At 42.1% G+C, this 144,179-nt stretch overlaps 7 protein-coding genes across 9 annotated transcripts; 4 read left to right on the top strand and 3 right to left on the bottom strand.

Annotated features, from left to right (window-relative positions):
• Nucleotides 1-6,993: 6,993 nt before the first annotated feature.
• On the top strand, nt 6,994-9,592 carry evx1 (even-skipped homeobox 1). Of its 2 annotated transcripts, none has more exons than XM_022747642.1 (3): nt 6,994-7,357; nt 8,411-8,556; nt 9,065-9,592. In XM_022747642.1, exons 1-3 carry the CDS (start codon nt 6,994-6,996, stop codon nt 9,590-9,592), a joined length of 1,038 nt encoding a protein of 345 aa, XP_022603363.1. The 2 variants fall into 2 exon arrangements, with proteins under 2 accessions (XP_022603363.1, XP_022603362.1); XM_022747641.1 differs by having other exon boundaries at nt 8,321-8,556.
• Nucleotides 9,593-29,605: 20,013 nt separating this feature from the next.
• Nucleotides 29,606-52,765, bottom strand: LOC111223228 (3-hydroxyisobutyrate dehydrogenase, mitochondrial-like). The gene is made up of 8 exons (XM_022747293.1): nt 52,692-52,765; nt 48,242-48,402; nt 47,850-47,959; nt 47,561-47,682; nt 37,071-37,204; nt 36,244-36,320; nt 31,105-31,261; nt 29,606-30,291 (listed from the first exon to the last, which is right to left on the bottom strand). Exons 1-8 carry the CDS (start codon nt 52,759-52,761, stop codon nt 30,133-30,135), a joined length of 990 nt encoding a protein of 329 aa, XP_022603014.1. The 5' UTR covers nt 52,762-52,765; the 3' UTR covers nt 29,606-30,132.
• A 489-nt stretch (nt 52,766-53,254) lies between these two features.
• Nucleotides 53,255-74,121, top strand: LOC111223177 (tax1-binding protein 1 homolog B-like). Of its 2 annotated transcripts, XM_022747219.1 has the most exons (17): nt 53,255-53,389; nt 54,887-55,101; nt 58,388-58,490; nt 59,179-59,369; nt 59,683-59,838; nt 62,542-62,690; nt 63,313-63,403; nt 63,540-63,725; nt 63,917-64,168; nt 64,581-64,772; nt 64,896-64,968; nt 65,441-65,955; nt 68,912-68,998; nt 70,100-70,286; nt 70,379-70,587; nt 71,385-71,467; nt 72,472-74,121. In XM_022747219.1, exons 2-17 carry the CDS (start codon nt 54,913-54,915, stop codon nt 72,680-72,682), a joined length of 2,874 nt encoding a protein of 957 aa, XP_022602940.1. In that variant the 5' UTR covers nt 53,255-53,389; nt 54,887-54,912; the 3' UTR covers nt 72,683-74,121. The 2 variants fall into 2 exon arrangements, with proteins under 2 accessions (XP_022602940.1, XP_022602941.1); XM_022747220.1 differs by lacking the exon at nt 53,255-53,389 and having other exon boundaries at nt 54,964-55,101; nt 65,396-65,955.
• Nucleotides 74,122-75,909: 1,788 nt separating this feature from the next.
• LOC111223393 (juxtaposed with another zinc finger protein 1-like) lies at nt 75,910-89,184 on the bottom strand. Its single transcript, XM_022747515.1, has 5 exons — nt 88,919-89,184; nt 82,184-82,256; nt 80,391-80,587; nt 78,702-78,871; nt 75,910-77,252 (listed from the first exon to the last, which is right to left on the bottom strand). The coding sequence occupies exons 1-5, from the start codon at nt 89,031-89,033 to the stop codon at nt 77,076-77,078; spliced, it is 732 nt and encodes a 243-aa protein (XP_022603236.1). The 5' UTR covers nt 89,034-89,184; the 3' UTR covers nt 75,910-77,075.
• Nucleotides 89,185-93,689: 4,505 nt separating this feature from the next.
• LOC111223427 (cyclic AMP-responsive element-binding protein 5-like) lies at nt 93,690-111,157 on the top strand. The gene is made up of 11 exons (XM_022747572.1): nt 93,690-93,729; nt 96,215-96,281; nt 96,863-96,956; nt 99,013-99,122; nt 99,553-99,809; nt 102,985-103,111; nt 104,574-104,645; nt 108,286-108,642; nt 109,598-109,870; nt 109,960-110,068; nt 110,928-111,157. The coding sequence occupies exons 2-11, from the start codon at nt 96,228-96,230 to the stop codon at nt 111,062-111,064; spliced, it is 1,590 nt and encodes a 529-aa protein (XP_022603293.1). The 5' UTR covers nt 93,690-93,729; nt 96,215-96,227; the 3' UTR covers nt 111,065-111,157.
• Nucleotides 111,158-113,506: 2,349 nt separating this feature from the next.
• Nucleotides 113,507-115,984, bottom strand: tril (TLR4 interactor with leucine rich repeats). The gene has a single exon (XM_022747122.1). The coding sequence runs from the start codon at nt 115,982-115,984 to the stop codon at nt 113,507-113,509; it is 2,478 nt and encodes an 825-aa protein (XP_022602843.1).
• An 8,993-nt stretch (nt 115,985-124,977) lies between these two features.
• Nucleotides 124,978-143,562, top strand: LOC111223049 (oxysterol-binding protein-related protein 3-like). The gene is made up of 22 exons (XM_022747020.1): nt 124,978-125,063; nt 130,762-130,945; nt 131,442-131,558; nt 132,337-132,390; nt 132,468-132,581; nt 132,777-132,929; nt 133,047-133,137; nt 133,345-133,448; nt 133,597-133,686; nt 133,782-133,941; nt 134,093-134,217; nt 134,321-134,452; nt 134,891-134,984; nt 136,594-136,829; nt 137,991-138,128; nt 138,588-138,651; nt 139,167-139,245; nt 139,440-139,584; nt 140,900-141,044; nt 141,172-141,298; nt 142,087-142,209; nt 142,743-143,562. The coding sequence occupies exons 2-22, from the start codon at nt 130,883-130,885 to the stop codon at nt 142,837-142,839; spliced, it is 2,451 nt and encodes an 816-aa protein (XP_022602741.1). The 5' UTR covers nt 124,978-125,063; nt 130,762-130,882; the 3' UTR covers nt 142,840-143,562.
• The last annotated feature ends 617 nt before the right edge of the window (nt 143,563-144,179 follow it).

Below are 144,179 nucleotides of genomic sequence, written 5' to 3'. Positions count from 1 at the left end.
TGTGGTAGTGGCGTGATACACTGCTAGCTCACATCATCCATCCATTGGACTGTACTCCAGAAATGTGATGGTCAGTCCATCATTTGAGAATTATCAGTGAATATAATAACTCAGCAGACAATCTAGCATACTGCACTTACATACCTTTAATAAATGTACAGTCTGATTTGTCGATCATAATGCTGCTATTTGTTAATTCTGTATACTTTAAACGAAGGGCAGTTCAGTTTAATCATCTTTAAAATAAGCTATAGAAATAATGTCACACACAACAACATCTAAAAGAGGTTGAGCACTCATAAAAGTTCTTTAACAAAGAACCTATGGACTCCATCTCCTAATCGGTAATCAACATAAGATGCACTAAGTAGCTGTCATATAACTATGATTATCCCTCAGTGTTGCTGCTTAATATATATCTTTTGAAGTTGTGATCGGCGAAATGGTCGAATTTTTTCTTGCTTTTTTTTTGCGTGTAAAATTTTGGATTTTAAGTTTTGTCTGTGAATGAGGGTTTGGAATTTGATAACCGCGGTAAAATCCTAATTGTTAATGCTTATCAGTGTTTGTTACATGAGATAAGGAATAATCGTCATCAGTACATTCATTACCCATGCATTCATATGACAATAGTTCTTCTAAAGTTAATATGGCCCAGACAATCCCTCACACCACCCTGCCTGTCTAATTATAGTTCATAGCAGTGTTCATTTCCATAGGTTGTAACGTTAAGTATCAACATCATAGGCAATCATACAAGAATACGAGATCAGAGATTAACAGAGATTCGACCCATATATATAATGATCTTTGATTTTAAACTGGATGTAGTTTAATAATAATGTAATCGTGTAAAAGCATATTTCTTACAAAAATTTTTTTTTTATACTGTCAATAGTTAAGGCTGTTTATCAAGTGGGCCCAAATACTCCATCAACCATAAATCCTTATTTCTTAATATAACTCACAGTCTTAATCCACATACCCCCTGACAAGCTTGTACGGAAGCCCCCCCCCCAGGATACAAGTACCCTGGTTGGGACTTGTAGCTACATGACTTTGTAATCACCAATTTTTAATCACAATAATATCTTTTTCTCTGTAACATATCTAAATAACAATCTAATCCTAATTTACTCAATCCTCAAGAGAAAATTATCATTTGTAGATAATGATGCTTAGGTGTAATGAATAACAGGTTTCCCCTGCACTATCCCTTACAGCATATTTTATGTATGCACTAACGGTCTAAACCAAAACACAACGTAGACACAGTTCCTACATGCAAAAACATCCAAATACCAACTTGCTAGAAACCTGCTTTTATAGAAGCCCAGGAAACAGAAAGATTATTTCACCAACCCAACAAAACATCTTTAATTTTTTTCATTTAAACCTTTCCAGTTTTGCTACTAAACGCAGAAAATCTTCAAGGTGATTTGCAGCTATAAAGCATTGTTGGTGTTTTATCCTCTCACTGCCTTTAAGTGGATGCATTTCTGGGCAAGAGGAAATGTGCAGCTGTGGTAGAGGATTGCCACAGTTTGAATGCCAATGCCACAGTTCCAGAAACGGCAAAAATTCAAGAGTTGAGGAAAATGATGTTGGCGTCAGTGCTTGTTTAGAAAACAATCAAATATTCTCATCCGGAACTGGTGAATTCAAATTTCCTATTGTGTTGATTAATTTTCTGTCTGATCAAACTAAATCAATTAACTATTTCAACCTCTAATTAGTAGTTGAATGTGATAGTACACATGGTGACTAAAACAAGACCAAAATATAATTTGGCTACAGGGTTCATGTTGAATGTTATTACTATCTAACTCATAAACACAGTTGAAAATTGTACTTAAAAGTTACAATGTCAGCTAAATCTCATACTGACATTATAAGTGTAAGAGGTGTCCCTCCTCTCTGGACTGGTCCTGTGTGGTTCACATTGACAAGCCTCTGTTTTAATTAAGACTCAAGTTACAGGGATATGCTACTTATATCTCTCTGGCAGTTTCAAAATAAAATACATTTTCACAACGACACCATATTTTTCTTGTGAGGATCAACAGTTTTCATTTCTTGTTCGTGGTCAAAACTTATGCAGTTACTTCGCCTTATTTTCGTCCAATGTATTATACAAAGTGCTGCATACTGTATGACTACATAAATGCTTTGAAACAACAGTAAACCCTTCAATCTGCAAAAGAATACAGAAGAATTAAAATTTTTACAATGCTTTCCAAGTCACTTTCTCTCTCTCACACACACCCCACACCACACACACACACACCACACAACACACACACACCACACAACACACCACACATATAATTATACACACACAAAAATCATTGTAGGCAGTGCTGATCGAGAACAAAAAAGACATTTGAAGTTTATTATGAAAAGGACAATGGACATTTTCCCCCCGGTTTTTGACATTATAAACTAGAATAAAAGAATTCATCAAAGAAAATAAATCAGAAATCCAATTTACGATGACAAACATGTAAGACGCATCCCTAAACATGTATCTATAGCAGACAAAGTCTTCTGTGGTTTAAAATTACCTAAACTCAAATTGTCATGTGGAGCCGAATTAAAACTTTTATTTGAAGGACGGCACGTGCATTCGGTCTCGCTTACGGCTTTCTGTTTTGGTTAACTCAGCTTTCCACTTTTGACCGTCAGTTTACGCATTTGACCTGCGTTTAATTCAAAAAAGAAACTGAGACATGCAAAGTTTGGTCACACTGTTTGTTGTTTACGATCTACCACGGCGGTCGGAACTGTCGCTTTAGCCGACTAACTAGCGAGGTTATCCCGCCAGCAATGTCAACGTGGCGGAGGCTATGCACGTGAGTGCGGACGGCTCACGGACTACTTGCTCCTCCAGAGCGCGTGACAGACCGGCACACACGGCTTGCTCGGAAATGTAACGGTTTGTGATCAGAGCCTGAGTACGGGCAGACCTCTCCGCCAACGGACTTCTTCAAAGGTGGGGAACATCAAGGGGAAAGTGCTTGTTTTACTCCTGACTATTTACGAGAACGACGGTCAATATGACTTAAACGTTTACCTTCAAGAAACCCCCCAAATTATATAATGTGTGTTACCCACAAATATAGTCAACTTGTATGTCACAACTGAAACTCTAATGAAATATTAGAAAAACCTATCTACAATTCGGCTTGTATGTAATCTTCCAAAAGAATTATTTTTAATGTCAATTTTCACAGCTGATCCCCGCTGCCCACCTTACACGCCAGTACGTCATTGGCGACGATTTAAATTTAACATTAGAGTTTTAAATCAAAATGTTTTTCTAATATGTGAATTGCTATATATGCCGAAATTAGGAGGAGTGGTAAGCTAAAGCATGCCAGAAAATATGTTGCGTTGTAAAGGGTGAGTTAAATATCACAACATTAAAGGCATGAAGGGAGAATAAAAATTTCTGCTTTTCTTGACCTTCAGATCTGGAGGCCGAGCTGGCAGCATGGAGAAGAGGCGGCGCGACGCGCTGCCCGGGAGCAGCTGGACCCCCTTCGAGGCTAACAACCCGGCACCTTCCTCCGGAGAGGGCCGGACATTGTGATCGTTGGCGGCGGCCCGCTGTGGCTGTCCATCGCCTACTGCTGAAGCAGAAGGAGAGGGTGCGAGGACGCTGAAAGTTGTCGTGGTGGGAAGGAACCCAACGGTGAGGGGACCCAGTATTGTAAATTCTAGCTGTGTTCATTTTTATTTACCATCCATAATTTACAAGCCGCATTTTCCAGAATTGACATCAGCTTGAAGGAGGGCAAACAGGAATAATGAAATTAAAACCTACCCTATCATTAATCCTGTTGTCAACAAAGAACGTACATCCGAAACTTTGTGCAAAGAGAGAGTAAATGAAGAGGGAAAAAACAGTAATAATACAGTTGCTGAAGTAATGATGCAGCAGGATGACAGAACAGAAGTATTCCATAAATATGTTGCAGGCATATGAGATTGCTGAGCTACAGTTTTATGCATTTTAAATGACATTTCATATAATTCTTAATTTGTTCATTTGTCATTTGAGTCGAAATGTTTTGAATCATAAGTCTTAAAGGGCAGTCTGCTGTCATACAAAGAAAAAAGTTCTATCTATTAAAGGTGGAATAGCAGATTTTGTGTTTTATTTATAAAAATAACACTGTATCAACATGTTTGAAAATAACACTATCAAAAAATACCATATTACATTTTGCTGAACTTCCTAACTCTAAGAAACAATACAATTTTATGTCTATCGACATTAGCTCAGCGATAAGTTGTAAAATAAATGTTATATGAGTTGCTTAGATGATTAGAGCCTGGCTTTTCCTCATATACAATTGTGATAATTGTTGATCTTTAAATGTTGCAATGTAATTTAAACTGGTTTTTCGTTTGTTTTTTACGTTTCCTAAGATAAAAAAGAAACTGACCTCATTACAAGTTTCTATAGAAATGAACGTGATCATTCACTGTATTCGGATCATTTTTTCTTACAGAAAACGATAAAGTTCCTGACAGTTCGCTCTTTAGCCTAGACACTGGCTTAATTTTGATGCATAGTATCATATGACTATTTAAATTTATACAGCTTCAAGGCTTACGTGTCTCCTACACATTTCCTAAAATATTTATGGACTTCGCGTAAGGCACTGGTATAGGACATTAATTCTGCTTATCAGTGTGACAAAGACGACGCCATTCAGGGAAATCATAACCTCTGCCGTACAGCATTATCAGACTATATGAATGACATCTCTTATGACTCATCCAAACACCCTTGCACTCTCACACCGTGCACAAGTCCATATGGAATATATTTATTTTATTTACCTCTCATTTTTAATGCATTCTTTGGAATCCTGTGTAATGTTTTTGTCGGTGTCTTTGTATTTTCAGAGAGAGAGAGAGAGAGAGAGAGAGAGATTTACTTTTTTCCTTGGCAGGCCAGATGAAAGAGTCGGGGGAGAAAGCCAAAGGAATTTCCCTCACTCCTCAGCTGCCGGGCTGGGGGAGGGGGAGGCCGCTGCTCGGGGCCTTTTCCCTCTTTCGGACAGGCGAGGGCGCACAAGGACAGCGGAGGCTGCTGGAGCTCCGCACTCTGCAGCCTGCCTCCCTTTCCTCTCCGTTAGACCACATGACTCCACCTCTCCACACAATATCAACGCAATCCAAGTCAACACCGCCATGCCACCATGCCCTGTAGCTGCAGACCTCACAAATCACATGAAAAACGCTGAAGTCTTTATGTCGATGCATCAGGGGATGTCAGGCTCTGGTCATTCTCAGCAAAAGCTGCAACCTCGCTTTAACTGAATACATGTGAGGACAGAGTGGTGCAATATGCCTATAATAAGTCAGTTTTAACAAGTGTAGACATTCAAAATATTTCCAATAAAGGGAAAATAGAGTGTGATGTTATTTTTTTTTAGTTATAGTTCCCAAGCTAAACTCTTTTCTAATATCTACTCCTGATTATGGCTACGGTGCATAAAATATAGAGTCACTTAGAAATATGTGAACACCTGTCACAGTCAGTTGCTCTACACATTTTTGTTATAGGTTGCCAAGTTAGAATACAGATGGAGTGAACTTAATCACAAATTGAAGAGGCATAAGCTTCATAAAAACATCCAGTGCACACTGTGTAAACTGCATCCTTCAGTTAATCAAACATTAATTAAATTAAATTTGCTACAACTCTGTTAAATCCACATTGTTCCCTGGAAGCACATTAACTTCAAATAAGTTAATCATCCCTGCTCTGGCCTCGGGACAAAATACAAGCTCTTTATAGCCTATAGCAGGTCTTCCTTTATCAGTCTTAATTGACTTTTTACTTAAAGGCTGCATAAAACTGCATCAAAGAGCTAAAAGAAAAAACAGCCACCACCCTCAACCACTGCAAAGCAGCACCCATCACTGCTCCCTGCTGAAGCATTGTCACAGCACCAAACCACATTTTATTTTTTACTGTTCAAATGTAAATAAGTAACATTTATTTCTTGCAAATGAAAGATTAAGTCAAAATATACCACATATGGCTTTATACATTTATATATTATATTTACATACATAATAACAGGCTTTATAACTTGTTTCAGAGGCAGAAATAATGAATTGAGATTTCTGCCTGGCTGTCGCTCTGGCCCATGCTCTGTTAACTTTTAAGACTTCATGTCAAATGGCTTTTTATCTAAACTCTGACCACTAGGCTTGACCTTTGAGAACTTAACTTGACTCCACTTAAGGCGAGAATGAGAGGGGCAGGACAGATAAGGGAGGCATGGGATGGGGGTCGGGGTTATTCAATAAATGCACTTTTATTATCATCATTATTATTATTATTTTATTATAATGTTATTGTCAAAACTTACCATATCTCTACATCACAGTTGTTACAATCAATTAAAGTGTATTTAAAAGCATGACCTGGAAAATTGAAATTGGTTTATTAGTCTATTGTTATTATTAGCAATTTTTCCCTCCGTTTTTGGTGGAATTTGTTTTCTTAAAAAAAATATTGGAATCTATTGATACTGAACTGCAGATGGATAGACAGATAGATAGATAGCTGCTGCTTGTTGTACCCGCAGATACACCCCCTCCCCGACGCATTGCTCCCTCTGTTTACCCATATATCCAATCAATGCGTGTCGTCATCAGGGGGGGACCATCATGACGACTGGCCTATTAAGAATGACAGCTCTGGAGAAAGAAAGAGAGAGAGAGGGTAAATGGTGATCCCTCCCAGAGCTCCCTCTCCGCACTCTGGAGCGCTCTTCTCTCAGGGTCAGACCGGATTGCATCCCCTCTTTTCGAGAAGCCTCTCCTTCTCCTTGGGACTCATCCCCCCCGCCCCCCACACCCACCACAACACACACATACACACACCCCTCCAACCTGAAAATCATCGCCTTGGTTTTGACGGCTCGCACTCTCCTGCGGAGTCGAGATTTCTAAGTCGTGCTTGTGATGGAAAGCAGAGAGGAAATGGTGATGCTGACGGAGGGAGGTCAGCTTGGCAAGAGCGGCTCTAATTTGTCGGAAGCTATCGGGAACCCCGTGCGAGAACCGCAGGGGAAGCCGAGCCACAGGAGCTGTCTGAGCCCCGGCGCTGCGCCCTATTCCCGGGACAGGACCGAGCTGGTGGTGGAGGAGAGCGCACGGAGGAATATGTGTGCCGACATGAGGCCAGTTGGCACGTCCTCCTCCGCAGAGAGGCACCGGACTGATCATCCCCACAAAGACGGCAGCAGCTCAGACACCGAGTCGGACTTCTACGAGGAAATTGATGTCAGCTGCACGCCTGAAAGCATGGACTACCCAACAGCAAAAGGTAGGTATAGGCTATGACTGGGAGCTGCATGCCACTGCAGGTTTTCTGTGATTGCATGGTGGCGCGTAATGAAGTTGATTGAATGCCAACGACTGAATTATGCCAGTCAAAAATGTCACATGCAGCATGGATCATTCAAAAATTACATTCATCATATCTGAAAATTTACAGGGGAATCGAAAATAAGACTCTGTGCTCGATGAAATACGGTGTAGCCTCAGTGAAATACAGTATAACTGCAGTCAGTGCTGCGCAGCTGTTCTGTCAAGTGACCAATGTGGCTGGAAACACGCTGAGGTGACACCCACAGTCTAACCAGGCATTTTCCCCTCTGAGTTTGGCGAAGTCACTCGTACAGCAAATGTGCCTATACGTGTATTTACTGCGCGAAGAAAAATGCAGGATTTTATGTAAACCACAGGCTAAAACGTGAAGAGAAAAAGGCCACTCACATGGGAATTTTCTGGGATGTCTTTCTGGCGTTTTCCAAGATGCAAAGTCCGAAGACTGCTTGCAGCAGACGTGTTAAATCCTGTAACGAAATCATATGAAAAAAACATTCAAATATTTGAGTAATTCGTAGGTGATGTTTGCCCCAAAATAAAAAGGATGACAAAAACATTAACGAATGAAACCAGCATCTGAGTGAACTAATATTATGGTTATACACATCAACACACTCTGAATTTTTTTATTATAATAAATAAATATTATATACATAAAGGTAGGCTACTAAAACTCCACAAAATGAAGACATGAGCTTCCTGAGCTAAATGTCAGGAAGGCCCTTAATTTTTTTAAGAGCATTTGAAATAATGAAATGATCCTACTTCACATGCCAACTCTCAGGAAAATAGCTTATTAAATATGAAACGTCTCGGTGTGTGTTTGCTCTGTCTAAATTATTCTGCTGAACACTGTATATGTTAATTCTATAACGAATTATTCTGCACACTGATTCAGGCAGAAATGGAGATTCTCCGGGTCACCCGAGTGATACTGGTGCTGACCCGGGTAAGACTGTCCCAGGTCAGAGCTCTCTATCCTACGCAGCGGACCAGATTCGCCGGTACCGGACAGCGTTCACGCGGGAGCAGATTGCACGGCTGGAGAAGGAGTTTTACCGGGAGAACTATGTGTCCAGGCCGCGGAGATGCGAACTGGCGGCCGCCTTAAATCTACCTGAAACCACCATCAAGGTAAGATAAGTGGATGATGTCCAAGCAGCAGAGCTGACTCAGGCCTCTGAGGCATGAATACAAGCTCATATTGTGTGAGCTTGTATTCGTAAAAAAAAAAGGGTCATGTGTTTAAATAACTGATTCTGAGAGGTAATTTTATACATCATATGAAGGGGGGAAAACAAAACATAACCCAGAGACTAAGAATAACCTAAAATCAAATGTTGAAAAGAGACATGCAGCAAACAAGCAGACTGACATTTACTGGGAGCAGTAATTTTTTTCATTTTTTTTTTTTTTTAACTGGACCAATAAAAAGTACAAATTGTAACTGCTTTAATTTAATTTTGTCATGGGATTTAGGGAAATTTTACTTTAATATGCAAAACACCACTGTAACTCAAATGCAATTTTGTGCGTAAAAGCGAAACTGTATGAGCTACAGATGTGTTTTTTTTTACTGTGGTTTGTCTGTCTATAAATAGGGGTTGTGGTTAATATTTGACCCGGTGTGTCTCTGTACCAGGTGTGGTTTCAGAACCGCAGGATGAAAGACAAGCGCCAGCGTCTGGCCATGACGTGGCCTCACCCAGCCGACCCGGCCTTCTACACCTACATGATGAGCCACGCGGCGGCCACGGGGAACCTGCCTTACCCCTTCCCATCCCACCTGCCGCTACCTTACTACTCCCACCTGGGTGTCGGAGCTGGCTCGGCTCCGGCCGCCACACCTTTCTCCAATCCCCTGCGCTCTCTCGACAGTTTCCGGATGCTGTCTCATCCCTACCAGAGACCGGAGCTCCTGTGCGCCTTCAGACACCCCTCCCTCTACCCTGGTCCGACCCACGGCCTCGGTCCCGGAGGAAGCCCCTGCTCCTGCCTGGCTTGTCACTCCAGTCAATCCAACGGTATCTCAACCAGGCCCTCTGGCTCGGACTTCGCTTGCTCCCCAACTAGCAGGACTGACGCTTTTGTCACTTTCACACCTTCAGTGCTCAGCAAATCCTCATCTGTGACATTAGACCAGAGGGAAGAAGTGCCTCTGACCAGATAAAACCAAAACAAACAACTCTTGTTCTATATAAGCCTTTCCCATAAGCTTTTTAACCTAACATATTATATGATCAGGACTGAAACAGCATGAAGAGGTAGCCTGTAAGCAGTGAAAGCCAGCTTAAACTTGGGACAAGACAATTAGCCAGAACTTCAGCTATGTGACGCACAACAGATCTTCCATTACTGAAAAATAATAATCCCATTGCAGAGCCAGGACAGTGGGCTGAAATATGATGCCACGGACACAAAACCACATTTGATTTTTAGAAGATTAATTTGATGTGAGAGAGAAAGAGGAGGGATTCCAGAGAAACGTTTAAATCTCCGTGATGGATGGCGTTAAGGTTTTTATCATTACATGTCGTCTCTTTACGTGTCCAAATCGACCTACATGTATTGTTAGTTACGCGAGAATGATGCTTTCCATCTCTCTTTTTAACAAGGGGATTTGTTAACAGGCTGCGGCCGTCTCATTATAACCAGCTCTCCACACCGGGGCCCTCCACGGCGGCCCGTGCCGAAATGTGCAGATGCTAGTAAAATTAGTAAGTGATGTATATGTACGACCCGGTGAATTTTGAGTGTTGAATTAATGACAATAGCAGGAAGGAAGGGATCGTTGCTGCCAAAAGGTAACAAGGCGCCAAGGGAACGGATTACTACTACAACCCGCACTGTTTGACGAGGGAGGGAGGGAGGGAGGGAGGGAGGGGGAGGAAGGACCCAGAAGAGGATGGAGAGAGACAGAGAGGGGACAATCAAAATGAAAAAAATAAATTCTTAAGGCCATCGAACACACTCTCTTCCAGTTTCCTCCCAAATGATACAAGAGCCAGTTCTTAAAGCGGATGAAATGTGATTAAATTCTGCCTATAGGCCTCTTTAAATATTTGTCTCGCTTTGCACTGCTACAGTGGCACCGGTTTAGTGGCATTTCGTGGAGAAAGCGGAGTAACAAGTAACTGATTATGTTCCATTTTATTTTATTTTATTTCATTGGTCGTTTTGATTTTTTTGTCTGGGTTGTCCTCAACGTCTAATTTGCAATAAACACTGTCAAAGAATCAATAGAGCATTGGAGTGTCTGTCTTCTAAACACCATTATGATTTGTCTAAACCGCCAATAAGGATTTATTAAACAAAAAATAATATAATAAAATAAAGAAATGTGACTTTAATCCGAGAGAACAAAATAAAAGATCAGATTCAAACAAGCTTTGTTCCACGTCATCTTATTTCGTTTGATTTCGTTCAGCAAAAGTAGCCTGTTATGGATTGTCTATAATCTGGAGTGGAGAAACACCCCACCACCACCACCACCACCACCACCACCACCGCCTCCAATAATAACACTAATTTTGTTCTCAAGTGGCCGGTGTCAAAACACCCGAGTGTGCCCCCATCCCTCCTCATGGGATCACTAGATTGACCGTGACAGTTAAGTGGTCCCCGGGCTCCGTTAACGCCACTCATATTTTTCTCTCCGACCACTTAATAGACACGGCAGAATTAGTTGTCTGGAGATATTAGAAATGCAAAGAGATCGATGATTCAGAGGGCTCCGCCAACCAATAAGCGGTGATCGTAATTGGCCGCATTTGACCGAGGCTGCGCAAATTAGAAGAGTTTTTCCGAATGTAATAGGATTGGCGAGGCGCCGTGGCCCGCAGAGAGACACACAAATCAAGATAAGGTCGTAGATGGGGACAATAATGTGCGGAGAAGTGGTTGGCATTTAGCGTTGGCCCTCAAGTCCAGTAGCGTAATTGTAGCTATAATCTAACGAGCAAGAATGCAAAAATAAGACATTTTAGATGAAATAGTGTCTTCAGCCTGTGCACTAACGAATAATTCCCAAACGCACATTTATCCTCACAAGTTAGTCCCTTCCATGAACAAAATCGAAAACCAGACAAAAAATGTCTTAGAAAGTCAGTAGATTTTCATTCTCCTCTGATGCTTCCTGAGGTAAAAGATTCATCCTAATCAGACTGTGCTGCACCCACACACACCGCCACAAACACGCCAGCACCCCCACCCCCTCCCGCACAGGCGTTTGATTGATGGCCTTATTAACTGGAGTTCTTGTAAGTGTGACCGAGCTGATTAAAATGCATATGTTTGGAATAATACACCGTTTAAGCCACCCGGGTCGGGGCGAAAGCACAAGGCAGATTTATGTAAACTATCAGGCGGTGTCTTTAAGCCTGATAGGGACACGGGTCATGCAGGAAAATGGCTTTGGTTTGTGCATAATAAAATGGTGCCATAAAATAAAGATGAACGGATCAACGGGTATAGCTGAATAGGCCATTCAAATGGCGCAGCCTCTCCAAAATTCTGTTTTCATAGCGGGTTATTTTTAACAGGCTGGAAAAAGCTTGGAGCTGATTCTCATCTGGTTACACAGGAGCAGCAGCACTATACGATCATCTTCTAAACCAGCGTCACACTGTGCCAGAATGACACATTTAAGTGAGGCAAATTACAACCACATTTACCCAGCCACGCATATGGATCTCCATCTCCCCTCAATCCTCACAGGCCTAATCCAGTACCAACATGCCATTTAATCGCAAAAAGACTGCGTATGACTGAGCTTTAAGATATGATGGGCTCATAGACAGCGCGCATAACAGCAATTACATCAGCCTTGTAAGATCCTATTAGTGCGAATTGGCTCAGGGCTCTCCAGCTCCCACAACTAGCACAAAGCATTTTGATAGGGGCGGTGCAGTGCAGCTGTCCACCGACAGCAAATTCAAAAAAAAAACACACCAAATGGATCTGTGGCTGCTGCAACTGCTGTTTAAATTGGATTACATCCTAATTTACAGGCCCTTGTCGTAACGCAAGGGGCTGGCGGAGGCGTGGACGGACCAATCACACAGTAATGATGATGAATGGGAGATTAATGCGCATACAAGAAAGACAATTTAAGCCTTCATCTGTTTAAATAGGCTTCCAATATCATTTGGAAACGGAGGTCACGTTAAATCAATTGGGGGACGCGTGAAAGTCGTTTTCGGCTGCGTCTTTATCAACATTATTTACGGTGCACCGGAGACAGCTATATGCAGCAGGAAAATGGACCGGCTGCTACGTGCGTATGTGACATACAAGAGCAGCAAAAACAGAGCAGCATGGATTCAGGATATAAAGAGACCCCCTTAAAACCTCTCATTTAGGCCTAGTTGTTCAAAATTCAGTAGAGCCGAAGGTGTTTCTAGAGGTTTCTGTGCACAACCATGCTAAAAATTCTCCACGAGGACTGAAAATTAATATCTTTAAATTCAAATACACTCACAATGTTGGGTTTTTGTAACATAGGTTCTGTGGAACATGGCAGCTCGTTGAAGGAAAGGTAGAATTTGAAAATGAAATGGTGACAAAAAATACTGGCACATTCAGAATTGAATGTATAGGCTGTTTGTGTTTGAGGAGTGGTTCATTTAGGCTACAAACCAAACTTCATTCAGAGCAGATAGCCTACACTAGGCCTATAGCTAGCTACACACCAGGTCAGGTATATGGCAACACCAACACGCCAGTTCATTTGGCAGGCCTACTCCCAAAATCTCACTGGCGCCAAAACTGTTTTTTGGCGGCTACATGAAACAAACTCTTTCCCAAGTTTTTCCCTCGTTTCACTATCGCCCATCGATGCAAATTCAAAGGGAAAAGAACATAATAAAAAGTAATATATGCTTACACATGCAGAGGTTGTCGGGTTGACCTTTGGCAGCTGCAACTTTACATGATAGAAACTAAAACGGATCGACTTCGACATTTTTATCGTCTTTTGTGACATGGAAACTGACTTAGACACCGAAACAGAAGTCACCTGAGTGATACTTTTTATAGCCTACTTCCTGTTTGCAGGTAATGATTCGGGAAACACTATCGCGCAGGTGGAACAAAAGAAACAAAAAGAGTAAAGATTTGCTTAAAAGCAACTCAAATATATATATATATATTTCAGATTAAAATAAATAAATGAATAGCCTACATAAACAGAAATTCATATGTGATAAGTGATGCAGTGACATAAATTAACCAATTTAGGCGCACAAATCGATACTATTTCTGCCACATACTCCCCTCTTTAATTAATATGGTCTGCCCCAGGAGCTTTTTAAGCAGGTGTTTGCACCTGCGCAAAGATTTTGCCACCAAGCCATGCTACTTGAAGATACGACCGAGGTATGTATTTGGCCCACACCCATAGGTGTTCACTGTTTTTCACAATACAGATGGCAGGCTTTACATTCAGTTCTCACAATGACAAATAGTCACAATCTGCATGAATATGTAAAACTGGTGATATTTCTAAAAAGTAAAATTTAAAAAAGTGAAAATCGGTATCTTTGTGTTAATCCGTTTATAGCTCAATATAGGTCCACAACACATATTGCATTGAATCATATTTTATTCTCTGTTGAAGTATTAACAACTGAAATTTTGAGGCTGCTGTTGTGACAAATAATCAACACCTTTACATTTATTTTTGAATGTGGAAATATTTGAGATAATGTCATCAGATTTATGTTGTATATTGGGCATTAGTTATCCTCTTAAAGGTGGGGGGAAATAGTCCTTTGGCAAGTTCAGAAACACCTAATGTTGTTGACATACAATCACTTGTCTGCACTGACAGGATGTAATTGTGTTTCTTTTTGTATCACTTGCATGGTGGCACTGGAATGAACCCTGTCCAGACACCCACACTGAACCCAAGTTATTTTCCATGCTTTTGGCTAAAATTTGTACGATGAGCTGTAGTCCTTTCAGGCTATTATTATGCATGGTTTAGATTTTTCTGAAATGCTCTACCTTGGTCCCACACCCTGGTTTTTAAACATTTAAGACACTTTAACATTTAAAAAGTGCTGAGAACATTATTATCTCATTTTATTTTCCCTTTGTATTTGAGCAGAAATGGAGCTCTGAGTGACATATTCCAGATCGCCATCTTCTATCAGTGTCCAGTGGGCCGCTGATGTACCGAGAAAACCCAAAGACAGAACACCAAGTACAATGAGATTCCTAATGTAAGTACAGGAAAATATCCCTTTCTGAGGCAGAGAAGTACCAGGTATGGTGGCAAGGCTTTGTGCAGACATGTAAAGCAGATGATGAATATATCAGAGAAAACAGTTTAATTATCTGTTGATTATACTGAAATTAAATGTTTAAGGTGTAAAGAGAGCTGGTTAGAGTGTCACCTCTTATTAAGCAGCTGTTGGGGTGATGGGTAGTGAACCAGAACAGTCTCCTGGGGAACCTAATTTGGGCTGCAGTGTTGATATCTCCTCATTTTTATCCTCTTTGCCATCCTCATCCTTGGAGCCATTTCGGGCTAGGGGATGGCTTTTGTTGTTTTAAAAAACTAGGCAAGGTTGGACGTCCTTTGTTGTAGCACAAGGGTGTGACTTCAAAGGATTGAAATCATGCTCATCCATCATGTCAGGGACAGCACTTCGCCTTTGTATGTGGCCACACTCTTGAATGCAAATGGGTGTTAATATGTTTTTGTGTTGAGAAGATGCTGCATCCTGTGATGCTGCAGGTGTTTTCAGAGTTTAGTACTTGTGGGGGTGGAATTTAGACTTTTCACAATTTATTTCTACAAATTGATCATCTTCATATTTGTTTACATGTCCAGTCTCACTAAACTAAACAAAGGAGTTTATTATTATGACACCATGTTGCATATTCTTATGATCGTTAATACTAAAATCCACAGATGAGAAAACTGAACATGCTAATTTTTCTAGTTTTCAGTTTTGGTTGTGGAATAGAAAAGTCCCAACGAGCAATGAGCGAGGTTCTATTTTTAAATTCCTACGGTGAGAAGTCAACAGACCGGAAACAAAAGTTTCACAGCAAGATTTAATCTGTGATACCAGAAGTAAATGACATGTGCCTCAGTCAGCTGAGCCACATGCATAACTAACACCATCTTACTTTTGAAATTATTATGCAGTAGTGCACACTTTTTGGAATAATAAGCCCAGTACATCTGCCTCTACCAAATAAAATCAAACCATGCTATCTTCACTGGTCTTTCTCTGCCTCACACTTCTGATAATGTTTCCCTTTGCAATAATCAAGTGAAACTCAAAAGTACACTGTTGTTGAGTGGCTAATAGAAATATTCACTTTATAGCTTCTTTTTTCAAAGTGATGGTTTAATTGATTATTAAACAAGTAGACTTTTTAAATGGAAGTACACAGTGGTTAATATGCAATATAAAAACAAGAAAACTATGGGTCCAGTGACCAAAGTAAAAGAGCATGAGAAAGCAGCTAAATTTTTTTTTTTTTTTTTTTAATTTAGTTTCCATCATGAGCTAATTGCATGCGGCGCCCTGTCGTTGACAGTGCTGCTTTCCTAACCATTATGCTGCTCATATTGTCTCTTCCTGAACAGCACCACTCTATAGCCTCTCACTGCTGGTACTGATGCTCACATCCATGTTGTAACAACTCCTGTCAGAGTGACAGTACTCAAGAGGTCCCACTCCTTTATCAGCCCTCCACCGGACTGATAGTGGCAGAAATCAGTTCACTGCAGGTCAATGTAGGAGGAGTTTTAATTCACGAGGCAGCAAGTGTGAAAGAAAGATTGTAGATATTATATAGATTAGGACGTGTGTTTTTTGTGTGTCCATGCCCTATAGGCCACCAACCAGGAGAAAAGTCTATTGAACTTCAGTATCACATAGCCTATAATATATTGTACACAGTAATTGTACATGTACATTCTTTGTGTATGGAGTTCCCACCATCACACAGGGAAAAAAAAACATCACAGACTCGGTTTAGAAAAACGCAGAAAAGGCTATATGCCTCTCGCCTGATGTACTGTTGTCACTTAAAGTCCAAGTAATGGCCACATAATGGCCAAGTGTCACTTTGATAGTGCTGGTAGGAACTAAGCCTCCAAGGTCTCCCAAAAGTCTTACTCAGCGTTGTGATGATGATCAACTTATTAAATGTCACTTGATTGTTCAGCTGCTTTCCCCATGAGATCTTCTCTGTTTTGAGGAACCGCTCACAGAGCACGCCACATTGTGCGATATTGTTTAAAATGATTTAATAAGCACTTTGTTTTACGACGCAGCGTTATTATTTTACGACCCTCTCGGCAGCCAATGGCTTTGCAGATCAGTCCAATTCTCTCCACACCTCATTTTATTTTACTGCACGCTGGCCGCTTTACTGCTCGGCAATGGTGGTGGCTGAGGGCGACGGGGAAAAGTTGTGCCCTCTCTTTCCCAGAGAATCAAACAGACTCCAGAGCAGAGTGTAAGAAAAAGCCCGTTCCCACAGTGTTAGTGGACTTGCATCACTCAAAATGCAGCATGTTGTCTTTTACAGTGGGAACGGGCTGCAACTGAAACTCATTTGACGTGTTCTGCCACGATTAGAGCTGAAGTTTGATGGCAGTGTGACGTCTGTGTGGGCGACTGGTGATGTGGCTGCACCGTAGGTGTGTGTCTGCTTGTGTATGCCTGCCTGTTGGTGTGTGTGTGTGCGTGTGTATGTGTGCGTGCGCCTGAGATGGAGCATCTCATTGCTGCAGTGATGTATCCTCATTATGTCCCCGTCCCATGACCGTCACACTCAGCCTACTGGTCCTCTCCTGGGGGACTGGGCTGTCTGCATGGGCTTCCCCTTCTATCCACACCTCCATCTCCCAACCCCCCTGTCCTGCTGACTCCGAACCCCTTCCATCCCCCAACCTGCACTCAGTGTGAAGTGCTGAGTCGTCCTGCTGAACTCGTACTGTTACTGCTGACCAATAGCTGTGGTATGGTGATGTTAACTGTACATAAAAAGCCTAAATATCCAAACGTACTGTGGGCTGAACTGAGGGTCATGTGTAGTGACTTCACAATAAAGATTTGAGCAGAAGAAGAATAAAGTCTAATGCGGCAATGGGTTCAACTGACTATTCATTAAACCCCTCCCTGCAGTGTCAGTAACATACAAGCTGCTGGAAAAATGCTGTTCATTTCCATGTACATAGATCAATCATTTTTCCTAGGATCTGTTAAGCCTCAGTCTTTTTGCACAGTATAAAGTATGTTTATACCCATCCAGATATTCAAAAGACCTTTTGTTCTAAAACCAAAACAACTCAACTGGAGACATTTAAAAGTCGCCCAACTCACAGAGCTAATGGCCCGCGATAGTTTCATTTTAGTTGGCAAAAATCGATGGGCACCAACTAGAGATGAGAGGCCCACCAAAAAATTTAGACAGTTCCTTCTATTATCTTAAACTGCATTGTGCAAGAACGGAAAGCTCGACAGGTGTAGGAGCAACAGCAACTCAGGGATCAGGGCTTGGCAAATGGTCAATTCCCAAAGGAGCAGCTCATACTAAAGATGTGCATTGTGACGCAAGTGCCAGTGTGTACGAGTGTGTGTCCTGAGGCAAGATAAGTTTGGGAGGTAAGGTTACACCATGGGAAAGGGAGCAGAGGAGATAGTGGTACCAGATAGTGAGGGCATCAGAAGAGGAGCTAAGAGCCTGTGCTTAGTGCTTTAATGGATGATTTGAAAGAACATTCGCACTGTTTGGCCGGGAGCAGACCTCCACAAGACTATAAAAACTCTGGTGATTGAAAAGGTAGAGGTCAGAGTGTGTGTGTGTGTGCGTGCGTGCGCGCATGTCTCCACAAACAGGCTTTCCAGGATCTTTTTTTTTTTCCCATAGGACAATTCCATGAAAAAAGAAACATTATCTGCAGGGTTAAAGTTAGGTCGATAGATTGTGTGGTTGTAGGATTAAGGGTGAAATGATCATGATTTGTCGCTTGATGCCTAATTACTAAGCTTGATGATATGATGTACTATGATCAAATTTTACTGTGTCTGTTTTATATCAGAATCTTGTATACAGTAAACATCTTCCAGAGAAAGCAGCCAGAGACATTCATCCCCTCTGAGGGGCTTTGAAGGATATTTTTTTAAAAGTCTTTCTTAATATAATACCCACATAAACACTGAAAGAGTTATAGACTGCTGCAGGATGACGTATTTTTGTAGGCCAACCCAGAAGTTAGCATTACCCTGGTTCTCTCAACAAAAAGCCAATGGGATTTTTCTATTGGCTTTTGGATTATTGCAGAAAATAAGATCAGTGACAAAGCAGTTTGATACTTACACATTCAGCACAATGATCTTCAGAAATGAACAGCATTAAGATTTTTGAAGCCTAAATACAATCTTCAGAAATAAAAAAGGCAATTAGCTATTGTTTTTTTGCATTTCTGCTTTATTTCATAGTGACAGTAGAGATAGACAGGAAAGTCAGGAGAGAGAAAGAGGGAATGACATGCAGCAAAGGGCCCAGGCTGGACTCAAACCCGGGCCGCTGCGGTAAGGACCCAGCCTTAGCACATGGTACGCGCTCTACCGGGACACCAAGTGCTTACCTCTTCTTACAAAAGCATTTCCTCTTACAAAGTTAGTAATAGTTTGCAAAAGTGAGTACAAACACAACGAGACTGTAAAGTCAGACTGGTTGGTAGATCAGTTTTTGTGTGCAGCCTGATGACATTTAACCTCCTCAAAAACCTCTTTTCGTTTCATTTAGCCACTTGTTAGCAACAGGCCCTTTTTTAAAGGCATGTAAAAGCTTTAAAAAATATCACGGCTGGGGTATTTACTGACTTATTTTATGTCATAGAATGAGATGTGAAGATGTCTTGAGCTTGTGTTAACTACACACCTTATTTTAGTCATCTAAGCAAAGAGCCATTCCATAAACCCGTCGACTTCAGGACGAGGGAACCAGAAGTGCTAAAATGCTAACTAATTTCTATGGTTTTAGGATTCATTCTTGCATTTTTCTGTTGGTCGCTATGATGGCTCCTCCTGTTCATTCTGGCTATGGAGAGATCCCTTCCTAACGCAATGAGATGACTGAATTTGATGTCAAACTCTGGAGATTTCTATTGTAACAATATGACCAGTTTATACTTATTACTCTTGCCGGTAACTGACTGTTATAGCCCCGTTATGTTCCAGCTCTTACCCTGTTCACGAAAACATCTGCATTTCCTATGTCATTTAGTGAAAAGCCAGTGTTCCCCTGGCGAACAGGAAGTGAGGTCTTTTGTTTCTGGCAGAAGCCACAGTGGTTTGCTGCTCAATCAAAGACGAGCTGCTTAGTCAGCATATTGGAACAATAGAAAGCGGGACTGTGAGTTTACAGTGAAGTGAAGCGATGAGCTCATTACCAGAGATAAAAAAAAAACAATGCAATCTCAGATTACCGCCGTTAAATCTAAGAAATCTCCTCAGTGTGTGTGCACATCTACAATGATTTTGTCACTAATTAATTAAATTGTATGTGTGCAAACTGAGCACAAACGCTTGTACTGTGTAAACAGTCTAGTTTAGATTTTTCTCTCTTTAGATCAGCCTGAAAGCCGTTAGTGAATAGACGTGGATGAATGGCGAGTCAGTTTAATAAGACAGACAGACTGACGCTGACAGATAGACCTGTGGCGTCTTCAAGTTGTGACTCACAGACCAGGAACCCGGATTAAGGGGGTAGAAGGCGTAACGAGGGAGTCCTGTTTTGGTCAGTCAATGGGGGGAGGATGGGGGGTGGGGGTGGGGGGTAGAGAGAAAGAGAGTGTAAACGCTGAAGGAGAAGAGGCAATGGGGAATCCTTGTTTTATAGATTCCAGTTTGTAATGTCTGTGCTGCGGGAGGAACACGAATGCAATACTGAAGACCAGGAAAGAGAAGAAGAAAGGAGGACATGTAAATGATGAGCAAGAACAAGGCAAAAGAGACTGTGGGAGTGAGGGCTGTGGAGATCAAGAGGAAGATGGAGGAAAGGAAGGAGGATAGGGTTTATGGTGATGCTCTGTTTGTGACGGCTGTCTGCTGGATCAAAACAGGGCCTCTTTAACTCCTCGCGGGTTAATGGAACTTTTATGAGTTTGTCCTGCAATCATGTAACCCCTGGCGTCTCCTTTCCTCTGTTTCTCTCTCCCTCTCTCTCTCTCTCTCTGTCCTTCTCTCTCACCCCCCCGCCCCCCCGCCCTATCGCAGGGCAGATCAGAGGTGAGCCGCTCCTGTGTTTTTGTAAACACTGCTCTCTCCCTCTCTGCACTGGGTTTTATGAGGAGAGGAGGTCTAAGACAACGGGTGAGTCACTGCTCTGACTTAGTTTACATTAGGTAAAGACTTGTTTAGGCAGTGGTTAGTATAGTCAGGTGGATGACATGGACAGCAGCAGTATAATGGCTTGATGGCTGTGGTATTAAGCAGGCGTGGGGCTGTCCAGAGGTCTCTTTTGTCCAACCGTTGCCCCTGCTAGTGTGGGGAATAATTGGTCCCACTTTCCAAAGGGTGCTTCATTAAAAATAAAAAAGTAGTAGCTCATTTGTTTTATTGCAATAACCACATTTGCAACCCCAGACACCAAGACTTCTTTGACACCACTTGCCCAAACCCCACAACTAAAAACTTTCCCACCACTTGGATAAAAGTGGTCAGTTGTCTGACAGCACAAGGTGCATTATAGGGAGAGGGTGGGGGTGGATTGATGGAGATTGGCGCAGAAAAGCGATGAGAACCCGACTAGGTCTCCCATCATAAAGCACGGCTGAGCGATGAACGACTGCGGGCCAGACGCAACTTTTAAAGCCCGACCATGACTCACGCTGACTGTCAGTAATGAGTTTTATTCACTTCCATCATTTGAGTGTCGATTGCGATCATGGGGCTATCTGAGAGGCATGATTGACGGGATAGAGTCGGAGGTGTGGGGCGGGAGAGTGGGATGAAGGAGGACAGGAGGGAGCTGGACACTGATGCTGATGCTGATATGTACCTGCCGTTGGTGGCGAGTGTCTGCAGCAGAGAGAGAAAATACACATGATTCAGGGCTCATTTTACAAACCGGAAAACTAATCTACAAGACTGCATATCCGTATCAGGCCCATTCCCGTGTGTTTTCTATTTAATTTCCATTGACACGTCCACGTCTCCTTTGAATCACAAAACCCTCAAATGATAAGCCCAGAACAAAACCCACTGCAGCCTATTTGTTGTTTCTTCATATCCTCAAACCTCCACTCTTCCACAACACTATCAGGGTAGAGGAGCTCCTGGAGCACATGGTCAAAGACAGGCAGTTTAAAGATGATAATCAATATTGATCCCAGTTATAGAGTGAGTGTGGGGCGATGGGAAAGGAGAGGTTGGGGCAGGAGGTGGGGGTGGGGGGGTGGGGGGGTCTTTACTCCATCTGGATGTTGATGGGGATCAATGAGCTTTAGAGGATCCAGAATGGATGGTTCCTTGTGTGTAGGCTCTGTTAGCGGTGACAAGGCCAGAGAGATTACACAACCTGGGCTCCACATCTCGCTCATCATCTCTCTATTTCTACGTTTTTTTGGGTTTTTTTTTTTTTGCTGGTGACTTGAGATGAAACATCAGCCTTATTTTTCACACACTCGGGGGTATTGATTTGGAGGCAATAAGGTGGTAATCTGCTGGGCAGTTGCATTAGGAAGACATGACAGACACACACCATCTTGTTTTTTATGGATCAAGGACATTAGTAGTAAATTAAAAGGGGTGCACACAAACACCTCAGACACATTCTTTTGTAAATGAAATTACTATGATAAAACAAATTGGGAAGAACCACATCCTAATAGTTTGTTAATAGTACAGAAAAGAGGTGTGAAGGTTTCTTGGATTAGCCGAGGATGACTGTTGGACTTGGCATGGAGGGGAAGATCCATCCCGATCTGTCATGCTTACCCCTGACAGTAACAGAGCTTTTTCTATTCTAATAAAGCCTGTCCTCGCTATATTTACCTGCTTAGCACAGTCCAGTGCTCTGGGGCCACAGTGACCTGCCTGCCCGAGTGTGTGTGTGTGTGTGCGCATGCGTGTGTGTCGGAGGCAGAAATAATGGTGACTTAGCACCTGGACACGTCAACGATATGTAGATTTAGCGATGTTGATACAGCATCTGAATTGGCAGTGAATGCAAATTTATTTGTGGCCCAGAGTGTGGGGAGACAGAGAAAGTTCACTTTGTGTGTGTGTGTGTGTGTGTGTGTGTGTGTGTGTGTGTGTGTGTGAGAGCATGAGAGGAAGGGATGAAGATTCAGCTGTGTGGGTGAGAGTGTTGGATTAGAGATGACAGCCAAGACCGAGGAATCCCATCATTCCATGTCCAGGGAGCGCTCCATTCAGTCAGTGACACGGGCCTCTGGGGTGGGGCGAGAGAGAGAAGGGGGGGGTGCCAGTTACGCCCTGTCAGGGGGTCTTATGACCTGATGGATGTGGTGCTACGGGATACAGGGAACACCCTGAATATTGCCTCTCACACACACTGTCATCCAAGAACAGAGATGGGCTCGCCGACATCAGTGCTGCAGGATGCACAGGTCTTACAGCTGTCTCATTTTCACTGTGTCTTCTAGCCTTGCTCCAATTGTGCTTTATGTTCCAGCACAAATGCATAAATGAGTACACACACACACACACATACCCACACACAAACTGGATCCCATTTGACAATGTTGAACAGCCCTCCACAACTATCATTGAACTGAAAAGCCCCAAAGTTGCATCTTCTTTTTATTAGAACGGCATAATAACTATCCATCAACTCAGCCAGCCAACCGTGTCTCTCCCTCCTGACGCCCACAGCCAATCGGCTACCTTCATATTTGAGAGCTAATTTGTCACAGTCAGCAGCGTCCCTCCCATTTTTTCCTTTCCCTGAAGTGAGTGTTATTGTCATCCCAAGTCTCTGAGGATGGTTTTATCATTCCTGCTTAGTACAGCACTGGGACATATGAGACAAACGCATAACACACCAACACACACACACACACTGGCAGGCATCTTTCCACCCACACCAACCACTCTGCAAGCTTGTGATGCATTTTATGAGAATTTAATTTTGCTCCTCTCTTCTCTGTATTCCTCACACACACACACACACACACAGACAATGATGACAGCGTTTGTGTGTGTGCTGTTTCCCTCCACTCTGCTCTAAACGAACCAATTATGGGTGTTTATGTAGCTTTAATGCGTGTAAGCGTCAGGAGAGAAACATTGCACCGCTCACCACCTAATCAATGAGGCCTTGCATGCTACACCACCCCTCGCTTCTCTCCTCACACTCGTCCTCTATCCCATCACTCCTTCCTGCTCAGGCCCCCTTCATTTGCTCACCGTCTCTCCCTCTCCCTCTCTCTCTCTCTCGTTCCTTCTCTGTTCAATTAGCAAGAGACAAGCGTGAGGTATCAGGTCAATTGGCCATGAAGAGAGCTTTAAACAGAGCAAGATGAGGCCATCACAGTGTTGCTATGCTCAGGGAAACTACTGTAAGTCTTAGAGACTGGATTTCTTTCACATTTCAGACAGGACAGACCTAAACAGTGTTTCAAAAAAGGTTACGTCTTCTTAATCAGAAATATTGTGTTAGAGAAATAATGAAAAAGCTTCTGTAGAAAGTTTCTCCAATACCTTTATGCTCCCAATGTGATTACACCTACTGTTAATTTGCTGCTGTCTAAACCCTGACTTGATAAAAGGTCTTGTGAGACACTATAATTTTCTTACTGTCAACCAATCACATGAAAAGACCAAAGCCAACTTTGAGCTGAGGCTAATAAGCAAAGCCTAATAATAGCTTGCCCCCCCCCCCCCCGTATTTCATTTTGAGTCATAATTTCCTTGTGTTTGAGTAATCTACAGTGTCCTGCTGCTTCAGTATTTAGTATTTTGCCCTCTAAAAAACATTGAAAGTATAGGCCTCATTTGTGTTAAAAATTTAAAGTAAGAACAAATGGCCTCGGAGCTAAGAGCCACTCACAGGCCAGGGAAGTAGGAAAGTATTCAGAGACACAGTTGTGGTTCTGATGTTTTCATGGGATTTGTTGACAGTAACAAAAAATAAAAAAATTCACCAGCATTAACCATTAAAACAAAATACATGGACTAACAATGTTTTAATAATCTGCAACCACACAGCGTCGATGTCAAAGATTTCATCTCTTTAGCTAAAAACATTTGTATTCACTCTTTCCAGTAATTTAATTTCATTCACTTTCATTGTTTATACCAATTGCTGTATAAAAGGGGTGACAAAATAGCTGAGCATCAATCAAGACTTTGGTTTGACCGTTAATTCATTTTGTTTTTTTCCTCTTTAGACAATACAACAACTGCTGAGTAAGTACCAGCTATCACATGTCTGCTGACATCCATAAATACTTCGATTCTAGGGCCAGTGCTTGGAGTTGGTTCAACAACTCCAAAGTGAGCCACTGTTTAACTGATCCTCAGTTTATTCATCCATGCCTTAATAACACACTGTACTTCTGCTATATCACTTACATGTATTCATTCACGGCCAGGCCCTGACTCAGTTTTTAGTGCCAGTCCATTACCTTATATGAAAATGATTCCAGTGAGCAGAGGGCAGTATACAGATTTTAAACTTGGACTGGGACTGCTGTTGTGTTGGATCAGGATCCTCATACACCTTTCTGGGGGATTGTTGTAAAACAGAAGGTGTTATTCCCTTCTGACTGAGACCCCATCCACTCTGCTCTCACCCACAACAGGTGTGAACCAGCATCAGCAGCCTCTGGAAAAAGGCCCTACAGCTACTGCATCCCCCAGCTGTTGGCAGAGATGAATGTGGCTCAGTGGGAGCTGCACCCCTCTGGATATTTAGGGCCCACCCCGGTGGGTCCGATGGGAATGGCGGGGGCCGGTGCCCTGTTACAGACACCGGTGATTATTTACCGGGCCTGTGTCTCTGTGGGAACCGGGTGGTGATGGATTCTGATGGGGCTGATGATCACTCTTCCAATGAGAGTAATTAATATAATGAAGAGCTACTGAGCATGTGCAGCAGCGTTTGATGAATAGAGTGTGCATGTTGTTGTTACTCACAGGTGACAGAGGGTGTGTGGGGGGTAACAGGAAGACAGAGGTGTACTGTGGAAGAGGATGTAAGGGTATAAAGAGAGAGGCAGTGTAGGAAAGGAAACCATGAATGAATCAATATAATGTAGGAGGATAGAGGAGTGTGAACGTCTTAGAAAATCAGGGGAAAAATTGATTAAACTATTTACATCATCTTGAACACCACACATCCAGCTGGGAGCAAGTAACAAAAGAGAAAAGAAGAGGTGGCGAAGACAGGAAAAGTTGAGAGTAAAAGTGAGTGAAAACCAGACAAGCAGGTGCAGAGTTTACAGGGTCCTTTTCCCCTCAGATGCTCACTTGTATTGTTGAGATGCACCCTTTTAACCAGGTAGTTGGGTCCATGTTTCACAGCAACTCACCACACCCTCATAGATATTCTAATGAGGATTTCATAGTTATAATTAGCTGCTGTTATGTGCCTGGCTGTCATCGTGACATGTTATGTGCTGACCCGCTGTCTGCAACGGAATTATCTTCACTAATGAACCTAAGCAGAGTCAGTGACTCAGGATGGGAGAATGTTGTCTACAAAACAGGAAGAAGACTTGTGTGGGTGTTGTGCTGATGTGCAGACGCTGTGGGTGTGGATATGAGCTGTACAGGCTGAACAGCCCCGACTATTATTGGTGGGTTCATGCAAAAGATATCAAGGCCACATTACTACACAGTGAGACAGTGGCTCGTTACGCACTGCCGAGCGAGCTATTATACCTGCTAGATTCCAGCCACTAATTTAGCCACATGCCACTTAGCGTGCGTTTGATATGAATCACAGGGTGCTTGGAGGAGCCTCGCCCCCCCTCCCTGCGGCGTGACCCCACCGCTCTCACTTCCTTAAAGAGCGAGTCGTTAAACAGCCGAGAGGATCCACCAGCAGTTATAATGGAGAAATAATGAACGCTGTTGCCTCAGGTATTTATCACAGCAGCAACTCTCGGAGCCGAGGCTGTTTTATTCTCAAAATGGCGGGGGGAGGGGGGGGTTAACCAGGTGGGCAATTAACTTCAAAGCCTGAGAACACACCAGCAGAACAAGATACGAAGCTTGATCGTCTGTGTATGATGTACAAATTTAATTTCAAGAAAGTTTAACTGAGGTTAATGCTGGTGCCACGTATCTATTATCAGAAGTTGGGATGCACAATGTTTGAAAAAGTTATGATTCCATTTATCTTCCAGCTTAGTATTGACTGACTAAGACTGGACTTTTCGTCAAATCCCACAAGACAAACACAAGTCAAGCATCAAACAGTGAACTCCTGCTGACACATCAGACTGGTGTTGTGTCCTGGTGTGGACACAGTCAATGTGGTGTGTCTGGTGTCCCGCCACTGGCTGCCTGGCTGAAAGGGTGAGGCCCTCCGGCTCAGACCGGCTGGCTCGGGACTTGGTCGATCCCTCGGTCGCTCACGTCCCCTTCAGACGTCAGCGCAGGCCGGTCTCACCACGGCTCCTTTACAGCCTGCTTTCATGTGTCCTTTAATGAGGAAACCGCCGGCTCAGCAGCCTGCTATAAAACACAGGCAAATTAAAACACCCAAATATGAATCAGCTACGTAGCCTAATTCAGCAGACCAGGCCAAAGGCGTAGCTCTTCTTAAGGGAGACCTCAGGAAGACCAGAGACTGTCTGCAATGGCCAACATGGTGTTGGAGGCTAATGGATGTCAAATCCTGCTAAAAAAAGCTTATTACATGGGAAGATATAGTGTATGTGGTAACAATGGATTCTTAATAAGATTTCTGATCAGATACTGGACCTATAAGTACTTCCCCTCTTTTATAATCAGATGAAGATAATCTTTAAAAGCACACAACTGAGGCAAGTGCATAACTTCCCAAAGAACAATAACAGAGTGAGTCACAAGCCCACGACACAACCCCTGCCACCAACGGCTCGCCACAGTCTGCTACAACTGCGGCTGCCACTTAGACGACAGCAGCTCTATAAAATGTTACGAAGAAACACCAGGCCTCAGGAAAAAAGAGAGTAAAATAAAACAAAACCGCATTTGTTTTTTTCCTCTCATTTCATTGTAATGATGGAAATAAGGGCATCATTCTGAGATTAGTGCTGCTATTTCTCCCCGACTGACGTTAAATGTTACGAGTGCCTGCTGAAGAGCTTTGGAGAAACAATGGAACAACAACCCACTGAAGAGCAGGATGGTGGGATCATTGGCTGGTTTGCACACTTCAAGCTGTAACTGTCTCTGAAACACGGAACTAGAAAACCATGAAGACGTGAGATGTAGAGATATTTGAACGGTATGACACTGTTTAGCCCAATATGAATGTGGAAAAACTTAACAAATAAAACTTTATCTGAAAAAATGGGAGAAACTTAAGGAAGAGTAACCAAGGAGCCCCCCCCCTCCCCCTCAGAGGATGAAAGAACAAATAGAGTAGATAACAAATGTTAATTTTTCTGCAAACACAAGTCCAGTAACAGTAAATGACCAGTGTGATTGTATGAGCGAAATAGAAATTTGCTGCTAAATTATGATTGGCTGGTATATGTCGATCCGCCACTTGGTTTAAACTGAAATATCTCTATTGGACAGACTGCCATGGTTCATGTCCCCCTCAGGATGAATTGTAATCACTTTGGTGACACCCACAGCCTTTTATTCAGTAAATTTGTCCAATAATTAGGTTTATGATCAAATACCTGCAAAACTGTTGGCATTCCAATCACTTTGTAAACTAAGATGATGAACGTGGTAAACATCGCTAAATATCACCATGTTAGCATGTTGATGTTAGCGTTTAGCTCAAAGCATTGCTGTGCAGCTTCACTGAGCTGCTAGCTAGTCTTGTGTCAGTAGGGAGCATAAACATGTGTTTTGTCATCTGGGTTCATTTTAAAATAAAGATGGCCACATCAGCCATCTTGATTTGCTGATACCCTGTTTACTTTGCACAAAGACACACAGTAGGTTCAACATGGTTGCATGCCCACTCTCTCAAAAGCGCTGTATTTTACTGAACTAATCACAGCTGGACTATCTCTAACAAATGTCATTTGTAAGCTCTATTTTCACAATGTGCACCTTTGTCAATAAAGCAAACAACTGAGAGGAAATTACATAGTGTACTTATCATAAAAAAAGACAAACACCTAATACACAGAACATCTTTTATTTTAGGCTACAGTGTGACTGAGGATCTGTTTCACAGAGCAAAGACAAACTGTAGACACTATTAATGGATTTTACTAAAAAAAAAAAAAAAAAACATTATTTCTTTAAGATTCCTCTTCAATACTACACAACAATGTGAAATATACATTATGTACATTTGCTCATGGCAGGGAGGAACCTTTCCTCACTGACATTTTACACATGGATCATACACACTGAGAGAGGAGAAATATGCAAGGACAGACTTTAATTAAAGTAAAAATGGGCAAGAGAAAGTGCTAAACAAAGAGAACAATATTTTGTAGTGAACAGTATAAAATTTAAACAGTGTTGGTCACAAAATAATACTCCAGTGGCTCAATAAGCAGATGTAGACAGTAAAGAAGAGAGGTAATTTCAAAGAGATTCTGTAATTGTATCAAAATAGCCCGGCACATCGCACTGCGATGCACACAGTGCAAAAATAACCAGATATTTATCTCAAAGTATAGTAGAACAGAACTGGTCGATCCAGTGAGACTTAAATGTAGTACCAAAGACCTGAAACTACTGTAACTCTAATGTATTCACATGCTAAAAATAATAACTGGATGACTGAACAATGAAATGAACAAGTATGCACGCTGGCAGGAAGTCTCAAGAGGCACCAAAGTGACTGACACCACCTTCCTGCCAGAAACAAAGAGATGTAACAAAATGAGTAAACTTTGAGCCTATAGTCTTGCCAGTTTTGGTTACCTTAAATGTAGTACTGAGAATGTAGGACTTTTTTTTTTCCTCCAGCGAAAGTATCACCCAAACCTGTTATGCACTGCCTCTTCAAAAACATTTCCACCACTATGTGAATCTTTATTGTATCTTGCTTGTTTTTTTTTTCTTAATTTTTTGTCCTCTATGATTTAACAGGGACACATCCAGGTTATTTGGGTAGTAGGCAAAAAGCACAAACCTGACAACAACATACAACTTTTAACATTTATGAAATTATTACTCATCAATCATCTTGAAATACATACTTACATGCAGAGTTTCATGTAAACCTGCAGCGCTTCATCCTACCTCTCATTTTCCCCACTCTGGCCACTCAGACCAGACTGGGAAGAGAGTTGCTTTGTCTCTAGATACTGATCTAAGGTCAGTTTTAGCATTTCCCCGCATGCAGAGGGAGCGCCATGAATTGAAAATATGATTCAGCTAATGCGATGAGGGGACACGTGTCGACATACAGTATGTTAATTGGACCGCAGGTCTGTGCCTGAGAGCAAGGCCTTAGTCTCTCCTGAGCATAGTGGGATAAGGGGCACTGGGGTGTGTGGTTGTGGTGTGTGTGTGTGTGTGTGTGTGTGTGTGTGTATGTATGGTAAAATCACAGTCAGCTGTGCTCCCCCTACATTCACTGTCCTTCCTCCTCGCGAAGGAATTGGAAGACAGATGAGAAGTCCTTGTTAGCGTAGCCGCGGGAGCACATGACTCGGAAGATCTGGTGGGCGAGGGAACCCAGAGGGATGGGTGTCTTAGTGTTGGTGGCAGTGGTTTGGGCCAAACCAAGATCCTAGAAACAGAAGGGAAGAGAGGCAGAGTGTCAGATAGATGGATCAACATAATAATCTCTTTGTCTTTATCTAACGGCTGATATGCGATTGTAAGTAAGTATTTCTAATTATCAGATTTCTTAAGCTGTGATAGAACTACACAGGCTACGTTTTCAGAAACAGACATTGTAAGTGATTTAACAGACACCCAGATCCACTAAATAATACACAGACTAACCATTACAGAAGAGCTAATGCAGTGACAGTAAAATCAAGAGGAACACAATGAGTCACAGATGGACTAGTGAAGAGGAGAGCAGATAGTACCACGCTGAGACAAAAGAAGAGTTAGAAGTGAAACAAAGCAAATGACACAGTTGAGAGACGGAGAAAAAAGGACACTACATGAAGAAAAGAGAAAGAAACAGAGTTGGAGTAGAAGCTGAAATGATCAGTCAGTTGTTCAATTTAGTCAATCGCAGCAATTTTAATGAATTTCAGGATTGAATTTCAGTCATTTATCAAGTAAAAATGGCAAATATTTGCTGATTCTAACTTCTCAACAGAGGATCTGTTACTTTTCTCTACATCAGTGTAAAATTAATACATTTGTGTCTTGGACTGTTAGTTGGGCAAAAGAAGACATATGAAGATGTCACCTTGGGCTCTAAAGTAATTTTTTGTTATTTACTGAGTTTATAGACCCAAAAAATAATCAAAAAACAGATTCATTGATAATGAAACAAATCATAATGATGCAGACCTAACAAAGAGTCACAGCTGCAGATGAAACGACAGCGTGACACACAGACAGAGGGCAGCAGGTTTTGTACCTTTGCCATTAGTGTGGTTCCAAAGCCGCCCTGGTAGTTGTTGGCAGAGGGGACTCCCTCCATGACCCCGGGGACTGGGTTGTACGTGTCGCTGGACCAGCAACGACCTGAGGACATGTTGAGGATCTTCGCCAGCAGCTTCGGATCCAAACCCAGTCTGGAATAAGAAGGTGAAGAAAATGGAGGTCAGTTTCTCCTTTGGAATTGTTGCCACGGGTAATCATCAGAGTGAAGATCAGACTAGTGTCTGGAGGCTTGACCACTACAATGACCACATGAAGGAAACTTTTTACAATATTAGCCGGTGAAAGCCGAGAGAACATCCCCTTGTATGAAGTGCAGTAGAAATGTCTCCCAAAGAGAAGCATAAGTAATATTACTGACTCTTCTGTGAAAGGGGAAATTAGAAAAAGGGGAAGAGAAGATTAATAATCGATGAACAGATAATTATATTTCCATTTTACTTTATGAGCTAAGTGAATACATGGTAGAGGTAAAAGAAAAAAAAGGAGAGAGGAATTATGCAAGAAGTAGTGAGGATATAGGACACACAGGGATGGGAGGAACAAGAACGCCGATTATAGAATTCATTTTTACAACAGGGCGAAAGAGAAACACGGAGAAAGATGGGTGTGGGGGCGCCTGGTGATTGTAGTGACCCCCATTGAACCTTATGCCCGGCTGCGACCATTCCTCAGTGTTAATGGCTGAAGGCTTTGTAATGCTGGCTAATGCAGTATTGATGTTTACCAGCACATCTATCCTTCATCATCCCCTCTTTCATGAAAAAAGAAAGTGGAGGAGGAGGAGGAGAAGTGGTTAAGCAGCACTGGGGAGCCATAAACCTCGCTGTCACATATAGAAGCGCGCTCTAACTTCTGCTGCCCCATTTTGCAGCAACCTACTTTCATATGCAAGAGGACAAATCTCCAGGCCATGGCATGAAGAAGCAAAAAGCAAATGAGACAAAGAGAGTAGAGACAGAGAGAAAGCAGGGAGTGAAACAAAGTGCCGCGCATTACAGTAGGGAGGGAGCCACTATCTGCCTGTGTAGTGCAGCTTTTGTATATTAACAGCTTAAGGGCCAGTGTAAAGCTGACCACATCAAGCCCTGGCTGCCTCACTTCACTGTTACTTACAGGCCTGTAACTCTATTCTGCTCTCAATATGACTATTAAACCATCATAGGTCCTTAAGGCCAGCAGCCTCCCTCCCTCCACCTGGCTCTCATTCTGCCATTACTACCACAGTTTTTATTAGCTGTCTACTGACTAATTAAGAATGGGAATTGCATTTACACTCTCTCCACGTCTCCTTCCTCCCTTTTTCTTAGTCTCTTTTGTGTCAGACTCCCTCATTTTTTTAAATTCTTTATTGGAAATGTGGCATAAGTGACACTGCATGCATGCATGTGTGTGTAAACATGTGTTTTAGCTCGCAATTTTTTTTTAATGGCAGTCTCGCTCATGATGGCTTTTTTAGTTTATGTCTATAAGCATCCCTTCGCCATCCTGCTTCTCCTCTCCTCCGCCCCCCCCCCCGCCATCTTCCCCGCTGACACCTCCCTGTCTGAGGACTCTGGGGGACATATGTTTGACATCGCACACAAACCCCCCATCTCTCCTCTCTCTCACACACACACACACACACACACACACAGACAGACAGCCCCTCCCTGCGTTCTGGGTCAGCAGCTGAAAAGGTTACTGGCTGAGCTACAATAAAGCGCGTCCGAGCGCACAGATCGTTTGTTATAGCGACCAGAGACGCTGACGGGGAGCTGTTGTCCTCTGTTAACGATAAATCAATGAAGTTCCCCTCCTGCTCTCCATGCACGCACGCACGCACACACACACACACACACACACACACATACATACACATACACATACACTCACACATACACACAGCCGTGGTTATTAGCTGACGCAGTGGTGTTGTTCCTCGCCTGTGGTAATTTGCGTGGAGAAGAGGACATGTCACGCTTTAACAAGATTGACATGGATAAACACACAGACACGAACGGTAAAACAAACGTGTTGCTGCTCGATGCCGCTGTTGATTAAAGAAATGTGAGAGAGATGGAGGTGGGGATGAAAATACGAGGGGAGGGTAGTTAGGTGTTTATGTGCTGGGAGCTCGAGCAGGTGGAGTTCATTTGCAGCGCTGATATTAACTGTCTTTTCATTGCGATTAGCTCCTCGTCCTGGTCTGATGCCACGAGAGAAGCAGCCCAACCCGTTCCCCATTTATTATTACATTAAAGAGCTAACGAGCACGTATACACACACACAAGCATTTACTATCCCATTTATAGAGGCAACAAGCACATTTATCACCCAACTTTAATCTTCATCGGAACATATGCTCACAATTCATTTGAGCTACAGAGAGAGGAGGAGGTGTTAGTGTTCCTGTGTGTTGTGGCAAACCTATTTCTGTCTCTCAACACAAAGGATTGTGTCACCCTTTGATTTGCCTGCCGTTCTCCCCACAAAATGAATAAAGGAGCAAATGTGTGCGTTCCTACTTGTGCATCAATGACCGCATGTTTGCATGCATGAGTGAGTACAGGTACACAGGCGTGCAAGGTGAACCGTAAACCGTAAAAGTCTCATATCCCTTCCTGAGCCAGTCGTCTCTCTCCTTTCATCTTCACGTGCATCATTAAAATCACCACTGCCCCTCTCTTGCTACAGTCCCTCAACCCCCTCTTTCACTCACTGGATGGCTGCATACAGAAATTACGGCGGACAGAAAAGAGGCAGATGAAGGGATTAAAAGAACAGGGTAAATTGATGAGGTAAAGCAAATAAGGACGGAGAGGAAAAGCTGAAAGAGGAGGAAAGAAAAGAAGGCAGAAAGACAGGTTGTGTGTGTGTGGATTTGGGAGTGTGAGTGTGTGTGTGTGTGTGTGTGTGCGCGCGCGCGCGCGCGCGCTCTCTCATAATTGTCATGCGTGGCCATTCCTTGCACTAAGAGAACGTCACGCTCTGTTGGAGACGGCCCGAGCTTCCATCTGAGATCAACAAATTAGCTCCACGAACAGAACTGTGTGTGTGAGAGTGTGTGCTTGTGTGTCTGTCTGCATGTACAGGTAAGGAGACACACACACACACACACACACACACACACACACACATATTTGAAGAAAGGGCAGCTCTATCAGGCCCAAGTCCAGCATGATAAAATGTTATTGTCGGTTTCCTGTAAATTGGCTGTGAGTACTTAGTCTCCTTTGTGTCGGACTGTATCGTGTGTCTGTGCGTGTGTGTCAGCACACATAACGCCTAAGAGAACGTCCTCTCTGCATAAGAGGCCGCAATGCAGCATGGGAGATTTAAGGGTGTGGGCTCTCTTTAAACGATGACAGTCTTTGTCAAACCCTCTAATAAAGCCCCAGAGATTGGCTGGTAAGAAGACGGGGAAACACACACACACACACACGCACACGCACACGCACACGCACACGCACACGCACACGCACACGCACACGCACACACACACGCACACACACACAATGAAGACTGAATATGGGTCAGACTTGCAAAGATATAAAAAATAATTCACATTCAAAGTGAATGGGATGCTATAGTTATTATTCTCATTTTATTTCATAGGTATACATTATAATTATATGCACTGTGAGTAGAAGTTGTTGTAGTTTGGTAGAAAACTGCTGCCTTCAGTGTCTCTAGATTTAAATCTGTGTGTCTAAGTGTGTGTGTGTGCATCAGAGACACTGTGGCAATGTGTAAATCTGTGTCGCTCCCTTAATGCCTCCATATTTCAGAAGCCTAGTGGGGGGATTTATGTGCAACTGCTCATGCCAATTTTCCTCCTCTGTCTCGGCGCAGATAAATCAGCCGCACTAACACAGCTGCACTGTGAGAAGAGTGGCGCACGTACATGCATGCACCCACACCCACACACACACACACACAAAATGGGTGCACACACCATTTAAGTTGCAAAGCCCATAAAACACATATAGTAAGATGGTGAACAGAGGAAACAGTCTATTATTGACAAGGGATATGTATAAACAGAGCAGATAATAAATTCACACTCCTAAGGTGAAAAACTAATCTGACGACGCTGGTAATTTCATTCATGTGAGGAATAACTGATGTGTAGGACCACTGTAGAAAAACTAGTTCCCTTCCAAAAAAAATAGATATTCTGAAGGAAATCAGTACTTTAATGCAAGGTCAAGGGGAAAAAATATATATGCATAAACAGGTATAGTTTCCTAAAATGATTTCATTAAAAATTTAGCAGCAATCACGCTGATCAAGAGCTCTATTTTCTCAATCTTAAATTCTCCCATAGTCATTTTGAATCCTTAGATGATTTTGAGCCCTATCTCAGTGTACTGCTTTAATTCAGGGGACTTCATATCCCATCATCCTTAGCCGTCTGGCCAATGCGGCTTTGTGCAAGGATGAGGTATTCTGAATGATGGGATTTCTAGGCGGTGTTCAGTGACAGGGGTGTGACAGGATACTAGTGAGAGCTCAATCAGCAGATGTAAATCAGAGTCTGTGGCTCTGCCCCCTCATCCATCTCTTTCCAGCACAGGCGGCTCCGACTCTGGGCTGGACTGACCCCTTTGCACTTCCATAAACTGCACACACACACACACACACACACGCACACATTTCTAAACCTGTATTGAAGTAGTAAATTACTGCTACAGTTACAGCCTTATCACTGGTATAGTAATTGGTTTTATAGTGATGGCTATATCTGAGGGCGACTTCATAGTAGTATTCATGCAAGGCTAAAATGTGGGAGCTTCTCATGTGCCGCTCATGCTGTTCATGGTACATCTCTTAATAACCAAATGTAGCAAAACATTTTTGACTCAGTTCACATCTCCACATCCTTCAATAAGAAAAATGAACCCCAATGAACCCTAGTGAACCTAAGGCTACATTTCCATGTTAAAAATTCATTGTCAGGGTTTATATAGGCCACTTACAGGTAACCCTGTGTCAGATTTTCTATCTGTGCTCTCCTACAGAAAAAATAAAGATGCCCACGTAAATGTAGCCACTAACAACACTGTTCCATCTTGCTTTTTCCCTTTAGCAGTACAGGTGGGAAAAATGTTAGCACAGCAATGGCTGACAATACCTAATGCCAAGGTTCATGGTCTCTGCGGTCCCAATCATCCCGATGGCCAGCAGCATGTTGTTGCAGATCTTTGCTGCCTAGTGAGGATTGAACAGAAAGAGGAAAGAGCATTTTATGTGTAAATGAATGGGGTCTGCGAGGCAACATGTAAACAGATAATGTAATAAAATAAAGGTACATCAGACATAAATGCGAGATGGTCCGACTAGTGAATAAGCCTAAACAGATCTTTAACTGGGACATTTTGCACAGACTAATCCCAGGATTAGTGAGGTAAAATCTTTAGGGTTATACAAATTGTTGTTGGACAAATTGTTCTATAAGGCAAAAAGGTCCTTAATTGCAGCCTTACGTGAAGAATCTTTTAACCAGTAGTGTGTGTGCACAGTTATGTCCAGCTACATTATGATGATCTATAGGAACAGGCAGGTTTAATGGTCTCCTTGAAGAGAAAAACCTTTGTTTTTTATGTGATTTAAATGAGACTGAAGACAAAGTCCATTCATGTTCATGTTTTACACTTTCTATACGTTTCAAGTATATTGCTGATGAGTTCTTCTATTTGGATAATTATTAAATCCATACACTTGTATGTTACTATTACTACACTACTACTACACTATTGTATGTACATAATAAAAATATAACCCATAATGTCTGTGTGTATGTTTGAATGAAAAAAAAACCCAATTAACCTAATTATATATTTGCATATGAGTGAGTGTATTTATATGTGTGGGGTTATTTGTATGTAAGTGACAGAAATGAGTGAAATAAGGAAAAAGAGAGAAGGCATGTAGTCTGTATGTGCTTGTATATGTCTTTACCTGTCCAGTGCCAACCTGTCCACAGTAGACAACATTGGCACCCATGCAGGTGAGCAGCTCCTGTGCAGCGTTGTATTCCTCCTCTACTCCACCTACCATGAAGGTCAGTTTGGCCAAGCTGGCAGCCCCGACACCTAAACACACACAACATATGTTCAAACACAGGGTTGAGGTTAACTGAGGTGAACACATACTCCATAGCACACACAATTGACATATCAATCCCCAGTATCCGAAAAAGCCCGACCCAGGTCTGTAGGCCTACAACACACGGCAACTTTATATTAAGGTTGAACAGTGAGTTAAATTTCAAAGTGCAGATGGATCATACTGTAACTCAGCAGAAGTAGGTCTGTCCTAATAAAGTATATGGATTTGCCACACAAAAGAAGACAATATATCAACCTCTTGACTGTTTCAACTCTACCAACTGTGTCTAAAAGGTCAGCTGTGCACTTTTCTGTGTGTGTATGTGAGTGTGAGACTCATAGTGGGACAGGCGTGTTAAGTAGTGGTGCACCAGAGGGACAGAGGCATCTTTAAAAGCCGATTGTTGCCATCATCCACTACACAACTCTCGTGGGAGCCCTTGCCTTTTGTCCTGTCACCCCGACTCTCGCTGTCTCTCACACACACACACTCACACTCACTCTCACTCTCACACTCTCACACACACACAAACACACACACACGCACACGAACAGCTGTGCCTGAGGCCAGGCCGTCTCATGGGGGTATCAGTGACAGGCGTGAGGGGTAATTAACTTTACACTTTATCATGTTCAATTAGGTGTCCCTCCCCATGCCCGATGGCTTAAGGAGCGTGCCATGTTGTAGGATGCACCCCCCCACCCCCCACCCCCCCACAGGGTCCTTAATGCAGAAATAACCCCTTTTCAGAGTGGATTCCACCCAGCACGAAATGGCACTTAAATGCGAGTGATGAGCCCCAAACATTAACACAATCAATTGGTCGTATACACATATACACTTGATCACATACTGTTATTTGAAAAGTACTACAGAGGCCAAAAGTTGTGGAAATTCAGAGAGAAGCAGCTTTTTCAGGAACACGTACACAAAGTGATAGACCAAAGGAGAGAACGAGGAGGCAGAGAGGGAAGAGAGAGATCAAATCTCTCTTTAGGGTGTCGTCAAACTCTAATGAAAGGCCTCTTAATAGTGAAAGCCTAATAATGTCAGTGTTAATAATTAATAGGGAATTACCAGGCACAAAACAGCTGAAACCACATTATCAGACTTCACTGCAGAGGAGAGGAGAGGAGAGGAGAGGAGAGGAGAGGAGAGGAGAGGAGAGAGCTAATGAATATTTTCATGACCCATAAACATAAATGTACATCTCTTTTTTTCCCCTCCCCCTTCTTTAATTGGCTGTACTGTTGTCAAGAATATGATGATGCCACTACACTGTATGTGTATGTTGTGTGTGTGTGTCAGTGATGAGCTGTCAGGAGGTCATTAGGGCCACATAATGAAGCCCAAAGCCCACGCTGCGGCAGCTGCCGATGGACCACAGCGAACACACGCTTAACATAAGGCCGCCACACACACCAATCATACACACATATGGTCCACAGACCATAGACATCATAGATTTGTCTCTTTTCTTGTTACTTCATGTCGTCTTTTTAAAAAAAAACTTTTTTATGTCTGTCGTAATCTATTTGAGTCTAGTATAATTTTTAAAGTTTTTATTTATTAGCAGACAAGCTCAGAGATTGTTTAGACTATATTGTCTACATGACCAAATCATTTTAAACACCCATGTAGTGTATAAAGTACAGTGGTGAGGTAGTCCGAGAACTTCTCTTGACAATGTCAACTTTACACTTAGAAGGAATAGATAAAAAACTATTCGAGAGTTTTGTTTAATTACAGGTAGTTGTGAAAGTTCAGCCAATAATATCAGCTCTCTTCTGATTTTTCCCTTTTCATTTTCTTGTTTTCATGCTGCAGGCTGAGCCTTCTCTCTCTCTCTCTCTCTCTCTCATTCATTCACACACTCACACACACACGCACACGCACACAGAGAGAAAGAGCAGTGTGACAACTGCGCTGGCTCATTAGTGGAGATCACTGTTCGCGGACGACTAAAGAGGAGATTATTGATAACACAGTCAACGTGCTGATCAATATATCTCACTAAGAAGAGAAGGAAGAAGGAGGAAATAGGAACGAGGAGGGGGGGAAGACGAGGGAGAGGAAGAGGAGAGAGAGAGAGAGAGAGAGAGAGAGAGAGAGAAAGAAGTAGAGAGATGTAGATTTGACAGCAGAGAAGGAAAACAATCTTTCTCTCTCTACCTCCCAACTCTCCCTCCCTCAAATTAACTAATCACCCATAATAAGCTCTTATGATCTGTAGTGGATTTCTATAAGCAGTGACATCGGGATGATGGAAGATCCTCTGTGCTGGAAGAATAACACATCATTTGCATAACAATGTGTATGTATGAGTGCGTGTGAATACGTGCGTGCGTGCGTGTGTGTGTTTGTGTGTTTGTGTGTGTGTGTGTGTGAGTCGGGGGTATCAGTGAGTCTGTTTATTGTGCAAGGACTAAAGTGCACTAAAGTGTTTGCATATGTGACATGAGTCTATGATAGTGTCTATACTTCTTTTGTGTGTGTGTGGTGTGTGTGTGTATGTGTGTGTGTGTGTGTGTGTGTGAGGGGACGTCCCGTTCTCGAGCTGGTCCTGTCAGAGACGGATTAAAGAGGAATCCTAATGAGGCTTCCTGAACACCGGGTCCACCGGCTCATCCATCCCAGCGGGAGTGACAGTCCTGGATCGTTAGCACTGCACAACTACAGGACGCCCCCTAGGGGGGTAGACAAGGTGTGTGTATGTGTGCGTGTATACGGGGTGGGGGCACCTATGATAGAATATATAGGATAGAGAGATGGATAGGAAAGAGGAGAGGAGGGATGGAGGTACATCCAAGAGAGAAAAAGTTATATAGGCTATACTGTATAATGCCACACCAAAATCTACTTAATACATTCAGAATAATATAATTATGTGAGCGTGCTAAAACAAGGCATACAGGGAAAGGGGAGTAGACTGAGATTAAAGACGAAAGTGTCACTTTAATGTCGAGAAGGCAATCCGTCCTCTGGAAATAATTCCCCTGGGAAACAGTCACGCCTCTCCTCGGTCACTTTCTTTCATCCTGCTCCAAGGGGCAAGTTTTGGTTGGCTCAGGAGTGGGTGCCTACCTCCTCACCCCCAAATCACCCAGCACAAATATTCTCTGCCCATGCTAAAGCTGGCTGGACTATTGATGAGCTACTCTGCGGCTTTTCCTTTCTAGAGTGTAAGGGTGAGGAGGAGGAGAATGAAAATGGCTCCCACAGTGCGTCATATGACGTATGACGAGAGGCGCCGCGCGGAGTGTAAATATCTCTGTGTGTGCACATGTGATGTTGTGTGTGGTCCGTGCTTCTGTTTAGTTGCAGACACATATAGACAGCTCCTTCATCTGATCTTCTCTATTAACAAGATTCAAGTTAATAAGCAAGCAATCAAACGCTATTAGGACAGATGCTTAACAGCAGGCTTCTTACAACAGGCATTAACCATCAGCGTAAGAGGATGAAACTGGTTGTGTGAAGGCAAAGGAAGATCAGAGCAACAACTTTGGTTTGGCCTGTTTGTCGTGAACACTGAATTCATTAGCACTTCTTTCATTACACACGAAAGAATCAACCAAAGCAATTCATGACAACCTTATAACCATTTAAACTTGGGCTCTTTTTGAAGTGGCGTTTGTGCGTACAAAGTAAGTGGGAATGTCTGCGTACATGTGCATGCAGTATCTGTGTGTGTGTGTGTGTCTGTGTGTGTGTGTACCAGGGACAGGTGCAGATCCCAGAGCTAGCCGCCAATAAGACGTCAGTTGGAGCTTCTGAGGCTGTGTCTCAGAGTTACGAGCCGCATGTAAACCAGTAGGCACTTTTTATTGGCGGTGGGTTTAAATTAAACTACATTTGTGAATATGAGGCTACACAAACAACACAGAGTCACGGACACACATACACACAGAAGAAGGGATGTTCCCAGAGTTTGGTAATGAATGACGCATTTGACAGTGTGCCACAACCCTGCTTTTTTACCCCAGAGTATATGGAAAAACACTTAGAGCAAAACAACACCTATAATATCATTAGCGCTCCTTCAAACACCTAATTTCCTCAAATGATAATGTAACTGCTCTAACTGTGAGAATGCCAGGAAAGATTTAAGGATATGCCAGATTTCATGTCACACCTTCAAGTCCAAATGTAGTTGCTGTAAACAAACTCTGGCCTTGGCAATATATTACCTCGTTTGCTACGAAGTTTTTAACTATATGCACATGTAAGGTTAAAGTTTTGGCTCGGATGCAGTCATCTATAATTCAGACTGAAAGAGCCTTCACACATAATAGTATTACAGCCTTGAGTCAATGGGAGTTGACTTCTTGCAGTGTAAGCCAGTAGGGGTAGGATGTTTACAGGCCAACAACGCAGCCTCATGTGGTCCACCATTATAATTACACCCAAGGGCAGATCTTTTTCTCAAACAAATTAAAAACCCAAACAGGCCCTGTAAAAAGCGTAACGGATATCGAGTAAATAAGTGAAACAGTAAGAGGGTATGCGTTAACCAAAATCACTCACACACATAAAAACACACACACACAAAAAATCAGCACTTTCAATAGTTCATCTGCCAACTTTGCTAATGCTCCTCTGTTATGTTAAAAACAGACTCTTTATCGGCTCCCGTTAACAAGCGCAGAGCCATGAGAACTCCTGACTCCTGCACACAAACACTCCATGAGAACTCTGAAGGAGCAGACGACCGGAGAAAGTTTGGGTTTTGGAAAAAAATGAGGAAAGAGTCAACATAGTTTCTACAGCCTTAAGGGTTTAGTTTGCTATGTCTTTTCATTGACCACTAGACCAGCCCTCATCATCATCATTATCATCATTATCATCATCATCATCGTCATCAGTAACTGCTCTATTCCGTAGGGGAGAGGCTGGTCAATGATAGGTGACAGAGGATGGAGGGAGCAGGAGAGAGCCACAATCAATCTGTTCCCTGGCCCAACGAGACTCATCTAGGATAGAGCAAGTTAATAATGATCCCCAATTAGGCTGTTAGCAGGCAGGGACACAGACATACACAAACACACACACAAATACACACACTCACATGGTTGAGGTGCAGAAACTGTCCTTCATAAAGACAGAATGCTAATTCCCTTTTAGATAAGTGACATGCAGTGTGACGTTTGGGCTACATTTGACAGACAGCGACTTTTTGTATGACTCATACACCAGCTGACTATTTGTCCGCAAACACACTCACATGCGCGCACACACACAGACACACAAACACACACACAACAGATGACATAGGGGCAGAGATGTAAGAGCCAGTCCCCAGCTGCTGTGGGTCTACCTCCATCTGGAGCATAGGCTAGAGTCCCCCCATCACCACCATCCCTGGTCACTTACATCCTCCCACTGGCCCCCCGCACACACGCACACATTCTCCCTCTGTGTCACCAAAACCCGTCAGTGAAAGCCTTGTTATGCTAATCTAGTCTTTGGACCACTGACGCGCTCTGGTGCTGGTTAGCCATCAACATGACAGACTGCGACAGCACCACCCCCTGCCCATCCAAGCTGATTCCTTAACTCAGTGTCACAGAATTATCACTAACCTTCACTAAACTGCCCTCAGGCTCCCCCACTCATCTTGTCAATTAATCCCATTCTCAGACTGGATTAGGTTGGCCTGGGTGCTCTCCTGCTCCTTCCTCTGACCACACGTACCAGGGCAGGTTTCACAAAAACACGTTAGTCTTAAAATGTGTCCACAATGTGTCACTCCAAATCTGCTGCCTAGATCACCAAATGTATTTTCTGCCATATTATTTAGGTTTGAACTTTATGCACTGTAATAAATTCCCAAAATGCAATGAAAAACGTACTATCCAAAACATGTATACTGCTTTGTGCTAAAAATACAACAGTGTAATACTTTGCCTTTGACTGATGTAGAAATTAAAGATGGTATAAAATGATGCGTGTTCAAAATCTCAATTTACTGCTTGACTGTAAATGGTTCTAGGGCTGCAAATAATAAATATTTTCATTACCAATTAATCAGGAAATTATTTTGTCAATTAAATGATTCATCATTTGGTCTATAAAATGTAATTAAAAAAAAAAGCTCATCATGACTTCATAAAGCCCAAGGTGACATCTTCACATGTATTTTTTTGCCTAACACATAAATGCTAAGTTTATTATCATACAACACAACAAGAAAATCAGGAAAATGGTTGCTTGCTAATTTTCTGTCAATCCATTAATTTATTAGTGGACTAATCGTTTCAGCTCTAAACAGCTGAGTATTTATTATGCTGAGAACAGTAAGTGGGTAAGGGGCTAATTTAAGTTTGTGACAGAAGCAAAGTGACTCTTTAGGGAACACAATAAGCCCTCAGGAATACTGTGAATTCAGCTGCTGCCACAATAAATGAATTCTCCAAATCCAATGTCCATTTCAACAGTTCTTCCACTTCAGTTAGTTCTCCTTAACACTGTCAAGAATTACAAAGTTTGACAATCCCATAATGATGAGCTTTTTACGGAGCTTTCAACTGTATTGCAAAGTCTTAATCAGCAGATGGAGTTTGCTCAGTTGTCATTGCAATGGCCGTGGCTGATATGCAAGCTCAGTAACTGTTCGGATTTTATTGCACTTTTAGACTTTTTGTTTGTCGGCTTCAAAGTTAAACATGAAAGTTGATTCCTGTCCTTTAAATAGTGAGTATACAAAAAAAATCTGATGATGAAGACCATGTAATACGGTTGAAAGTTCTTTAAAAACTGAATAACAATTATTTGCATTTATCTCCGTTCTGCTGTTTGAACCAGAGTGAAAGCTAAAGTCAGAGATGATCTTTGTGGAAGGAGCTGCAGGTCCTGTAGGCCTGGAGGGAAAAACAGAGCCTAGATCAGTCAGGAGAGGAGCAGACTGGCAGTGTTGATTGACGAACAAACTGTGCCAGCGTTGGCTCGAACAAGCTCCTGCAGGCTGGAGGATGACGTTCAAACTGTCAGCAAATGACACACTGCAACACTCAGGCTTCAGTTGATGTGGTATGGATATGATTAGAGTGGTGTTGAGACTCAGCCTAAATAGGTAGTTAGCTGAGGATTATAAGGCCTCGCAAACAAGCAACATTAGCCCGAGTGCCCATGGTTCCACAACAGCGAGGCTCCTTCTCGCTTTCATTTGAACCAATAGCTACTTTCCCAGCGCTGGGAAAAACACAATGAAAGGTTTTTTAGGGCCTTTTTAAAGCCATCGTCCGTTAGCAATGTGGCAGCCCACCATGGGCACACAGACACAAACACAGGCATTCTGGGTAATTACTGCTAACGACCCCGTCGCTTGTTAGCCAGACCTCCTATTTTTGCCATCACTGTGCCAACACCCTGGGTCTGTGACATCAGAGCTTGTTTTGTTGTGGGTCAACTTTGCATGCGGACACGTTTAATGACACCAGACAGTGGTAGAAGTGTGTGTGTGCAAGCATATGTTAGCATGCCTGAAGAGCCAGTGTCTCAAGTTAATATAACTCTGTCTATTCAGGAAAGTGTTTGCATGAAGATTACAACCCTGTGTGGATGTGTGTGTGTGTGTGTGTGTGTGTGTGTGTGTGTGTGTGTGTGTGTGTGTATGTGTGTGTGTGCCACACAGCTGGGTCATGCAGGGCTAAAGCCAAGACAATGGTCAATGTGCAAAAAGACAGCCAGCAGGATGCCCATGAGAAGAAAGTGAAAGTTTTTTTTTTTTTTTTTGATTGCTGTTTTTAAGAAGGGTTATGACTCTGCAATTCAGATCCCACGGGTGGCTGCCAAACCTCTAGTGACGCACACAACATACAAATACACATTTCTGTGTAAAATGCACCACCTCACACACCACACACACACACACAGACAGACAGACACAGACACACACGAAAGGATTCATTTTATATAAAAAAAAAAATCTAAATTAAAAATAAAGACGAATACAGAAACCATAAGAATAGGCTGCGTCTGCGAAAGTTTGAGAGCACAGGAGATCACAGTATGTCTGTACTGAGTGTTGTTATTCTAAATGAACAAAATACATTTTGAATGGACTGTGTCTTTCCTTAAATCAACTAAATAAAATGTATCCAAAAGATATATTAAATTACATTATTAAAATATAACATGGATATAATCACATATAACTGTGTCTCTGGAATCCATCTGGGACAATATTGAAGTATTTCCATTTTACCTTTATGTTATATTGTATTAAGAGTACTAGTGGTCATAGAGCTGAGCTGACACTGATCCATACATTTCTCTCTTGCACACACACACACACACACACACACACACACACACACACACACACACACACACACACACACACACATACACAAACAACACACACACACACGCGCAAACTTGGGTAGGGTGCCATCTCCTGGTTGGAACACAGCATGTAACCTCATATCCTACCCAGACATGTGGAAAGTGGGGTGAGGGATTCGAGTCTCTGCTATTTCCCGTTGAGTTGCCACATTCATCCTGGCTTATCAGGTTCACACCATGGGGTGTGGGGAGTGGGGCTGAATGTTTCAGCGTGTGCAATTTAGGTCGGCAACCTACCTCATTAATCAATCAGTTGATTTTTTTTTAGATGAATTAATGAATTGTTTTGTCTATAAAATTTGAGAGCATGGTGAAGAATGCCCATCACAAGTTCCCAAAGCTATAGTTTATGTCTACAGAAACAAAAGTCCAAACCTCAACGATTTCCCATTTACAATAATATAAAATGCTTACATTTTAGAAACTGGTGCTTGTGAATGTTTTAGCATCATAAATGACTTAAACTGATTATCAGAATTACAACTGAAATTCAAAATTGATCTGAATTAATTTTCTACTATTTTGCACTAAACTAGCTGTATGCACTTATGGATATGACTTATGGATGCCCAGAGGTGACAATGAGTGGGTGGGTGCATGCAGCATGTGTGCGTGTGTGTGTGTGTGTGTGTGAGAGAGAGAGAGAGAAGAGTGTCTGCAGAGCTAGTTGCAGAGGCCAGAGGTAGCAGGTAAATCATTGGTCATCTCAGGCTAGTAAAAGAGGCTTAGTTAAGAGACAGGAGAGGAAGAACCGTCACAGAGGACTGCACACACAAACTGTGCACTGTCTTTAGTATGTAAACAGTGTGTGTGTTAAGGGAGAGTAACAGGCTTAAGGCTCTGATCTCACTGACTGCAGTCGGTCTGTTCTGTTGACGCCAGCTGGTAAACATGTCCGTGTGGGCCAAGTCTATGTTTGTATGGGAGAGGGAGGGAGCTACAGTGTGTGTTGTACATGGATGAAAAGACGGTGCAATAAAAAGTAAATAGACTATGATCAGAGTTAGCAGTCTGATACGCGGGAGTATCAGGATGTAGAATACCATAACTGCATGCCTGTATCAAAAGATACGTGTGTGTGTGTGTGTGTGTGTGTGTGTGTGTGTGTGTGTGTGTGTGTGTGTGTGTAAAAGAGAAAGAGAGTAAGACAGAGATAGAGAGATGGACAGTTTTACTGCAGTGTGTCTCCTTCATGTCTTATCTCCCTGCTCTCCTCTCCTGCACTCCCTGTGAGGGCAGTTTCTCTCCTCTTTATGACTCTTTATCTGACATGAAAGGCACTAACATGGGATACCCGCCATTACGGCTCCATCAACATGAAAAGCTCTGACACGGGATTCTCCTCTGCGGCTCAGCCCATTAAGGACGACTGGTGATCCTGTGCTCTGTCAAGGAGCCGTCACAAGCAGACAGCACCAACATAATGAGGACTTGAAACCTTAACCTTGCCTTTAAGACCCCTGGTCAAAAGCAGCAATAAAAATCTCCGAAGGGCACCTACTGGCTGGCCCTGCTCAGTAATTACAACCCATGTCCAAGCACTAACCCAAAAGGTCCCACAGTTTAGATATACAAAAGAGTGTAAGACAGTTCAGAAGCAAGTCTGAGGGGGTCATAGGCCTAACACCATGAATGGTATTCTCAAATGAACAAACTAGCAGTCTGATCCTGCTCTTGACACTGTCTCCTCATTCCCTTTGAATAACCTGATCAGTTGCAATGCTCTTAGAGAGAGAAAGAAATCCTGACAAACCATTTACAAAAATGTAGTATCCTCTCTTTAAACACGGCTTGCATTAGCAGCATCATCTTCCATTTTTGTTGAGTCAGGCACTATGACAAGTTGCCAATTAACAGTTGCCATTATCAAAAGCTGGGACAGGTTTAACACAGTGTTTAAGGCAGAATCAAATTTGCAGAGATGGGCTACATTGGTGTAAGACAGCAAATCACAAAGACGCACTTGTTCACTAATTCTTTAGGTGAGACATTACCTCCTGACACTGGAGCGTCCATGAACACAGCACCCATCTTCTCTGCAGCGACTGCCATCTCTTTTGAAACTGCAGGGTCAATGGTGGAGGAGTCAATCAACAGTGTTCCCTTCTTCACCTTTCTGAAGAAAGCAAAACAAAAGGGATTAGCACTTCATGTACAGTACAGACAAGGAAATTTGTCCATTCAAGCCTTTCTGTTTCTACATTAAACACATTTTTATAGAGTTAGGGTTGGGTTGCATGAATGTCACAACTGTCACAGAGTGTGATAGTAAAGTTTGCTCACTTGAGGATGCCATTTGGGCCTGTGTAGACCTCTATGACATTGGGACTTGACGGCAGCATTGTAATGATGCGGTCTGCTTTCTCTGCCACCTCTGACGGGGAGTCCACTACCTGAAAATTGGAGTCATCATTGCACGTGCATATTATCATCAACATAAAAGAAACACCTTAATTATAGCTCTCGCTTGTAACAACCTGTCAGCTCAGAAACATGTAGTTTGTTCACCAAGCAACTGTTCTTAGAAGTACAGTGAGTTTCAAAGAATAAGTGGGAGAAGGATGTATGTGTATTCATCAGTTTGTTAATACTCGTCAATATTGAGTGTATTCTTAGCTGATTTGGCCTGTTAAATAAGGGTTTAAATGTGTAGATGTAATGTGTTACTGCATTACCTGGGCACCCAGGTCCTGCAGCTCTTTGCAGGACTCAGGGAAGACATCAGTGGCAATAACAGGATAACCGTTTTTTAACAAGTTTCTGGCCATGGGACTGCCCATGTTTCCCAGGCCAATAAACCCCACTGGTGTTTTTGAGGCCATTGATCGCGTTGACACTAAGAAAGGAAAGCAAAAAGAAGTGTGAGAAAAGTGGTAAGATGTTTCGTTTATCTTAAAGACAAGAAAAAGACAAATGAATTTCACACTAAACATCTTGACCTTCAGAGAAGCTGTAGAGAAATTTAATGATTTGTGCAATAACATACATAAGTTATCTATAATGACATTGTGTTGTTGTAGCAGTTATAGTTTGATCCTACTTGCCTAATAAAGCCATTTACAACTGTAGTTCAACTATGAAAAGCTTGGGTCTCCTTGGCTAATGACTGTCAGGTAAAATGGCAGTGAAGCAACTGTAAATATGCTCTAATTATGCTGGAAATGCTGTATTTAGAATCATTAACGACAGAGCAAATCTTTCTGCTGTCACATACCACCAGCATTTGGGCAGTCTGGCCAAGCTATTAAACACTGCTGGCTCAGCCAAGGTCCAGCCAGGTTAACAGATACTAAACAGTGTGGAAACTCTGGCGGTGGGCCAACCAGACAACAACAATGGGATTAGGCCAAACAAAAAAGCCCTACCTTTAATTGAGCCAACCCTTCAACATCTACTGTAGAAAGATACCACAATCATGTTACATCTATGATGATAAACATTTAACACTGCCTTCAAGAGAATACAATATTCTCAAATGCTGGCCTAAAATTGCCAAAGCAAATACACACACACACACACACACAGTTAATGACACACCAGCATCTAGTAAGGTGAGTATCTGCAACTGTGCAATTATACTATCTATAAAACAAAAACAACAACTGAACAGATGCTTACACCAGGAAGACAAGTGGCCTCAGCATATATTTTGTCATTGCACCCATTTTTCCTAAATTGAGTATCATATCATCCTTAAAAAAAAATAAACATATCATATTTCATATCACATTGACAATTACACTACTACTACTACATGCTCCCATTATCAGAAATTATAGAAAACTTTAAGGTTTCTTATCACACATAAATAGATGACACACAAATATACATAGCTGTGTCAGCAAACAAGTACAGTTTAATAGACTCCCTGGGACAGTGCATGAAACAAATTAGTAGTTGGGTGTTCCAAGATTTTCTCCAAATAAATGAGGACAAAACTTAAGTCACAGTTTTTGAAGAAATGAAGAAAGACTCTGTTCTCACCATCAAACTGGTTTTGGACTACTGGTTGTTCCGAGTCAAAACTAAACATGGTGAAGCTGCCTTTAGCTTCTCTGCTGCACAAATGTGGAACAAATTGCCAGAAGAGCTCAGACTTGAGGCAGTGCTGACTACTTTTTTTTTTTTAATTATATCTTTATTTGGAACGGGCAGAATAGTACATCTACATGGCATCAACAATAAAGCAGAAATAAATACCATTCCAGTTTTTGTTTTAAATACAGAATACCTACACAGCTGATTTCACACAAACTTGCACTTGTTATTATTGTCTTTGAGTTTTCCTACTTCTACAAACTGCCCTATTTGTCTTTTTAAAATGTATTTCCTTGTATGTTTTTCTTGTTTTTATTCTCTGTGTTTTAGTTTGCTTGTTTTTGTGTTATTCTTTGTGCATTTGCCTGTGTGTTTTACCGATTTTATTCTTTGTGCTTTGTGCTTCTGCCTGTGTACTCTATGAAGTTCTTTGGGTTGGCTCTGGGTATGAAATGTGCTACATAAATACATTTATTCTGCTTTGCGATGCTTTAGTATATGATCATTGTTCCTGTAGTTAAAGATGATGACATATTTCAGTTGTCTAAAATATAATTTTTTTCTGACCGTATTTTCTAGCCTGTTCTTTGCATGGCCCAAATATATATTTATGTCAGTCTTGTATAGTCCTTAGTAAGGGTGCAACACTCACTCAGGGTCAACACTGACTTGCACATGGTGAACTGAACCAACAAATTAACTACTGTTTCATTTTACAGCATCAGATATTATAAACGTGAACAAACTACAACTATAACTGTAAAGCACTTTCTTAGGCAGTCCTTATTTTTGAATTGAGCTTTAGGTTTTTTTTGTTTTTTCTGTAAATGGTACAGTGTAAAACAGAAGAGAATACAATACAATACAATAAGCACATTATTATTTCCATTCCAAATTAATATGTTGATTATGTTTTCTGATTGTTTAGTCCATAATTTCTACTGTTTCTCTAAGCCCAAGGTGAACAAACAGTCTAAAACTATTCTAAATTGTACTCAGTTTACAAAGATATAAAATAGTCAAAAAGAAAAATCTCATATTTGAGACGCTGCAACCAAGAAATGTTTTGCACTGAATAAATAACTGATTTGTTTTTAGTTTTCTGCAGATTAATTACTCTACAATCTATCTGACTGACTTGTCCTTTCAGCACAATTTTTTCAATTTTAGCATGTAATATAAGCCTAACTAGTGAATGCCTAAGATCAATTTACTTAAAAAAAAAAAAAAAATTTAAATATAATTTACTTACTTACTAACATACTGGAGGTAGAGAGACATTATTTTTTTAACCATACTAGACCCACACCAACCAAGTCAAAGCATTGAATATAGGGTCATTCCATGCCAGCTCACCCAGAATTCAGAACTTTGCCTGTGTCAGAAGAAAATCATATAAAAACTTTTCACATAATAGTTGTTTCTGAATGTTTGACAGCAATCAAATAAATAAAAATGAATACATTTTTACCTGAACAACAATATTTAATTTTCAAAAATTAATATGTCCACTAGTTTTCACTTTCTTTTCCAAATTTTGCTTGTGTGTAGTATTAAGTATAGTTTGATCATATCTAGAAGCTATTTAGTCCTGCAAAAAAACATCATATATTACATACTTACAAATAATATATGTGTATTGAGCTAAGGAACTAAGATTAACACTTTGTCCAGACACACAGAACAAGTTGACATCATCTAGTATACAACAAACCAAGCCATTACAAGCTATAACTTGCAAATTTCCTGGTCCCAATGAAAATCATGCTCAATAGGTGTCACACAGAGATAGAAAACCTTGAAGTCAACATAGTACAAATATCATAACTATATTAGCACTACACAGAATCAAAATTTGGTTTCAAGAAAGTGAGAAGAAGTTGAGTCATTACTTTTTGAAAATTAAAGAAAAAGTTTTATTAGGCTAGTTTGATTACTGTAGAACATCCAGAAACAATTTTTTACATGAATACATGTTGCAAATTATCCCTTTGGGTTTCTGAGATGTTCAGTACAAATTTCAACCCCATCCAGTGAAAATCTAGCAAAGAGGGACAAAGTTCAAAAGTTCATAACTAAAAAAGTATTTGGAGTAGAGCTATAAGATTTTGTAAGGTCCCATGATTTTTTCATGAAAATCCATTACATGAACTGGGGAGGTCCACGTGAACTGATATGTACTGACCCAGGCAATGTTGTCAAGTGCTAGCTTAATATGTTCACATTAGTATATCAACCAATTTGAGGCAATTGTTGGCATTACTTATGCCAAGTGGACTTAGAAAGTGGCTGTACAGGAATGGGATAAGACCACGACTGTTTAGCAAACACACTACTGGGTGAGAGTGGGAAAGCATTGTAATGTGGCTTCAAGTTGTGGAGACTTTAGAGGAAGGACCTTCACTGAAATGATAAACTATAACATACAGGGTTCATAACAGAGTTACGGACACCACTATTTCAACACCAGAGGGTTACATGCAGATGGTTACATGTAGGGAAGCAGGGGCCATCCTGACAGTGGACCCTGAATTTCACTAAAATCAATATTCACTGTTCCTGATCCAGAAACATAGTTGTGTCTTGCACTGTGGGATGGGCAGGGAGGAGTGGATTGAGTAGGGTTTGTGACAGTGTTGCAGTCCAAGCTTAATCCGTGATTTTGTGCAGCGTAGAGCAAACTACATTATAGTGATTGGCATCGCTTAAAGCAAACTAATATAGTGTGAAACCCTAAACAGACCTAACGCATAGCTACATAGAGGTCTATACAGAGATCATGTCAGTTAAATTAGCTGTTGCTGGCCATAGCATCACATTTCACTATGCTCATGTCCGTTACGAACAATGTCCTAACGTACTGCATGACTGAGCACCACACAGCAGGTGACCAACTCAGGGACATTGTGTCCAGACTGAAACACTTAACTGACATGGGCAGCAAGTACTCATACTTTCCTCAGAGGGCTAACAAGCTAGCTAACAGGCTTTAGCAGAACATGTTCCGCTTGCATTCCCCCCTCAACACACATTCGTAAAACGGAAAAAAAGGCACGAGGAAACTGACAACATAAGCGAATACGTTACCAGAGGTAAGGTTGACATGCTTATTCCACCTTAACAATAAATTTCGTGACCCTCTAAACAACGCAGCCATGCTTCTTTCCCCTTGACCTCGGCGTACAGTGACAGCTGTCAAGCCAGGAAAGCCAAACCGAACTGCTATGATTGACTATGATTTTCACCAATCGCATCTCTCGGTCGGTTCCGACAGCCAATGGTAATGAAGCAAAGGCGGGACATCCTGTGCTTTTACTTGTTAATGCCCTTTAGCCGCTACTGTTTGTACAGTATTCACTCCATACCGCCGTATAAACGCAAAATTAATAGAATTATCAAATAATTAACTTTACAATGTATTGTTTGCTTTGCAGTGTTGGAAACTGCAGATGACTTCTACACTACAACTATTTATACACTTATGGAATTGTTTTAAGCCACAAGGAGGAAAATATCAGGAACAAATGGAAAGATTTGATTTGAATAATTTCTAGCAAATAATAAATGGAGCCTTTTTCGGCCTTAGAGACCACATCTGCCTTCTTCTCGTGAGCATCCTCAGCATCCTCGGCGCTGCTCAGCATCCCGGAAGTTCAGCATCATCTGCTCTTTCAGGAGGAGACGCATCATCGTCAGAGCTTTGACAACAACGGGGACAGTGGCAAAAACATCGGACTGTCCGGCAACAATTCTCTCTTTTTGCAAGTGGAATTCATATGAAAAGGGTACTCTTTCAATTTCAATTGAAATCAACGCCTGTAATTCCGTCTCTTGTTTCTCTAGGATAGTGTTTAGCTAGCTAGTGACTTGACACGACATGGCCTGTTCGCAAGCTAATGTTAGCTGCCTAGCCACCGTAAATAAGATTATCCTCTGGCTAACTGAGCCAGTTTTACATGACAGAGCTGTCCCGTAAGGCTTTTGTCGTACATTTATGTGAAGCGTTGGTCGGTGTGGCTCAGTGTACAGACAATGATGTGTGAGCTGGTAAGCTGAATCGAGCCCCAGTTATGACTTTCACATGCGTGTATCTTAGTCAGGAGTCCAGGGTTGGGTCACATGGAAATGTAGGGCAGGATCGTTTGTTGTTTTAGCCTCGTTCTCATTAAGGGAATGGTGAACAGAGGCCAGGGATGCAAAGCAGCTGCATCACTTGCAAGTAGCTACACATATTTAGTACTTGCCTTTTTTCCTCCGCTTCTCCCCACCACCAAAACAAAGGCGTAGTTTGAGCAGTTTACAGTCAGCTGTCCTGTTGGTCCTCAGTTACAGTGGTGTGTTGTTTTCTTGGTTAAAAGGTGCAACTGTCCTCAACTGATTCAGATAGCACTGTATTTAGTTAGTTTGGTGACTTGCAAGAGACAAATTTAAAAAAAAAGATTGTTATAATTGATGCCACAGAGATATCCTGACTTAAAGTCCCTTGTATATATCATGCTCCGGAAATACTTAATGCTATAGTTAATTTAATGCAACTTAAAAGCATCACTCCTTAGGCTGTCACTTCCTGGTTAAAACCCACGTCCTTTACTCTCTATGACATCACCATCACTGAGGACAAAGCACACAACTGTTTTCACAGGCTCACCATGACTAGTAAATTGATTTTGACTAGAAAACTCATGGAGTTCCCCCTTAAGTAAAAGTGCATTACCACACTATAAAAATACCCCTATTACTAAATGTCCAGCATTCAATACTAGTAATCCACTCATCCATTTTGTCCTCCTCCAGAAACCTTGTGGGTTATAGAAAGAAGGCAGAGAAGGGATTTTTGGTCCCAGAGAAGGACAGTGCTTGTCCCCACACTTGTTGCTGCTTTAAGGCACTGCCTTAAAGGAAGACTGAAGTCAGGCAACAAAAGTCTTCTGTGCTTAGTAAATGTCACAAATTACAAGAGAGATTATTCAGTATAAGTGGCTGCAGCTTTGCTCTGCAAAATGAACAGTGATATGTGTCCTTGGCAACTTTAGGTAGATCTAGAGTACTGTAAATCCCCATGCCATATATCTTTTTATACACATCACTACACCTCTGCTTTGTTATTGACTTCACTCATACATATTTTCTGAGCTGGTTTAGGAACTTGAATGAAAGAGCTTGCTTTCAGACAAATTAAATTTTGGCTTTGTGTGCATGACTCAGCGGAAGAGTTATATATTTCCTTCACTGATTTTTTATACTCAGTGTCTCTTTTCCTCTTTGCTGCTCTTCCCTTACAGACAAATGAAGTGACCAATAGGATACAATGTCGTCGTTCCAGGTGGTGGACTCGTCGCCGGGCAGCAGCGTCAGCGTCATGGAAACGTCCAACTTTGCCCACGTCATCTTCCAGAATGTGGGGAAGAGTTTCCTGCCTCAGGCGCCCCTGGAGTGTCGCTACACCCTGACCCCTTACATTACACCCCACCCCAAAGACTGGGTGGGCATCTTTAAGGTACATCACAGACACACACACACACAAACACACGCTCACGCACACTACAGCTGCTATGAATCAGATCATCCTTCAAAGACATAGCCAAGCATAATCAATTCAGGACCTTAATCTGAATCACTTAAATTACAAAGAGATACTCAGAGATTGGAGCTATTCCCAGCCCATTACACAAGTGTTTTTGAAATGGATTATGTGTTAGGGTTTTATTAATTGGCCATAGGTTTGAGCTTGGCACATTTAACACATACATCCGCCTTGACACTAATGCCTCAGCTCTTCACTACATGCCTAAAACCTCACCGCAAGCTTTGGTGTGGTTGCTCTGCTTGCAGAAAGAGGAAGAGTGTACATGGTGGGCTGGTTACAGTAGGTCTCGCTGGGGGGCAAACATTTGGTGCTCTTTATGAACCACTCTGATTCTTATTAGGACCTCTTTTCCCCCCACTTCACTTGTTCGTTTCCCTCTGACTTTCCATCAGTCTTTTCTCTACTTCCTGCTAACCAACCTCCCCCTCAGCTACGCTCTTTTATCAAGGCCATCAAATCTCACACGTAATTAACAGGAAATGTGAACTAGGAAACTTAATGTCTCGTAAAGTCAAAAGACAAACATTTTATCGTTGTTTAAGAACTGACTTCAAATCCACCAGCTCAATTAAAAAAGAATAAAGATGCTGGGTTTATTTGGAAAAAGTCAATTGGAAAATTTAATTGTTGTAATCCACGCTAATGAAACCTGTTTGATGGTTAGTGCTCCATGTCAGGGACCAAGCAGACTACACTTCCTTAATCCTTTTAACGTAAATGTCTGTCTTTCTAGAGAGATGTTAGATCTTATTTAATTCTGTGACAATATTGACAATGTGAGTGTATTTATTATATAGGATAAACTCATTTTACTTGTGATCATTTCTCCCTTTAAATCAGAAGGGCATGTATAAACAGATCAGTATTTATTTGTGCTTTTATAAATAATAATCACCCACTTTAATCATAACAGGAAATGAGCTGATACCACCATACAAATGCTGATCCATCTTCTGTTTTGCCTTGGGTGTTTGGGAGCGATAATGTAAAAATAAACAGGTTGCTGTATTATTATAAATGAGTGATTAGATTTGACTTTCTCACTCAGCACCAATGCTCAACATTGATGAAAATGCTTGTCTGTAATGTTTGTCTTTTTTGCCTCCGAGAGGCAAAACCTTTGTGGTAGATGACTCAGGGAGAGAGCATTTCCCCCCTCTTACCTTTCACATCTATAGGCGTTACCTGTGTCAGAGAGAGAGAGAGACAGAGAGAGACACTGAGCAATAGAGCTGACTTGTGAGGATGACTCAGACTGCTCAGATAGACACTGTTCATTTGAGTTGAGCACAGACACCACCTAGTGGCTGAAAATGTTCATAGTACAATAATAAGGATCCTAGTAAAACGAACTTGCTGTTAGATGGTGGTGCTCTCAAACAGTCCTCACATGCATTGTATACACAGTAAACATGAACAGTGTACACTCTAATCAAGCTTGTCAAGTTTTCTTTTGTTTTCCAGCATGGTGACTATTTTATTCACTCAAAAATTGAAAAACATATTGTTTTTACCTTCATTTGTCGTGTGAAAGTTTGGTTTATCTACACACACATGCACAACACACACACACACACACACACACACACTCACACACACACAGACATACAACTCCCTCAAAAGCCCTCTGGAGGTTTTTTTGGTTGTGGCATGTTTGTTGGGTCGGCAGGGAGAAACCCGTTGTGTGAGTGTATAATTAACGTGTCATCGTGCTGTTCCCTCACACCTTGGCTGAATGATTGATAGCTGCTTTGCCTGTGATTATTTTATAACATCACTCCCGTGTTGGAATGCCACACCATACCTAACTCACTGTCAGTCAACTTCACTCTGCAATTAGCAAAATTATTTATGTCTCTTCTGTCTTAAGCAAATACACGTGAGCACACAAGCAAACTTGGCAGCAGTCCACGGCAGCCAAGCCTCTCACTGAGATACTGTTGGAGGTGGAAAGAATGTTCTTGGCCTAGGTTTCCACACTGACTATTACCATTTGCTTGGATAGCATTATGTTCAATGTAATGGGTTGATAGGGCGAACACTGCAATTATGTATCATGCAACAGCATTATCCAACCTGAAATTTTGACAAATGTTTTGAATAGCTCAGTTGATTTACTGTCACTGGTTAAGGCTTCCAAATTCTTTGTCACATATTGGCTTATTCTTATTTTTCCTGGATTGTTTTTTGTTACTTAAATTCATTAAATTGTTAATTTATTCGTTGTTTATTTAAATATTTAACTGCAGTAATGGTTCATGGGAACCAGTTGAAAGTTTACTGCCACTTTATTATCAAATTTTTGATTGTGAATTGAGTAACCCCTTCCAGTTTTTCTTGCATCTGTTTAGCATAGTTTCTAAACTGTCTGAACAGCTGTCCAAACGACAAGGTTTCTCTCGGTTGCCACTTTTCCTTTCGTTTTTTGAAATGTAAAAAAGTCCCATAGTGCCACAGGTGGTCGATTTATCCACAGCTGAAGTGCAGTTATGTAATGTCACAAACATGTGATGTGTGAGTTGAAGCGGGGTGTGTGTATGTACATGAGCGACCCAGACAGGGAGAGTGTGTGGTTGTGCGCGACAGATTTACGACGCAGGACCGGAGTTATGATGTTCACAACTCCCTTTCATCATCTGTCACCTAACAACACATGAAATTCATGGAATTACATCTCCCTTGCCATTTTGTGTAAAATTTTCACCTTCTTCCACCGTACTCCCCCTCCCCAACCCTTTCCTCATTACCACGTAGGACGTTCTCTGCCGTCTCACCAGTCTGCGCATGTGTGTACTCACACACAAAGCTATGTACAGCCCTGCTTTCCCGCCCCAATCTCACACCTTCGCCCCCCCCCTTCTTTTTTTTTTTTTTTTTTTTGTGAGCCCAAAAGGGGCAGGAAGTGAGGGGAGGAGGAGGTGTGTGGAAGAATGAGGAGGCATGGTTTTAAATGTTTCCATTCTTGCCTCGAACATTGTATCTAATCCTCCAGATTCCTTTATCAAGTGTGTTGTTGAAAAATGTAATCGTGACGAAAGCTGAAATGTCATCAGCCTGCTTATCATATATGTTAATGCAAAAGAAATTTGAAATTCATGATTTTACAACATAATATCGATTGCTTCACACTGTGTAGACAGGCACTATTTTTTCTCGTCGATCAACATGTTGATTTTTGTTTACATTGCCCCCTCAGGTCGGTTGGAGCACAGCCAGGGATTACTACACCTTCCTTTGGTCTCCTATGCCTGAAAACTATGAACCAGGAAGTACTGTTCACAGGACTGTTGTGTTTCAAGGTACACACATACAGACTCACACTATGTAAACCACTATACAGACTCAGTGTATTCCAAAGTAACTCCTCCATTTTACGGCACATATAAAAACCAGCACTTTTATTTAATAAGGGAACACAGCCGCAAACGGCGGCCTGGGACCTGAGCACCTCTCAAACCGCACACATACACACACATACACACACATACACATTGAGGGTCTGCAAACTGGTTTTACTGGGTCTGGAACGGTCAGATATTACACAGTGAAAATATGAGAGCATGCTGTGGTGTGTCAGTAGTCAGTAAAACCAGTTGGCTTGCGGATGTTCTGTACTTACTCCTCCGTCCCAGAGAACCAGGCCTAACACGTTGGCAATGTGCTCCAGTGTGTAGCTATGGGCTGTTTGAAATGTTAGCATATATAAATGATGTGCTACCTATCGAAACGTTCAGTGTTGTCTGATAAATTTACTTCCTACTGTGCTGTGTGAAAGAGACCGTGCTCACTGCTTTTCACGCAGTGTAGTAGTTTCTCTCCATTTGAAGCAGAACAGATGTAGATATTGTTTAAATGTTTTTATCGGGTTTACTTTCAATTCTTCCTGATCAACTGAAATAGGTACTACTTGATGAAGTGAATATTAAATCAAATTAGAAACGAAAAGTGGATTTAACACACACATACTCTTATCTCTTTGCACCCTAGGGTATTATGTACCAAAGTCTGACGGAGAGTTTTACCAGTTCTGTTATGTCACACATGCCGGTGACATCAGAGGAGCCAGCACGCCCTTCCAGTTCAGGTCAGCCACGCCCACCGAGGAGCTGCTGACTGTTACCGAGGACGACAGCAACTCAGACATACTGGTCGTCACCACCAAGACCGGTCTGCTAGAGGTAGGCCACAGAAGACGAACATATTTCTTTATCAGTTTTCCATCTTCCTGGATCTTGATCCCCAATAAAGGGTCTTATAGCGAAGTACTACATCCCTACTAGATTCTCAAGTGCTGTTCTGGACCTGACCCTGACCTCTGACCTCACTGAGTAGGTGGTGGATGGGAGGACACATTCCCCTTTTGGCATTAATAAACTATTACATTATTGTCCCTCTAGGCTTCCATAAAAACAGCACACAATATATCATACAACATTAGTTGCCATTCTCGCCTTCTCTCTCTTTACCCTTAACTTCTCTCCTGCTTTATAGCGAGTGGAGGAGGCGCAGCAGGAGCGCAGGGAGCTGCTGAAAGCCATGCGGCTTCTGCAGGAGGAGAAACAACAGCTCCAGGAGGAGCAGAAACGACTGGCCAGGGAGAGGGAGCAAGAGAGGGAGACGTGCTGCCTGCTGCGGACACACAACCAGGTTAGAGAGAGGGGGTGAGGTGACGAGATGGCAGATCGGGATGCATGAAGACAGAGACATTATGTTTTTTTTCTGCACATATAATCAGTAACGAGGATCAAGGACGGACTAGATATAGTTTAGGTGTCTGCACGTGTATCTGAATAAATAAATAAAAATTAGTTTTTCTAATCAAAATTTATTTTTGCGCATTTGAAATTGAAGGTGAGGTAGTTTCAGTGTGTTTGTGCATGTGTGCAAGTGGGAGTGTGTACATGTGCAGAGGTGAGTGCATACATAGACGGTTAGCTTCTATTTGCATGTGTGTGGAGCCGGTTCCTCACCAGTGATCACAGGTTTGAAAACTTCAAAAGCCCGAATTTATGAATAATCTGTGTCCCTGTTTTAGAGTCACACAAAGAGCCACAGCGCGTGCGTGCTTGAGCGTGTGCGCGTGCGCGTGTGTTTGTATGTGTGTGTATGTGCATGCCAGTCTTTCTCTCCTTCTTTAACGACCTGACTCAGTGGGCCAGAACGGAATTGGGACGCAGTTTTCTTGGGCATCTGGCGTCAGGGACGGTGCCATCGCAACCACAGAGTGAACAAACATGACGTCAAACACACTAACACACACGCACGCACACGCTCATACACATGCACAAACTGCCCCCCCCCCTTCATTCTCACACTCACATTCGGGTTCCACACCACAGGGCCCCTCTAATGTGCATTCACACATGCACAAGCGCGCGTGCACACTCACACACAAACACACTCATTATGCCACCCGCTTGCAAACCCTTTTAGTCTGTGTGTGGAATGAGAGGAGGGTAGTCCGCAAAACCGCCTGCCTGAAAAAAGAGCCCTGCCCAGCCTCAGGGACAAACACCACTCAGTCACGCGATTCAGTGGCCACTGCTTTCTCACTGTCTGTCTCTCTGTCCCCGTCTTTCTCTCTCAATTTTCACTGATTACAGTTCAGAGTTACTTTATTGGCATGACAAGAAAATCAATTATTTTGCACAAGCAAGGTAGATAATAATACGTTTAGAAACCTCTGCCAAAATTTAATAAGAAAAATGAGTCAAGCTCCACATTGATTTAATAAACTTTTTCTCTCATTCATTCACAAGGATGAGTCAGATATCAGATTTTAGTATTTTATGACTTGCTCATTTGATAAGCAGTAGCTTGGCACACACGCCTAAAACCAGTCAACCCAATGAAAGCAGAGAAGGGGGTTTGCAGAGGAAGGGAGAGGTGAAACACTGACACTTGCCAAGAGTTTAGTGAGTTTGAATCTAGTCTCTTATCGCCCCCTAGTGCAGCCCTCAGGTCCGGGCTCAAGAGTAAGAGCAGGCTGCTTTGAGTTAGTCCGCTGCTCCTTTTTACGAAGGACAAAATCGCCATAAATTACGTGGCAATACACACACACACACACTGTTATTACCGTGCTGCTTTTCATTCAACAGGCATGTCCATCTGCAGATATACGACTTGTGTGAGTAGGTGTGTGTCTTTTGTAGAGTATTTACAGTAGGTGCGTTAGCTCATGCCACGCTGATGAAAATATCCTTTGAGTTTAACATGAAAACATAAGTACATATTTTGTGGCTGCTAATTTTACGACTACACTTTTTATAAGGTCTTTATGCACTGCTAAAGTGCTTCCCAAACGCCAGCCGTAAAAATCATACAGTAATCTACGCAGAGCCAAGCCCAGAGGGAGACAGGCCTGAATGCGTTGGTGTGTGCATGTGCACTCTATATCTGTTGTGGATTGATGGCTGTGCTCTGTGCTACCTGTCTGTCTGCATATGTCCTTGAATGTGAAGCTGCGTGTCCGTCCTCTTGAGTGTGTGTCTGTGTGTGTGTGCGCGCGTGTGCAAGCTACAAATAGAAAAGGATGGTGTGTGCAGAGGTATGTTGCTCTGACACAACCAATATTAGTTGTGAGTGATTTAATGTCCTTCACTGCTGACTCGCACCAAGTTCAAACAAGGCATTTCCTCAGCAAGGCGCACCTCATAGGAGAAAACTGACCTCACAGGATCTGTTGTACAATAGCAGGAATTTGAGTTTTTAGTTCACTGATATTAGGCAGGTGATTGCTGCACGCATTCACCACACACTGCTGCTGTGTTCAATTAAGGAACATTACAGCAACTTCAAATGCTGAATGTGTGTTTTGAGGCCATCAAAGTTTCACAAGTTGCAATTTGTAACTTTTGATTACTGATTGATGAGATAAGACTGTCCAGATCCCCAGAGGGGAAATTTACATTCTATACCTGCACTAGAAATATGCTTTAGAGGTAGTAAACAGGGAAAATATAACTGAAAATGAAATAAGATAAAAAGACACTTTGAAAGTAAAGTAAAGTAAAGTTTAAGAGCTACATATAATACATGTTTTACTGTATCCTAGACTGTAGACTGTTTGCAGATATTTGTGCAGATATACATGTGCTAAGATAATTAGTCCTTTATATTCCAAATAAAGGACTGTATTCCAAATACAACAGTGCAACATACAGTATGTAATATATGCAACATGAATGTCATGCATCACATGAAATATTACCATATGTGATAAATCATGAGCATTGCATAAGCTCCTGACGTAGTCCAACACTTTTACCTCCTCTGCCAAGTTCAGCGTGCTGATTCAGCTGTAGCGATTGGCAGGTCAGTGTGATCCACAGCTGCCTCTCTGTCCCACAGGAGCTGCTGCGCTCATCGCAGGGCCTGTCAGAAGAGAGGGAGGAGGTGAGGAGAAGGCTGACAGAGGCCACGGACCGGGTCCGCCAGCTGGAGGAGGACCTGTTGGGAGTCACCCAGAGAGGCCTGCAAAAGGAGACAGAGCTCGATTGGTGAGTGGAGAATGCTCGACCATCAATCATCCAATCTCATGCATTTCTGTGAGGAGGTGACGGTTTGAATAACTGTGTTTGAGGGGGATTTCTTGCCGGCCTTCTGCTTCCTCAACACCTTCATCATTCCACTCATATGTACATGCAGCGGACAAAAGAAGACAAAGCACAAACTAGGGCCTTGAAAATAGTCTTTGAATGGAATCAGCACCACTCAGACAGAAGTTTTATAAGATTCATAAACATATTTAATGAAAGGCTACTGTGTTAGTCTTCATTAAATTGGAACAGCTTTCTGTTTTTCTTCACCCCACCCCTGTTAATGTTTGCATGCATGTGCACTCACAACCAAACACATACAAAATTTTGCCAAAAAACTTGCCAACCAGGAAGAATTACATATTGCACAGAAAAACAGATGTTACTGTCATTTGATGGTCGTTTTACAAATGCAGTACCATGAGTGAGGCCTGCTGAATTTGCCTATGTAGCTAGTGAACAATAAGCGGACATTCCCTGACATTCCATCTGTGGCTTGACATCCTGTGCACTGTGATGCCGTAGTTTGACAGGTTGGCAGAGGAAAGCCTCACAAATCTTATTTTCATTATTTCTCTCCCAGCCTGCGTGATCGTCTCAAGAAGCTGACAGCAGAGAGGGACAGTCTGGAGAGTCAACTGAAGAACGAGAAGGATGAGAGAGACCTCTACAAGGTGGGAGAAGGCTCTTCATACCTAAAAGGCTGGATAAATGGAAAGGTTCATTTTGGACTAACAAAGCCTGTGTGATTCTCAGTCTTTATTCTGACCTTGGCAGTTCTCTCTTTCTCCGTGCTGTTTACATGTTTAGGCTCACCTGCGCAGCACCGAGCTGGAGAACACTAAGCTGAGTGCAGAGCTACAGATGTTGAAAGCAGTGGAACTGAACCGCGAGGTGACCATTGCCCAGTTCCAGGAGGAGCTGGAGAGGCTCAGAGCCTGTGTTGCCCAGCGGGACAGCCTGGAGAAAGAGCTGCTGGCGCATAAGGCCGACAAGGTAGTAGTGGTTGTTTGTAATATTGATGCCAGCATCAAATAAATAGACAGCCAAAGTATAAACACAACTAATAAATCCTTTGTCCATATTCCTGTGTGAGTATCCAGATTCATTACATGTTTATGCACATATATCTCTGCATCCTTTTAGCAAAATCAGTTCATCTATATATAAATTTTAAATGTGTTTAGGCAGAGCTGGCCCGTGTGCGTGAGCAGCTCCGTCAGGCCGAGGAGCAGCTGCAGGCGTCCCGGCAGCAGGCCTCCCTGCTGGCTTCTGAGCTCCGTGACTCAGCCAGCGCCCGTGACCACACTATGACTGAGCTGTACCGCGCCCGACTGGAGGCTGACAAGCTCCGTGCCAGTCTGGCTGATGCTCAGGCCGAGTGCCAACGCATGGAGAGCCAGTTAGACCGCATGAGGAGCACTGCACAGAAGGAAGTGGTCAGTGTTCAGAGTTCCTTCGTTTTGTGTCTGTGTCTTTCACTTCCTGTGATTTGGTAGCCCAGGAATGAGGGGAACTTTCACACTTTTCAGTTTTTTATTAAAGGAGCAGCTTTTCATCTGAGAGTGAAGGAGAGCCAATGTGAGGAAGATGAAAATAATTGAAAGAATGACCGAGCGCACCTATTTTTAAATATGAGCTATATTTAGCTTTATAAAGGAGTGCACATGAATGAACCGAGTAATCACAACAAAGAAGAGAAGTATCACAGGTTTTAACAGCGGTAGAAAACAAACTTCTTGCAGTTAAGCATAAGCCCTATTTTTGTGTTGCTTTAAATCAAACACAAATAAAAATCCACAAATATTGCATCTTTTCACGTTTTCCTCTCTCTATGTCCTTCTGTTTCAGGGTGTTGGGACCAGTGGGGAGGTGACACCCAGTATGATGGTGGTGTCAGAGGCAGAGGCTGAGCTGCAGAGGGAGGTGGAGGAGCTGAAGCTGCGTCTTCACATGGCTGCTGAACACTATAAGGAGAAGTACCGCGAGTGTCAGCGCCTCCGCAGGCAGGTCGCTAAACTGAACACAACGGAGTCACAGGGGGTGAGTGAGACTAAAAGACACGTCCGAAAAGAAATATTACCTGCTGATGGATTTACACCTAACCAACTACAAGTTAGATTGTGCTGATGTGTTAATGTCGTTGCTGTGTGTCTCCATGCGCAGGAGCCAAAGAGAAATGCATCCACTGAGACGACACAAGAGCCACTGACCCCTAGTCCAGAATCACCCACAGCAGGTATGCATGCATAAAAGTAGGCACCAACAGTATCCTCAGTAGACCATAATGCTTTGCAATTGCAAGACATATTTCGCTGTCAGCGATACAGCTCACTTTTGCATGACTGAACAAAACTCTATGCTATTACTATTGCCCTTTTCACCCTAGACACATCAACGTGCACATCTTAAAACAACAAGCTGATGCAGATTCTTTGGAAATTTTCAAATATCATTCTTGGAAATGGGGGATAAATAAAAGCAGAGGTGGGGTGATGGAATGATGAAACACTAAAAATGTTAATTATAAATCTCTGAAATCACTGATAAAATAAGTCCCAGTGTTTTTTCCTAGTGTTTCCTTGCCAACGTTGTGAGGAAAAAGTAATTATAGTGAAATATGCATAATTAGGACTTTGTAGAAAGTATTATTACTTTAATCAAAGCTGGGAATATCCAGCTGACTATGTATATCTTCTGTGTTTTTACAGGGAACATAGTTACCGCAGTCCTACAAGAAGCAGCTGAGATGACAATCACTCCAGAACTCCAGAACAGGGAACCCCCATTCAGTGACACACACATCAGCACAGAAAAGGAAGACGGGCAGAGACAGAACATGCAGGAGGAGAGGGCCGAGGCGGAGGGTGAGGCAGAGGTGAGCCAAAAGGAAGACATTGAAAAAGAAGAGAAAGAAAAAGAGGAGAAGAAGGAGAGCCTGCCGGAGGAGAGCCTGAGGATGACGAGCTGGGTGGAGGTGGAGAATGAGAGGCAGAGTGCAGAGACCATCCTGGTGGAAAGTGCACCAAAGGCAGAGGAAGTGAGGGATGGTGCGGAGGAGCAGGTGCTGCTGGAGGTGGAGGGGATGAGTATGGGGGAGGCAGAGAAGGAACAGACTCGCTCGGTGGAGGAAGAGCTAGCGATGATGGAGGAGAAGTGGAGGGAGCAGTGCGCGATCAACGAGACACTCAAACAGCGGCTGGCCAATGAGGAGGAGCGATTCAGAGTAAGGCACACACCTACACACAGACACATACACCATATAGCTCAAAGCTCAGGGAGTTGTGACTGTGGATGTTGGTTGAACTCCAGCAAGCAGATGTTGTGGCTGGAAATATGAGGTAATGCTCTCTCAATGGTCAGCAGCTGTGTACAAGCCCTAGAGCAAGGCAGCTACTGTACCCCCAGCACACACTCAGCAAAAACCTTTCCTGTGTAAATACAGGGTAAAGGAACACACATGCTCCAGTGTAGATTGGCAAATGTGACACAGTAGCAGTGTGGGCACAGGTGTATATGAGCACAGTGCTGTGAGTTGGCAAAATTAGGGCTTTAATTTATAATTACTTTCACTATTGATTAGCTTAAACATTTTTCCATTTCATGTTAGTCAATTCAGTCCATAAAATGTCACAAAATAGAAAAAAATGCTAATCCCATATTCCCAGAGCTCAATGTGACATTTTCAAATGCTAATTTTTAAGAAGCTGGAACCAGCAACTGCTTTTTTTTTTTTTTTCAACTCTCCGCACTGGCCGGCGTTATATTTTCAGGTTTCCACACCATTCTTGTGGATGCTGTATCTCAGTAACGCCATGAGGGAATTTCTTCAAATTTGGTACCCAGGTTTGCCTTGACTCAAGTAAGAACTAATTAGGTTTTGGTGGTCAAAGGTCAAGGTCACTGCGGCCGCACAAAATCTCTCAGGGAACTCAGGGAATTCACACAGCAATCATGACAAAGTTTTATTAATACGATTAACATTTTATATGACTCCTGATAAACAGGGATATAACCTGAAAGTAGTCTGAGCATGAAACCGCGAGGCAGCAATTCTAGTTTCTTTGATGAACTTTGCTTAATAAAGTTACTTAAAAAACTTCTTATCAAAATCAGTGTTGAATCATTTTCTCTTTTATATAGATTATATAAAGCTACAAATCTTTTGAAAAGTGTACCATTCAAGGATAAAGGGTATCCCATTAGCAGCACAACAGTTTTCTTAATTGGTTTATAAATGGCAACAATAGCACTTCGTCTAAGACTATCAAATATACTGTACATAACAGTTTACTTGAGCATGCATTTAACCAGAGTAACTAGGTCACTGTCTGCGTGAACACATAGCTGCTGTGTCCATGCCACACATGAGTCAATGTGTGTGGTATGAGTGTGTGTGACTCAATACAAGCACTTGCGCTTGCGTTTTGCGTGCGAACATCTGCCAAAGTACCTACCGGCATTTAATCTCCACGAGTGAGTGTGTGTTTATCAGAGCTGTAAATAAGGCTCTCCCCTGTCTTTGATAGAGTCTCCTGTCTGAGGCGAAGTGGCCCGGGCCCAGAGCGGCTCTTAATGGCCCAGGAGACTGACAAGAGAGGCATCCGCAGATCGCCATGCTTTACGGCTGTTTATATCAGCCGCCCAGAGGACGGAGCGAGGGAGAGGAATAAGACAGGGAGAGAGAGAGAGGAGTGGGAGAGTGGAGCACAGAAATTCACTGTTGCAGACTCCCTTCACCTGAACTTAACCCTCTAATGCTGCGCCGTAAATTTATGAAAGAGGGGGGGGAGCGAGAGAGGACAAAAGGAGATGAAAGAGAACAAGGAGGAAAGCGAAAGAAGCTAACAGAATTTAAGAGTGAAAAAAGAAGGATAGACAGACAGACATGAAGCAGAAAGAGAAGCCGCGGGAGAGGAGGGAGTTGGACCCTTTGTAATGGGATGAAATAAGAGAAGAGCAGGCAACTAGTCATGTAAACTATCCCACAGGGTCAGTCCTGTTAGAAAGTAAGAGATTTACTACGATCCCCTGGTCTGCTCCAGTCCGCCTTGCACACAGGTTTCCGTCTGTGTTTCTGTGGCTTTAGCTCTGTGTTTTACAGTAAACACTGCACATTTGACACAGCTCCAGCTTAAATAAAATCCATTGACACCCGTTAATTCATTCACTTGCTTGCCTGTGTGTATGCTTAGAGATATTCATCTTCATCTGTTGACACCAGTGGAGTGGAAATACAAACCTGGGAGCAAGAAAAAGGGAAGAGGATCTTATCAGTGCCAGAAAAGATAAAATGTGTCCTTTCCATCAACTGAGTGAAACTGTCAGTAATTATTTTTAGTTAGTTATGTTTGGAGCGGGAACTATTAGTTGACTAATCAATTAGTCAATTGGCAGAAAATGAATCGACAGCTACTTTGATTATTGATTAATTGTTATAGTCATTTTTCAACCAAGCAATCCAAACATTCCCTTCTTTGGAATTTATCACTTTTCTACTGATATATTATAGATTAAACAATTTATAAATTAATCAAGAAAATAATATTAATCAACAATGAAAATAATTGTTAGTTTAAGCTCTAGTTATTTAACTATTCAACCTTTGCCTTTTGCCTTTCTACTATTCTAGAGCACTGGGAATTTATAATGATGTCCTATGTACTTTCCTGTAATATGCACATCAAACAGCTTGAGCTAATATCTTCTTACATCACAATCCTCTTGAGACTGTCTTTCATTATCACTAATCAGTCAGTCAGCAATTTAGCTTTTTTTTCTTTTACATTTTTTTCTTTATCAGATGTCTGACAGTACAGAGATGAGCGATAATAAGGGGGGAAAGAGATGTGAAATGACATCCGAGAAACCAGATCTGCCCCTAGACCCCCCAGGGGGCGCGGCGGCTTAGCAGTTTTAATGTTCAAGCATTTGTTACTCAATAAATACACCAGACATCACAGAGAGCAAAGACAAAGTCCCTGTGGCCGGATAGACTGACGGTTAAAATACAAGAAGAAGTCACAACAGTAAAAATTGTTCTGTTAACAGAAAAGCTTTGTTTTGTTACTGAAATCTGATTGATTATTGAAATGGATACAATAATTTTAAGGAAAACTATTATGAACTCTGCACTGATGTTAGTGGGTTTTTTTTGTTTGTTTTTTTTTTTTTATCTGTAGGTGCAGATGGCAGAGCGAGCCAGTGAGGTGACAGAGCTGAAACGCAACCTTGCCCAGGCCCTGAGAGACAAGGAGCAGCTACAGGAGGTAAAGCATCAGGCATGTTCCTAGTACACAGAACATTCTGGCTTCTCGGCAGGTATTAGCTGTGTATAAATAAGTTAATACTGGATCAGTTCTTCATAGTTCAAACTGTTTATTTTAACTATTTTTTTAAAAACTATGTAAATTTCCATCTCTGCATAAAGCCTCTGACTCTTGAAATCACACTGTATGTGGATAATGTCGGCCTTTTCAATTGAATTCCATAGAAATATCATCACATTTAAGTACAGTGTCTGAACGCTTTTCTTTCCCTTCTCCATACTCCCCACTACCCACTAATTAAAACATCTATACTTGCTTCTCTCGCCCGTCGGTACAGTGCCATTAGACAGTGCAAATGCCACGCGACGTGTCTGTTTCACCTTCCCAACCCTGGTTTAAATGTTAAACCTGATAGCAGCGCACTAATGAAGTCATCAAGAGAGGAGGTCAGGGGGGAATAGTGAGAGGAAGGAGGGGGTGTAAAAGAGAGAGAGGGGGCGAGTGCCTCTATCAGCAACACCGGAGCAGAGGGAGCCAGAGTCTGACACCCATTACAGTAATGAGTAGGGTACTAATGCTCTTGCTTCAGATATAATCACAAAGGGCAGTAACAGTGTAGAGGGAAACTTAACTCTGAGCTCAAAGTGCTTACTCTCTGTGTGGTCCCAACAATGAAACTGTGCCATGGAAACGCTGACTGAATTTCTTTCACACAGCTCTCCTGATCAGTCCCTCACTTTTCAGACAGATAATCACGGTGGTTCTGTGCTCATATATACATTGAGCATGCAAGTAAACTACAGAAAGGCGAAGGCAATCTAAACATAACTGTAAAAGAAAAACATCAGAAAGCAAGTAGGGTGAAAAAAATCCATAAAAAAGAAATGAAAAATGATGCGGGGGAGGCGAAAGGGGGTGTGTGTCGCAGGACAGATTTGAACTGTGGACATTGCAGTTATGTGGCATGTGCTCTGACCATTCGGCTATTTTCAAAGGTTTCCTGCTTAACTGGAGAGCATAGAATATGTGTTTAAATACATAATATTTGGTTTAGCTCAGTGAGGTACCATGATGCTCAGGGATGGGTGCTCTCTCCTCCAGGAGCTGCAGCGTTATGTGTGCAGGCAGAGGGAGCAGGAGGCTGGTGTTCAGGGCGCTGAGGTCAGGCAGCCAATGGTGCTGCGCTACCCCCTACCCTACCCCCAGGACCCCTCCCCTCCGCCACTGGTGCCACAGAGGCCTGCTGAGCTGCAGTACGGCAACCCCTACTCCACCGACACCACAAGAGGTGGGAGGAATTCAAACCTGCACTTGACTATTCCCCCTAAGTTATATTTTGCTGCTGTCTGTTAACAGTTCCACGTGTTACTGTTTTTCTAGACCGGGTGGATGTCGCTCTGTCCCCGGAGCACATGACCCGTCCACCACCAGAGGCTCCACCCTGCGCCCCTCCATGTGCACCCCCAATCACACCTCAAAGCCCTGACCCCGGGGCACCTGGCTGGGAACAAGAGGTGGTTTGCATCCAGCCCACTCGCAGCACGAGCCCCCCCGAGAGCCTGGAGCATCCACCAGAGGAGCCCCGAAGTGTATGTGCATATAAACACACACATGCAGCACAGGAACACACGCCAAACTAAAACATAGGACGGTGTCTGGCAGGCATTCTTAATTAGAAATTTGTTTGGAGTATGAATTAATGTTTTACATGTATTAGATGATGCCTTGATAATACTGTTTTGTTTACATGTTTCCTGTTAGTTTTCTCTAAAGGATTTTGTCAATAAATTGCAAGAGCATAATTGATCACAGCATCAATTTGATCTCAGTACAGCAATATGTCTGGATATTTTTAAATCGGCATAAATACATGACACTAATTTTGATCACAGCCTTTCTTCGCTATCCTTACTTTGTGTTTCGCAGCCAATGAATCCTGTCATGGTAATCCCTTGCTTATTTCGCCTCTGTCTCGGGAGTGCTCCTCCTCATTGAATGAAGGGAAATGCAGCTTGCCCTTAAAAGATGAAGCTTTGAACTCATTTGCATAAAGCTCTAATTAACGTCACTCCTTCAGAGCTCAAGAGAGACGAAGATAACAAGGGCCAGGAGAGAGTAATTAGGGGAGATTTTGCATAGGGACAGACCTAAGATCAGTTAGTGTCGGATTATATCTTTGGTTGTTTGGAAGCAAACTGAACAGGGACTCTTGAGGAAGGTTTACTGTGTGATAATCTTTAAATAGAAACCTAGCTGCACGTGCATACACATACTAATCTTTGCTGGTTCAGATAATTCTGTCAGCCCTTTTGTTTTGTTTGCATTCATATACAGCTCTTAAGAAATGGCCATCCTCTTCACATTGTGCTTGTGTTGTGTATCATAGGTTGCTGACGGGGCTCAGCCGTCCTGTGATCATCAGTCCAGTAGACGCAGTGAAGCCAGGGGCAGCTTCTGCTTTGACTCCAGGTAGCACACCTTCTCGCTGACATAAAAAGTAATGTTAGAATAACTTGACTTTTACAATCAGGACATATAAAAAAGGAAAGAAATTACACAAGCAAACACGAGAGCGTTGATTAAAAACAGACGCCAAGACGGTGGGGGTGGGATTCCTTCCATCCTTCTTGTGTGCTGGTGGTGAGCCAAACAAGGCTAATATGAAAAGACCTGCAGAGCGGCTAACTGACTCCAGGGAGAGGGTAGCTGTTTCTTTTCAAAATTGTGTAGGGCTGCAGTTAATGATTATTTACATTATCGATTAAAGTGGCAATTGCTTTCTTGATTTGTCTATTAAAAGCTTAGTCTATAAAACAGCGGAAAATATGATGTAATCATCAAAGCTCAAATCATGGGTACCCCAATGGATAATTTTCATTTCCATACATACATCATATATAAAATCATATGGTACTAAACTGGCAGGAGGTAACACAGTTGTTAATTAATACCAGTTACTAAATTACTTTTCTAGATGTTGAAATTCCTTTCATTAATTATATTATGGTCTGTCGAACAAAATAAATCCGCTGGAGAGTCGAGACACTCACAGCCATCACAGCTTCATAACAATGGAGCACAGTGCTGTAGAGCCATAGATTTTATAAGAAAGGGACTTTGTTCGACAAGCTAAGAACACTTCATTGTTATACAGTACTTCCACTTCAGTTGACATTTCCATTGAGTGTCTCTACTGTTAGCAAAAGTGGACAGTATGGGTTGGGCCTGAAACCAGATGTGTGTAGGCCAATCAAGGCCTGTCAGTATTGAATAAATATTGATGACTGTTAAGAGGTCTAGTTGTGGGACGGACTGCATGCAGCTGTGCTGTGGCAGCCTGGGCAGCAGTAAATACGCCATATTAAGGTACACATTATCACTATACCATATACCATGCACTGAATCTCTGAATCTCACATTTCTTTTTGCCTCACCCTCGTCCCACACCCCACCCAACCCCCTTCTTTTCCCAGTAATGACGTTCACAAGCGCTGCCCACTATGCGAGGTGATCTTCCCGCCCCACTTTGAGCAGCGCAGCTTCGAGCAGCACGTTGAGAGCCACTGGAAGGTCTGCCCCGTCTGCTCCGAGCAGTTCCCCCTCAACTGCCAGCAGCAGCTCTTCGAGAGGCACGTCCTCACGCACTTTGACGGCCACGTGCTCAACTTTGAGCAGATCGAATGAAGGATTTCGAGGGCAAACCTAGAATTCTGTCACACTGTATGGGTAAATGTGTTGTCAGCTATTAGTTCATTTTAATTGGGGTTCGGTTGTCTTGTTAATATACAATCACTAGCACTTTCTTTGCAATCTTAAAGGTTAGAAAGAATGTAGTTCGTCTCTGAAAGGAAGCAGAGTTTGTGCTACTCCACCAAGGTGTTTATTTAGTAGAGTAGCTTTCACTTTAATGCACAGTGCGTAAAAGGATCATTAACACTTGGGAACAGTGCCACGGTCCTTTACTTTTCTATTATGCTCATCTTTATGCTTCAAGGGACTAAAGCACCATTGGAAGTGCATGCATTTATTCTGTGTTCAAAATCAATTCAACACTACAAAATTACAGCTGATCAAGTGAAAAGAGTGAATTGTAGCAGGAGCTTTGAACCAGGGATTGGAAGAAAAAAGCATTCTAGTATCTTAATGTCCCTGTTCTTTCACTACCCTGAATATCTCTTTACAGTAAGTAGGATTCTCTTGTGGTAAAGCAGCCAGGACAGTACTTCAACTTTTAATTCTGATTCAAATCGCGGAAAGGCAGAAAAGATAAGAAACATTTTTTTTAGTGTAACTGCGGAATGATCTGAATATGTGACGTCTTAAAGAGTCAACTGATTGTGTGTGCGTGTGTGTGTGTGTGTGCGTGTGTGTGTGTGTGTATATATATATAACTGAAAAAGGGTGTGGTGGAGATTTTCTTTTTTTTTTTTTTGACTTGGGAAGTGATCTTTGATTTCTCCTGAGCTACTGTACGTATGATAGTGTTTTACGAACAAAGACGTCAGATGGTTTCAACAACAACAGCACTATGTTTTCATGTATCTGCACTAAATAAGGCTTTATTCTGAATGTACTGTACATATGAAAATAAGTATAAGTTGTGGAGAGACCTGTGAATTGCTGTCGTGACCCTGCCTCCCCTCACTGTTACCTCCCTCATGTTTTAGTGATGAAAGAATGACGGACCAATGATGTTTTACTTCCTGGTGTGCACTTTCTGGTCTGTGGTCGGTCAGTAAAAAAGCTGGGCTGGGGGATACTGTACCATGTTCAAGGTAAATAGACTGCAGGACACTGAGTTACAGACACTTTTATTGTTAAGTACTTCCACGTTTTAAAGTTAGAACTGTGAAACGTCATTGCTTTGTGCGCAGCTCCATGTTAGCCCTCATGAGTGAATGTCATTTATACGTGTCTCCCCACAGGGCTCCATACCACCACTTGTCTTTTTTTCTGTCATTACAAAGTAACCCCTGACAGTGTTGTGTTCAGGCTTTAAAAATTGCACATGCCCAGTAATCACAAGGCAAATGTGTGTGTGTGTATGTCCGATGCAGCCCTTTTCACGTGAGAATGTCTGGACGATGGTTTAAGTGTGTACTGCAAAAATCTTTATGAATAAAGTAAGCTTGTCTAAATGCATTTAACCAACTGTTGTATTTCATTTTTTTTGGGTTGAAAATGGAAGAAAGAACTCCACCATCAGTCTCAGCTACAGAGCTTTTTACTTTATTTTGCTTTTTTTTTTTTGTTTTCTGTTTGTTTTTTTGTTTTGTTTTGTTTTTTTTATTGTCATTTCGTGTTTACATTTAAGCAGCTTCTCTTTTATATAGAAAGACAGTTTGACATCATTTACAAGTCACTCTGCTCACAACCTGTTGTTCCCCCATACAAAAAGGAAACATTGGTCTCCACATTACATACGAAAATATAATTTAAAAGCACTTGACAACAGACACACGTTACAATACATTCACTGTACACGGTATATTGAAATCCCTCCCTCACCCCCCCCCCCCCCCCCCCCCCCCCCCCCCCCCCCCCGCCTGCACACAGCCTCCGCTCCTCCTTTCCCATATGTGTAATACTGCAATGGCCCCTGTGTAAAGATCTAACTATTGCCATGGTGACGGCGGTGTCCGTGAAGCAGGGATGGTTTTACGAGTGTGACAGAGCTCAAATGGGAGACTCTCAGTCTCCGTCCATCTTGGACTGCCTCTGCTCTGATCCTGGCCACAGACACTCTTCCCCTTACACTGACAGTCAGGAATGAAGCATTTCTATCACACGCACACCATTATCTCAGGGTTACTTCAGGGGAGTAAGCCCACAGATGTACTTTGAAACTGATACCAAGATTTTTACAGATCTTAGTTCACTTATTGGTGCTTCAGAATAGACGTGGATGTCTCTCAGGCAACATTTGTGCTTGTTTGTTAGATAGCACACTACTTCAAGGCATTGCGAGCACAGATGCACGGTGATTACTATAATCAGAACAGGATATTAAAACAGAAATTATGGGTCTAAATCATTTTATGGAACAACTGTTTCTTTAATGTCGTTTCTGGTACCTGCTTTGTAAAGACAATGAAAAATTAAGTCTTGAGAAGAGAACAAACAAAGGTCTCCTTGCCATGCATACCCAGTGGTTTCCATGGCAACAGCAGCTAGGAGGACAGGAGGGTGTGTGCATGTCAGAGGGCCACGGTACCCATCGAATGAAAAGAAGAGAAGAAGCTCACACTTTGAGCTTTCTGCTCAAACTTTGTGCGTGATGAGGGACATGATGTCATGTGTCTTGGCACGCGGCGCTGCACTGCACCACTCTTGTTTTTCTAGAGGCAATGAATGATCAAATCCCAGTCAGGGGCAAAAACACTACATGACGCAACGCTACCAGCCGGCCAGCCAGCAAGCCGACCATCCTGCTCCACAGGAGTCGAACCAGCGGCCTGGCACTGAAACACACTGAACACAGTAACTCTAACAGTAACTATAGGCTGATGACTTGGATACTGCTGAAAAAACACACACACACACACACGCACGCACACAGCACTCATACACATCACACACATCCATGCGTACAATGAACTGGAATGTTGTTGTCTACAACACACACAAATGACAGGTTGTAGGTGGTAATCTCTTTCAAATACAAACCCACCCTCTTCTTTCACACATTGTTTCTCGCGTAACGACACAGAAAGCATGCGCGAAGACATTCCGCCGACGTACATCCACTCATCCGCACATTTTGGAGGCGCGACGAACAAGAAAACCATTGCCACACGTTAGGCAACCTCCTGGTTGAAACGATTACAACTCCCTCCCTCCCTCCCTCCCTCCCTCCCTCGCACAACCACCCACTCCACCCACCTCCCTTCCCTTTCCCCCCTCATCAGGCACATGGTATGGTCAATGTTTGGCAGTGGAGAGCTGATGGCAACGATCATGGAAAAAACAAAAAACAACAAAGATATTGGCAACTGGAATACATTATGATGCTTAACCTGATTTCAAGGCTAAGTCTCTTGAATACAGCTCTGGCACTCTGAATGAGGAAACACTGGAGATATGAAATACATGGATGGCTTTCTGTGGGGATGAAATGTTTAAGGTGTGGATTATTGGCCTGGCCTTTGTACAAATACGCTCTCTTCCTGATCAACAGTGAAATATCGCATTCAGAGTGTGTCAAACTGAAAGGCGTATTAGCTCCTAATCTCTAGGATGTGTGAGAGAAAACGTAAAGTCAGCCAGCTGTTTGACCTTTGCCCTCTGAGGTGACAAAAACTGGCCGTCTCAGCGAATAAGGGATGAAAGGAACACTTACTGATACATTGGAAAAAAAACACTATCTAAAACACTGACAAAATATATAAAATAAAGCTTGAAAATAAAGTGTAACTATTTATGTATATGCTCATGAATACTTATATATTTTTATGTACACATACATATCTGTCTATTGTTTATATATATCAATATATCTATATAAAGTATAACTTAACTCTCGCACTTAAACCCCCACAAGTTGCTGTAAAGGCACAGACCTAAGCTCGGCAGACTGCATCTCACAGAGGAGTGTAAGAACAACTGAGCTCAGATCAGCACTAAACTCAACTTCATCCCTCACAGACGAGTGGGAAAATGGGGGCAGGGCTTGGTTGCACTTCCTGTTTCACTTTCTCCCTTTACGTTTCCTCTCTCTTCTTCCATTTGTTTTTTTTGTCTTTTCTTTCTGTTGTTTTTTACAGTTAGCACCTTATGTAAGTCAAACAATAGAAAAAAAATAACGTGATAGCATATACGAATGTGCAAATGTACAATAAAAATACTACAAAGATACTTTTTTTTTTTCAAAAATACAAGTGATATAACATGGATAGAAAAAATAATGTAACACAAACCAACAAAAAGATGAAAAAAATAAAATAAAAATAATAAAAACAACTTAAAGCATGCACTTGATCCTTTAGTGTATGGGATGGGTATAAAAAGGGTTGGGTAAGGAAAAGTCAGGATAGAACAGGGCTATGTTTGGGGCAGTTGACTGGCGTGATCACAGTCTCTAGCCTTGAATCTTGCGCAGGATTTCGGTGGAGACAGGTGGGTGGAAGTTGATGGTGTGGTGTCTCAGCCCCTGCGAGGTCTTGTAGCTCTTGCCACAGCGACACTTGAAAGGTTTCCTCACACGGATCTGCGTGCGGTGGCCGTTCTTGGCGTGGTACTTGATGCCATTCACATTCTATTGAGATGGGAACGGGGAGAAGAGGGATACGGAGATAGACAAGGAAGGGTGTTACAAAGGGTTACATTTACCACTTTCTATTAAATCGTGTTGCATGTCAAACCCCTTGTTTAACATGCAGTATTGAACATGGATGCAGTCTGGTTATGGTTACAGTTCCATACAATTCACTATAATAATATTCAATAAAGGATACATGCATACTACACACAAGATCAATCAACAATTTGAGTAAAAGACTACTGTCAACCTGTAGTTTATTATGCCCATTAGGTAGACCATTAACCTCATGCAAAATCCACAATTTGTTCTTAGAGACTGTTCTTGAATTGATCCTAGAGACCAATTCATAAACTGTTCCATCATGTTAGACCCCAAAGCACTGTCTCTAAGTGGTTTAATGGTTTAATGCAGACACAAACTGGGACAGACAGACAGACGCAATCCCAGTCCTCCAATCCCAGTCCTGCAATCAAGTCCGGGACATTTCCATTTGCATATTTGCTTAACAGAGTTCACCACTTCTTAAATGCATTAAAAATGCATTAAAAGTTTCACTGCAGTGTTTGCACATTTGCACGTTTGTGGAACTTTTTGAAGCTTTTTCTTCTGTCTCCTTTTGAATAATAATAAACATCAAGTCACATTCAACATACATCATGTTCAAGGACCTGAGACAAGACAAGAGAAAAATCTATGCTATTTATTTTGTTTTGGGATAATACGTTGATAAGCATTCTATAGTAACTCTTAAGTTATCACAAAAACCTTTCTTAGCCACATTGGCCACATTAGCAGTGTAGCTGTAAGGATGATGATGTTGGTCTGTTGTTCAATCCACCGCTTTGGTCCAGACTGAAAGATCTCAAAATCTACTCAATCAATTGCCATGAAATATTCTACTGACGTCTGTCGCTCCAGGACACTGTGTCCTTATGACTTTGGTGATACCCTGACTTTTCCTCTGGCGCCACCATGAGGTTGATATCTGTGATCTGTGCCTTGGTAGAGCGTCTCAAAGCTGCTAGTATGGCTGTAGACTCTTAGTCTTGTTGTATCAAAGCTAAACAATGTCAGACCATGGAGAGAGGCACGGTGGGTAAACCACGTTAGGTAACATATGTGGGCTCATTCAGATCACTAATAAATGTGGCTTTATTCCACGTCACTGTTTTAATTTGAAAAGGGTATTAAAGGGCAACATTCCCACACTGTCCATTAGTTAAAGAGCAGGCACGACAAGCTGAAAGAGGCTTTTGTGAACAGTTGTACATAAATTCAACCAAAACAAATTTGTCGTGATATATTTATCACAGCTTCCAATCATTATTCTGGATTTATAACATGCTTTTTCAAGCATTATGTCCAGCCATGTGATACTAAGACAAAATCTCCAGTGTGTCCTGTGGCTGTGACTTTTGTCTCTGTCCTCTGGTGTAGCCTTACCTTGTATCTCTTCTTACAACCAGGGACGGGACAGGCGAACGGTTTCTCCTCTCCTCCGTTCATGCACATGGAGCTGAGGATTGACTCGGAGCTGATGGCGCTTTCTGTGGTCCACGACTCGTCACTGTCCGACTCCTCGTAGTCTACCTCCTCCTCATCATACTCACTGCCTGGAGACACATAGAGGATGCAGAACAAAACTATCTAGTCATCCTCGGATGAAATATGTGTGAGTTTTTACCCAAAAGGACAAAATGCCCTGGGACTTTACCAAATGGAAATGATATATGACTGTTTATTAATACATCTCTCTGTATCCTGCTCCTACTTTGATGGATTAGCGGTCCACTTGTAAATGAAAGCACTGCTCAGACAAAACAGCAGTGGTTTGCATGTGTGTATCTGCTTCTGTGTGTGTGTGTGTGTGTGTGTGTGTGTGTGTGTGTGTGTGTGTGTGTGTGTGTGTGTGTGTGTGTGTGTATGTGTGTGTGTGTGTGTCTGTGAGTCAAAACACAGGGATTGGCACTGAGAAAGAGATCATTAAGTGGGAGTGATCCCCATTGCTCAGCCTGGAAAAAGTGCTTTGCTAAGTGCAGAACATTTTCCACTCACATGCATGCACACACACACACACACACACACACACACACACACACACACACACACACACACACACACACACACACACACACACACACACAACAGCATCCACATGACACATCACTGAAATGTTCAGGCACACACACACACACACACACACACACACACACACACACACACACACACACACACACACACACACACACACACAAACACACATAAAGGCCTACTGACCCCCCACCATCTCACAGGAAATGCTGCACCTCAGCATGAGGAAATGGATGGCACCCTGGCACATGTTGAAAGAGGGCGTGTGTACGTGTGCATGTGTTTGTGTTGTGTGTGTGTGTGTGTGTGTGTGCCTGCGTGCGTGCGTGCATGTGTAGCCATGCTGGTGTATAAGCCCAGACCTAACGCTACGTTTGGAACCATTTGGGCTGGAATTGGACATCTGCTTCTGGGCTGTGCAACACACGGCCCCATGCGAACACACAGCGTGACAGCTGCTATGTAATTAGCAGAGTGTTGACTGGTCTGCTCACTGCAGGAGCCACCTAATCTAACACACAGAACAACACACACACATACATACATACAGCAGCAGCAGACAGTTGTTGGGGTTTTAGCCTCTTCCACTTTCTACTCTGGAAGAAGATTTTTCCTCACGATTTAAAAAATTGAGGAAATACTGGCATGAAACATTTCCAAGCTATTACACAATAGCTTTTTATGGTTAAAAGTGAAAAATTTGTGGTTTCTATTTACAGGTTACATTGCTAAATAAAAGGTGAGCTGGCTCGTGCGCTCTTGGCAAATTATCTGAAGTTATGTTTTGAATTTTCCTGCTCAGTGACCAGGTATGAAATAAGCTGCATTCCATTTAGCTTACAAACTCCTTCGTTTGTTCATCAGCACTGCCGGAGTTTGATGAATATGTTCCCGATGGCACAACCGTAACTCTAAGCTTTTTCTGTTACTACCAGTAAGGTTCATTTGCATTAGTTTCAACACCTCCATTCACTCAACACATAAAAGCAATCCATCTGTCTTACTCTCAAACACACATTTCAACACACACACCTGTCGTACCTGTAGGTGTGCTGCTGCGGAAGGAGGAGGAAGGGGTGATGGGGGGTGTGACGGGAGGCGTCAGGTTACCGCTGGTGTGGCGAGGAGGCGTGGCTGTGCTGTTCCTGGACACCCCACCCGTGATGGACAGGGACAGTTTGGGCGTGGCCTTCTTTTTCATGGTCTCCTGCTCCCTGCGTGCCGCATCCGTCATGAACCTGACGGCACGAATGTGGTTTTTTCAGAAAATCTGTGATGAGTCCCCCTATAATCCAACTGACACTTTTTTTTCTGCCCATTTGATATTTGGGAATTCAAAAAAATATGGTAACAATTTATCGGCTGATCATAATTTTCTATAACAAACACTCTTGATGAGGATTCTTTAGGTTTTTGCTTTTTTTTAAAAAAAAAAACACACTAATCAGGACATTTTACATTTGAAAAATCAATTTGTTGATACTCCCTAGTGAACAAACTACCGTATTTAATGATAATACTGTGCCTACTGAAAGATACTGCAATAAGATAATATCATCATCATCATATTATCAGTCAAGCTCTAGTCCCTGCATCTAATATTATTCACCAACAAACCTTCCATGTGACAGTCATGTTGACGTCAACTTATAAATGGAGGCAATGTTGGTGAAACAAACGATCACATCCTTCCAAGCCACTAAATATCCAAATGTCATTTCACAAATTCCCATTTGATCTTTCAATTTTTCCTTTGATTATTGTTTATGACTTAGAGGACCATTCTGGTTTATTTCAGCTTGGGTCTTATTTTTTTAGTTTTGGCCATCCTTAACAGTTATGATACTGTTGAGATCATGAAACAGACAGATGTCACTACAATGAAGTCAGATGGGACATGAAAGTATCCAGGTTATCAAAAACACTTGGAGGTAAAACAATAAGCGACCACACCTGAGATGTTAGCAATAATCCCTACTTGCCACAACTATGGCAAGTTTGCTACAAGAACACTAAACTAAGAAGTCAGTCTTTAAACTGTAATCATCTTACCAATCACCTCTGTTTTCTTTCCTAAAAAGATACAGGTTTGTTTAAAACCTGATCAACTGTCTAATCTCTTTTTAAAAATGCAGTCAGCAATTTCCTTGGTGAGTAAAATATATTATGGTTCAAGTTATAAATAAGTTTAATTATGCCTTAACAAAGCCCTATTGTTTGTAATATTCTTTATACTTACTACTACTTGTTTGTGTGTGTTACTTTCTATAGTGTCATTTGTTGCTATAATTATGGCTGTTCTGTAGACTGTTGATTTGAAAGGGAAGTCTGAGCTTTACCAAAACATAATTCAGCTGCTGAATGAACTGCCCCTTAAATATACAGTCATCACAACATTGTTCAGTAAATACAGATGACATTTACAACCTCGCCACTTGGACAATTACCACAGAAAACAAACCTCACTCTCTCTTTCTCTCTCTATGTTTTCCTGTTATCTTTCTCAATGTTGCATCTTGGAGTGATTTAATGGGACATTAAGTGGGACGTGACACCACCACCGCATAACAACACACACGCTGTAATCCTGAAGCGCCGCCTTTGGTCGAGCCGCTTGCAGTGCAGGGAGTCAGGAGTGACTGTCTTGTGTGGTTTTTCTGTGCCGGTCTGTGGATGAGTCACTGCTGTGTCTATGGGAAGACATCAGCAACTTTGAGCTGCTCCCCGCAAGCCACATGAACTCTCACACACACCAACAGGCTTTCACTGGTGGAGCAATGCTGCCCTCTATAGACGGACACCTTTGGGTTAAGTGTGTGTGAATGTGTGTGTACCTGTTTATGTAGCTTAGGGCCAGATAGGTGGGCTGCTGTTGCTCCTGTTTCTCCAGAACTCGCGGATCTGTGTCTGAGAGAGAGAGAGAGAGAGAGAGAGAAAGAGACATTCAGATTAATCACTGCTCTCTGTGGAGGGAAAATGTTGTGTGAATACTCTTAGTATGTATCTGACTCATACATCTATTCTTCCTGCCAGACTGGCTGATAGATTACTGGATGTTTCCCACACTGCCTTCTCTGTGTTAGTCTGTGCTACATGGCAGCTTCAGATGCATTTCAAATACTTTCATAAGCAGCACATTATTACACCAGTGCCAAGCCCTCGCTAATTTAGTAATTCCGTGTCTTTCCCTAAGTGACCCAAGTCTGCTTAATCATCGGCAGGGACTGAATGTGGCAAAGAGGAAATTTGTCTGAGGTTGAAAGAGTGACTTGGAGGCTGTGATGAATGTACATAGTGTATTACTCAAAAACACACACGCTCACGCTTTTTCCAGTTGACTTGCTACGCCAGTAACACTACAGTAGGCAACTTCCACTGCCTGAGGGAAGCAGTGTTAACTTCAAAGCCCCACCTTCCCACCCCCTGGAAAACAGGAGCAAGTGTGCATGAAAACACTGCGCCTGGATGCATCTGTGAAGTACCGGTGCCATCAAGTGTTCAACACGGGAACATTCAGAAGGATACTAACTAAAAAACTTGTAGTTTTATGCCATGGCGTGCATGTCCATGTCTGTGTGAGAGTGTGTGTGTATGTAGGCATAATTGAAGCTGTGTATGTAATGGCTAGCAGATGTATTGCAATTTAGATCCAGGAACTGGATCATCTCTGTGCAACAATTAACAACACACTCCTGGACACTCCCTCCCACTAATCCCAAGTGTGTGTGTGTGTGTGTGTGTGTGTGTGTGTGTGTGTGTGTGTGTGTGTGCTTGCGTGCTGGTCTTCTCAGCCCTTTGGTTTTCAGGCTTTCACACCTCATAATTAAAAAAGAATGCAGACTTCCCACAGTGCAGAAGAACACCAAGGAGAGCAGCAAACAAGAAAACAACCCAGGACAAAAATGCACACTACTGCTGCTGTTGCTGCTGTACAGACCAGAGTCCTGAGTCCTGAACACAAATACAGGCAGACAGGCACGCATGCAGGCACGCACACACACACACCTGAGGTGGTCCACAGAGGTGGTCTTTGACAGTCTTTTATAGCTGAGACTTAATAATCCTACCTGCTGCTCAGATGTAGAGACCAGAGCTCTCTGCATGCAGACACATACACGCGCGCGCGCGCGCGCACACACACACACCTCGACCTACAGCATTGGCAAGGCTAAGTCTTGGGACATCACCCATCATCGTCCTTGAGTTGAAGCCTTTTTGTAGCAGTGCTGGGGAATTATCTACCACAATGTAAATTATTATTAAACATTAATATAACTCTGACTCTCTCCGGATATTTACAGTCAAGAAAAAAAATGAAAGATAGCGTGTTTAACTGAGCTGAAACGATTACTCAATTAATCGATTAGAACAAGAGAAAATTAATTGTAAAACTATTCTAATATTTTTCAAGCAACATCTTTATTGTTCCACCTTTTCAAATGTGGGAATTTGCTGCTTTTCCTCATTTTATGATAGTCAACTGAATATCTTTAGGACTGAATAATTTCTCTCAATCTGAAGATTAATCAATAGTAAAACTTTTGATGTAGATCAGGTATGTAATATGGAAATGAACAAAAAGGTAGAGGCATTCACTGCTTGTTTCACTAGAATGTTAAAACAAGCTCAGAAACTTAGATGTGTTGTTGCTTTGAGGACCAGCAAATTTCAAGATTGGTATCATAAACTAGTGATTATTTTCGTGATCAGTTAATGTGTCGTTTTGTGTGTGTGTGTGTGTGTGTGTGTGTGTGTGTTAGTGTGTGTGTGTGTGTATAGAGAGGAAGGGGGGGAGGTGGGGTGTTGGTGGAAACAGGGTAAGCCAGGTGCACAGAGAGAGCTGCAGTAAATGTTCACTGGTTTTATGACTTCCGCTCACCTAGCAGGACAGGAAGCTAACACGCTGCTGATCTAGCTGCTGGAGCAGGATGGGAACCTCCACACAGACACACACACATACACACACGGAAAAAACTAAATGGATATCAACTTTCACTGATTTAATTCCAAAGCTTTATATTAAACAACCTACTCCGTGTGTTTTCACATATTTGCGTGTTTCAGTACATGTGTGCTGCAGGTCTGAGACACTGCAGAGTCTCCAGGGTCTATAAATATCTCCCTAATTAGCATTCCTGTCATTAAAAGCAGCACCAATCAACAGCCCCTCCAAGTATTTCAACACAGACATCCATCTCTCACTGGCGGCACATTGCTGCCCCCTGCTGAATACACAGTGTCTGCATGTGACCATATGTACTGCATGTGAACATGTGTATGGCTCTGTGAATGTGTGTGTGTATGTGTTGAAACCAGGCCAAGAATGCATGGCTTGTTTTGCAGGCTGCTAATTAAGCCACAGAGAGCATTTTAAAGTGTTTCTAGAGCAGCAGGCAACCGGATGGAGGGAGAGGAGAGGAGGGGGAGGAGGAGAGGGAGCAGGGGGGATATGGGTGGGGGAAAAAGCAAACTTCTCTGTAATTACACTTCCCGGGGCTTGGTTGGCCGCACGGGCCCTGTGACTTCCGAAAGGTGATCCATGTGACTGTGTGTGTGTGTGTGTGTGTGTGTAGTGTGAAAATAGAAGGGCTGTAGTTTCCACTTTAGGATGCCAGTCCACTAATTGCTCCACTACACCCTGACAGGTCATTTAGTGAGTATGGTGAACACACTCTCTCACACGCACAAACACACGCCCCTTCCCCTGTCACACCTCTGAAAGTGGGATGAGAAACAAGCTGGCATCTGGGGCTGGAATATAAAGTTTTAATCATTATCATGACAGTATATCTGTGCATTTATTTATTTTTGTGTTTGAGACTATCGGTGAGATAGAACAAGAAATTTAAAGACATCATCTTGGACTTTAGGAAATAGTGGTGGCCATTTTCAATATTTTCTGACAGTTTATAGATAAAATAACTGCCCCATAACTTCATAAGAAAAATAAACACAACTTGCATCGCAAAATATAAAATAATCTAATTTAAAATCAAAGCAATGAACTGTGACACATGACACCAAACTCTTCTTATGTCTACTTTGTAAACAGTTATTTATGTTTACATTTTTGCTCGCTGATTTGGCAAACAGAGAACTGCAAGAGAATATTATGACGCATGATGATATCAAATGCCTTGTTGCGTCTGGCTAGCTGTCCATATTCATTTTGCTGTCATGTAAGAGAAAGAAAAGCAGCAATTATTCACATTCAAGATGCTGGAACCAGAGAAAGTTTTGAAAATTTGCTTAAAAATGACAACTGTCAATTAATTTTCTGCCTGTCAACTTATTAATTAATTGACTAATCATTTCAACTCTGAAAATCATATCATCACAAAATGATGAATTCTTACCCAGCTCTACTGGCATCATCAAAGACACAAACACTGCACAAAGACCATTTCTGGTAATTCACCTCATAACTCCTTAGTCATGCATTTATATCCTCATTAAAAAAAACTAATAGCAGCTGGAAAGGGGTTTTCCTCTCTGTTAATGTCAGACAGTTAACACCTTCTTCACCATATTGTGTTTGCATTTGCCTTTTCTTTGAGCCAGGGCTGATAAAATGCTACAGCCAAACTAACCCTGTGGGCTGAGTGATTGCGCCTTTTAAAATTACTGCATGTTCATTATCAGCATGCTTAGGCAGACCCTACATTATTACAGCACAATGCTGGCTTGACTCAAGTCACGGCTCAGATTCCAGCTATAAAATCAAATCCAGATGAAAAAAAAGAATCTGTCCAAACAAATCTGAGATGTTTGGGATTTCCCTCTTCTCGCCCCCATATTTTTCGTTTCTTAACCTTCTCTTTCAAACCTCTTACCTACTTTTAATCTCTATCTACCTCCCACTCCTCCCTCCCTGCACCTATTTGTTGAGGTAAGAGGCAGGTATGTGCTTGTGCAGGTGAGAACACAACGCACTGCTGCCACGCACGCAGGCAAACAAGCCTGACATCATTGCATTCCTCAGACCTTACCTAGAGTCACAGCACAAAGCCTTCGACAACAACCAAACACCACACCAAACACAGTTCACCTAACCCATTTCCTCTTGTATTCAGCAGTGATATAAACAGTGCGGGCATGTTATTGGAGGGCTGCTATCCTATCGTCTGGGATGAGGTCAGAACTGAAGACCCACACATTTCCCCTTTTTGTCACGGAAAGGATCACGACAGGATCATCTGGTCTGTTTGCTGCCAGCTATTGTGTGCTGTGTCAGATCAGGCAAGAGTCCAAATAAGTAACAAGGTGAGATAATTGAGATAAACACAGTGCCAAACCAACGTCTCAACCAAAATATGACTTTTTTAGACTATGCAGCACATGGGGTGTCCTGCCAGAAGAGGGCAGCACAGTCTATGATAATGACCAAATGTTTCTGGCACAGGCACACACTGATATCTGCACCCTGACCTCAGACCCACTGACTCACTTTTACTGCTATTTATGTCTGCCATCACAAGCCTGTTATCACCTCTAGATTATCTGATTTATGGGTAGCACCGTCTTTTTTGTAATCTGTTTGCACACTGCAGGACAGACCACAAATCAAGGCAATCTGTTATCCTCAAATCCTCAAACAGCTTATCCAACATCTCATGAGAAGATGCTAGGAGGATCAAATTAGCTTATCTTTTGATTGATTATTGATCACACCCCATCGCACCACTTCAAAACCAAAGAGGAGTCAAAGCTAAATGCCACTACCTCCCCCCATCTCCCACACTCTCACCTCAATCCCCTCCATCTGTCACACTTATCCCTGTGGTAACTGATCTGCGCGCAGTATTGATTAGACTGTGTGTGATCTTGACACTGCGGATGACCAGCCGCAGTATAAAGCGAGCAGGAGGGCAACTCATTAATTCAAGTGATCTGACTAGTAAACCACCATTCTGTTGAGCTGACGGTTGGGGTCAAAGGTCAAGCTAAGAGCCAGATGGGGGCATATATCAGTGGATGTGCAGTCTGGGTTGTGTGACTGAGAAAGCAATATCCATCCTTGCCTCTCTGTCAGTGTTGATCCTGTAAAATGTGTTCACTAATGAGTTATGGGAAACATCGTGGTCTACAGGTGTTTGTCAGGGTAGGAAGGGTAAAATAAATAAATAAATAAATAAAATGGCAGACTTTATTTCTCCCCTCTTTGAATAATTTGGAAGAGATCCCTGGAGCATATGGTAGGATGAAGCGTGATCCACAACAACACCACCACTCACCTATTCACCCACCCTGCTCCACTTTTCCCTACAAGCACAGTCAAACAAAACTTCACCACTTTTTTAAGCATCAGCACATCAGTCCCGGACCACATGTGATGTGACATCACACGCTGGGTGTCCTCACCACAGCTGGCTGCTTGGTTAGCGCTCTTTGTTAGTGAGACAGCAGGTGTGCAATAGCTCAGCCAATATACTGCCCCCAACCCCTTTAGAGACTGCCAGTTGCCATGGAGACAGGCTCAATGAAGCATCCATTTTACCCCCCTCACCCTGTCGCCTCGCCCCCTTCAAATAGCCCCCTGATGATGTACACACACCACAAATAACGATTAGCCCACATCAACGTTGTAACTGATTTTTGAGTAATTTGGTGGTAATCAATTAAAATTAGAATAAATAAAAAACTTAATGCTAATGACTTCAAGTCATACACACTGCTAATATTTTATTTACTAAGCCCTCATCTAACAGCTATATCTGCAGCTATGACATTTTAATTACAAGTTAATATCAACTTTGTTTTTCATGATATACCACATTATTTGTCACATTCAGTGAAGCTGGTAGCCTAAATATAAACAGGTAACACTAAATAAAATATATGAATTTAATAAAGCACTGCTGATTATCTTGTTTCTTTGCCACGGGTTAAATCTTTTGCATTAGGTTCATATTCCCAACTATTGTGGTGATCAGAGGGTTTACTGTCAGATGCAAATCTAATAAGCAACAAGTTGAAGCTTGTGCATGTGGAATAAGATCTAATTATGTCGCTGAATGTCTGCAGCATCTTGGTTTCATCTGATACAGTGTCAATGGTAATTAAGTGACACCAACATAATCGGAAAGCATTGCAGACGGTGATGTCTCGACGAGTTGACACACCTGAGGTGACAAAAGCGACAGACTTTTCGGCAGCTCAATACACAAGCAGTGTGAGGGAAGCCCCGACTGCACTGCATCAGGCCTGGCGACGTAAACACACTCCTCTGCAATGTTAGCTGTGAAACCGCTGCCTGGTCGGGATGCTAGTTACACCTATGAGACCTACGCGGCCCTCGTAGTCGAGTTACCGCTGCAAAAGGTAATTATCACAGCTACAGCACAATAAAACAGAAAGGCGACCACTTAATTAACAGGGAAGCAGTGTTTTTCAAAAGAAATAAAGTCTCATGGTGCTCAATAACTCTACGCCGACGACCCTCGACGGGCAGTGAGCAGAAGGAATAGCGGAATGCAAACCCGAGCCTGTCTGCGTTTAGCTAACTAGCTAGAACGCTAGCTAACACCAGCTAGCTGCCTAGCTCCGTCTCCCCCTCTGGCCCGACTCACCGATGTGATTGTCCTCGATGTGGACGATGAGCTCGGCGAGAGACTCAAACTGGAGACCGCAGCCCCCGAACCTGCAGGAATTGGAGAAGAAAGAAGCGGCGGCGATGCCCGTCATGTTTTCGGCGCTGGTGCATTCACCGGGTGAGGAGGGCGGGGGGGTTCAGGGAGCCGGGGTGGTGAACGAGGAGGCAGAGGCTTCAGGTCCGGGGTGGGAGCGGGGCAGAGCGCCGAGCGGCGGAGCAGACACCGGGCGGACAGACAGGACAGCGGCGGACGCAGCTGGGAGGCAGGCGGGACAGTGGGGGTGGGGATGGGGGGAGGAGGAGGGCTAGCTGGTGGGAGGCTACGTCACGACCTGCCTACCTGTTGGGATCTGACCTGACTGATGACATCAAACAAACAAAAAATCAAAGTTAAATCTTAACACACACCAAAGAAACACCTACCATATATGCAAATCACGGAGTGCTCCAGACTTTATAGGTCTATAAACGTAATCATGTTTATTCGTTTTTTCAGATATTTTCTTTTTGCACATACACACACGCATATATATTATTTATTTATTTATTTATTTATTTATTTGGTTATATCTAAAGCAATGTAAATGCTTCATCCATATGTAAGGAATAGATATTAGTGAATTAAGAAACGTGTAATATTTCCTTTGATGGATTATTTGATATAAATGCTGATTACCATATAACCAGGTAATATACTGTATTTTTTGTATTAAACTCTCTGTTGTTTTAACAGATTGACATATTCCTGTTTACATTGAAACAGTGTTTATTACAGCACCAGAACTCACCAACTCACTGTACACTGAGGAATTAAGCAGCCATCTAAAAATTGTATGGAAAAGTACGAAATAAAATTTATTATGAATTAATCTGATGTACACCATCAATGTGAGAAGTTATCATGAAAAAGATCACAAATGTCTGAAACATTTTTTTGAACTGGAAATCATCAACTGTAGAGCACCTGTGGCAGGTAATATACTGTACATTTGTTCTACAGATGTTGTTTAACCTGTGCACCAGCCTGTAATAAAACAATAAATATGAGTCCCATTAGGACTTGAGAGCTTTCCAATTAATAGGCCTGAGCAGTCATCCTCTGTGTCGTCTATGTGGATAGAAATCTGGAGGAGGATCCAAGCTCTTGGTGACCACACTCTAGGAAATGGGAGTAGCAGCATCATAGCCCCAGAATAACAACTGGTTGTGAACAGGACAGATGCTGACAATCTACATTCTTCTTTTTATATTCATCGTGGTAAATGGTTGCTGGATTACCCTTTTTCCAAATATAAATTTTTAGTAATGTGCTTAGCATAAATGCCTTCTGCGGTATTTCTTTGTTAGTGTCTTTTATGCCTTTGAATTGCCTATGTGTATGAAATGTACTATATAAATATTCGCCTTGCCTTACGTTTTTGTGCCTGTTTGGGCTGGAGTTGTTTATAAAATATGTCATGCACCGGCTTTGAAAGAGACCTATATGAAATTATGGAAATATGAAAAACATTCGTTGTTTGTGACATTTCAAATTATTGTTAATTTTCCATCATTGGCCTAAGTTAGTTAATTTCACAATGGAATAAAAATGAGGGGGTGTTATATTGCAACTGTATATGTATCTCTGTCTGTATCAATATATAAATGATAAGTGTTGCATAACCCATTGACAAAATAATCTATTATATCCATAAAGTTTACTGATTAATGTTACCCTATAATGGTTCAGTGATGGGGAGAGAACTTTGTGGTGTGTGTGTGTATGTGTGTGTGGCTCCCAGAGAGAGGAGAATGTCCTTAAATCACTGGGGTTGGCTAACCAGGGCCGGCTGGCCTGTGTTGGACCTGTTAATCGAGCGTTAAAATGGCCTGTCATAAACCACTGGCCAGGGATTTCAGCAAACAACTTTAAGACCTGGGAGCACACTCGCTCTTTTTCTGACTGCCTTCTGTTTACCCAAGCATATAAGACACACAGAAACATACACACAAAATACTAAACACACACAGATTCACTGCTACCAATAAGTATCACACAGACTCAAAGAAACAGCATGACATCACCAGCTTCCACAGCCTCTCATACACGTACAGTATAGAAATTCAGTGACTTCATCAGCCTAACACAGATGTTCTCTCTTACACACAAACATGTAGACACACACTCAACATAAACACACTCATTACACACATATGGTGTATCAGACCTGTGACAGTGACGCAGTTCCCAACACCATTACGTAAATGAGAAGTGCTAGCATGTGTTGTGAAATGCAAGAGAGAAAGGGAGAGACACAGAGAGAGTTTATGGTGCATGACATCATCTGATCTGAAGTCTGTGGGTGGCGCACAATGCAGCAGTTTGGGATACATTTCAAACTAGCATGGATTTTCTGATTATCAGGCTCTTTTCGCTGAAAACAAACAGTCCAACCGGTGCGATGGCCAACACTCAACTCCAATTTACACATGTTGTATGGTGTACTTGGTGCACACCAGTGGAGTTGCTCTTGGGTGGATCTGCATGCGAGGGCAGAGTTGGATGTAAATTTAACTCTAACTATTACATAATCGGATGACTGTAACTTGTATACTTGGATGCTGTTTAAAGTATCTGTTTCCATTTACTTTTAAGTCGCACATTACACTTCAATTCAAGGATAGAAATAGTCAGAAACCACAATGTATCATGTCAACAGCTGAGCCAGATAAATGATGTAGCCACAGTGAGCATAATGCTGCATGGACATTGAGGTCACTAAGTTTGTTTGACTTTTGACCTGAAACACCATATTTCTACAGCCAAGGTGACATCAAGCTCTGAGCAGGCAGCTCTCTAAAAGCTCCCAGTCTGACTGTTAAAAGCCATGCTGAGGTGAAGATGCCAGATGGTAATGGCTGGTATTGCCACTGAGTTATGGAGGTAGTTGTAATCTCAGTGGCATTGTCTGCTCCAGGGCACCAGCAGGAGACTTCCTGGCTGCCGTCATACACTTTTTAGTGTGACTGTGCACTCTTCACAGACACACACACACGCTGTAAAACATCCCCTATCTGCACTGAAAACAAAACACAGTGATTCACATCCACACGGGGAAGAGCTCAAAACACAGAGTGACATCACCACAACTTCCTGTTTCTTCTTGTTGCCGCGGCTACCAGAATTTGCATACTTTAGACGATTGGTGGATGATGAGTCAGAAGGGTTCGGTCCCATGTTGCACTTCAACCACAACAAAACCATATCCCTCTGTTCAGCTTCAGCCCGGCTGGAGTGCCGGAAACCCTGACCAAACATGGCAGAGATATTACTCCATGGCTTAGCTCACTGGAGATGTGAATGACTGAAATCCTGGTGTTTTGTATTGCCAGTGGGATTTCATGGCATAACATAACAAATCTCCAAACAGTGGTCATTTATATGTTTTTAGAAACAGTAAATTAAATCAGTGCAGTTTGACCGAAAACCCTTAAAGGGGATAAAAATACTTGAAATCTCTAATGAAAACCGCCAAACTATACATCCTAGAATAAAAAGTCTTCTTTTAATACAAAACACAATGAATGACAACTAAACTGTGAGAGTGTCCCTGTGTTAGATCTGTGTCCTCTACACAAACGTAATACTCTTTGCCCTCATCATGACTTATGACATCATATTAAACACACAATGGCAACCAGTGTGTAACTGTGGATCTACTGATGGTAACAATAAAGCCAGTCTATCACAGAGTGTTACACTTTATCAATAGGAATCTTGTCACATCCCTTGGAGATTTTAAAGCTCTATAATCCCTAATGAATTTTATGATCACTGCAATACAATATCTAGGCCTGTATGTATATAAATTGTATATATTAAGTCTGTTTGTGGCTTGATTGTTGTTTGTCTGACTTAAGATATGTTATTCCTTATAGGCTATGCTGGTTGCATGGTTGACTGATTATAGACGTTTTTGTTCTCAGGTCCTTCTTGAAAAAGAGATCTTGATCTCAATGAGTGTTTGATAGAATAAATAGTGGGGTAGAGAGGCAGTACAATTATATTGCTTCATTAGAGATTAAAACAGAGGGTCACTGCACAATTTATTATGGCGATGATGATGATTATTATTAACATTAATAATAAGTATTTTTAATTTATTATTGTTGTTGTTGTTATGGTAACATTACTTAGTAGCCTCGTATTAGCACTGCCATTAGTTCTTTAATCATAGTTTCATAATTTCTCAGTTTCTTTTGTGGGCATCATTTCGAGACAAAGTTCGACCTAATTTGTCCTCAAAGCCTGTTTGTGTTTCGTAATAAGAATTGTATTTGAACTTAAACGCAACGAGATCATAGACTTCAGAAAACTTTTCACAGAGCTCTGGGGGCTATTACTCATTTCAACGCATTAACTCGATACAGTCGCTGGGACGTCCCGTTCGCACAGACACTGAAAGTGGGTAGGAAAAAAAAACTGGGTCTCATCCGCCCACCCGGTCTGCCCCGTGTCCCGTCACGTTGCCGCTGGTGTGTCTGACTTGGTTTTTGTGTCGGTCCAGTTCCACCACCATGCTGCTGTCCTGTCCTGTCCCGTCCCGTCCCCCTACCGGCCGGTGTCGTAACCCCGCCCCCCTCAATCCCTCTCTCCGTACGGGACCGCAATGATTTAGAAGTTCAGGAATCCCACGTGACGTCACCGGGAGGGTGATGTAATGCTTCTGTAAATAGAACGTATTGTAATCTCGCTCCAGTCCAACGTGGTTCCTCTCTGGAGCGCCGCTTGTCCCGCTCTACTTGTAGGTAAGCCTCATCTACTTTCATTCACAAAACTTTAAACTGAGCAGCCACCGCGCTCCTAACTCTAAACCATAGTCTGCTGGAATTGTTTTTACACCTAACATTTTTTGAACGGTGCCGGAAAGTTAACGGGGCAAGTTTTTGGCTAGCTGTCCCGGTGAAGTCTCATCACCAGGCGGACGTCGGGTTGAGCGCGAGTGTCTATTTGGGGGGTGTGACAGCACCCTCCATACAGCTGTGCCGGGCTTGTTTATGAGTTGAACAGGTTGCTTTATGGTTGGAGCTGTGGGCAAGGAAACACACCGGGTCATGTTCTGGAGACACATACAGGCACTGACCGCCCGCCTGTCGGAGGACTTGCTGGTCAGAACCGCCGCTTAATTTGAGCTGAATGAGCTCCAAGCCGGTTCGATGTTGTTGACATTCATCCACCAAACATGGGAACTTTAGAGAAGTAGTAAGTAACTGAAGTTGGCTGATTTATTTTAAAACTGAACATTGTGTGATTCACACAAGCACAGGGAGATTTTAAAAGTTGTGTGTGTTATGTCATTCATCATCATTGCTGTGATGATCACGAGTCTATAGGCAATGACAGAGGAAGAGGCGGGAAAAAGCCTTATAATTTCGTTGCCCCAAAGACTGTTTTTTTTCAACAGACATTAATCCGTCTTAAATTGGCAACATGTTGTCTGGTCTGTTGTTGGATTTATGTATTAAGGATGACGTCATTGTGATTGATGTAACCACTCTGACAGAAGGTTTTGCTGGAAATGTGCTGAGTCTGCTCATCTTGTACAATTGCTGCTGAAAGGAGGAAGGAGAGGTCAAAACTGTTGAAGACAGCGATGACTCATTCAAATTATCAGTTTTAATTTTTCTGTGAAATATGAGATTACGTAATATAATTGCAGAAAAAGGACACACGATAAATTGTAGTTATGTAAAAACTGTAAAACAAAAATCTTTTTCAACTGAGTTTGTAAGTTATTTAAATATTATTGTAGTGTCGTGAGCACTTGCTTGCTCATTCTGTCTTGTAACACACAAACATTCATGCTCACACACACACACACACACACACACACACACACACACACACACACACACACAGATGAAGTCACCTTGCCTGGGGTTGGAAAATGGGGGCTGAGGCAGGTTCAAACCTGTCAGGAGTAGGCCCAGTACAGTCCTCCCTCTGCCGCCTCCCACCCTCATTCCTTCTCTCTTCCATTCATTGTGTCCTCCTCCTTCTCTCTCTCTCTCTCTCTCTCTCTCTCTCTCTGTCTCTATCTCACTGCCACTTGCCCTTTCCATTCCCCTCTCCATCACCCTAATGTCACTCCCCCCCTTAACCGCCGCCCCCCCACACACACACACACACTTTCCATTTCTTATGGAAGCATGTACTCTTGCCCCCTCTCTCCTCTCTTTAGCTCTCACTCTTTCCCATAACATCAGGACCCACTTTGCTGTCTTCTCAGGTCTCTCTTCGCTCACGCAAACTCAAAGTTTCAGAGCGCATGTGTACCTGTGAACATGTATCCAATACATTTCTCCAAACCAGTATCTCCACCCAAAAAGACACTTCTTCTTCTTCTTCCTCCTTGCTGGAGCGAAGAGGATGAAAGGTTGAGGATGACCCAATGACCTCTCCGTCTTACTACAAGTGTGTGAATCTTAGTTGATGACATGCAGCTCAGAGGAATGCCTGAGGTCAGGGAGTTGGAGGCTTCTTCCTTTGCACTCAGTGGAAAATGAAGGGCCAGCAGCAGTAGCACTTCAAATAAGTCATAATTACCCCCCATCACTGGCTTAATATCCCCACTGCAGAGCTGGCTGGGTCAAGCCTGGGTTAGTGTGCTGCAAATGGGTTCATTTATGTGCTGTATTCTGCGTTTGTGCTGATATTTTTATCCTATGGTGACTTGATTTATATGTATGCGAGTATGCAGCCTTTCATCACACTCGTATGATTAACTGATGTCCCCCGATGAAAGCCTAATTGTAGGCTGAAACAATTGCACTACACTTAGCACTTTAAATGCTGTGATGCTGTAAGACTTTGATGCCCTTTGGTGCTTACATGTTATTAGTAATGAGTAATGAATAGTTAGCAAAACATAAACAAATTGTATGTATTATAGTGCTTGTCCTAATAAAAATGACTACCTTCAGTATACAGCTGGCACCAAAGGGATCATTTTCCTTGAGATAATTTTGTGTCTCAGGGTGAAACATCCGTCATCTGTGGCATTTACCTCATTACACATTGCTTCCACTGCAAGATGTGATAATAGGAGGATAACTGTATTGTACAAGCTTGTTGTGTGATTTATCTGAGGAAAGTGTCTCTGTGTAAACAGAAATATAAAATGGAGAACTGCAGGCCGTCTGCTAAATGAAATCATCATACAGTTACTGTACCCTGAGACAGTATGATGATGCTGCAGGTTAATATGTTGTTCTTGCTTCTCCTGTTTTCTAGGCTTGTGGATGACATGAATGACAAACAGGACAGGCCTTATGTGTGTGGCGCCCCAGGCTGCTCTCAGGTCAGTTGGATACAGTAGACCTATTAAAGGCTACAAATCCTGAAGAAAAATACTGTATATTATTATATTGATCTTGACAGAATAACAAAAAGTAAATGTAAGTTAAATAAAATGCTTTAATGTTGTAGATATTATATTATCACATGGTTATTAATTATGGAAACTATAAGTGAACAATATGTAATTATGCGAGTTCAATTGGTCTTGTTCTCTGTATGCGGGGAAAAAAGAGTGGGCAAATACTCCCAGGCTGATAATTATAGGATTTTTTATGATCTAAGAATAAATCTTTTATTTGTCACATGACCATTAAATATGTGCATTAAAATGTACGTTGGCATACCATTGAGGCTTTGCTAAAAAGTCTACTGAAGGATAAAGAATTAAATTATTATAATAAGAGTAAAAATAAGAATTAGAAAAAAATACAATGGATAAAAAAATCATATTTATATATGATCATGACTGATGAGTTAGCCAAGAGGCATCAGCTGATTTAACTGAGCATCCCCTCCCATGTGTCATGTCGTACAGCTGCACGCATCTCTTCATATCTTTCTCACTCTGTCGGTGTGCTGCAGCGCTTCCAGTTAGAGGAGCACCTGATCATCCACAGACACAAGCATGAGATGACCCTCAAGTTCCCCGCCATCAAAACGGACACAGCTTTTACAGGTGAGACTAGCACAGAACCATTCCTCCCACATCCACCGATGTTCAACATCACACTGGCTTTCACTTCATGGGTTTTGTGTGTGTGGTTTCTCCGATCCTCTGGGGGTATTTTGCTTTTAATTAGCAGCTTTCCCCCTGATCTTCCCATAACCACAAATAAGCTTTGCCTTTTTTTTTCACCAGACATGCTATATGTCACTCTGTTCAGCTGTTGTCTGGCTGCATGTGTGTGTCGTGACCTCTGTTCAGGATCAGTGCTTGATGAAAAAATGATGATGCCACGTTATACAGTATGAAATCAGATAAGCTCGATACACGCTTCCTTCCCTCACATAGTCTGTGCTGTGAAACAGAGCTGCTCGTGTTGCAACATGTATAGAATACGCCGCCATCAGATTAGACCGAACATACTGATAATCATCACTGAAGACCTACCTTGATTTTAAAAAATGGGGAGGGGGTCTTCTTAAATATTTTACAGGCAAAAATAAGGGAAGCAGAAGACAATCTACTGGGAGGATAGCGCGGATGTAACCATGTATTTCTGAGCAGTGAGACTTTACCAACTAGCACCAAATCCTAATTTGTTGTTGTGTGCAACAGCGTTTGAATGAATGAATTAGATTATTCAAGGAAAGATAAGGTAAAAAAAATATGTCTGAAAAAAAGGGGATTAAAGTACCCACGCAGATACCCTTTTTTTGTCCAAAAAATTGTCCAAAATCCAAATATGTTCAATTTACTATCATACACAGTACAACAAGGAAAAGCAGCAAATACTCACATTTAGGAGACAGGACCCAGAAAATGTTTTGCATTTTTGCTTGAAAAATTACTGAAAAAATGTACCTTTGTTGATCAACTAACTGATTAATCCACTAATGATTTAATCTCTATACTACAGTTGCACAGAAACTTTAAAATTATATCTATATACTGTATATATATATATATATATATATATATATATATATATATATATATATATATATATATATATATATATATATATATATATATATATATATATATATATATATATATATATATATATATATATATATATATATATATATATATATATATATATATATATATATATATATAACCTCTCTTCTTCTTTAAGAGATTTACAAGTTTTTCATCTCCTCCCTTTTCTTTCAAGGCTTATTTTTTTCCAACAAGTGAACAGAGAGGTGTCATCTTGTTTTAAAGGGCTGCTAACCTAATGAGAATTTAATTATCATGGGATTTAGGGGAGTGATTTTGTGCCTTGTTCGAAATGCTTTTTGTGATTGAAAAAATACAAATTTGGGAAAAAATTGCTTTCAATAACTCAAAAACCATAGTCAGTACTGAATGTAACAGTGCATTATTGATAATGCTGTGGTTGTTTCTCCACTGAGACATTAAATAAAACAAATTTGCAGTTATTTAAAGGCAAAATTAATAATCTTGTAGCCAGTGATTTGAGACATGTCACAGCATTAAGGTTGTAAATGTAAAAGCATCTACAAGCTAATGAAGGATGCATAATAGATGCATGACGAGTAGCTTTACTATCCATTCTGTATTATACCACCATGATCCTTTCACTAGTCTCATGGTCGGAACACTGTCTGTAACCATAGAAACAGCTGTCTGTCGGGACATAAACATCAGCATGACATCTAACCTCTGCAGACACTCTCTGCGTCTTTTCTCTGTGTCTCTGTCCTGCAGCCTGTCACACCTCCTGCAGGAAATCTTATGTCAAAACAAAGAGCCCAGCTGACCTTTGACCCCTGCGTGTTTAGACGGCGCAGAGAGACAGACTGATGTTATCACAGACAGAGACAGCAAGCGAGCGAGAGAGAGAGAGAGTGCGGCTGAGAGCTGATTTGTTTCTCCACTTGGCATCACAAATCTCAGCGATAGTTGATTTAGGAAGCAAATAAGCTAAAATAAGAGAGGCTATTGTGGCAATAGGGCAGCGATAAATTAATGTCTGCTCATTTTTTGTAACCTGTCTCTTTAAACCTTTTTGTGTGTGTGCATTTGTATGTAATGCTTCCAGACCAGACACCGACACCAACCCGATTTTTACAGAACTGTGAAGAGGTTGGTCTGTTCAAGGAGATAGAGGAAGAGTTTCTTCAAGCACAAGAAGAGGAAAAGAGCAAACAGGTAAATTTACAAGAAAATATGAAGCAAAATTAAGCAGAATTTCTCACCTCTGGCTGTGGTTAGACATACACAGACTTGTCCCTTATTACTGCTAGGTGTTTGTCAAGTCTGTCAGGTCTGTGTTTTGAGTGACACTTGAGCATGAGGGAGATAAAAGCAGTCAGACCCAATTAGGTGACTGCAGATATCTGACCTGCTGCAAGGAAAGACACACCGCGCGATCACATTCTCCTCTGCAAATGAAACAGCTAGACATCAAACACACAAGTACATGCAGACACACACACCTTAAGAAAATGTATGCATGCATGCACGCACGCACACTTCAAAATCACCTCAGATCACAAAAACGCACACAGATTGAAAATGGAGACTTCCCTCAGCATTCAAAATGGTCCCAGCTGTTTGTTGCTCCCGCTTCTCCCCACAGACGCTTACCCATAATGGGCCGCCCTGTATGAACCAGCACCAGCTCAAACCCCAGCTTCAGCTCCAGCACCCACCCCAGCCTCAGCACCCACATCCCCAGCCACCGCTGCACCATCCCCAGACCCATCCCCTGCAGCATCCCCAGTCCCATGGCCCGATGGTGGGCCCAAGCTGCAGCCTGGCTGCCCAGCAAACTCTGCCCTCCTCCCAGTCTGGATCAGTCATCAACCAGGCTCCTTCCACGCTCACACACTCAGGGTGAGTATGAGTAAGGGTGCACACATACATACCTTCATGCATGCAATCACCCAAACACACACACACACACACACACACACACACACACACACACACACACACACACACACACACACACAGATCTTACTTCAGCTATCCATTCATGCAGCAACGCATCCCATACACACATATTTCCTTTTAATGTTGCCTTTTCTCACTCTTTCTTCCCTCCCTTCACCGTGTCTCGCCCATCCTGTTTTGGACGTATTATAACTCATTCTGTCTGGCACAGACTGGCATTTCCCCCCTGCATAATTTATCACTGCACTAATGAACTGAGAGAAAAAGGGGGGAAAAAAATCAAACATCAATTTACTGAGAGAACAAAGTAATAGCAAAAGAGATGGAGAGCCACTGCGTAACACCCACTCAAACCCACTGACACTACCCACCCTACCACCCGACTACTGCCTCTGTTATGTCTTTTAAGACTCAAAGTCTCTCTCTCAGCGTCTGGGCAGCTTCCAGGCTCCCTGGTTATCACCCAGTTCAAGAGACAGATTAGAGGAGTTCCTGTCTTTCATCTGACCAGCTCCCAGCAGCTGCTTCCACTCTTCCTGACAGTTCAATTTTGTGGATTTGTGAACTGCAGTAGACACTCAGTCATCTGAATATTAGATTATACAGACATATACTGTGGGTTTAGTGTAAATTTTCACAGCAAATTTAATCATGGCCTACTCTTTAATCAGAAAAAGTGTTTTGTTAGACACTGCCCATGTCAAATTTAAATTTATTCAATTAATAGAATGTAATAAAATTCCATATACCTTCAGGCAATGAAAATAGGCTGGAATATTGTAATTGATAATACAAGCTGCTCTTTAATCATGCGGTGTAAAAATGAACACCATTGCTTTAATATAGATCACATTTGGAACATTAACACATTTCAAAATTTTAATCTGACAAATTTGCAAATTCCATAATTCATAGATATCTGAAATTCTGTGTAAGACTGCAATGACAACATGTTTTCCAATTATAATCATATATAAATGAATGAAAACCCCAGAATGAACTGTTTTTGCCTCATTATATTTTCTCAAAATGTAGTGTTCCCTTAAATCAAAACATCAAAGTCAGTGCTTACACTTAGACTGACGCATCTTGCAGCATGTCTATAATCACTGCCATTTTAAATTCTTTTGCTAATTGTAATTTTAAATATGTCAAATGCACTTTTTTTTGCAGAAACATTTAAATTTAAATTTTGTTCAGTTAAGGTTTTGTAGTTTTTGTAGTGCTGAGTCAAATGTCTAGTCATCGATGAATAAATTAAATTACACTTTTTCACATTTTCTTTTTCGACAGCGTTTATGTTTTTTTTTTTCAAATGCTTTTTGGGGCATTTTATTTCTTCATTGGAAAATATAAAGTGGTGACTGACAGGAAATGATGGGAGGAGGAGATGGGCAATCATGCAACAAAGGTCTCCAGTCGGATTCAAACTGGGTAACTGCGGTTACATGGTCAGCACTTTAAATCCCACCAGGATGCCTAACATTTATGAGACTGTTCTTAATGCTTTAAAGGCTAAGAAGGAATTTTGAACTTTTCCCAAATCTCAGTGTTACAAAAATAAAAGAGTTCGTATCTCCCTCCAACAAACCTATTACTGATTTCTGCTTTAAACACATACTGCAGATAAACCCAGCCTCTGTCACATCTCTGCAGTTGATTAGATGAGTCAAGGTACCATAAGTAAGTCAGTGACATAATAAGGCCCAAACATCTGTCCAGGACCAGCCAGGACGTGACAGGACAGTGAGAGATCTGACAGTCGATCATGCTACAGTAAATCAGTGCCAGCTGTATCCAGACAGACATGTTAGTCAGTGAAACCAGCTAAGTGTTACTAAATGAACCATGGATCGGCTGTCTGACTGTTTCCCCTTGTGTTTACCACCGGTTTCCATAGCAACCTGGTCTCTGAGTGTCTGGCTGTAGGCCCGGTGAAACTGTTGTGGTTACGTTAGGAAATGTTGTTTTGGTTTGTCTGTACTGTGTTGTATGTTAAACGGGCCGCATAGCCCAGATTCAGTGATGACATCATTACCGATGACCTCAGCGCGGCCACGGAGGCCCACGCTGTCCGATTGGCTGCGAGCCAGAGCAGTTAGGTCAGCACATGGCACCCTGGGTCTCTGCATCCCCCGCTGTGATCCCTTAGCTTCTCTCCTCCCTCTCAAGCTGTCACTCTTTTTTTCCTTCTCTCTGTTTTCTTTCACTATTTTCACCTCATCATAGTTTCCATTGTCATTGCTTCACTTCAAACCTCTGTTTACGCCTTTTTACTCACATACAATAACATTTACATTTTGTTCTCATGTTTTCACCATATTGCCTAGAAGTATTGGTTCATCCAGATAACAAAACCGCATATTTTCTCACTTTCTTATGGAGGTTTGCAGCCCGGTAGTTTCAATTTTGTGCCCACATTTTTGAGATATTCACACTTGCCTCTTCCACCCAGTATTTTCAGATTTGACTGACATTAAACAGCCCATTCAGTACCTCAAATACGTCCAATCGTTATAAAAGTAGCCCAATAATTGACCTCCAATTAGAAGATAATTCACAGAACAATAGAATTCTTGGGAACAATTTTTGTGCTAAAAAGTAGTTCCATTGAAAACTGTTCACAGTAAGGTCCGTGGAGTATCCATAGAAAACACTAGATTGTTTTTAAAAAGACACATAATTGTTTAAAATGTGATTTTTTTTTTTTTATTGTTTTCAGCCCTGTAAACAAAATTACATTCATCTTTATTGTATTGGGATGAAGGTAAAAACTTAGGCATAGAAATTTTAAAAACTGAAAACTTTTAACTATTAATGCATGGATATCTCTAAAGGTAAGTGTGAGGTTACATTTTTTTTAAATAATGTTGGTAAACCAACCCTTTAATTTAAGCCAGTTTGTTCTAGTGGATATTAAACAAAACCCACACCGACTTTTTTTTTCATATCCATTTATCTCAGTCTCATCTGTCATTAAAACCCAGCTATAAATGTTTCAATTTGCACCTCTCACTGAACCTGGATTAGTGAAACTTTAGCTGTGGATAGCTCCCTGGCATGACCTGTCCCTCTCTCTTTCTCTCTCTCTCTCTCTCTCTCTGGCTGACCACAGCCCAGTTCCCGGGCCACTGTCCTCCCTCCTCCACATGCGGAACAGACACAGACAACCGCTGCCAGCCTCTTTACCTGGCACCCTGCCAGACCCCGCCATGCAAGGGGCATCTGCTCAGCACATGACTGTAAGTATGAGAGGCCGGTTACTCACATGCAGTCGCATTTAGACACGTATGCATAATGATTTTTTTCTTCATTTTCTTCAAAACAAAGGATTTAACAAAACAAAAATACAAGCACACAGACATTAGAACATAAATAACAACAAATAAAAGAAAGAAAAAAAGAAGAGCCAGAATATTGTGGGTTATTTTGGTATTTTGAGTTGTCATATGAGGGTTGAAGAGATCTGAGTGAGGGTAGGAAGTAGACCAGGTGTTAAGGATGGAGTCAGATTGTTCTGACCAAAGACCAAAACTGTCCAATGCAGAGCCATAACGAATGGAAGTGGTTGTCTATTACAGTGGGGGAGTGTGTGCAGGTGTTGCTGTCTGTGAGGCCCGTATGGTACATTTTGTGAGTAATGGTGTGTACTCTGTGTAGGACGTTGAGTTAGTTGGATTTTTGGTGCAAAAAAGGGTCTCTGAGTTTATGAGTTATGGAAGTTATGGACATCAATTTTCTTTTTTATGGTTTATTTCAACTGTATGTACTGGTAGTGACAGAGGTGGGGTAAGTTGTATGTTTGTTTGAGAAGATCAAAGGTCACAAAAGAACTGCCACTGGAAAGGTGCTCCAGGCTGGTTATTCCTCTCCGTTGTTGACAGGTTCCTTATTGATTTTAAACATCAGGTTATGCCAGATAGGAGTGAGAGTAGAGGGAGATAGTTTGAGGTATATGTCATTCGCTTTTCACCAGGCAGTGAGAGTGGTATTTATAGTGTTAACTTTGAAGCAGCTGCGGGTTTTAACTGATTTATCTATGAATGCAATATGCTGAATGGGGAGATCTTTACAGATGGTCTGGTCAGTATCAAGTCATGCAGAATTGGAGTTGTTTGTCCAGTGTTGGATATACTGAAGCTGGTGGGAGAGGAAGTAGTGGTAAAAAATTTGGAGCATCAAGCCCTCCTTTTGCCTTTCCAGTAAAATGTATTGACTGCTGAATTTAGAGAGGAGAACCAGCCCAGGGGAGGATGAACAGTGGTCATGGCAAACAGATAATTTATTTTTGGGACAATCTTCATTTTAACAGTGGATATATAGCCAATTAGAGAGAGTATGAGTTTGTTCCAACTATGCAGTTCTTCTTTGATTCTATGTAGTAATGCGGTAAAAGTTTAAATATATCATTGGGGTTTGTTGAGGTATTTAATGGATTGAGTTGTGTTGTTATAGGGTAGATATGCATAATGATTTATAGATGCAGGTATAGTGGCCAAAGTGGTCAAGATCCCCCGAGTTAGAAATATTCATGGCTGACAGAAAAATTCACTTCACTCTTCTGGATAAATTAATCAAAAGTGTCAAACTCCAGATGGATGTGACCTTGTGGGGAGCTCTTTTTACTTGAAGTTATGTAGGTGCTGATGCTTTTTCTTGTCACGGTTGAAAGGTTATTTTTATGACAATTTTTTTCCTCTTCAGCTAGAGAAGCAGATGTCTTGTCTAATGGGTATACCAGGTCCTGTACACAACCCCTCCTGTTCCTCGCCTCAGGTACTGACCAGCTCAGATATTTTCTTCCTGTCTCTGTGGATTATTCCTTTCCCCTCTGGTAATAACACATTATAGAGTCTATATGAGCATTACATAAATTACTAGTGGCTTTTTGTAAAGTGATACTAACGCCTTTGTTTTTGTCATAAAGATGATTTTTTAGCTTTGCATTATTAAACGAACAGTTCAATATTTTGGGAAATGCACGTTTGCTTTGCAGCAAGTTGATGACAAAAGGGAAAATGTAAATGTAAAAATGTGTAGAAAATGACAGTTTAAAAATGTAAAAATGACAATTTGCCATTTTAGAGGAGGCCCTGACATAGTCTGACACATAACCCTTCATAAAATGGTGAACTGTTGTTTATACATTTTGTTTTTTCTTAAACCAATAAAAGATAAGATATTAATAGGCTAGCTGTTAATATCTGTCTAACTGTCTAACTAGCTCACTCTTCCCCTGTTTCCAGTCTTTATGTTAAGCTAAGCTAACTGGCTGCTGGCTGTATCTTAATATTTGAAAGTAGTATTGACCTTCTCATCTAACTCTCTGCCAGCAAGTGAATAAATGTTTTCACTGAAATGTCTAACTATTCCTGTAACTTTTTATGATTTCACTCTTCTCATCTATCCTCAAAAATGAAAGCCACAAACTTGTTTATACACATCCCTGTATTAGTACAAGTGTGCTTGCAAAAAGGCAAAAAACATTATCAAGAACACAATGAGAAGATGCTCCCAACTAAAGATGCTTTATGCTTGATAATGTGTTTCCTTTGAGTCCCCGAATGATGAAATCTACTAAATTAGAAGCTCCTAATGCCAAGATGAAGAGAGTGTTGAGCAAAGTTGCAGGTTTTATCGGCTGATAGTTGATTAAAACTGAATGATATATGATAAAATAATTAATAAAACATTCACTAGTTGAGCATCCTTGATTGTATATGAGGAGGAAGCCACTGGATGGCTCATAATTTAATATGATTTTTCAATAAAGGTCCTATAAGTGGCAAAACCAATTTAGTACTTGTATAAAATTAAACACACGCACATTCTGTCTTTGGCTTATTCTTTTCTAATTAGGATAGGCAGGAAACAAAGGGTAATTCTACACTTTTAACACACACACACACACACACACACATACACACCACAGGAAGTCACAATCTACATGCTCTCCCTGACTTTCTTGGTTGTTTTATTTACCTTGTGTCAACATGCCCTCAATCTCTTCCCGTGTAAATTTTACATTTCCTCTTTCTAGGTGCATGTACTATGAATTGTTAAATATATATGTGCTATCAAAAGCAACTTCAAAGGGAAAACTGTGAAATCGCCCTGTGTCCACACAAGCACTCTCTCTCACACACACACACAGACACACACACACACACACACATATATACATAAACACACTCTCACAGGTTATGACTCCATGTGAAGAGCTTGTATATAGAGTGGCAGATGAAAAGTGGTTTCAGGTTTCAGAGCCACTCAGGTCACGGGTTCAAATCTGAACCTCTCTTCATCTCTTGTTCTCTCTCAATCACACACACGCACGCACGCGCGCGCGCGCACACACACACACACACACACTTCTCCAGACTAACTTTATTCTATTTTATAGTAATTTAGTCTCATCGGTGTTGTGTTTTGCATTTCAAGGCGTGAAACAAGACTCTGCTTCTGTAAAACCACAGGAGATATATTAACCTCTGCTGTATAGTAACTCCACACTCAGCTCAAGTCGAAAAGTAAACATTTGACAAGTGGATCAGTGTATCACGTACAGTTTCATGTCTTCATTCACTGATCCCTCCTGACAGAAATATCAGTGTGGTGTGTCATCCAGGCCAAGGCGATCCATGATGTAATCACCAGCCCCAGTGTCAGGGTGTTTCTATGTAGTAAACAGAGAAGAAATACTTGTGTCCCGTCCTGTTCAGTGTGTGTGGCTGAGCGTGTGTGTGTGTTTGACTGGCTTCCTGGCTGGCTGGCTGGCTGGCTGGTAAAGCTGGCACAGACAGCTCAGTGACCTCATCCTTGGCAGCCGCTAAATGTGCTCCCTTTTTTCGTCGCTGAATGGTTGCGCGAGAGAGGAAAAAAAAACTCAGCAGCTTCTTCTCTTAAAGAAATATTGTGTAACTGGGAGCAGATAGCAATATTGCCAGAGAGGGGGGGTGATGTCATGCTCCAAACATGACCTCTCCCTCTCTCCCTCTCCTCTGCTGAGTGTAGGAGAAAGGTGAGATGAGGTTTAATTTAGCTCTTACAGTGTGTTTAGTCAGATGATACATGGGAATGATAAAGTGTGAAGGTATCAAGCTGCAGACGGCTGCATTTACAAGAACAAATTATCCATCTCATCTACAGTTGTCTTCACGGTTGTATTGTGGGCATTAGGAGAAATGGCTGAGTGGGAGATTTTGACTGAGAGCAATTAGTTAGTGTCCAGTTTATTAATTTTGAGACATTTTGAGAGGATGCTGTGGGGATCTACATCTAAGGTTTGGCTACTTGGGCTTGTTTGACCTGAAGTGGCTCAAGTTGGGAGCTTATCTGCTGTTACGAATTTAGCTGGTTCCTGAGGGTCAAAGACACTCTACCCACAATGACATGGAGATGGAAAATATTTCCGTGGAATCACAAGCTCCTCATATACAGTGCTTTGTTTAAAACATATCATCATATCACATATGGTAATGCTTTGTGGAACATAATGAGAGTACTAAGGCAGTTTTGAAATATGTGTTTTGTGTTGCTATTTTTTAATTTGCTGAACTGGGGTTAAAGAAATATAAAATGGAGTTCACACCAATACACTTCTGGAAACTGTGTTTCATTTTCTCAATTTCCATAAATTTCTAGAGCAAGTTATATGTATTAAGATGCTTGATTATACAAACAATACTTTTATAAAATACCAAAGTCGTCTTAAGTTCATTAAGACATAAAATACTTAATGTAATGTTTACCATACAAATTTCTCTTGCCATAAATAATACTCTAGGAAACATTTGCGACAGCCAGCTTCTATTCAGTATTACCGGAGGCTAGGCTCTAATTATCCCAGCATGCACTGGGAAATTTGGGAGAGGCATGTTATATATAAACAGAAATATAGTAGATTTACACTGAAGAGAAAAAACTAACAATATTAAGTAAGTTAAGTGCAAGCATATGTAAAGAATGTGGATTAGAGAAGACTTCAAGCAACTTAAAGTGCTGGAGGGACCTGGAGTGCAAAACCTTCTCAAAGCTACAAAATCAGATGCAATCACTTGTCTTTCTATATTCTTTCTAACCATTTCCAAGGGTGGTCTCCTCCTACCTGAGTTTCTCATATATACCAGAGTGGAGAACTGAATGTTTGCATGTTGTACCTTGGTTTTAGTGATTGTCCAGATGGCCGCACGTGTTGAAATTCAAAGCTCATTTAAGGTGTTCAGTGTTATAATATGCACTACATCAGCTGGACACTCTACATAACTGCTGTCACTATTTGATGTTTTCTTTAACTTCAAAAGCTTTGCACAGTGCATCAAATATATACCTTCTCTATATAATGTATAGATATGGAAGAAAAGTGAGCACAAATTAAGTCCCTTTCATTTTTTTTTATCTTACTATCTCCACTCAGAGATCCAAACAGACACTGGGCCATCATTTCCAACAGCATCACCCAGGAATGGTCGCCATTAACAACCCTGTTTCATCCATGGGTCATATGATGGAGATGATGTCACAGCGCCACCAGGCACCTCCACTACAACACCACCATCATCCTCATCACCATCCTCATCATCCACAGCTTCCGGCTCCACCCCTCCCCTTCCAACAGCGATGTCATGCCCCTCCTCCACAGCACCTGGGAAGCTCGCACAGCCACCAGCTTCACCAGTCAGGGAATGTACCGCACACTCAGGCTCACCAATCACCGCCTTCACACCTGCACCAGGCCTCACCTCCTGCACCTCCACTGCCTGTTCCAGCACAGGTACAGTGCTTCACATTTACTGATTATTTTAATGATGGTCATAGACTGCACGTAAAGATGGACGTAGCCTCCGTGACATCACCCATAGGTCTCTGACAAGTGGTTTTCAAGCTCAAAAAGGGCTGCTCCGCCATGGCCATCTTGGCAGTGACAGATACTGCCTAACTCCCAGCTTATCCAAAGATGGGCAAAGAGGTGGGGCGTATGTAGAGCCAAGACTTCGATGCATGCCGATTTAACAACTGTGGCATAGTTAGCACAGCTGGTAGTCTTGGCTGAAGGCTAACTCAAGGCCAATTCATTTGCTTGCTAATTAGCTAGTTAACAAGCTAAGCTAACAAGCTAAGCATAGCGAGTGCAGACACGGATACCTGCTACTTAATGCTAACATATGAATAAAATAATACTAGAATTTCACTCACCTTAACGAACAGGAACAGAGACTTCTCCACATCCTGTTAATCAATTAACTGCACAACAAGCCATATTATTTGTCTGATATTTGCATGAAAAATCTAGCAGCTAGACACCGAACAGCTTGCCAACAGTTGCGTCACCCACTCAAAGCAGCCAAGGCCTCATTTATACATAACTATGCTTTCATAACTTTTCAACTTTAAACTTTTTATAAAAATTCACCACCCATACAGTTGTCATGAGGGGGGAAATTCGCTATAGAGACCAAAACCATTTTTTGCTCTAGGGTGTATACATGTTTTTTGCTGTATAGTTGGGCATTTTAAAATGGGAGTTTATGGGAATTGACTTGTTTTTGGAATCAGTCTCAAGTGGCCATTCAAGTTACTGCAGTTTTTCATACTCCTGTGTTGGCTTCATTTGTAAGGCCTGGAGGTTGCTGCTTGGTAATGGTACAAGTAACACCTGACCTCATATTGCTGCATTCAGGCACAGTGGTTAATTTGAAAATGTCTTTTTTTGTTGTTGTTATTTGCAGTTATCACCAGTTGCACAACAAATGCAGCCCTCGCAACCTTCTCATTCCCAGCATGCAGTGCAGGCAGGTGGTAGCTGCAGTGGTGGTGGGACAGGAGGAGGAGGCAGCAACCGCCGCAGGAGGACGGCAGAGCAGGACCCTGACGAACGCAGGCAGAAGTTTCTGGAACGTAATCGGGCTGCAGCCACCCGCTGCCGACAGAAGAGAAAGCTGTGGGTGTCGTCGCTGGAGAAGAAAGCTGAGGAGCTGACGCACACAAACCTGCAGCTGCAGGTGGGACACGCTTTGTACACAGACAAGTACTCACACACAAACACAATCCACACTTCAAGGATACTTAGCATTTCTCTATGTGTTCCCAGAACGAGGTGACGTCATTGAGGTCGGAGGTGGGTCAGCTGAAGCAGATTCTGCTCACCCACAAGGACTGTCCTGTCACCGCCCGGCAGAGAGAGGCACAGGGGTACCCCAGTGAGTAAAACCCCCATACCCTGTACCCCTCGCTAGAAATATCACCAGCTTTTCCAGACGCCTGACACCAATCATCTCCATCCACCACTGAGGGTATAATTCAGATACATTATACCTTATTTGTGCACATAAGGGAATACCCCATGGTTACCTGTTGTCTTGTTATAACAAACCGACCCTCTACACACAGGAACCTTAAACTGTATCTTACCACATGCAACTAAACAGCACTTAAGAGTCAAAACTCTGCTTTTATCCCCACAGTCTATTAGTACATGCACTTTTATTCCTGTGGAGAACCAATCAGGGGGAAGCACTGCACTCACCATTCAAAGGAATATATTTTTCATTTTCATTCTCATCTAATGAACCAGACCTTGATGGTGTTTGAAATACCCTGGAGTGCAGTGCTGTTCTTGCACTGGCTGTTTTGCCTTGCATGAAGCTAGCATGGAACAAAATGCAGACCATGCCCATCTTGCACTCGAGTCAGGCTGAAGTTGATGTTCAACAATAACTGAACCTGTAACTAATCAAAAATAAAAGATACTGAAAAATTACTGCACCTTGTGGCTTAAATGGAAAGCAGCCATTATGTTTTAAGTGTTGAGCTTTGGAGAACAAAAACGGATGCAATATTGGCATGTGTTATATTCATATATTTCTATTGTCGTCTTTTTACCTGTATGTACAGTATTAATTTGTTAAAATAAAAGAGATATTTTCCTTTAATCTCAACTGTAACGGGTTTTCATTCATTTGTTGCTCATATAAAACCACATGCACACAAACCCAAATCACAGTATGGACAATCCACACAGGATCAGTGACTTTGATTGACAGCTGTCTCTGTGTCCAGCTGCAGGGGTGAGCCCAGGAGGAAGTCCCACCCCTGTAGGTCCTGGGTCTCATCTGCAGGCCATCCAACACAACAGCATCTCCACCTCCTCAACAGCTGCAGGCGACACAAGCCACGACCCCCAGCCTGGACGCTAGCTCTCATCATGTAGAGGAGGGGCTGGGACTGAATGGCTGAATCCAACCAGACTGAAATATCTTTATGTCATAACTACACTAAAGTCTCACCAAACTGTGGATCCATGTCTCTTTACGTTGTAGATGAAATACTAAACTGGATAGACAACTTTATAAATCCATGTGAACACTGAGGTATTCTCATCTTTTCTGGTTGGAGAGGATAATCCTAGTTTCATTTCCATAACAGGTGCAAAAATGTCCTTTTCCAAAAGCCTTGTTAGAAACTGTGACGTTACATGGCTACTCGATTCTGTGTTTGTTCAGAAAATGTCTGTTTCTGTTCACAGCAATCTGAGCATTGCCTGCTACCCACTGACTATGCACACAGACCATCATAACTCATCGTTTCAGTCTTCTCTTGCTCTTTTATCTTGCACTAATTTAAAACAAACAAAGCCTATATATTCGTTTATATTTTTAACTGAGCAGCTGCAGGGGTACATCTTACCCCTTCTCTTTGAAGCAGAGGTAGCTTGTCAAAACTAGGTATTTTTCTACACACAATTAAAGACAAAAACGTTTATTTTAAGATTTGAAGTCAAACCCTGTCAAACTCTGTCTCAGAAAGCCATTTAAACATGATTGTACAGGTTTTCATTTCTGGCCTCCTTTTTTTTTTATTACACACAACTGCCCTAAAACACTAAATAACTATAAACTGCACCTCATGTCTCAATCCATGTCAGATTAATTTAATTTACACTTAAATTACACTTTTTGTACTGTAAAGATGTTGACAATCGCTGTAAATCTAATGCTAAAATAAAAACACTTATTCTGGTATTTTCTTGTGAAATCTTTATGATATAGAATCTCTCAGAAATTGTGTGGACACAGTAAACCAGCAGCTGTGAGCCATGAGATTATCAGTGTGATTCTGTACATACAGTATGGTCTAGTCTGCCATCTAGTGACTGGTTTTGTTAGTGGTGGTTGACGATAACTCAACTCCAGCTATCGTGGTCAGCAAAGCAGATCACACCGTGTTTGATGCTTGGCCAATAATATTATTTCTCAATATAAAACACACAAAGAAGCAGCTGAAATGGGCTTTTCCTTATTCATTTAAAAGTTGAATTTGACTGTATTCATCATGAGGAAAAGAAAGTGTCCCAAACTGCAGAACGTCATTTTCATAAATAACCAGCTGTGGTGAAGAATATTACTTTCGACACCTTGATGTTAAAACTGCTATGATGATAATGAGATCTTGACTCTCTGATGATATGAAAATTTTTTTGCTGCATGTGTGCACGCATGAGTGTGTGCATGCGTGCTTGTGAGAGTGTGTAACGTGATTTGAACTAAGTGTGGGAGGCACTCCACCCTGTCTACCCAAACAAAGAGACTGCTTAACTATTGCCAGATCCCATTCTGACACGCATACGAAAGCATGGATGCACATGCACACACACACTTACTTCTCTAACATACATACGCTATTATCTTCCCCACACTCACAAACTGTTTAGGTCTCCCTCTAAAGCACTAAATATCAGTTGCAGAGGAATAACTAATACTATAGCCAGTATTAATATGCTGAAAATATCTTGCCTGCTTGGCTGAGGCATATAATGACTGTATTATAACAGCAAAAATAAAGGGAGCAAAAATACAACCTGGGGTTCAATAGGTTAATACAAATAATCCTTGTGTATGTATTTTTATATACAAATATATAGAGAGTACTCTATATATTCCCCTATTCCTAGAATCATAATCCCCTGGTGCTTTCCGTAATCAGTGGATTGCGTAAAAGATATTTGAGCCACAGATATATATATAGACACTCAAATGACAAATCAATCACATTGTTGGGGATTTTACTTCATGTAATGCAAAATGATACAAAGTTCCATATAAAAGTATAAAACATGATAGATGTGATACAAAACAAGTGTTTTCCTGCCAACCAGCAGCCATCATTACATACTGTACAAATATGAGACAATATGATGTCTGTGAACTCAATATTAGCACCATAGTTGAAATCAGTGGTCCATCATTCATGCGTACACACTTGCGCTCACAACAAATCACACATTTAGAAACACTCACAGGTGCGCGGAAATGAAAGAAGGAAGAACACAAAGCAGGAAGAGGAAGTCAGAGGGATTGGACTTCCTCTGGTTTCCGAAAAGGCCCCGATGAGCTCAGCTGTTCTGTTGTCACTTAAACAGTTTTCTTGTGGTTCAAATGAAAAAACCGAGCTCAAAATTGTGGGACTGTTGACTTGGTTTGTTCATAGCCACAAACACACCAATGTTTTTAATGCGATACTGCACTGTGTCAACTGAGAGGACTTTCTGTACTCTAAAGGCATGACTAAAGGTTGCAGCACAAACCAATTCACATACTGTTCTGTTGCACAGTGTCAACATTTTCAGACATTTTATTGTCCTAGTCAGAGAATCTCTGCATGTCACTGTCTCTGCGAGCACTGCTGTCCAGAAAGCGGTCACAGGGGAACTCTATGAGATCCCCCTCCTCGAGCGGTGCAAGTCGTGCTGGACGACTGCTCTGGTAGCTGGTGAAGTCAGTGGACACGGAGGCCGTCGCCACATTGGGACGAAAAGGCCGCCTGGTGGAGTACATGTGGCGCACGTGCACGGCCGACTTCCTCCTCTGCAACCTCCTCTTCAAGCTCCGCCCCAGCCAGACTCCACCAATGACGAGCAGCAGCACAGCGTTCCCGGCCAGTGTCGCCACCGTCACCAGCTGGAGGTCAGAGGTCAGCGTGCCCCCACGACTGAACACCTCGGGGAGCGTGATCAGTCCTGCGCAGTGGTCACGAGGGGCGACTTGGCAAACAGATCCTCCAACTACTCCCTCCACGCAGACGATGTAGGTTAAGTCTGAGCTGAGTTCTCGAAGGGTTACAGAGCGAGCTGTACCGCGGGCATAAACATAACGGGGGAAACGCTCTGGAGCCCCAAACCGGTCAAACAGAATCCGGTAGTGGACTTCATCCAGGCCTGGCCCAGGTCCTGGTGTGTAGCGGTGATGATCCCTTGTAGTCCAGTAGACGGTGACAGTACTAGATGTCACTTGATCCACTGAAACATTGGTGATGAAATGGCGGTTGAACACGCATGGATCTGTGATTACAGGTAAGGCCTCCTCCTGATCTGACGTCAGAAGATCAAACTTTTCTCCTGACTGCGCAGAAGGAGTTGCGGTGAGCTCTGTGTTTGAATCAGTGGAGTTTCTGTGACTTGGTGTGGAAATGACTGGTGGATCCGTTCTAGAAATTACATTCGACCTCCGTCTCCCTTTGGCACGTTTCCCAGCTGCCTCTACGGCAGGCCGTGACCTTGGACTGAGCGACTCCTTCTTTGGTTTCTTTCTTTCCAGTGAGGAAGAAGGATCTCCCACCTCTGGACCCCCCTCGTCCCCCTGGATTCCCACATCTTCCTGTCCCTCTCTTTTCCATTTTTCTGCCTCTTTCCTCACCATGACATCATCCATGTTTCCCTGCCTTAAATTTACAGTTTGTGTCTCTTCCCCCTGGCCTTCTCCAATGCTCTCCCCCAGCTTTATTGCATCCGTTATCTCTTTCCCCTCCACTTTTACCAGTACACCCCCTCCCCGGCTCTCCTCAGGCCCAGCTTGGCTACTACACAAGTGGGTCCAGTTCCCAAGGGGCTGCAGCTGGGAGCTGTTCACATAGTCCAGATATTTTCCCCTCAGAGTTGCAGGGTGATGACATTGCACAAAAACAGTCAACAATTTGCCCTGAGAATGTGCAGCAGTCATCCATCTCTTCAGCTCCTCCAGGCGACAGTCGCACGTCCAGTTGTTGCCATGGAGATCCAGGTCGTAAAGCACGTTGTTGAGGGCAAAAATGTCGCCAGACAGGCTGGTGAGAAAGTTGTTCTTCAGCCTCAGCACCTTTAGATGTTTAAGTTGCGAAAAAGCCAAAGAGTCCACGTTGGAAATCCGGTTGCGGCTGAAGTCGAGCTCCTCGATGCGCTGCAGAGGGTCGAGGAGACCAGCGGGGATTTCCTCCAGTCCGTTGCCGTCAATCAGGAGCTCTCTGAGGCTCGACAGCCCCTTCAGAACCCCGCTGTCAAGACGAGAGATTCTGTTGTTGCTCAGGGACAGTTTGGACAACTTTTTCAGATTTTGGAAGACGTGGTTCCCAATGTATTGAATTTCATTTTCAGACAGCAGCAAAGTTGTCAAAGCTTTGAGTTGGGAAAAAGTGAGGACATTGCGCACGGCTGACTGCTTGTTGTGGGCCAGGTTTAGAAAGCGCAGGTTGGCGAGTTTAGAAAAAGCGTTTCTGTGAATATGCTGCAGTTGGTTGGATTCCAGATGGAGATAATGTAGACTGGTCAAACTTTTAAAAACAGAGTCCTGCAGAACTTCTATTGAGTTGCCATCTAGGCGCAGTTTAACGAGATTATCCAGGTTGGCAAAGAGCTCCGGTGTGATTTTCTTAATGTTATTATTATTGCCATAGAGAATAGTTAATTTCTTCAGGGGCTGTAAAGTCCCAGTAGGTACATTTGATAAAAGATTATGTCCCAAGTAGAGCTCTTCTAGCTTGGAAAGTTTCTCAAATGCCTTGGGGTGAATAGTGTGTATCTGATTGTACTGTAAATTTAACCTTACAAGGCCACTGTACCGTGTGAAGTCGAAGGCAGAGATGTTACTGATGAAGTTACCCCCGAGGCTGAAGATCAGCACCTCCTCGGGCACCCGCATGGCGGGTTTGGGCAAAGTGCGCAACCCGCGGTTGGTGCACATTAGGTGCTGCGGGTGCTGACAGTCGCAGCGGTCGGGACAAAAGCTTGTCGCCGGCGAGGAAGAGATGAACCCATTGAGCGACAGCAGGAAAAAACATAGTCCTGCCAGGAAATTGAAGGTATCCATTCCCACAGCGCGGCTGGCACAGCCAGAGACTGACGCCGCATTCGCTTTGTGTTGTTCAGGTGCAGTCGCCCCTCTCCTCACTCACGCCGGAGACCATAATCCACTTGTTGCTGCGAAAGGTGGAGAGAAAAATGCTGTATTGATCAAGCACGCGGCGACATCATTGAGTAGCATCTTGTATAGAGCAAATTAATTTGTGCAGTGCCGCTCTGATGCTGTCTGAGGAAACGCTCACCTCCCCAGTAAAACCTCCATCCCCCCAAGTGGTCATCTGCTGCGAATTACAGAGTTCCGCAAAAAAAAAGTAGAGTTCAGGCGCAGAGTGTGCTCTCTCACACACACACACACACACACACACACACACATACACACACACACACACACACACACACACACATACACACACACACACACACACACACACACACAGTGAAGTAGTCCCTCCTCCGCAACTCTGCGACCCTGCCAAAACCAGATGTGCACAAGTCTTGACGCACGAGATCCAGAGTTTTGCGCGTGCACGCAGGTAATCAAACACACACACACACACGAGTCTGCAGTGAGAGAGGGAGGGCGAGAGAGATTGAGAAACCCTTTGACCGAGTTTTCTGCGCGCCCCCGCAGCCACCGGGGGTCTGAGATCTGGATCGGATCCCTGGTATGGACAAAGCAGACAGGAAGATTTCCTTCCCACGGAATCCCAAGAGAAGCCCAAAGTTTTGGATTCCCTGGCAGGAGGGTGCACGCGGAGCTAACCAGTCACTCATAAAACAAGTTTAAGAAATCTTACATTCAGATTGTCAATGCTTTTGATGATGTATGAAAAACGATTCATTAAAGAGCTGTTTGGTAAACAGCTATAAGACCCAGAGGACATTCAGTCTGCCCAGTGCAGACACTGCATACACAAAGTGAGTAAGTAAAGCAACAATCAACACATCATCATGTAGTCTGTACAGTAGGAACACCATCATTATGCAGCTTAACTACAATTCACCATTCTCTCATTAACGCGCCCTGTGTCGCTGGGGCCTTCAGGAGCACAGATGGTTCACATTTAGAGGATGAGGAATTCGGGTCGTCAAGTGTGTGTTAAGACTGAGGAGGAGAGGTGCCAAAATCCGAGTTAAAGATCTCCAACTTAAAAGAGGGGAAATAAACGCAGGGTGAGTGGAGCATGTGAAGACCGAGTGCAGAACTGTGCAGACTGGAGAACGATGCTCTGCAGTGTACATGACGGTTCCTGTTCCAGTGCAGTGTAAAAAGCATGCAACGTTACTGCCAAGACATCTGCACATTTATAGCACAGGAGGCAGAGTGCTTACCCACTGACATAGCACACACACAGCTTAAATGAATGGCTCCTAACCCTTCCCGTGTCATGTACCTCCACAGCCTTCACTGTCATGTTTCTCATCATTTTGAACTATAGAGATAGATGCTGTTAGCATGTTTATACACTCTCAATTGCAACGGGTGATGTCAATGTTGATGAATAGAGATATGTCAACCATGGGAAGAGTATGCAGTCATGATTCACTCAAGTACACAAAGTCACACACTCATGCACGAGCACACATTCAAACTTCACGTGTGCTTTTTCAACCACCCTTGAGATTCAAGTGATACAATGGTTTCCAGAGCCCAGCTAATGCACCGCTGCTGTAGCTCATTGCATTCACAGCACTCCCGGATTGGCCTCATTCTCATGCATATCTACTTGGAGACATCATAGTCAGCCATTATAGCTGTGGTGGTGTGTGAGCGGGTGTCTGTGTGTGAGAGAAAAAAAGACAGAGAGAAATAACAACCCTTGGGGAAGCCCCCTCTCTCTGGGAGGTCATTTCCTGTCTGGCCATTTCTCTATAGTATTTCTGAATCTCTGCCGCCCCCCCCCCCCGTCTTTCTAGTCTCTCTTTCCTGCTCTCTGAGGAACACACACATTGAGAAAACACTCAGAGATCTGGCCTCAGACACAGTGGGACCAATCCAGTTGTTTTATGGCAGTCGCCTGGTCTGTGTCAGAGATGAAAAGAATACACAAAAGATTTCATCAGCGTGGATTCGCTTTCACTGTAGCATCACAAATAACTTGAGATTAACTTTAATGTACTAACATTTAGGGGAGGATAAGGGTGAAGGAGCCATTCCCGAGAGAGTGCAGTGTGGAAATGAGATGGACAGATAGAATGAAACATGGAAAACAGGGTAAGAAAAGAGAAAACAGTGTGAGGAAAGTGAGAGCCGGGGATCAGAGGAGCTGGGGGAGAGAGTGCAATGTTAAACTGATGTTGACAGAGATTGTTGTGCAGGAAAAGTGATCTGGACTTGACCCAGATTCACATAGACTTTGGCACAATAGGCAGCATTGAGGACCCCGCAAAGAGCTGTCTGCCACTGTGCCTGAACACAACAAAGGCTGCAGACCCATCCTTTCATCACCTCTCTCTCCTCTCAGCGGGCCTCTCACTGTCCAACCAGCCGGCCATATGACATTTCAGTCTCTCAGCAGAGAGAGAGAGTGTGTATGTGGGAAACGTAATTCCATCAGGGGAAGGGAGAGAGAGAGAAACTGAGCGAGAGGGAGAGAGAGAGAGAGAGAAGGGATTGTATATCTGTCTCCACCTGAATGTGCCTGTTCCTTGGGACTGACAAATGTCTGTGTGTGTGCTAATAAGTATGTCTACATGAAATAAAGAATATCCAGAGCGAGTGCAGGTGAGTTTGTGTGTGTACATGTAAATGAGCTGATGTCTTGGAGTGTTAGTTTTCTCCTGCAGTCTTCAGGTGTTGAAACAACAGTGTCTGGTGAGGCTATAGAACCAGGTTTATATTCCATTAAATGTATCCTTAGAGGAGGTAGAAAGTAACTAAATACATTTACTTTCCATAGTAATTTAGTATTTACATTTTGTAACTATTTATATTTTTACTCTACTACTAATATCTACAAGATATTGTGTCTTTTACTCCGGGTGCTTCTGTATTTTTCGCATTGAATAAAACGTGGAGCATTGCATTGTGGGAGCAGAAAGCTGTGCACGCGCCATGAACTGTACATTCTTTTTTCCAGTGTGCAATAGTGAAAATTGTGAAATTTTTGAGGGCTCTACATAGTAGATACATTTAAATACTCAGAATTCGGACACTCAAATTAAATGGTGGAAGGTTAATATAGTGATATATAGCAATTTCAGACTCACCACATGCCAAATGACAAACTTCATCTGCTGATGATGACAATGTGACTTAGTCAAAAGCTCCAAAACAAGTGAGTAAGTGGAACTTGATGCATGAGTGGATGAATGAATGAATTTATTTGATGATTTAGAGCAGTTACAGTCATACTGATGTTGCTTTGAAGTTGAAACAAGCATGGACCAGTTTAAACACATGGAACCATACGATGTAAAAAATGCTGATTAGATTAGTGCATTAATGATGAAATATTCTGTGAATATTATTACTATAAGCTACATTTTATTTGTGACACTTTCTGAATGCCAGACCTAAACTTTGAATTTAGCAATTTTGTACTGAGGTACTGCTTCTTAAAGGAAAGGTTTGAGATTTTGAGATATGTAGCCTACTTATTCGTGGCGTGCAGCAGCTCTTGCTTAATCCAGATCTTCACTGAAATAAATACATTTAAAAGCATACAGCCATGGCTGGAATGCTGTGATTTAGCATGACATGACAGATAATGCACACAAACATGGGTTTAGCACATACACAAACATGCACACAATTACACATAGGACTACAAAAGCACAGAGGACACAGGGGGTGAAACACTTGAAGTGATCATTTATCATGTATACCACACATACAGACACACAAAAATTCACCAATAAAGAAACAAAGCAGGACTCACAGTGTAGGAACTAATGAGCCTCACACACACAGTCACAAACTTGCAGGAAGTTGTGCTAGTGGAAACATGTGCATCCTATTGTACCGCAGAATGCAGAGATCTCTGCAGCTCACTTATTCCCTGCGGGCCTAACATGCATCACAGAGACAATCCGTATGGGACATGTCCTGGTAACATAACACTGCATGAAACTAGCACATATCAGGGGCTTATCATAGTAATCAGTGTAATGGATGGCCTGCAATGAATGAAGATGAACAGCAGCTTTGTTCAGATTAGCCCTCCTACAGTTCTCTAATCAATAGGAAATAGTTCAAACAAATAACACATTGTCCATGTGTGTGGCCGGGTTAAAAAGCATGTGTGGGTCCATTTGTGAAAATATGTACTTGCGGATGTGCGTATTATGACCATGTGTAGAAGTACTTTATATTTGTATATGTGTGAACTATAACTTGATGTATTCTTTAGGGCCTTTAATTAATCAGTATGCAGGGATAAGGGCGGGAAGACAAAGCAAAAGGCACGAAAGATGGAATGAGGAGGTGGGATTGTGTGTGTATGTGAGTATCTTTGTGTGTGTGGGGAGAGTTTACATGAGCAACAGCTGCTAAGATCATTAAGTGCTTTAGCTAGAGTTGGGAATCATAGCTCTAGTCCATGCTCACAGACATTAATGGTGTGTGTGTGCCTGTATGTTTGTGAGTGGATGAGTGAGTGTGTTTATGCACTTAGAGGGAGATGGTGAAAGAGACTCCATCCCCTCTCTGCAACACGTGTCTGCAACTGCACTGACATGCCTTGAGACTGAAGACTCTCTGTTAGACAGAAGATGCAGCCACATTTTAGGTGTACCTAAATGTATATGAATGAGAGAAAGAGAGTGGAGGGAACACCTGGGCCCCATGCCTGCAACCCTCCACATTCCCAAAGCTCCCCTGCTCAACTCCCCCCAGCTGGTTCCCATCTCTGGAGGGAGAAAAGGAGGGCAAGATGGAGCGAATGAGTGGAGGGGACAGAGTCCTAGTTACAGCAACTGAAAGACAGTTCTCTACAAATCACTGTGCATAAAAAATAATAACAGTCACATCAAAATCAGATCAAAAGAGCACGTCATAAACAGCTGGCACTCTGGAAATGCACCATGGACCAAAACGGCTGATTGCAACAGGCCATCATGCAATGTGGGAAATGCATTTGCACAACATTCCTTTCTGCTTTGGGAGAGCTGCAGCCTCTCTTGCCTGACCTCCAGGGGTCACGTTTTGTCTTTGAGACCAAAATGTTGAACAAGCCGGGGGGTGGGTTAGGAGCGGACAGAAGAGGAGGAGAGAGAGGGTGAGAGAGGAAAGGAGAACTTTCAGGGTTTCAGTCGACCCTGTGAGAGTTAAGAATGGAGGGAATAGAGCAAGGAAAAGAGGAAGGGAGGTACTCGACATCTGGAAAAAATTACAGAGTATGCTATTGCCCTGTTGAAAGGGTGGAGAGACTGGAGGGGGAGATAGAGGAATAAGGAGGGTAGTGTAAAGGATAGTGTGTGTGTGTGTGTGTGTGTGTGTGTGTGTGTGTGTGTGTGTGTGTGTACTGGGAGGGCAACCCTTTGATCTACGAAGTCTGATAGAAACTGTCTGCATGCACATAATCATCCTCAATCACATAATGACACTGAAAGAACATAATGCCTTCAGATCTTAAGATCACTGAGCGGCACAGAAGATAACACTCATTCTCGGGAACTCAAACACCCTGAAAAGTGTGATAGGCTGTGCAGGGCTGCACGAGTGCACACAAAAACATGAAAGCAAGCACAAAAATGCACATGTGCACATGAACTCCTGATTAGGATCTCTCAGTCTAACACAATGCAAAACAAGTCACAAACAAGAGTACAAAAGATGTGGGCTTTATGAGTCATTAAGACAAAGTCGTCACTCAGTAATTTAGAGAGCTGAGACATCTGATCTGCAGCTGTCAACTCAGAGTCCCCACACTGCTTTGCTTTTGTATAACGTCGCCCTCTACAGACATGGAATATTACAGCATATGGAAGCAACAGCACAGTAATTTTGTAACTGAGTGCTGATCGGTTCTGAGTAACTTTACTTTTGCTTGACCCCTTCCTCACGGAGAGGCAATTAGTTTGTGGTGATTTAATTGAAAGCAAATTCAATGGATGGCAAGCCACTCAGTCTATCACTTTGCTCCATTCTGAAATATCTGAACAACTATTGGATGGATTGAAATGAAATCCTGTCCAGACATTCATGATGACCAGAGGAAAACCTGACTTTTCCTCTAGCGCCACCAGCAGGTTGGCGTAATTAATTAGGAGTGAAATGCATCAGATCAAAATTTCAGTTTTCCCAAAACTAAGGATATTGCGATCAGCCTCAGCTGCACTTTGTGTTTTGAGCTAATTAACAACTGTTAGCATGCTAAGAAACATTATGCTGTACCAGCATTTAGCTGAAAGTGCTTATGCCTGAGTACAGCCTCACAGAGGCGCTAGCATGGCTGTAGATTTCTTTAATAATCTACGTGCCACTAATTTATGATATTATTAATAACTTATCTTGAGGTCCCATCTTGTTGCAGGGCCCCAAATTAAAATATTATTTTAAAGCCTTTGTTATTTCAGCATATAATGTGCTTACATGGTGCATTCCTCTAAATAAAATGAAATAAAAATAATCCAGATGAATTACCACAAATTGCTTAACATTGAATACATAGGCTATATACTACTTGGAGATTGGGACGCACCTTAGTGGGTTAATCTAACCCAGGATCAGGTTCAGCAACAAAACAGAGACTCTGTCAGTGTCTTGCTCAGGGGCACCTCAATTTCTAAGACCAAGAAGGACACTAAGAGGTCTTCTAGTAGAAGGGTCTTGTCTCTCTTTATTATCCCCTCCTTACAGTTAGAAGTGAAATTTCACAGTGCATGTAGCCAAGTAAATTCAAGACCTTGGGATGCTGTGCAAAACAATTTAAACACCCTAACTGCTATTCATGTTCTTCATGTTCCTCTTTGTTAAACAAAAGTCCACATCATCTGGCTGACAACTGGCAGCAAGGCTCTTTCAGTTTGCAGCCTGAATACAAGCTGTTCAGTGTGCAGTAACCATAGGTAACCTATAGATGACACTGTCATACACAATCTGCTCCCAAAAGATGTGTGTTTGTGTCAGTGTGTGTACTGTGAGTGGCAGGGAGGTGATAGGTGATATAAATAGCTACACTGGCATACTCAGACTTGAAAGCATATGTATCACCCTTTACTACATTTTCTTATTTATGTCTGTCTACACTATCTTATTTATGTCTGTATGTCTCACTCTGTCTTCTTCAGTATTCTCTTTCTAAAATAAGATTTAAATTGTGCTATTAGTTGAAAATCCTTGAAAGTCCAAAGCATCAGTGTATCCCAGGTGTGTTTCCATGATTACCACCTCACTGTATCTGTAGACAAGCCTGTTTTAGAGTGTGTGGCTCTGTTGTCAGGTATGCATGGGTGTGTTCCCTTCGGCTACAGTTTTGCACTGTTTAGGTAAGTGCAGGGGAATCCACCTGGGTTGGACAATGAAAAGATCTGTGATACAAACACTGATAGCAATATCTAAAAATGTTTCCTGTCTGTTCTATCTCTAACATCACACCACATCATGTCAGCAATCAACATTCAGTTTCCCTCAGTCAGTCCTCACGCAGAGACGCATTCCTTTAAAGTCCAAACACTACCATTAGTTTTGTCGGCTCTAAGTTTCTGGACACACCCAGCTCTGCCTCTCCCTTTCAAAGACATTTTTTTCTCCCTTTTTATGTTTTCCCTTCCCTCTGTTGCCATAGAAATAAGCCCAGGCAGGAAGTGACAAAGTCGTGCCTATGCAAAGGAAGAAATTTGTTTTGTTGGGTAAACAAATCCAAAGCATGAAGGTGGTTTAGAGCGCTACAAGGACAATAGAGGTGGACGGACTGAGCAGGGCTTTCTCCAAAGAAAAACATGAGGCGCATAACTTCATCAAGGAAAGATGGACATTAAGTAGAAGCACACAAACACATGCTCATAAGTCACCCACACGCTCACTCCGCCTGGGTGCAATCACACAACTTCTCTCACTTACTCATCGTTTCAGAAAACAGTCAGCACTTGTGGCTAGAGCCATCTTTTGCAACCAGAATGTCTGTGGAAAAGCATCAAACAATCTGTCATTGGATTGTGCATCATGTTATGAAGCAATGAGACCAGAGAGATTATTAAGACTGTTTCTCCACACCTACTGGCTTTTACACTGTATATGAACAAAGTGCTACTTCTTATGACCCATAAGTGGTAATAATGTTAAAGTAATTTGTTGCAGAGCTGAAGCAATACATGGATTAATCAAATTAATTTCTAAATAGTTGGCAACTATATTGACAATCAATTCGTGCAGAAATACCAAACATTTCCTAGTTTCAGCTACAAATGAGCTGCTTTTCCTTGATAATAAACTGCATATTTAAGTTTTCATGATTAATCAATAAAATAAGTGGCAAACAACTCAGTAATAAAAAAGTTAGTTAGTTGCGTCCTTACTTTGTTGAAGGCCCACTTTCTGGAGCTTAGAGCTTGTTACATGATGATGGATGGTGTATGAGTTTCTGTGACCTCTGAAACTGCCTAAGCTGTTCTCTAAAAGCTAGTTTCAGGCTATGTAGTAGGCCTACACAAGTATGTGTAGCCTGATGGTCATCATGTAGTTAGTTTGGGTTACAAGGCAGGACGGACGTGAGATAATGTAAAACATTCATGAAATTGAATGTAATATCTTTAAAATACAATGATACATTAGCAAATAGTGACATGATGAATGTGTATTTACCGGTATTCACATGACTTTACGTCAGTTAGCAACTGGAACTTACCTGACGCTCCATTGTCTGACGCTAACCCTCACCTTGTTTTTTTTTTTCCTTTGACATTTTTGTCGACGTCACTCTATGGTCCGTTCAAAAACGGGTCCGCCCTACTTTCTGTTCCCGCCCCTTTGCTATAACCTCGATTGTGATTGGCTATGAGGAGCGCCAGTCACTCCTGCCCACTAAAGAAGCCCCTCCCCTACCACAACGCTCGGGCATTGAAGCGAGGAGCTGAAACCTCAAGCCAGGTTACTGTATGTCCTTACTACTAGGATAGGATGCTGTAGCTTTCGCCACAGAACCGTAAGTATTTCTTTACCTTAATACTCATAACTAATTTGGGTTTATATCTGTGTTTCTGCTGTTGGTGTCTCGCTTCTGTTTGAATCAAGCGGCAGAGTTGACAGCGCTGCTGTCGTGTCTGTTGCTGGACGTTTCAGCGCTGAAGTCTGATATCGCTCTCGACAGAATTACTAATGGACTTCCTCCTGACATTTAGTGCTGAATTAGTATGTGAGTCTCCTTGTAAAGGGTCCCTGTGATGTTTTTGGGCTCCTATTGAGGCTGTGTGAGCGCCGAGTTTACGACCACATGGTTTTTATTGGACATTTTGTCTGCGCAGACAAGTTTTGATTGCTGTGTTGGCAACAGGAATTGAGCAGGGCTGTGCAGTTAAACGGGACACCTGTGTTTTCTCGCCTTGAAGTTTGTCCCCATTAATGACAATCAGCGACCTATCTGGTTGCTGTGCTAACATCATCCCCAGCACAATCAAACTATTCTTCTTCTTCTTGTATACAGCACATAGTTAAATTAACATAAATCAAGAAAATAATTGGCCGATTAATCAATAATTAAAACAGTTGTTGGTTACAGCCCCGCACACCATTAATTAATGAAATATCATGAGCCGGTCAGTGCTTTCTTTCACCTCAGTGATGTGGTTCTTGAGTGATTTTGCTTTTATTACACTGTAAATCAATACTTGGCTTTAACACCTCTTAGTCCAGACAGGATGAGTTTGGTTTATGCATGAGTGGTAATGGCAACACTATCACTGTGCCATTCACACTCACATGATTGCCTGTGGGCACACATTGCCAGCCCAGTGCTCAGGCTGGTATAAACAAAACTGTAACCCTGAAGTTTTTGACAGTGGCATGGTTAATACTTAAACAATTTCCTATTTAGTGTATATAATGACTGAGAGAAAAAAATCTGCAACAATTTTAATATGCAAAACAATGACTTGTTTACGTACCGTAATTCTTTGATTCCAGTTTCTCCATTATGAGGATTTGTTTCTTTTCTCTGTTTTATATGATATCAAACAGAGTACAGTATCTCTGGATTTTGGACTAGTGGTCGGACAAAATTAAACTTTTACAGATGTTACCTTGGGCTTTGGGAATTTGAGATATTTCTGACTTTTCTAGCCCAAATGGTTAATTGATTAATCAAGAAAATAATTGTAACACCCATCAATAATGAAAACAAAATTAAGCTGCAGAAGTAGGCAGAGCAGTAGTAAGAGGAAACTATCCAGCAGCTCAGCTGTGTGGGTTCAAACATATATGTTGGCATCCTTCTGCCCAGTTGAAGTGTCCTTGAGCAAGACATTGAGACTTAGTCAATACAAGCTCCAGGGGGCACTGTTCAAATCTGCTCCCCTTCCACTCTAGTGATCCAAAGCAAAAGAGGATTTTGCTGAAGGCATCAATTTTCAAGTCTATCAACCAACTGATCACTATCAAGCCAAATTGTTTCTTCTTGCTGCAATATTTCTGGTCATAAACATCCAGCGTGGCCGACATGACTCACTGAGTTATCTCTATGTCACTCTCTCCTTTACACAACACCCACTTAAAAGCTGGTAAATACCGAGCACTCCTACTTTGACTAATATTCCAAGTGGCCACTCTGAGAACAGCATGCCTGTGATCTCCTATGGTTTTTAAGGTAATGGGATGTTGTGGCCTACTTCCAGCCAAGCTCGCTGGTCGGCACTGAGACTCATGTGAAATCATGTTTCTGCTGGTAACAGCGCAGGTTCTATAAATAGCCCCATGTTTTATGCCCTCAGATTTTCCATAAAGAATAAACAAAGTGAATATATTCTCGCCTTTGGTTTTTTTTGTATCCATAGCAACCTGTGATTGAGCGGTACTACAAAGTGTCCCTTGTCTCAGCAGGAAAGAGACAGAAAGAAATCTTTTGTCTTTTTGATGCAGCTTTTAAACAATGCATTGGTCAGAAATCTATGGACATGCTGATTCTCAAGCCTCTACTCTCTGTGTCTGTCTTTTGAGTGCATGTGAAAATAACTGATGGCTGAATGGCACATTGAGGCTGCTTGTTACATCTTTGATCACTTGCTGATATCCACATTAGTTTTTCTCTGCCTGCATACAGGAAAGACTTGCACTGTATTGCTTTCAGATGAAAAATGCTGTTAAAAATATCTTCAAACAAGCCACCGCTATCAGCTGCTACACTCTGTCAGAGATAATGTCATAGGTCAGATAAGCTGAGTGCTAGTGCCACTAACCAATCCAAAACCATATGCTGCCACACATCCATCACACTATTTTGTTATAAGATTTCAGTGTTGATGCATGAAGTAGCCAGATAATATTGCCGGATGTGAGTCTATTTAAAGTAGCTTATGCTGGCTCTCGGTTTGATAATCAGTGGATCATGCACAGCCTTAACTCCATAAATCTGTGAAGGAGCTTTACCGGAAGACTCTGGCGCTTTATTGGAGGTAGAGTCACAGATGGGCCATCTGCGTGGACCTTTTTGCAGTCCCAGTCAGCCAGTAATGGGGAGGATATACAGCTATGCAGACAATCAGGTTGATGGCAGTCCTGCTGCTGCAAGAATGCGTATAGGCAGAAAGCAGATGGACTGGCTGCTAAGTCAACGTCTGTGTGTTTGTGATGCCAGGACTGGAAACTCCAGCCTGACTATTCCTCAGGCTTCAGCCTCACTGCATTGAGATCCTGTCATGGAAACTGGAGAACAACAGACGAGGCTTTGCTTTTTGTAAGCCACAGGGCTTTCTGTAAATACGAACAGTATGTGTTGCCTGTAGTCATGCTCAACTGAAGAAAGCATGTAAAGGTGGACTTAATGGCTTTTGAGTGTTGTTTAAGTTTTTGTTGAAGTATGCCTTTTTAAAAGCGGCATTCCTGAGCCTTTTAGTGTATTTACAGTGTGTCTGTGCACAGCTTGTTGCAGCAAAGCTTTGAGAGAGCGCAAGTGGTGAGTGTGGCAGGCCTTTTCAGGAGGCTTGGCACTTCAGTGGTTGCTAGGAATGGAGCAAGTGGAAGAAAAGGTCTGTTTCCCAGTCTCTTCAGTGCAGTGAAAGAGAAAATATTCTGGGTGGAATGAAAGAAAAACATACCCAAGTTAGATTAATTCACTTTGCATCGGTTGGTTGGTAGACCGCTCAGCACCTATGTTAGGCAAAATGTTACCCTCTGGTCTCCCATGAAAGACCCACTGTCATCACACTGTCATACATCCAGATAAAACCAATCCCTCTTCCATTTGCATCCGTTTTATCTCTTCCTCCCTCCCATCAGCTGATTTCATGCATGCTGACACATGAAAAGACAAAAAAAAAAAAAAGAAAAGAAACGCACACAAAGTAGTCACATTTCCATCACCTTTAAACCTTTTATTTCCTCATTGGGCCTTGTGACTCTGCACCATCGACCCTTGCTGTGAGAATGACCCCTTTCCATCTTAACAGATCATTTACAAGGTGTTGTGCCATTAATGATTGACTCCTATTACGTAACACCGAAGGCAAAACCCCAGCACTTCTAGTCTTACAGTGCAGGAGCTCTCAGTGGTGTACAATACTACAGTAATCACTCAGTCGAGGTAAGTAGGGCACTCAGTGGGATGTTCGGGGATTCACATCTCCCAGTTTCATTTACAGATCCTACAATGCATCTGTGGCAGAGAGATTTATACACCAATACACACAATTGCAAGTTTTTAAGCTAGTGAGGTGAGGAGGTGTCTAGGGTAGTGACACTTCAAACACTTTTTTTTTTTTGCAAATGTGCTCTGATTATTTTTGAGGTTTTGCTCTAAGGAAGTGTGTTGTTGCAAGCTTTGCTGCTGAGTTGTATCAGAGGGAAAAATGGCTGATGAATAGAAGGCAGGGCTGACAATGTTATGTAAAGCTGCTGCCCTCACTCACCACTTATTGTGTGTATATAATAATGGTTGTATTCTTTAAAGAATTCATTTAGAGCTGGAAATTAGCCGTCACGGCCCTGATCTCCTACAACATGCCGATACCTAATGTTTTATGGCTGGATGCACCTTTTGTTGTTTTAAGTCCACACTATGCACAGATGTATTAACACAGACATAACTATGCAGGAGTTATGTGTGATGAATTCCATAAAGCTTCATGAAGCAGAAGACGCCAGCCTGTAAAGTACAAAAAAAAAACAAAAAAAACAACAGCTTGATGAGCTAATTCAAGCTCCCCGAGTTTATCATCTGAAGCCTACTCAGAAACGTTGCCTGTCCTGCTCCAGAGCCGTGAAGTAAGTGGGCCATCCATGTGTTTCAGTCTGCTTTTAGCCCAGTGTTGACTGTAGCTAGCGGTGTGTTATGGTGTGTCGGGGGTATCGAAGCATAGAGCACATTCTTTCCTGTTGATGACTCACGTCCTGGGCATGGTACTGACTGTAAGCAAGGCCTTGGGGAACTTCAGAACACACACACACACACTCGCACACACACTTAAAACCACCAGACTGTTTGCAGGGGATGTAGTTATCAGCATACTTAAAAGCCAGAAGTTTACACAGATTTGCATGCGTGCGAGCACACACAAAGACCACAGGCATTCCATCAGTGTGTTAGTCCACCATCAGGCTGGGTTGTGTCCTGCGCACATGTATTGCACACACCCACATAACGACACTTGAATTCAGCAGCACCAGCATACACAGGGAGTGGCTATAAAACACACATAGGGGGATAACATACACATGCATACAGCCAGGTTGGGGCATGTCATTTGTGGCAAGGATAGGAATCAGTGTTGCATAACACTGCTCACCCCATACAACCATAGACATGTACAGTACACCTCTGTAATTATGTAGTGGCATAAGACAAAACTCAAGAAAGAAACCTTTTTAAATTCACATTCAAATCTGAAATCCTGGTACAGTAGGAGGAGGCTGGAGGAAGTTAAATTTGCTGAAAGCAGCCAGTGATTAAGGTTGGTTGAGGATTCAGTCTTTTCAGTTTTGTAGTATGTAAATGGAATGAGTGCTAAATGTGAACTGCTTAGTGTTAGAAATAGGTTTTGGACATATATGACTGGAGGATATGACAAATATGTGACTACAAAACACCTGTACCCAGCTGAACTACTGAAAGATTCCATTATTATTATGGCCTCATTTTTAAAAATCTTTTTCCTTTTTTATTGTGTTTTCACTAGTTTCACACTATGTGGTAGTTACATGCACATGCTAATGGAAGAAGCCAGTGGAGTCATAACTTTTTGTTGTTATTTTTCACTGACAGTCTTGTTTTGTATGATGCTCTCCATGTTCCAGTGGGAATTTTTGCTCTATTCCCGATGTCCACATGCTTGTTTACAAATAGACTTTTGATCATAAAACATGTATGGCACTGCCATGGTCATAAATACTGACTATGAAACATTTATGAACTGTGTGTGTGTGTGTGTGTGTGTGTGTGTGTGTGTGTGTGCTCATGATAAATGTGTTTTTATTCAGGATATTTGTGTCTAGCTTCCGTAAATCAAAGCTGCTTTGGACTTTCTTGGGAATTTCATATCCACAATTAGGTTTGTTCACAGTTAGTCAGACACAGTGACTAAGTAATTCCTCCCTGTTTTTGTCTGTCTGTTCGTGCGTGCTGCTACTCTTCTATTTAAATTGAGAGTAACCTTTGTGCTGCTCCGACATCAGTTTGTTTTAACCTTTCTCTGCAGTGCTTACTGTTGCGGCGTGGCCTTCAAAGGTCAGAGTGATGCTCCTGGCGGATCCACTGTGACCTGTGTTACTGCGGTTTCCACAGAAACAAGACAGCGGTGTGCAGAAAGTCGCAAAAAGATGACGTCGCCGTCGCCCACTCACAGTGACAGCAGCAGCTCCTCTAAACATGACAGCAACCAGGTGTGTGTGTCGTCGGGTATCTATGTGTGTGTGCGTGCTGTGTGAATAAAAATTGCTTGCAGCCACTGTAAGCATTTCAGCTTTTGTTTTTCCTCTTAGTTAATATTATCTGACCTCAGATTTGCTTAATTTAATGCACCATGTACCGCAGTGTCCCTAAAGCAATGAAGCAGGTCAAATATTGTAAATGTGTCTTTGTTGTCTAGATCAAACAGTTGAAATTGATTCAATTATTAAGGGTTATTCTCTGTGGATAAACATGTATGTGTTTGTAGAAAGGCAAACTGCACCCTTTAAATACTGAAATACTTTAACATAATAACAATGTTTTTACAGTAATGAGGATTGCGTTTGCAACAGTACTGCACCTATATGGTGTCTGTGATGATATGTTTACTGTTTACACAGTTAGATTGTAGTATACCTCTTAATTTAAGGGAAAGAATATCACTTGTCTGTCTAACTCTAACAGTGTTGCTCCCGTGTGTCCCTCCAGGACAGCTGGGAGATTGTGGAGGGGCTCAGAGGGGTTCCTGCCAGCATGCAGGAGCCTGACAGACAGGAGGGTTTCCTGCTTAAGAGGAGGAAGTGGCCCATGAAGGGATGGCATAAGGTAAGCCGTGAGGTCACACTTGTTATTACAGTCTCGGTTCTTGTATCAAAAGCAAACTCTGGAGCAAAGCAGACTTTTCCCCACCATGTTCAACACACATTTTAAGAGTAATACTGTATATGGGCTTTAGTTGTACTTTTTCTTTCCTGCTTGTATTGAGATTGGACCAGCAATACTTTTAGTCCTCCCTTAATGTCTAACTAGAGTTCTGACCCGCTGTCTTTTAGTACCTCAAGCTATTTCTACATTTTTTATTTCTATTTCCTCCTCTTCACCATTATAGTCCTCTGTCTTTCCTTCATTCCATTCTTTTTTATTCCCTACTGATTATACTGTAACCCTGACTCATCTTCCTCCCCCTCTTCTCTCTGTGAGTGTGCTCATGCATACCTGGAAACTTCTGCCTTACAACATGAAGGAATTTCCACTTTAACAGGCAACATTTAAATCACATGGAGGCTTCAAAGTGCCTTGTCAGTGTATTCCTTTTTATTGTAAAACTAAAGTGAGCAAAGTGTACTTAAAAGCTGTGGTTATGTCTCTGCATGGTCATTATCCACACTGCCGATTCATTGCTGCTGTCGTAAAATTTGAATGCCAAGGTCAAGGGAAAGTAGTGTTATTGGTGCAAAACTGCACAATATATGCAAACCTTTTTTATTGGTGTTTTTAACTATTGTATAACCAAAAAGTGCAATACATCTATGATTCAAAGGTGGCAAGAACTGAAAATGGAGTCAATTCTTGTGCTGATTAAGTTTGATTTCTTCCCACCCAGAGATACTTTCTGTTGGAGAAAGGCATCTTGAAGTATGGAAAGCGTGGAACTGATGTAAGTATCACCGCAAGAGCACCATCTGTCTGTCATTCTTGCATACAGACACATGCTAACAAAGTGTTTTTGCACAGCTGAAGAAGGGAAAGCTTCACGGCTGCATAGATGTTGGCCTATCAGTCATGTCAATCAAGAAGAAAGCCATGTGCATTGATCTGGACACAGAGGATAACATCTATCACCTAAAGGTAATTCTTGACACTGAAATACTATATGTGAGCCAAGCTTAGTTGAATCCAATGTGATTCTGTGTCATACACAAATGCCTCGACACCTACAGGTTTTTTTTTTTCCCATTTCATTTCCTGTGTCTGTTTCATGTTCAGACACTCACAGCAGCTTTCTCCAAGTTGCTGCTCCTAATTTGACTTTATGGCACCCAGGTGAAGTCTCCAGAGCTGTTTGAGGAGTGGGTGTCAAAGATGCGTCATCACCGCGTGTTTCGACAGAATGAGATTGCCATGTATCCCCACGAGAGGCACCTCTTCCACCCCCATGCCTCTTCCTCTCCCTCCGTCAATGACTCTCTGAGAAAAGTAAGTTGTTCCAGTGCTTGTTAGTAAGAAAAAAAAAAAGTCTCTTAAATTTGATGCAGTAGGGATCTGGTTATGTGATATCACCTTTCTTCATCTGTATCTTTCTCTCTCAAAAAGAGGGCTACTCTTACCAAACAGGCGTCAGTCCACCAGGCTAAAGTCAGTTCTTGGCTCCATTCCTCAGAGGACATGGACAGGTGCTGCAAAGGTTGGTCGCTCTGTGCTGTTTTGTCTTTTTCTCTTGTGCTTTTCTTGCTCCACTCTCTGGCTCACCTGTCATCCTCGCTTGTCAACAATTTTTTTTTTCTTTAAGTGTGTCTCGCTGCAGCGAATCTCTCATGTTCTATTCTATCTCTCATCACTTCCCCTGCATGCATCTAAACTTTCATCTAATAATAATCCGTCTTTCACTCAGACTTGGAGGAGTGTGAATCGTATCTGCTCGAACTCAACCTGCTGCTGAAGAGCATGGAGGTCCTCCACCGCACGTACTCGGCTCCAGCCATCACTGCACTACAAGTAAACAAAAGCACACAGATTAAGTTGGCCTTGGTGTAAAATATGGTTTTGCTCTTTGTGTTTATTAAAGCTATTTACAGTGATGCCAAAATGAAAATGCAGTCATTTTGTTTTCTACCCTGTAATACATTTTTTTGTGGTGCCACAGGCATCTACTTATGACATCCCCAAAAAAGAGAAGAGGCCAAGGAGGTGGCGATCCAAAAACAGTGGCAAAGAAACCAAAGCCACGCTACAGGTACATGTACATGTTGCTCATGATTATTGAATATTGGCATTCAACGATGAGAATGAAGGGAAGATAATGGCTGATATTTCATATTTCTCTCGCAGGTCCCAAGCTGTATCTCCTCCAAGTCTCCTCGTCTCCATGCCTCCAACCCCAACCTCTCCACCACTGAGTCCAACGCCCAGGAAGTCTGTCCTGAATCCCCAGACTCGCCTACAGATGCGAACCGTCTTCAGGAGGACTTCTGCAGGCTGGCCAACAACAGTGAGTCCTTGCCTAAATCAGCACAAGATTGGTCAAGAGATCTATTTATTTCAGATAGAAAATGTTGCTTTTTTTTCTTGTTTCTATATGGTGTAATGGTTTCCATGACAACTCTGTTATTGCCCTCTTTGTTTCTGTCTCTTCTCTCCAGTCCACACCACACTGAAATCAGCCTTTAGTTCTCTGGTAGCAGAAAGAGACAGACTGAGGCACACCATCGACAAGCAGGCACCCCAGCCTGTGCAGGTCATGGGCTTAAAGACTGCCTATGCCTCAGTGAGTGAATCTGTGATTCAGATGTAATTATGCACGATTAGACCACAATGACGTTATACCACAGGCCCAATTTCTTTCAACTGGCTTCTTATCATCTAAACAGGAATGTTCAGGCGGCTCCCACTCCTTGGTCCACCAGGTTTCTAATGAGAGCAAAGCATCTATCCCAGAGTCCATATCAGAGTTCTTTGACGCTCAGGAGTACCTTCTCTCCTCTTCCTCCTCTGAGAACGAGGTCAGACACCATCTTTTACCGCATCCTCTTCCCATTCTTCACGTTTAAAGCTAAATGCTGTGATATTTTGATAGACTGAGACTGAGTCTAAAAAATGTGAGAAATTGTGAAAAATCATTTTAATCACTATCACAACTTCCCAGACTAAAAGGTGACACCTTTTTTTAAATGTTTGGCTTTGTCCAACAAACACCCAACATCCAAATGTATTCAGTTTAGAATTATATAAAACAGAGGAAAGATGCAAATTCTTACATGTGACATAGAGCTGGTTTTAACAAAACTTATATCTGAAGGTAACAATTATGCAACAAGTACAGCGGGTGCCTCATTTGTTTTTCTATTCTGGTGACTGAGGACTTATCAGTTTGTGTTTTTGTCTTTTGATTCTATGTTTGGACGCTTGCTGACCTTTCACCATTGATTTCCTGTCTCCAGGTGTCCGACGATGACTCGTACATCAGTGATGTCAGTGACAGTGTCTCCATGGATACCTGCAGCAACGAGGGAGGGAGTGAGAGACACAACTCTGGTACGTGATACAGTAACAAGTTACGTGTCTGTGTATGTGTGCAGGAGACGGTGTAAAGAGACCTTATTCTGTCAAAGAGAGGCAGGACTTGCGTGTCTCTGTGCACTAAGCATCTGCGTGTGCTTTTGTGTGTCAGCATGAAATAAATTATAAATGTCTGGAATCAGAAAATGTACCCACTTGTTCAGAATATGTGTTGAACATGACCAAGGCCAACTTCCAGAAAATGTTTACAAACTCGGTGCAATGTTTAATCTAACAGTATGTGACAAAGCATCTGTGAACAGGCATCATTAATTCACTGCTACAGATGGTATTTGCTTTGTGTTTTCACTGCAGAAAACTCCAGGTAGCACAAAATAGAAGAAACTGGGATTTAATTAAATGCACAATATGTGATTTTCTGTCGCTAGGGGTCTTTCGATCAAAACAACAACAAAAGACGGAGTTTGGTGTCAATGTGAATTAGCGTGGGATTATGGGAGTTGTTCTCTTCACCACCGTTACTGTCATTGGAGTCAGCTTGTCACGGTTAGGATTCCTTCAATCATTCAGGAGGGTTTAAGCAGGAGCTGAATTATCCACAGTTTCTCCAACACACAGGAGGACTCGGAGGGGTGCAAGCCAAGCTGACGCCAAAGTTCACTCAGCATGTTTTTCTGATAGCTCAAGACCCAGATGACTAAAACCCTTCACCTGGTTCAAATATATAGTTTAAACGACCAAGACCTAAAATGTAAATTGTAAAAATGTAGTTTAAACTAGATAAAAAAAAAAAGTCAATTTTGATCATTCAGACAGACAAACACAATGCTGACACATGTGTAAAGGGGCTATGATGTCATTGCAATAATAAAATGGACGCTTACCTTGATTAAAGTACACAAATTAAACATATATAGCATAGGTCTAGTTGTTCTTAGACATTTTAATAATTAAAAGTTACATATTATACCTTTGTGAAGTCGTTCAGTTGCAAATAGAAATTGGGATAATCAGGTTTGGATTGTATGACTCCAGCTTGTGCAGAGGAGGGGGTAAATGAAAATCTCAAGACATTTGTGGTTTAATATCTTCTTTTTTGTGTGTTAATACATTTGTTAGACTACGCATTAAATCGGTTTTTGAATGCAAGTGCCAGAACAATGAGTATTCCTGATCTGAAGCTGATAAAAAGCCAACATTTGTGTTGATATATATATTTTTTGTTTACTTAAATTTGACCATTTTCCTTCCAAAAAACACCTAAAAAACACATTCAGTCAAACTGTTTGAAGCTTTTCCATGAATTTCCTTATTTGCTTTCATGAAAAGCCTCTCAAAGAGCATCTAGACAATGACAATGATGGGACACCAGAATTCTCCACTGAAAAAGTTATAGTTAGAGCTTCTCCACAGTGGGTGAAAAAAGTTTTAGTGCTGGCTTTAAGTGCCACCTGAAGCTACAATATATCCTCATCTCCATCAAATCAGCTTTTGACTTTACAACATTTAATTTTAGACAATGTGCACATTGAAGCTCTCACACTGTTCCGTCTCACTTGTTACTGTTCTTAATATAATTTTCTTCCTCTTGTCCCACCGCTCCTCTCTCATTTCTCTCCTCCAGTGAGCAGCGTGTTGACCCTGACTCGTCGGCGCTCCACGCTGCCGTCTCCAAGTCCCACCAGCAGCGTGAGCCTGTGGAACATCCTGAGGAACAACATCGGAAAGGACCTTTCCAAGGTGGCCATGCCAGTACAGCTCAATGAGCCAATCAACACCCTCCAGAGGCTGTGTGAGGAGCTGGAGTACAGCGAGCTGCTGGACACTGCCAACCAGACCCAAGACCCTTACCAACGCATGGTGAGAGGATACGATAATACTGCATGTATAAATCTGGAAGAGCAAGGTGGAGCCTTGTCAACAAGTACTAAGTCTACCTAAAAACTTGAGATGTCATCTACACACAGACATTTATACATCTACACACATGCATAAACTAGTCTCACTCGGGCACCGACTCATACTCTGATAAGCCAAAGAAAATGAGAAGATTTTTAGCTTGCAGAAAGTTGAAATATTTATTAAGTCCTCTGATGTTCACGTGAACAAAAGCACACAGAGAGAATAAAAAAATCAATATCACAGTAGCTGTAGCCAAATATAGATAGATGTGTTGTGAATTCAGCACTCTTCCTCAATTATCTTTATTTTTTGTTTCTATCTGTGCCTGTTTGGCAGACCCTGAGTATTTTAAACACTTTTATAGTCAAATAGACACCCAGTAGTTATATAGACACAAAAATGTCACATTCACAAGTCTCACACTTCTACATGCTGTAGAATATACTCCACGCTGTACAGACATGTAGTATTAATCATATTTAGTTGCACACAAACACACATTTACATGCACCTCAATTGTTGTCATGTATAAACATATACACACACACAGTTTATACTGTATGTCCATACATTGGTTCATTTAAAACCGGTTAGTATCTGAAACACATTGTGGCATCATACATGCATACACTCAATATTATCTTCACAATATTAGGTACAGGTATGTTTACAGTCACATACATGAACAACTAGAGTGGCACTCAGTAGAGGACATACCTCCGCCAAGACCAAACAATCCTACACGTCTGCTGTTCTCAGGTATAGCTTTATGTATTTATTGTCTTCAATCCTTACGAGAGATAGCTGTATAGTTTTACTGCCTGTCAGCAAAATGACATCATCATTATACAGTTCATTCAGCTTTAGAGCTGTATGAACTGTGTCACTGATATGTCACAACCGCTATTGTTATTGTGTAATTTTATTACAGTAGTTGTGTGTTGACTTTAAATACTGATGTAAGCATTCCTCAATGCTGCTGGTGCCATTGTTACTTACTATTAATAATTACAACTCCGTGTGTTATGCAGATTCAGCATTTTGTTCCACCTGATCTGGATTATTATTATGTCGATTTTCATTTTCATTTTCATCTGTCCTCTTTGATTTTCTGCACAGGTGTATGTTGCTACGTTTGCAATATCTGCCTATGCCTCCACCTACCATCGAGCAGGAAGCAAACCATTTAACCCTGTCCTGGGAGAAACGTATGAGTGTGACAGACCCGACAAGGGCTTCAGGTTTATAGCTGAACAGGTAGAGGTCACACAGTTTACAGCACGCAGCACGATTCACCGCATGGGAATACAACCCCTTCTCAGGATAGGCTCAAATACACATTTTGAATTTAATATGTGAAGTGATTGAGATAAGACATATGTATTTACGTTAAAGTTGTTACATTTAGTAATTGTCACACCCTGGTTAGGTCTCATGTCAGAGATTTCAAATAGGACATTGTGCACTGCAGGAACAGCGCCCTCATGCTCTTGTATGCAAAGCAAGCACTAGAAGTTCCACACTGACCCACCAGTCTTCTCTGTGATTGTGTGGTTTGTTTACAGTAATTATACTAAACTCTCAAAATATATGTAGTAATACTCTGTAGCTGGCAGCCTTTCCCACCTTTTGTGTTCGACTGATTGATTAATACACCTTTGTGAGCTACAATGGGTATTATTATCTCATCTCCTATCTCTTCTCTCCGTTTCCCAGGTGAGTCATCACCCACCTGTGTCAGCATGTCACTCTGATTCGAGGAACTTCACCTTTTGGCAAGGTGAGCAGGAGAGGACATGACGGGAATAAACATCCAGTTCGCCCTCTGTTTGGCTGGGCTTACTTGGAGGCTGCCTTAGTGCTGCCACACCTTTATTTCTGAGAGTCTGATACGCGGTGTAGGTTATATTTAAGGTCAAAGCTGGTGTTATGCAAGATTAAGTAACCTTGTTGAACTTAATGTGGCCTTGGTGCTCTCTCTGTAATTTTCCATTGTGTGATGATTATGCACTTTATACATATTATAAGAAATTAGTGTGTAGCTTATACTAATGAGACCTCATTTGTTATCTCTGCCACTTTAAACTCAACAACTGAACAGCCATTGGTAGTCAGAGAAACTGCAGATCATTGCCTTGTTTGCATTTCTGCCCATGCACATGAATAAAGAAGCTGATTTATAGAGAAGAAGCTATTGTTTGTTGAATTGACCAGAAAAAGAACATTTAAGATCAAAATTAAGATATTTCCATTGTCACAAGCGCACACATCCATTGACATCCAGTCTCCTTTTAGATGTCCGATGGAAAAATAAATTCTGGGGAAAATCCATGGAAATTGTTCCCATGGGAACCACACATGTCACACTACCTGCGTAAGTCCTTCACTCCTTTACTTGCTCTGTGTGGGTGGGTGTGTGTTTGCATGTGCATGCGTGTTTGTATTCTTCTGTGTTTAACACAAGGTTTCACAACACCATGCACTGCATAGGCTGTGAGTGTAAGTATTAGGAATGAAACCTTACATTTTTTGGACTTATTAAATACAGTACGTGTTTGATTTCTCCAGCTTTGGCGACCACTACGAATGGAACAAAGTAACCTCCTGCATCCATAACATCCTGAGCGGCCAGCGCTGGATCGAACACTACGGAGAGATGTCCATCAAAAATATCAACAGTGACGTCTGCCAGTGTAAAGTCACATTTGTCAAGGTCAGGAAACAAATGTTTAAATCACTGTCATGTTTCAAAGCATAATGATGTAGAAAAACTTCAGTCTCTGTGGGAAGTCACTTGCTCCTTCTTGTGTAGTGCTATTATAGAGACTATACCTAATTGTACAATAACTCTTACTGTTGTTTCTCCTATTAGTATGTTTTGATTTGTCACAGTCACATGAACCTCTGTGAGTGACCTTACATCATTAGCCGTCTGACATTTAGCACTAGACTTTTAGCTTCATCATCCTCTGAGCTATCAAGAACAGACAGAAAAGAAAGTAGTGCTTTTTTCATGCAGTGCTGCCTTCTCAAACAGACTCACTCCCTGTATTCTGTACCATCAACACTATCAAAGCACACAGCGCCCTCTTCTGGGCAAAAAGAGGAACTGAACTATCAAAAGATAAAAACATGAGAAACTAGAACAAACAATCCATTTGTTCTCAGGTATATCTTTACTTATTTATTGTCTTTAATCCTTATGCAAGACAGCTGTGTGGTTTCATTACCTTAGGAAATTAGGGTATTAGTTAGGAAATTATGACATCAGTATCATACAATTCATACAGCTGTAGAGCTGTATGAACTGTCTCATTGCTATGTAGCTACAATCGAATTTACCAGCAGGTATCGGCATTATTTCTCACATCACATAAAGTACTTTATTCATGGCTCGGACGAAGTTGCTCGTTACTAACAACTCTGCCTCTTTCTCATGAGTCAACGGACGGACGTTCTTAGGCTCAATGGAGCCAGATAATGAAAAGATATCCTGGGTATGTTGAACTTGCTTCGTAGTACGGGCCTCTGATGTTTTTTGGTGTTTGTTTATGTAGCCCGTCTTGTTTAGTGATAATGTGCTTTGTGTTAGAAGTTGCAGTAGAGCTTCAGCAGCCAGCAGTCACGGTCCCACAGGCAGCTTAGTAGTTAGTTTTTATGTTGCTGTTGACAGTGTGGTGGCAAGAATAAGGATACCCACAGTGATGATGCCAGTGGGCAGAGCTTTTTCCGTAGCCATTAACCACAGCTAAGCCACAGAGGTTCTGCAGCAGGAATCTCCCGTAGGCTCTCCACTTCGTACCGCTCTGCTGCCCTCAGACTGTCAATCTCTCCTTGGTTTCTCTCTGTCAGATTTACAAGGAGGATAGTCAGTGTGGCACATGTTCGTCTCACTTACTAATTTCTTATTTTCCTGCAGAGCATAAATTACTGCCTCCAGACTTTCAGCGGCAATTTTTGTGGTACTCTACTAGACTAAATATTAATGTTTTAATTAATATTTTTGCCTCTGTCTTTTACTCTTTCAGGCAAAATCATGGAGCTCCACGGTGAATGAGATAGAGGGAGTGGTTACAGATTCAAATGGAAAAGTTGTACACTCCATTTTCGGAAAATGGCATGAGTCTGTGTTTAAAGGAGACCCACCTTCTGCCACGTGCATCTGGAGAGCAAGTGAGTGATTGGTTCCTGGAAATGTCAGTCACACAGCTTTCACACTACAGCAGCTGGATCACAAAACAAAACTATACTGGACATGACATGACATGACAGCTGCAAATTTGTATGTGTGTATATGTAGACCCCATGCCAGTGGATCAAGAACAGTACTATGGCTTCACCCAGTTTGCAGTGGAGTTGAATGAGCTGGACTCCACCCTGAGACCTCTGCTTCCCCCAACAGACACACGCTTCAGGCCGGACCAGAGGTTAGCACTCTTTATTTGTCTGTAATGTTGATTTCTGTTAGTGTTTCCACAGACCTCATCCCTAACCTCTACAGAAACCTTATTAGTTCAGTTACTATTTATCTCTATATTTATTTTCTATTCTAATGACCTGCACAGATGACCCTGTTGTGTAAAAGGATTTAAAGCTACCAAAACTGACCATTTAGCCCCAAACACTTATTTTGCGAACATGATTTTGTCGACCAAGTCCATGTGGTGCAAAGTACTACACTTCAGAAATATGACCATAACCATGGCAACAGTCTATGAGAGTTTAGATCCATGAACATGAAGTCACCACCATCCACTCATAGAAAAAGATTATAGTATATTTACAGAACATAGTAAGATTTTAGTAAAAAAATTTAGCTTGGATAAAAACATGCCATAATTTGTCCACACAAGCACATGAATGAAAAAAGTAATAGGTGTTTTTCTTGTTACGGTGTCACTAGAAAATGAACCTTCAGAATGTGAATGCAATCTGCAGATGATTGCATTTACAATGGTACATTCTAAATGAGACTGACCAAGGCTGAACACTTTAAAAATGAAGTGGGATCATTTAGGAGCTATACTGGGAAAGATACATGAAGTCAGCTATATCTACTTCTGCTGCTACTGTCCATTAGGAGGGAAAGCACAAAGTTTTCCCGTTTGCGTGGGAGAAAAAAAAAGTCGGATAAATGGTGGCGGTGCTCTAATAAGACCAATGTTCTATTGTTCTTCGTCCTGACTCGCTCACTGTCTCTGTCCTCTTTGTCCAGGCTGCTGGAGGAGGGGAACCCAGAGGCAGCTGAGGAGCAGAAACAGAGGATAGAGCAGCTCCAGAGGGAGAGGAGGAAAGTGCTGCAGGACAACAACATGATGCACCAGCCACGCTTCTTCAAGTATGCGGCTCTATATGTGTTTGTGTGTTCTCTGCATGAGTCTTTGTGCGCAATCAGACACAGTGTTCACATGTTTTTCCATGTAATCATTCTGTCCCAAACGATAAGGGACCGTTGGTCAGAGATGAAATAATTGTGACTAAATTTGAAGCTCATCATGACAAAAAAAGTCATTATTACCCTTTTATGTCATTGTCCATTATGTCATGTCCATTTCAGAAGTATTATATGCAACTCATCAACTCATCAGATGCTCTACTCGTCATTGTAACTGTATGTTACACCCAGAAAATAGACAAATGCAATCCTCCCTTATGTTTTGAATCAGACCTTTAGTATGAAACTATAGTGGATACACACAAAGTTAATATTGATATTTATGTTTAGTTTCAAACAAAATAATTTCAGTGTAGCTAATATTATTCTGGAAACTTAATACGTCATTTAATATGCTGTGCGTTGGACAGGTGAGTGATGTATCATTCAAAATGTTTCATTGATAAAAACAGGTTTCATTCTTGTTGTGTCAACAGGAAGTCTAAGGATGACACATGGGTGAGCGACAACACTTACTGGGAGCTGCGTAGAGACCCCAGCTTCAGCATAATGGATTTCCCTGTGTTGTGGTGACCTCTGGATTTGACCACACCTCTCCACTATGACTTATCATATAGAGGGAAGTGTAAAACAGAACTGAGACCAGCCTCCAAGAATCCTGACTTGGTTAACATGAATCACTCCATGTCATGGTAACCTAAACCAATATGGACTTCCTGCTTCCACTTTTGGGACAGAGCCTGTAGAACTTCTGTTGTAGTTTTTATTGTTTATTATGTTTCTCCTAAAGGGTACACTTTCTCCTCTCATTATTGTAACTGTACATTTACACAGTGTCAGAGTAGAGTAAATATTAATATCATTATGTTCTGTTGCATCTCAGCATTTACCAAAGTGCCTTCTTATTGCAGTGCTGCACTCAATCAACTGCTTTAGCAGTTATGCAAAAACACTTTTATTAAGAGACTTTTAAAACTTCTCATCAGAAGATGTCAATAATGTGTGGACTTTACTGGAGGAAATAGGATCAGGGTTGGAAGTGAACTTGTTCAAAAGGTCAAAAGTTGGTTGAGTATTCCACATCCAGTCAGTATCATGACACCAGGATTTTCTGATTGCTTTAGCCAGTGGCTGATCACAGCAAAAGAGGGACTCAGCCTTATTTCAGTGTGCTGCCTTGTTGTAATGACATGACTGTCATAGGACTGTAGATACAGTTTTTTACAGCGGGGGAAAAAGCAATAATACTCCATGTTAAAAGAAGACAATAAACTGCACAATGGATAGACAAGTTAAGGTGTGTCACATGTTGTTTGTCTTTCTGTGTGTGAGGGATGAGCCACAATTTTGGTTACTTGATTTTCTCATGCTAAAAATAAGTGAATCCCACCCAAAGATAATGATCATTAGAAAGTGTTTTTAGACAATTACATGTGAAAGACTGATTGCAGATCAATACATAATTTCCAATTCATCCATTATCTATACTTACTCATCCTTTGCAGGGTCATTGAGGATACACCCTGGACAGCTCTCCAGTCTAATACAAGGCATACACGGATACACAGACAGTCATTCCCACATACAGGCAATTTAAACTCTCCAATTATCCTGCATGTCTTTTGGACTGGGCGGGGGGGGGGCTGAAGCATCCGGAGCAAACCCACACTGGCACCAGCTGGTCGGCAGGTTTTTACCAAAACCTTCTTCCTGTGAGGCGACACTGCTAATCATTGCACAACCTCCGTGCCAGCCTAAATTTGATGTTTTCCACATGTCCTTGTGTGTCTCCATCACTTCCTCTTTACTGCCTCATCTTCCTCGAAATCTTGTCCAAGGGGCATCTATCTCCCGGTGCGATTATCTTGTTCCACAGGCCCATAAACTCCTTTTGTTGGATAAGTCCCTGGATA

The sequence above is a fragment of the Seriola dumerili genome, unplaced genomic scaffold (assembly GCF_002260705.1).
Source record: "Seriola dumerili isolate Sdu_G_001 unplaced genomic scaffold, Sdu_1.0 BDQW01000110.1, whole genome shotgun sequence".
Classification (NCBI taxonomy): domain Eukaryota; kingdom Metazoa; phylum Chordata; class Actinopteri; order Carangiformes; family Carangidae; genus Seriola; species Seriola dumerili.
Note: the sequence above shows the minus strand (reverse complement) of the source record. Positions and strands in the feature narration are given on the sequence as shown.

Coding starts and splice junctions, on each gene's coding strand:
- evx1 (XM_022747641.1), top strand. CDS start 6,994: ATGGAAAGCAGAGAGGAAATGGTGATGCTGACGGAGGGAGGTCAGCTT. Junction 7,358..8,320: donor GGACTACCCAACAGCAAAAG/GTAGGTATAGGC, acceptor ACACTGATTCAG/GCAGAAATGGAGATTCTCCG. Junction 8,557..9,064: donor TACCTGAAACCACCATCAAG/GTAAGATAAGTG, acceptor TCTCTGTACCAG/GTGTGGTTTCAGAACCGCAG.
- LOC111223228 (XM_022747293.1), bottom strand. CDS start 52,761: ATGGCTGCGTTGTTTAGAGGGTCACGAAATTTATTGTTAAGGTGGAAT. Junction 47,960..48,241: donor TGCAGGACCTGGGTGCCCAG/GTAATGCAGTAA, acceptor TCCAATTTTCAG/GTAGTGGACTCCCCGTCAGA. Junction 37,205..47,560: donor GGACGCTCCAGTGTCAGGAG/GTAATGTCTCAC, acceptor GTGTGTGTTTAG/GTGTCGGGGCTGCCAGCTTG.
- LOC111223177 (XM_022747219.1), top strand. CDS start 54,913: ATGTCGTCGTTCCAGGTGGTGGACTCGTCGCCGGGCAGCAGCGTCAGC. Junction 59,839..62,541: donor TGCTGCGGACACACAACCAG/GTTAGAGAGAGG, acceptor TCTGTCCCACAG/GAGCTGCTGCGCTCATCGCA. Junction 62,691..63,312: donor AAGGAGACAGAGCTCGATTG/GTGAGTGGAGAA, acceptor TTTCTCTCCCAG/CCTGCGTGATCGTCTCAAGA.
- LOC111223393 (XM_022747515.1), bottom strand. CDS start 89,033: ATGACGGGCATCGCCGCCGCTTCTTTCTTCTCCAATTCCTGCAGGTTC. Junction 82,257..88,918: donor CATCGAGGACAATCACATCG/GTGAGTCGGGCC, acceptor TCTCTCTCTCAG/ACACAGATCCGCGAGTTCTG. Junction 77,253..78,701: donor GTTGTAAGAAGAGATACAAG/GTAAGGCTACAC, acceptor CCATCTCAATAG/AATGTGAATGGCATCAAGTA.
- LOC111223427 (XM_022747572.1), top strand. CDS start 96,228: ATGAATGACAAACAGGACAGGCCTTATGTGTGTGGCGCCCCAGGCTGC. Junction 103,112..104,573: donor CATCTGCTCAGCACATGACT/GTAAGTATGAGA, acceptor TTTCCTCTTCAG/CTAGAGAAGCAGATGTCTTG. Junction 104,646..108,285: donor CCTCCTGTTCCTCGCCTCAG/GTACTGACCAGC, acceptor ATCTCCACTCAG/AGATCCAAACAGACACTGGG.
- tril (XM_022747122.1), bottom strand. CDS start 115,984: ATGGATACCTTCAATTTCCTGGCAGGACTATGTTTTTTCCTGCTGTCG.
- LOC111223049 (XM_022747020.1), top strand. CDS start 130,883: ATGACGTCGCCGTCGCCCACTCACAGTGACAGCAGCAGCTCCTCTAAA. Junction 133,687..133,781: donor AAACCAAAGCCACGCTACAG/GTACATGTACAT, acceptor TTTCTCTCGCAG/GTCCCAAGCTGTATCTCCTC. Junction 139,246..139,439: donor ACACATGTCACACTACCTGC/GTAAGTCCTTCA, acceptor TGATTTCTCCAG/CTTTGGCGACCACTACGAAT.